This window comes from Eriocheir sinensis, unplaced genomic scaffold, assembly GCF_024679095.1.
Source record: "Eriocheir sinensis breed Jianghai 21 unplaced genomic scaffold, ASM2467909v1 Scaffold409, whole genome shotgun sequence".
NCBI lineage: Eukaryota > Metazoa > Arthropoda > Malacostraca > Decapoda > Varunidae > Eriocheir > Eriocheir sinensis.
The window spans coordinates 932-127,500 of NW_026111731.1; the positions used below are offsets into that span (position 1 = coordinate 932).

Genomic DNA, 126,569 nt, shown 5'->3' on the forward strand with positions numbered 1-126,569 from the left:
AATACTTTACAGCGCATCATAACTTTTTTTTTCCCCGATTTCACAGCTTCTTTTAGTACTTTCATTCACTGCATTATATTTTCAAAATTTCAGCACCTCACTGTACATTAATCAATAATACTTTCTCTCCAATATACTTTTTTCCGTTTTTTTCTTTTCCAAATCTTCATGATACCTTCACTTTTCTTTTTCTTAATGGGCAGTTCAGACCATTATTCTCTTCCTTTGCTGCCCTCTTCAACTTCTCTTCAACACTTCTCATTCCTTATCATTACTCCTTTTCGAATAGTTTGTCTTCCTTTTCTTTTTCCCTCTTTTCCGAGTCTTTCTGATGCCTATTTTTTCACAGTTTACTAACCATCATTCCACCCTTTTTTCTCTCCACCCTTGTTTCTCCTTTTGCAATGCTTTCAACGATTTTTAGTAATTTATAATAGTATATTCCTCATTGCATTCACATTCATAGCAGCACTTCTTTCACAAGCTTCAGGACTCCAATCCACTTAACAGTCCCTTCCAACGCTTTTGTGTTTCATTCTCATTATTTTTGTCACCGCCTCAACGAAGCCGTAATGGAACTGCCATTGCGCGTCTGTCTATTTGTTTGTTTGTTTGTCTATTTCGTTATCATTATCTTCTTGAAATCTTCAAAACCATAAAAAAAGGTCCATACAACTTTTTTACATCTTACAAGTTATCTTTCTTGAACAGCCTCTATATTTTTCTTTGACATTCCCCAATCCCTACAACTCTAAATGCATCGAAACTTTCTGCTTCTAAAAAATGGTCGTTTTTCTCATTTACTCTCAAATGTATCAGTTTCTACATACCTTGCTAATTTCCTTCTTGCAATTCCAGCACCACCCACTACTGATTTCAAGATCTTTCCTTCCACACCTTTCCTCCGTATCATATTTTTAAGAGCATTTTCAGTGCATTGCTGAAACCTCCACTACACTCTACGCGTACGTCCAAAGATTTCTCCTCTGCCGGGACACTACAAAGCATTTTTTTTTATATTCCTTTTCCATCAACTATGGCTCCACTTTTCAAATTTGCAAGCCTAAATGGAGAACTTGTTTTTTTAATAACATTGTTCCCTCTTTCTTATTTTATGTATATATCATTCTCTTTGTCTGCCTGTTTGTTTTTTGTTTGCCTTTCTCTGTGTCTGTCTGTCTGTGTCTGTCAGAGCTCGTGTCTGTCTGACGGTCTGTTTATATAGCAATGTAGACAGCTCATAGACAGAAAACGCCTGCAAACCAATGTTTCCGCAAACTGAAATGTGTGTGATCAACCAATGTCTAATTATGTTTGTGAGGTTTCCTCATGCTCCCCTCTTGATGCATTCAAGTCAAAGGAAGAAAGATATACCATCAAGGTAAGGCTGTTACTGATTTATTTTGTATAGGGACAAGAAGAATAAAGATGCCGGTCAACTCTTGCATAACGGATTTGGACAGAATAGGGCCGAGCTTTAAATGGCTATAAAAAAAGGGTCTTCTGCAGCGGAACCACTGAAGTATTGGAAATAAGCAGTTAACAAATTCAGAAGAGCAGTTAACATAAAAACCTCGATAGAACACAGAAAGACATATTCCGTATCGTCTCCGCCAGTTCTTCTCCTCCCCACATTTTTTTTTTGTTTTTGTTTTTACAACAAAGGAGGCAGCTCAAGGGCACACAAAAAAAGAAAACAATAATAAAAAAAAAAGCCCGCTACTCGCTGCTCCTAAAGTAAAACAAAAGAGGTGGCCGAAAGGAAGATCAACTACAGGAGGAGAGGTGTCCTGATACCCTCCTCTTGAAAGAGTTCAAGTCGTAGGCAGGAGGAAATACAGATGAAGGAAGATTGTTCCAGAGTTTACCAGCGTAAGGGATGAAAGAGTGGGGATGCTGGTTAACTCTTGCATAAGGGGTTTGGACAGTATAGGGATGAGCATGAGTAGAAAGTCGAGTGCAGCGGGGCCGCGGGAGGGGGGGAGGCATGCAGTTAGCAAGTTCAGAAGAGCAGTCAGCATGGAAATATCGATAGAAGATAGAAAGAGAGGCAACATTGCGGCGGAATTTAAGTGGTAGAAGACTATCAGTATGAGGAGGAGAGCTGATGAGACGAAGAGCCTTAGCCTCTACTCTGTCCAGAAGAGCTGTGTGAGTGGAGCCCCCCCACACATGAGATGCATACTCCATACGAGGGCGGACAAGGCCCATGTATATGGACAGCAACTGTGCAGGGGAGAAGAACTGGCGGAGACGGTACAGAACGCCCAGCCTCGAGGAAGCTGATTTAGTAAGAGATGAGATATGAAGTTTCCAGTTGAGATTTTGAGTTAAGGATAGACCGAGGATGTTTAGTGTTGAGGAAGGTGATAGCTGGGTGGTGTCAAAGAATAGGGGATAGTTGTTTGGAAGATTGTGTCGAGTGGATAGGTGGAGAAACTGTGTTTTAGAGGCGTTTAAGGACACCACGTTCTTCTTGCCCCAATCGGAAATAATAGTAAGGTCTGAGGCTAAGCGTTCTGCAGCCTCCAGCCTTGAGTCGTTAAGTTCCTGAAGGGTGGGTCTTCTATTAAAAGAAGTTGAATAATGCAGAGTGGAATCATCGGCGTAGGAATGGATAGGACAGTTCGTTTTGGAAAGAAGATCATCAATGAACAACAGAAAAAGAGTGGGAGATAGGACAGAACCCTGTGGGACACCAATGTTAATAGATTTAGGGGAAGAACAGTGACCGTCTACCACGGCAGAAATAGAACGGTCAGAAAGGAAACTGGAGATAAAGGTACAGAGAAGGATAGAAACCGTATGAGGGTAGTTTAGAAAGCAAAGATTTGTGCCAGACCCTATCAAAAGCTTTTGATATGTCCAGCGCAATAGCAAAAGTTTCACCGAAACGGCTAAGAGAGGATGACCAAGAGTCAGTTAAGAAGGCTAGGAGATCACCAGTAGAACGCCCCTTGCGGAACCCATACTGGCGATCAGATAGAAGGTCAGAAGTGGAAAGGTGCTTTTGAATCTTCCGGTTAAGGATTGATTCAAAAGCTTTAGATAGACAAGAAAGTAAAGCTATAGGACGGTAGTTTGAGGGATTGGAGCGGTCACCCTTCTTAGGCACAGGCTGTATGAAGGCATACTTCCAGCAAGAAGGAAAGGTGGATGTTGACAGGCAGAGGCGAAAGAGTTTGACCAGGCAGGGTGATAGCACGGAGGCACAGTTTTTAAGGACAATAGGAGGCACTCCATCAGGTCCATAAGCCTTCTGAGGATTGAGGCCAGAGAGGGCATAGAAAACAACATTTTGAAGAATCTTTATAACAGGCATAAAGGAGTCAGAGGGGGGATGAGTAGGAGGAATATGCCCAGAATCGTCCAGAGTGGAGTTTTTAGAAAAAGTTTGAGAGAAGAGTTCAGCCTTAGAGATAGATGAGACGGCAGTGTTGCCGTCAGGACTGAGGAGTGGAGGGAAAGATGAAGAAGTGAAGTTGGAGGAGATGTTTTTGGCTAGATGCCAGAAGTCACGGGAAGAGTTAGAGAAAGCAAGGTTTTGACATTTTCTATTAATGAAAGAATTTTTGGTTAGTCAGAGAATAGATTTGGCACGATTTCGGGCAGAAATGTAAAGTTCATAATTAGCATTAGTTTGAAGGCTCTGGTACCTTTTGTGAGCTGCCTCGCTATCATTGACAGCACGAGAACAAGCGTAATTAAACCAAGGCTTTTTAGCGTGAGGAGTAGAGAAAGAACGAGGAATGTATGCCTCCATTCCAGAGACAATCACCTCTGTGATGCGCTGAGCACACACAGAGGGGTCTCTATCCTGGAAGCAATAATCATTCCACGGGAAATCGGAAAAGTACATCCTCAGGTCGTCCCACCGAGCTGAAGCAAAATGCCAGAAGCATCGCCTCTTCGGTGGGTCCAGAGGGTGTACAGGAGCGATAGGACAGGATGCAGAAATAAGATTGTGATCGGAGGAGCCCAACGGAGAGAACAGTTTGACAGAATAAGCAGAAGGGTTTGAGGTAAGGAAGAGGTCTAGAATGTTGGGCCGATCTCCAAGACGGTCGGGAATACGTGTAGGGTGCTGGACCAACTGCTCTAGGTCGTTGAGGATAGCAAAGTTGTAGGCTTGTTCACCAGGATGGTCAGTGAAAGAGGATGAAAGCCAAAGCTGGTGGTGAACATTGAAATCTCCTAGGATGGAGATTTCAGCGAAGGGAGAATGGGTCAAGATGTGCTCCACTTTAGAATTCAAATAGTTAAAGAATTTTACATAGTTGGTAGAGTTAGGTGAGAGATAAACAGCACAGATGTATTTAGTAATAGAATGACAATGAAGTCTTAGCCAGATGGTGGAAAATTCAGAAGAGTCAAGGTTGTGGGCACGAGAGCAAGTGATGTCGTTGCGCACGTAGGCGCAACATTCAGCTTTGGATTGAAATTTAGGATAGAGATAGTAGGAGGGAACAGAGTAGAGATTGCTGTCAGTAGCCTCAGAAACCTGTGTTTCGGTAAGGAAGAGAAGGTGAGGTTTAGAGGAGGAGAGATATGTTCCACAGAATGAAAATTAGAGCGAAGACCGCGAATGTTGCAGAAATTGAGAAGAAAGAGGTTCGAGGAGTTATCAAGACACCTCTCGGGTCGGCAGCCAGAAGGGGAGTCCTCCCTGGGGGAATTTGTGGCCCCCCCCCCCCAGGCGGGGACTCCGAGGCTTGGTGTATGTGCGCCATTTTGAAATTTTAATTTTTTGAAAAGGTGTATATGTTGTGTGAATGTAGTGTGGTGTGGATAAAGAGAGGATCTGTCTTTAGAGAACATGCTGAACTACTCTCCGGTGTTGGTGAGATAATAGGGAAACGGTTAGTGAGGACATGGGAAGGGTCTTTGGAGGGCTTCAGCTCCCTTCTCACCTCCCATATATACCTCACCGGGAGTGGCTTGCGCCCGTTCGGTAGGTGTCTTCCTACCTACTCCAGCCATATACAGGGGCCTTGTCCGTCCTCGTATGGAGTATGCATCTCAAGTGTGGGGGGGCCTCCACTCACACAGCTCTATTGGACAGAGTGGAGTCTAAGGCTCTTCGTTTCATCAGCTCTCCTCCTCTTACTGATAGTCTTCTATCTCTTAAATTCCGCGCGATGTTGCCTCTCTTTCTATCTTCTATCGATATTTTCACGCTGATTGCTCTTCTGAATTTGCTAACTGCCTTCCTCCCCCCTCCTGCGGCCACGCTGCACACGACTTTTTTTCTCATGCTCATCGCTTTACTGTCCAAATCCCTTACGCACGAGTTAACCAGCATCTTCACTCTTTCATCCCTCACGCTGGTAAACTCTGGAACAATCTTCCTTCATCTGTATTTCCTCCTGCCTACGACTTGAACTCTTTCAAGAGGAGGGTATCAGGACACCTCTCCTCCCGAAATTGACCCCTCTTTCAGCCACCTCCTTGGATTCTTTTTAGGAGCAGTGAGTAGCGGGCTTTTTTTTTTATTATTGTTTCATTTTTTTGTGTGCCCTTGAGCTGTCTCCTTTGTTGTAAAAAAAAAAAAAAACAGGCAGAAATGCAGCGGAATTTAAGAGATGAAAGACTGTCAGTAACAAGAGATGAATTGATGAGACGAAAAACATGTTTCTCTCTCTCTCTCTCTCTCTCTCTCTCTCTCTCTCTCTCTCTCTCTCTCTCTCTCTCTCTCTCTCTCTCTCTCTCTCTCTCTCTCTCTCTCTCTCTCTCTCTCTCTCTCTGTGTGTGTGTGTGTGTGTGTGTGTGTGTGTGTGTGTGTGTGTGTGTGTGTGTGAGAGAGTGTGTGTCCTTTTTCATAAACGAAGGCAAAGATATCATACTCGTTTTACATTTTATATTCATTTTGCCAAGCCTGCATTAAACCCTTCCCTTCCTTTCCATCCCTTTACTGTATGGTTCCCAGCATATTCAATATCCTTTTAAAAATTCGTACAAGCACCTTTCTCCGCGCGGTTCAAGATCTTACCCTCGCAGCAGTTATGTCCGCCCTTCCTAGCACTCTGCATTCGCTTCTAGTTCCTCAAACCTCGTTCCTGCACTTGCAGGCAGTCTTCTCAGCACCTTTGCCCCATTACCACCTCCATCCGACGTCCCTCCACCACCACTTCACCTCCCCTTCTCCTCCGTACCTCCAGTCATTACCCAGTCCTCCACAACTCCTTCCTTCCTGCTCTTCCTCCTCCTCTTCTTATTCCTCCAACCTCACACACTAACCTATCCCTTCTCGACACCTGCAGCTTTCTCTCACAATCCTTCCCCATTTCCCTTTCCTCTCGTATATTCCTATTTCCATTTTCCCTTCCTTCTGCCACTTTCCCTGTTCTGATGCTCCTACCCTATTTTCCTTCTAGCCTTACGTGCTTCATCCAGTCCCTACTTTCTATTATTATTTATCTTTGTTTTTGGTGTGCTTTATGTGTATTGTTCATTTAATTATAAGTGTGTCTTTTCATCTATTTACGTACTGTGGTTTAATCTATTGCATGTCCGTCTTTTATCTATTTCATGTACATTTATTTACATGTATTGTTTTTAATCATGCTTTATATATATATATATATATATATATATATATATATATATATATATATATATATATATATATATATATATATATATATATTTTTTTTTTTATCAACTAATATATTTTTTGATATAAAATTCTTAGGGAATTACGTACATTTTGTGAAGTTAGTATTCATGGTAAGAAGTCCACGCTCATAGACGGATAGAAAAATGGAACAAATGAGGGACTAGGGAGGAAGTGAGTCATCCTGTGTACTCCTCGCCGTAGATGGAGAGGAAACACAATTTACGAGAATGGGAAAGAAGAGAATTAGGGGCCTGGGAAAACGAAAAAGTGAAACGTTTATAAAAAAAATGTGAAACAAACGAATTAAAAGCATAGAAGAAAAGTAATGACTGTATTTGATGGCTAAAGATGCGAGTAAATGGAGAAAGAAATGTGAAGACAGATTATGCTGCCTTTTTAAAAATATTAGAAAAAGAAAAACCTAGGAATGGAACAAAAGATAAATGATAAAAGAGAAGGATACTGACCGACTTTCGCTGACGGGAACACAGAAAAAAAAATATGGAGACATTGTGGAAAGTAAAATAAAAGAGAAAAAAATTAGGCATAAAGGCCAAAGGAAGATGTAAAATGAAAAGAAATCAGGAAAACATATTAAACCTGGTTGTCTTTCGTTACTCCGGAAACAAGTGAACAGAGAGATGAACACAAAGATGAAAGGAAGGAGAAAAGAAAGTAGTGGAGATAAAAGAGGAGCAGAGGATGCCTTTGGTCGCCTCGTACTCGGACCATTAAAGAGGAGGTGTGGAGACAAAGGCAGCGAATAGACGCGGGGAGAATGGGGGCGAGGAAGAAAAGAAGAGAGAGGAAAAAACACGTAATGGGTATAAGTGGAAAAATGGGTAGAGTAGAAAAAAACGATGGTGGAAGAGAAGATGCGTGCAGGTAATGTTGAAAACGGTGACGAAATGCAACGAAGAAGGAAAGAAGAGAGGGAACAACGTAAGGAGGGAGAAACAGTAAAGAACACCGATGCAAGAAAAGATGATGCTTGTAGTTACTAAGAGAGGATGAAAAGTTAGAGGAAAAGGAAGTAAAAGGAGGAGAAAGTAAGAGGAATGGGAAAGTAAGAAGAAAATGAAAATAAGAGTAAAAGGAAATACCTAAGAGGAAAGTAAAGTAAGAAGAAAAAGAAGTAAGAGGGAAAGTAAAGTAAAAGGGAAAGGAAAGTAAGAGGAGAAGGAAGGTGAGAGGAAAAGGAAAGGAAAAGGAAAAGGAAAGTAAGAAGAAAAGGAAAATAAGAGGAGAAGGAAAGTAAGAGGAAAAGGAAAGGAAAAGGAAAAGGAAGGTAAGTAGAAAAGGAAAATAAGAGGAGAAGGAAAGTTAGAGGAAAAGGAAAGTAAGAAGAAAAGGAAAATAAGAGGAGAAGGTGAGTAAGAGGAAAAGGAAAGTAAAAGGAATGGAAAGTAAGTAGAAAATGAAAGTGAGAGGGAAAAGAGAGAAGTAAAAGAAAATAAGAGGAAAATGAAAACATGAAGGAAAGTCGGAGTACAAAAATAAGTGAAAGCTAAGAAAGATTCCCCCCAGCTCACACACCTGCCTGACATGGCGAGGCGCAGGAAGGAGAGGAGGGAGAGGGAGAGAATTAGGAGACTGAACACCTTTTATTAAAACGCTGGTTTTACACACGAACATTACTTTTTTCATTCCTTCTTTTATTTTAAAGGAGCACTTCGTCGGCGGGAAATTTTTATTGTTTTATTTTATTTGATCTTTTAATCCGTCTCTAGGCTGAGTTGACGGCCACCATCAATTTTTCTCTTTTCCATCTGTCTAGCTTTGTTTTAGGCTTGGTAACGATGATAAAGGAGGAGGAGGAGGAGGAGGAGAATGGGGATGAATTTTGATGGTGAATGGTGATGGTTATGTTGGTGGTGTCAATGTGCGTAAAATGCCTGTAGGGATGAGTGTGGTGAGGGAAGATGGTGATGATAGCGTGAAATGAAGGTGATGGTGATGTTCGTTTAGAATAGATGTTGGGTGAATAGTGCATTAGTGGTGAGGATGCTGAAAGGAAGATGATGATGGCAGTCGAAGGGATGTTCACTGAAGAACGTGGTCGTGGTTTTGATAGTGAGAATGAAAACTTTATTCCCCAACTCAAACATTGGAATAGGCCATTTTACTCTCATTACTACACCAACAACGTTTTCCAGTATCATTTTCTTACCAGTAACACCTTTCGCTAACTCTATTCTTTCCCAAATTTAAATGTTGGACTTGTTATTTTCTTCATCGCCATCATCTTCAGAAGGCTGTGACTGAATGGAAAGTCAAGCACAATGATCTTGAAAAGAAATTTGTAGCCCTTCAGGAATTTGTTTTAACTAATGTGGCAGTGACTCCACCATCGATGGTGGAGAGGCCCTCCACCGAGACTGTGCCCTCTCCAGACGACCCTCCTGCTTCACGGGAGGACGTGTTACCTGCCTCACAGGTTGACTCACAGCCTGCCTTACAGGATAACCCCCAGCCTGCCTCACAGGCTAACCCCCAGCCTGCCTCACAGGCTAACCCCCAGCCTGCCTCACAGGCTAACCCCCAGCCTGCCTCACAGAACAACCGCCAGCCTGCCTCACAGGCTGACCCCCAGCCTGCCTCACAGGCTAACCCCCAGCCTGCTTCACAGGCTAACTCCCAGCCTGCCTCACAGGACAACTTCCAGCCTGCCCCACTTAACGCCTCTCTTCCTGCTTCACAGGATGTCGGGTTCCAACCTGTAAGGAATGGAGCCAAACCGAGGCAGGCAGCCAAGGACTTACTGACCCCCACTACCTTCAATAGGTTCCAGGTGCTGGCAGACACCATGGAGGATGAGTTCGAGACTCGCCTAGTTGGGGACTCCATGGTGCGTGGCCAGCTGGTTGAGTTCTGTGGTCGCTCATCAAACGACCGCAGAAAACGTTACTGCTATCCAGGTGCCAGACTGGACGACATCACCGCAGCGTGCGACGATGTCACGAGAAATGCCGACCGAAACACCCTCTTTGTCATTCACGCGGGGACAAATGACGTAAAGACAACCCTTTCTGAGGAACTGCTTGAGAAATATCGCCGCATGATCAAGCAGTATAAACGTAAAACGGATGCCAGTAACATCATAATCTCAGGAATCCTCCCGAGGGTCGGTGCCGAATCTAGCTTTTACAATAAGGCCTTCAGCACAAACAACAGACTTCAGTCCCTTTGCTCACAAGAAAACGTCCAGTTCGTTAACTTGTGGAACAATTTTTACTACGATTCAGACTTGTTCCTTCCTAATGGCATTCACTTAAACCCTGTTGGAGCAGCCCGTTTCGGGAGGCTGCTCTGTGACCAAGTGGCTCTTCGAAAGCCAAAAAACGCGGAGGCGAGAACACCAGCAGCTCCACCGTAAGGGTGCACTCGACCCGCAAAACTCCCGACTCGAATCATATAAAAGCTTGCTATGTAAACGCTCGTAGCCTACGGAACAAATTTGAAGACTTAGAAGTCCTCGCAGCTACAAATCATTATCACATCATCAGAGTCACAGAATCTTGGATAGACACTTCTAATAGAGATTTCATTGCGGAATATAGATTACCGGGTTATACAATCTTTAGTCATGAAAGAGAGAACAGACAGGGTGGAGGCGTTATCTTTTATATCCACAACTCTCTCCATCCAGTATCCGTGAAAACAGATATTATAACCAATGTAGACACGGTCTTCATTGAAATAAAAAATAAATCTCGTAAAATAGTAATTGGACTTATCTACAGACCGCCAAGGCAGACTCTTGATATCGACCACGCATTAAATGAATTATTATTAGAAACAAGTAGCAGTTGCGAGGCAGTAATTGTTGGGGACTTTAACTTGCCAGTGAAAAGATGGGGTGAACCGTTGAACTGTCATACAGGGCTCGACCTGTACACAAATTTACTAGAAAGTGATTTGCATCAACACGTTCAAAAACCGACTCGGGAAAATAATATACTTGACCTTATCTGTTGAACGACAGCTGATCTAGTTAACGAAGTAAATGTTGGTCCAATTTTGAGTTCTAGCGATCACCGAACAATCACATTCAGCATCAATATGAAAGAAAGCAAAGTAACTCCTAGTAAAGAAAAGGTGCCTGATTATCAGAGAGAGAATTTCGTAAGACTCCGATCAATTCTAAATAATTCTGACTGGACTGAAATCACGGCGGAAACAGATATTGATAAATCTTGGGGGGCCTTCACCACAATATTGAACAATGCCATAAGCATATACGTACCCTATCGTAACAGACGTTCAGCTTCTAAGAAGAAACCCAAATGGTGGAATAACGAAATTCAAAATAGCCTATCTCTTAAAAAATGCGTATACAGTAGATACATATCAACTCAGAGCGAGGCTGACAAACTAGAGTTGGACAGAATTCGCCGCGAAACCAAGAAATTAATAAAACGAATCAAGAAAAATCTTGAAGAATATATAGCGGAATCTAATCCTAAAGAGTTTTTTAGCTATGTAAATAATAAAAAGTCACTCACTTGTGGTATCGGACCGCTTGCTAATGAAAATGGTAACCACACGAACGATGAAAATGAAATGGCTACAATCCTAAATAACTTTTTCGCATCCGTATTTACCGACGAAGATTGTTTATCACCTCAACCGCCGGAGGTTAGAAGGGCCGAAAAGATGTTCAGTGGCGTGCTCATCGTAGAAAGTGACATTTTACGCACAATTGAAAAGATTAAAGTAAGCAAAGCTCCTGGTCCAGACAAAATTACGCCTAGGGTCTTAAAATAAATCAAACATCAAATTTGTAAACCGCTCTCCATCATATTCAATAAATCTTTAACAGCTGGAAAAGTTCCGTCGGATTGGAAACTTGCAAATGTCACACCAATTTTCAAAAAGGGGGACAAGTCTCATCCAGGAAACTATCGACCAATTAGCCTGACATCTATTGTTTGTAAGTTAATGGAGACTATCATTCGCGACAATATGGTGAAATTCTTCGAAGAAAATAATATAATAAATAATTCGCAACATGGCTTCCGTAGTAAACGTTCGTGTTTGACTAACTTACTTGATTTTGTTCACTATATTTTTGAGGTGTTCCATGAAAGCAGATCAGTAGATATCATATATCTGGATTTTCAAAAGGCATTTGACAAGGTCCCCCACCAACGATTGCTCAGCAAACTACTGGCGCACGGTATCTCGGGTAACATTCACAATTGGCTTGCGGACTGGCTCTCTGAGCGGAAACAGAGAGTAGTTCTAAACGATGTTACATCTAACTGGCTCCATGTCAAAAGCGGCGTACCTCAAGGATCAGTGCTTGGCCCCATGCTCTTCTTAATTTATGTTAATGATATCGATGATGGGCTCACTTGCAAAGTATTAAAATTTGCTGATGACACAAAAATTGCTAGTAAAGTAACTGCGACACTCGACGAAGAAGCTTTACAATCAGATCTAGATCGACTTGCACGTTGGGCCAATCAATGGCAAATGAAATTTAACGTTGACAAATGTAAAGTGTTGCACATCGGAAAAAAAACAATCGCGTTCGGTACGTAATGAATGGCCAACAACTTTCTGCAGTAAGTAAAGAAAAGGATCTTGGAATCACTATATCAAGCGATTTAAAGCCCGATCAGTACTGTTCAGAGGTAGTTAAAACTGCAAACAAATTGGTTGGCTTCATCGGACGAGTCTTTAATAATAAATCGGAAAAAGTAATATTAAAACTGTTTAATTCGTTGGTTCGACCCCGTCTAGAGTACTGTGTACAGTTTTGGTCTCCCTACTACAGAAAAGACATAGAAAAGTTGGAACGGGTCCAACGAAGAGTAACAAAGATGATTCCTAGGTTGAGAAATTTGTCATATGAACAAAGGTTTAAAGAAGTAAATTTATTCAGCCTATCAAAACGAAGAATGCGAGGCGATCTAATAGAAGTGTTTAAAATGTTTAAAGGATTCAGTGATATTAATGCGGAAGATTACTTTACAATTGATCGATCAAATAGAACAAGAAGAAATCACAATTTGAAGATACGTAAGTGGTAAAAGATTCTCGTCGCAAGAAGCTAAACACTTCTTCAATCGAGTTGTTAATGTTTGGAACTCTCTACCCTGTGATGTCGTTGATAGTACAACCGTTACGGCCTTCAAGAATAGATTAGACAAGTGTTTTGAATCCAACCAGCAACTAAGATATTTCTCATTGTCGTCATAACGTTAAGTTCTTTCGAATACTGGTGTCCTTGTCCGCTTTTATCGCCCGGTTAGTGGTAGCAGTAATGGTAGTTCTTTCCTCTTTTCTACATAAATTCCATGCAGTTTTTTCATGCTGCATGGTTCTTTTTCCTTTCCTGCCAGCTTTGGCTGGAGGGATGGGGGGGTGGGGAGGAGCCTTCGCCTTTGCTGTCCTTCATCTTCCACCTTTGATTAGATAGTTAGTGTAGCTTGTCACAAACAACCTCGTAAGGACCAGCAGGTCTGCTGTTGTTTGTTCTTCCTTTTGTGTTTCTTTGTGTTCCTAAATGGGAAGGGAATCGGTTTAAGGTTCCTCTTCTTTGCCTCTAAGCACTCAGCTCGTCTCTCCTTCCCTTCTTCCTTCCCTTCTTCCTTCTTCTTCCTCCCTTATATGAGCACTAATGTTATCATCTCGCTCCCTTCCTGTTTTTCGTCCTTCCTATCTTTTTTCCTTCTTCCTTTCTTCCTCCATTCCCTCCCAGCTTAATTTTTGCCCTCATTAATTTGCCTCTATTCCTTGTTCACGTGTGCTTTGTTGCTTTGTTTTTCTTCATTCCTTCCTTCGTTTGATTGTTCGTTCATTCGTTTGTTTCTTCCTTTGTTTTTTCTTTTTCCTTTTCCCTGTCCATTCCTTTACATTTTTAACTCGGTCTTCACTTTTCCTTTTTTTTTTTTCTTTCCTTCTTCCTTTCCTTCAAGTCCCTCGTTGTTTCCCTCTTTCCTTCCTTCCTCTTTCTTCCTGCTTCCTCTAATACTTCCCTTCTCATCCCACCTTCCAACATGTGACCTACACTAAATCATTTATTATTGTCCCCCCCCTTCTCTCTCTCTCTCTCTCTCTCTCTCTCTCTCTCTCTCTCTCTCTCTCTCTCTCTCTCTCTCTCTCTCTCTCTCTCTCTCTCTCTCTCTCTCTCTCTCTCTCTCTCTCTCTCTCTCTCCTTTTCTTTCCCTCACCTCTTTCACTTTATGTCGTGTTCTTTTGTTCCTGTTTTCTTTTCCTCTTTCTTACCCCTTTTCCTTTTTTTTTCTTTCTTATTCCCTTTCCCTTCTTCATGTTCACCTCTCTCTCTCTCTCTCTCTCTCTCTCTCTCTCTCTCTCTCTCTCTCTCTCTCTCTCTCTCTCTCTCTCTCTCTCTCTCTCTCTCTCTCTCTCTCTCTCTCTCTCTCTCTCTCTCTCTCTCTCTCTCTCTCTCTCTCTCTCTCTCTCTCTCTCTCTCTCTCTCTCTCTCTCTCTCTCTCTCTCTCTCTCTCTCTCTCTCTCCTTTTCTTTCCCTCACCTCTTTCACTTTTATGTCGTGTTCTTTTGTTCCTGTTTTCTTTTCCTCTTTCTTACCCCTTTTCCTTTTTTTTTCTTTCTTATTCCCTTTCCCTTCTTCATGTTCACCTCTCTCTCTCTCTCTCTCTCTCTCTCTCTCTCTCTCTCTCTCTCTCTCTCTCTCTCTCTCTCTCTCTCTCTCTCTCTCTCTCTCTCTCTCTCTCTCTCTCTCTCTCTCTCTCTCTCTCTCTCTCTCTCTCTCTCTCTCTCTCTCTCCCTTTTCTTTCCCTCACCTCTTTCACTTTAGGTCGTGTTCTTTTGTTCCTGTTTTCTTTTCTTCTTTCTTACCTCTCTCTCTCTCTCTCTCTCTCTCTCTCTCTCTCTCTCTCTCTCTCTCTCTCTCTCTCTCTCTCTCTCTCTCTCTCTCTCTCTCTCTCTCTCTCTCTCTCTCTCTCTCTCTCTCTCTCTCTCTCTCTCTCTCTCTCTCTCTCTCTCTCTCTCTCTCTTCTTACCTTTTCCCTTATCGTCTTTTTCCTTCAGTCCATCCATGCTTTCCTTTCCCTCTCATTTTTCATTGTTCTTTTCCTCTTTTTTTCCTTCCTCCTGTTTTTCCCATGAGTTCTTGTCGTCCTTTCTAGCTTTCTTTTCTTTTCTTTTCCGTGTCATTCTACTATTTCCATCGCCTACTGTCTGCCCTTGCTTCCCTTCATCCCCGTCCCTTTCCTCCTTTCACCTTGTGTCCCCTCCTTTCGTTCCATGCCATTGGCCATTCCACATCATCATTTCCCTCTATCTCTCATTCAGTTCATTTATACTTTTTTTCAGGCTAATTTCCTCTTAGTCCATTTTTTTCTTCCCGCTTGTCTTGGCATTCCGTGTGTCTTCTATTTATACACATTTTGTTTGTTTTCTTTCTTTCCCTTTCTCTTTCTCCTCCTCTGCCTCCATTTGCCTTTGTGTCTTCTCTCCTTTCTCTCCTTTATAAGTCGTTCCGTCCTTTTGCCTCTTTAACAGTTCGTAATTTATCTTCCGGCAGCCTCTTTATCTCCTTATTTTCTTTCTCTTTTCTTTTCTTTGTCGTCTTCTTTATCGCTTCTTACTTCATTTCCTGTTCCTCCCTGTTTTGTCTTTTTCCCTTTTCTCCTCCCCTCTCTTCCTTTTTCTTCTCTTTCTTCTTAAGAGGGGGCTTCGTGGTGCAGTGATTAGCACACTCGGCTCACAACCGAGAGAGCCCGGGTTCGATTCCCGGGCGGAATGGAAATGTTTTGTCGGCTTTTCCGATACCCTACGCCCCTGTCCACCCAGCAGTGAATGTGTACCAGGTATTAATCAGGGGTTGTGTCCCGTCTCCTGGGGTCTGTTCCCTTCTCCTATAATTCCTTCCCCTTCTGTCTCTCTCCGGCATATGACCACAGATGTTGCGCCGACTAAACTTTCCACCTTTCACTTCCTTCTTTCGTTCTTCTTCTCAGATCATCTGTCCTTTGCATCCCAACTTTCTCCTCCTTCAGATTCACTTTCTACTTTCGTCCTTCCTTTCAATCCATCTCTCCATTCAACCTTTCCTCCCATCACTGCCTTCTTTCAGTCTTGCTTTCTTCAGCCGCTCCTTTCATTCACTTCACTCATGTTTCACTTTTTATTATGATGTCCACTAAAAACGTAATTCTACCCTTCATTCTTTCCTTAATTCCTTCCTTCCTTCCCTCCTTCCTTACTTCCTTCCCTTTCTCTCGCTTTTTCCTTTCTTCGGCTCAGTCTAATCCAGACCTATAGATGAAAGGAAGAAAATAAAAGGAAGACCATGGATGGGTTTTAAGGAAAATAGGATGAGGAAAATAAGGGGACGACAAGATTAGGAAAAAGAACAGGAGGAAATGAAGGAGGGAATGAGTTGGTAAGGTAAAAGATAAGGGAAGGACAAGAACAAGAATACGAGGGAATAAAGAAGGGATGAAGAAGAAAGTTGAGTGTGTGTGTGTGTGAGCGTGACACGGGCGTGGGGAGCCAGGCTGTTGTGCTGCTTCCCCTCGGCGCTGGTCAGGGGCGTGGCGGGGCCTGACAGACAGACGTGATGCTCTTGAGGGAAAGGTTTTGCCCACTACTTCTTCGTCTCAAATTGTGACCTCGACTTGCCTTACCTCTGGTCTTCGTGTTCTGTTTATTTTCTTCTTTTCTTGTCTTTTCTTTCGGTTCTTTCGTTTTCAGGTCATGGTTTTCTTTGTTTCTTTTCTACGTTTTGTTTGCTTTCTTGATTTTTTATTTCACTTTTTTTCCATTGGTTCTTTTTTTTTCGGTTCTTGTATTTTTAGTCTTCTTATTTTCAACTTCCTCTCATTTCGTTGTCCTTATCTTTTTTCATATTTTTTTTTCCTGTTTCGTGTTTCTTCATTTTTTCTCCTTTGCTTTTCTTCTTGAATTCATTTTTATTAATTTTCCTCCTGAACTTACTTCCACCCTTTCCCTTCCTCCTCCTCCTCCTCTTTTATCTCCTTATTCCTCTTGTTTTCTTCCCTGATTATTCCATGACGTCTTTTACGTTTTTCTAATCCTCTCTCTATTTTATCTTTTTTGGGGCCTTTTCTCTCCTCTCCTCCACATCTTCTCCCATCTCTTAATATAGCAATAGCCTCCTCCTCCTCCTCCTCCTCCTCCTCCTCCTCCCCTTATAACGTGCTCGTGGGTCGTTTCTAATACCCTGATATGTAGGCGATCAGACCCCTTATCTTAACCTCATTAGGTGGTAACGCTGCCCCCTAAGTACTTATAAGCTACACCCTAGTAGCTCCCATTTCCCCCCTCCCCCTCCTTCCCCTTCCCCTTCCCGTTACCCCCATTCGTCTGGTAGGCTCCCGGGAAGGTCCATCAGGTTAAGCCGCCTCCCCACGCTGCCTTCATCTCCACATTTGTTCTCCACACTGTTAGCGGGTTTAGTCTCCTTGCTGGCCTCCACTTATCTCCCGTGCCCTGAATACCTCCACTTCAACAGCGGTCTTGTATCCTCCCTCTCACAATCTCCACTACTGATCTATCTCTTGCCTTGCCTTACCTTACCCTACCTCACCTTACCCTACCTCACCTTACCTTACCTCTCCTTACCTTACCTTACTTTACCTTATCTTACTTTCTTTACCTATCTCCACTGGCCTCCACTTGCTATCTTTCTATTTACCTTTTATTTTTCTTCTCTCCCAGCATCCTCCACGAATTGCCAGTCATCCACCTGCCTCCTCCTCCTTTCTCCCTCCTTTCTCCTCCTCTAGGGATATCCACTGCCCACCTTTCTCTTATCTGTCTCCCCTTCACTTCATCCTCTTTTGTTTCTTTTTTCTATATTTTCTTTTCTACTACAAAACTACCTTTCTTTACCTGCCACCACTTTGAACCAGTCTGCATCCTCTTCCTCTTTTTCTTCCTCCTCCTCCTCCAATATCCACCCCAAACACCTCCATCTCTCCTCCATTTCCCTCAGTGTGATGTCAACTTATGCTAATCTCCATGTTCTTCAATCCTACCAATTTCCTCCTCCTCCTACTACTACTACTACTACTACTACTACTACTACGAACATGGCAAATGAATTTCAATATTGAAAAGTGCAAGGTTATGCATATCGGAATCAACAACGATCGTATTCATTATCAAATTAACGGAGTGCGACTTTCTGAAGCTAGCAAATAAAAAGATCTTGGAGTAATAAGTTCGAACGATCACCTTACTATAGAATGGATATCAAAATGTTAGAATCGGTGCAGAGGAGGAGGACTAAGATGATTCAGGGGTTAAGAAACTCGCCATTATTATTTTTTTTTTTTTACGTCTCTGCCTATTGCGCCGGTAGGATTGCTTGAGGAGCCTGGATGGTATTCGGCCCCAGCCCGTCATGGCGCAGGTAAGTGTTTATAGTGGCGCCATACGAGGAAAGACTCAAACAGTTAAACTTGCATTCTCTAGAAAGGCGAAGGGTGCGTGGAGACATGCTCGAGGTTTATAAATGGATGAAGGGCTTTAACAAGCGGGATATTCATAAGGTTTTGTTGGTAAGAGAACCGGATAGGACTCGAAGTAATGGGTTTAAACTGGATAAATTCAGATTCAACAGGGACATTGGCAAAAATTGGTTTACTAACACAGTGGTGGATGAGTGGAATAGGCTTAGCAGTCATGTGGTGAATGCCAATACAATTGTCACATTCAAAAATAGATTAGATAAATTCATGGACAGCGATATTAGGTGGGGTTAGATACACGGGAGCCTAGGTTCAAAGGAGCTGCCTTGTACAGGCCGACCGGCCTCTTGCAGACTCCTACGTTCTTATGATCTTATGTTAGCTGAACTTATTCAGCTTATCAAAGGCAGGCTAAGAGGTGACCTTGTCTAAGTATTTAAAATGTTCAAGGGATTCGACAACGTTAATGTTCATGATTATTTTACAGTCTCTCAATCAAGCGTAACAAGAAACAATGGATACAAAATAACGAGGAAGCGTTTCAACTCAAATGAATCAAAGCACTTCTTCTTTACACGTGTCATCAATGTATGGAATGGTCTGCCTCAAAACGTCGCCGGAAGCGAAACTATTTGCAGGTTCAAAAACCGACTAGACATATTTAGAAGCTAACCCGAACATCCGCTATTTTGCTCCGGTCTAACGGAAAGTAGTGTTAGCTTAGTTGTCGTGTATGATCTTCCTTCTGTCCATGTAAAATTCCATTGTAGTTTTTCTATACTACATGGTATTCATCCTTTTCATGCCAGCCTCGGCTGGAGGGACTGATGGGAGGGGAGGAGCCTTCTTCTTTGCTGTCCTGTGTCTCTGACTCGTAGATTAGAGTAGATGGTAGCAACAATAAAAAGGCTACAGCCTAGTTAGTACCAAGAGGTCTGTTGATGTTTGCTTTTCCTTTGTACTCCTTTGTTCTACTACTACTACTACTACTACTACTACTACTACTACTTCTTCTACTATTGCTGCTACTACTACTACTACTACTACTACTACTACTACTACTACTACTACTACTACTACTACTACTACTACTACTACTACTACTACTACTACTACTACTACTTCCTCTACTATTGCTGCTACTACTACTACTACTACTACTACTACTACTACTACTACTACTACTACTACTACTACTACTACTACTACTGCTGCTACTACTACTACTACTACTACTACTACTACTACTACTACTACTACTACTACTACTACTACTTCTTCTACTGCTACTACTACCCCCTCCCCCCCTCCCCGCCGCTCACAGGTCAGGATACCCACACTGTTACTGCGGAATAATCAACAAGACCAAAATTATTATCGGACTCAGCCATTTAACGTGTGTGTGTGTGTGTGTGTGTGTGTGTGCTTGTGCGTGTATGTGTGTGTGTTGCTGCCACGACCCATGATTTGATATGCACAATGAAAATGTATAATGTTTGTGTGTGTGTGTGCGAGAGAGAGAGAGAGAGAGAGGAGGGGAGGGGAGGGGAGATAGAGTTGTGTTGCTGCAATCAATACAACGTTGAATGTTATATAAAACGTAAACACACACACACACACACACACACACACACACACACACACACACACACACACACACACACACTAATTACCACATCCCTATTGTCCTATTAAAGCCACTTCATCCGTCTCTTGAGGTACAGGTGTTTAATTAGACAGGTGTACAGGCTCGAATACGAACAGATAATGCCCCAGTCACACTGACTTTACGACCTAATAACGACAATCAGCGACCTGTAATTCGCGGGAGGTTACACGGGGTCGTGACTGTGATCGGCATGTGTCTCCGACCCCCGTACGATCGAAAAGGTCAGCTTGAGGTTATTGGTGCTGCACTATAGCGTTACTGGGGCGCCGAACAGCAGATAATTTACATGACAAAATCTGCAGCCTATCACGGTTCAGCAGCAGCCTTTGGAAACCGTTGAAATGACCTGGAAAAAGATTGAGTAATTTTAAACTGGTGTAAAAGAAAAGGCCGGCAATGGGCACCTATAGAGGAAGGGAGTCGACAGAGGAAAGAGACGGAAGAAAGGATGATGAAAGAGAAGGAAAAGGACACTGCAAAAAACCAGAAGTGTTTGAACAGACACAAGCTAGAACGGAACACGTCAGGTTTCGTATGGTGCGGCTTCATTAGATATACATGACGGTTACGGGAAAGGAATATAAATATCAAACGGGTGAATGTATAGGAAGATAGAGACAGTAACCGCAAGTAAATATAAAGACAAATAAATAGAAAGTGAGATAAGTAGAGGAATTCATAATAGGAGGAAAAGAAGAAAAGGTCAATAGATATAGACTTAGGAAAATACTTGCATTTACACATAGCTTGAAAGATGAACTAGTATGAATATAACGTAGAATCACTCGAATTGTCTGTGGCTAAGAGAAAGAGAAAATAAAGTAAGGAAGAAACTTTGTCACTATGTATAACAGAAAAGAAGAAAAAATGAGTAAAAAGTAAAAGTAAAGCAAAAATTATAATAAGTAAAATAAAAAAAATAGAAAAAGGTTGAAAGAGACTTTATTACTGTCGGTATAAAAGAAACAAAACAGTAAAAAAAAAGAGATAAAGGAAGAAAAAGACACTGTAAAAAGGAAATATCGATAGAAGATAGAAAGGGAGGCACCATGGCGGCGGAATTTAAGAGGTAGAAGACTATCAGTAAGAGGAGGAGAGCTGATGAGACGATGAGCCTTAGTAAACTCTCCTGACCAAGTCAATTATTCATACAGTACATCATAAAATAGGGATGTGCTACAGAATGAAAACCTGATGTGTTAGCAAAAAATGGATGACATATTTAACATCAGCATCTTAAAATTACCTAAAAAAAGCAACCACAAAACCTGACTCAGCAAAAAGTGTGTTGACCACTGATATAATCAATAAAGGACAGCATCTCTCTCTCTCTCTCTCTCTCTCTCTCTCTCTCTCTCTCTCTCTCTCTCTCTCTCTCTCTCTCTCTCTCTCTCTCTCTCTCTCTCTCTCTCTCTCTCTCTCTCTCTCTCTCTCTCTCTCTCTCTCTCTCTCTCTCTCTCTCTCTCTCTCTCTCTCTCTCTCTCTCTCTCTCTCATCATCACCATCAGCCTGTAACGTTCCCCTGCAGAAGTCCTCGGCCTCACACAAACGTTTCCACTCGTTCTTGTCTTGTGCCTCTAATTCACAGCCTCTACTACACGTCCCTCATTCTTCTCTGTATCACCACGCCATCTGCTGAAAGCCCTTCTCTTCAGTGCTTTTATAAGCATTAATTTCTCTCCGTCACTCTTTTAATCAATCTGAAGTCCTCTCTCCTATATGTCTTGATAATTGCATTTTTTAAGTGGCTTTATTGTGTCATCTAATTATATCTTTTCTCTCATCCATTTGCAGTCCCTTTTTGGTCTGATACAGTGACTCCTGGAAGTAATCTCTCCATTCCTCTCTGGGCACTTCGCAGTTTCCATTCCAAAAGCCGTGAAAGTCTGTACTCTGTGTCTCAGGCCCATAGGTCGTGACAAGAACAACACACTGCTGGTTATGTTTTGCTTCAAGCACATTGGTAGGGAGCCGCTCGATATATTACCTTGTTTTAAAAACTCCAGCTTTATGTGTATATTGATTTCCTGTTCGAATAAAGGGAGTCATCGCGAGTGTCCCAAGGCTGTCCAAATGACCATCACAAATGACCTCCGGGAGGCAGCATGAGCCAAGCAAGTCATCCTCTTCCAGTGTTTTTTTGTGTTTAAACCCTTTTCTGGATGTTCTGTGATGGTTAGGATGACCCCCCCCCCCCTCAGAAAAGACTCGCCCTTTTTTTATGATGTTGGTGCTCAAGCATTAAGGCGAATGATGTCCTTTTCTTATAATATTTGATCTTTAATATATTTTTAAAATTATATATAATTATATTGTTGTTATTTATTTATTTATTTAACTTATTTTACTTTAAACTATTTTTTCCTTTGCTTGGTGTTTTCTTTTTCTTTTCATTTTTTCTGCTTTTATCTAATTTTCTTGGTGTTCTTTTAGTATCATCCTTTTTTTATGTTCCTTGGTCTGGATGAGCCTCTTTCACCCCAGAAAAGACTCACCCATGATTTTGGATGTTAGTCAGGGCCGAAAGGTGGATGATTTGTCTATATATTTATTTTTATCGATGTGATTCCATATCATTTTTTTGGTGTTCTTCATCTATATTTTCCTTCTTTATTCTTTTCTAAATTTCGCCTATACTCTGGTGTTGTTTTTATTCTATACTCTTTCCTCGGTGTTCTCTTCTATCGCCTTTTCTTGGTGCTGTGTGCGGGTACTCGTGAGTCTCCTTCACCCCAGAAAAGACCTACTCGTACCAACACACAACACCACACGCCTCAATGCTTGATTTGTTTGCCTTTTTGCATCTGATTTTGGTGTTTATTTTGTAGTTGATGAGATGACACGATGGTTTCCTTTATCGATGTTGTGATCCTGTATTATCATTTTTTGGTGGTCTTTTTCTATATCTTCCTTCTTCTTTTATTCTCTTTCTTTATTATTACTTTTCTGGTATTGTTTCTGTTCTATCCTTTTTCTCGGTTTTCTCTCGTATCGCCTTTTATTGGTGCTGTGTGCTGGTACTCCTGAGTCTCCTTCACCCCAGAAAAGACCCACTCGTCCCAGCATACAACACCAAACGCCTTCTTCTTTTATTTCTCTTCTATACCATTCATATTTCTGGTGTTGTTTCTTTTCTATCCTCTTTTCTCGCTGTTCTCCTGCATCGCCTTTTTTTGGTGCTGTGTGCTGGTACGGGCAAGTCTCCGTCACCCCAGAAAAGACCCACTCGTACCAACACACAACACCACACGCCTTAATGCTAGAGTTGTTTGCCTTTTTGCCTGTGATTTTTTTGTTCATTTTTGTAGTTGATGAGATGACACGGTAGTTTCCTTTTATCGATGTTGTGGTTCTGTATTATCATTTTTTGGTGGTCTTTTTCTATATCTTCCTTCTTCTTTTATTCTCTTTCTATATGATTACTTGTCTGGTATTGTTTCTGTTCTATCCTTTTTCTCGGTGTTCTCCTGCATCGCCTTTTCTTGGTGCTGTGTGCTGGTACGGGCAAGTCTCCTTCACCCCAGAAAAGGCTAACTCATGCCAGCACACAACACCACAGGTGACACGCCTTTATGATAGATTTTTGTCTTTTCTGATTTTTTCTGTTGTTTTTGTAGAGATTGCCTTCAGTTCTTTCCTTCTACAACCTGTAATGAGCGTTTCATTACCTGGGTCGTCTGGTTATTGAGAAGGTCTTGCTGGCCCCGCCCCCCGCCCCTGGACCCTCGGGGTCTCCAGCACCGCCATGAACGCCCCGGGGGAGCCGAGGCGCTCTGCCGGGACTCCTGGGCCCTGCGACGCTCGCCAGGAAGACCTTGGGCCCCCTGACGCTCCCCAGCCCGCCGAGGCGAGGAGGGTTGGAGCAAGACTTGCCTCTTAAATCCACCAGACTGGAATATTATGTGAATCGTAAATACCGTGAAGGCGCCGATCACGGAGTTTGTCGGATCCGGGATGGCAGGACGAAGGGCCGAAGGAGCGTGACAGATCATCCTGAGAAATGGAATGGTTTCCGGGGCAGAATCCATTTGTCTCTTCCCTTCTTGCTTCCCTTTTTGCTCTCTCTCTCTCTCTCTCTCTCTCTCTCTCTCTCTCTCTCTCTCTCTCTCTCTCTCTCTCTCTCTCTCTCTCTCTCTCTCTCTCTCTCTCTCTCTCTCTCTCTCTCTCTCTCTCTCTCTTAAACAATATAGTAGTAGTAGTAGTAATAGTAGTAGTAGCAGTAGTAGTAGTAGTAGAAAAAGTAGTTAGACCAAATCTGAGTACTGTTTCGTGTGTGTCAGGTCTTGATATGCCTTAACTACACATACCTAACCACGGCCCGGCGGACATAGAATCATAAGAGGGCAAAGGACGGAGCCTAAGAGTAATTACTGGGCTGCAAAGTTGGAACAGGGAAGGGAGGGCTGAGTTATCATTAGGCTGAAAGAGTGTCTGGGATGAAGGCAGGAAGAATGGAAAAAGAGGAGAGGAAGGAGGAACTGGGAGGGAGAAAAGGAAGAAGAGGAAGATAGAAAGGGGATTGAAGAAGGGAAGGAGGAAGAACAAGCAGTAGAAAACGGAGGGAATTTAGGAGGGAGAGAAGGACATTAAGAAACGAGAATGGGAAGGAATAATGGAGATGAACGGGAGGTAGAAAATGTGAGAGGGAGGGAAAAAGAGTAAGGTGAATGAGAAGCGAAGAAGAGAAGGAGCGGGAAGATAGAAAAGGGAATGAACAAGAGAGGGAAGAACGGGAAGTAGAAACAGGAGGGAACTTTGGAGGAAACGAGGAAGGAAAGGAATACTGGAGATGAACGGGAGGTGGATAATGTGAGAGAGAGGATGAGGAGTAAGGTGAATGAGAAACAGAGAAAAGAGAAGAAATGGGAAGAAACACAGGTGGAAGGGAAGGAGTAGAGAGAGAGGATTGGGAGTAAGGTGAATGAGAAACAGAAAAGAGAAGAAGAAATGGGAAGAAATACGACGTGGAAGGGAAGGAGTAGGGTGAGGATGCATTCAAAGGTATGATGAATTGGTGATTGGTGCGTGTGCGCGTGCGTGTGTGTGTGTGTGTGTGTGTGTGTGTGTGTGTGTGTGTGTGTGTGTGTGTGTGTGGACGCGCGCGCGATGAGTGTCTAATAATTCACTGGCCTACAAATTCTAACTTTTTTTCTAGTGACCTAAGTTTGAGACCTGTTTTGGGGTAATTTGGTGTCACTGAGTTTAAAAAAGACAATAGTTTTTTTCTATCACGTCAAGTTTTTTTTATCTATGGGCTGGTCCATAATGGCCCCAGCCATAGCTATAAGAGATATCACAGGTAATCATATATGTTGATATTTATTTTATCTATGTATTTAGACAGTTATTTATCTATCTAGACACACGCAAATATATAAATATATTGTATCTGTTAAAAGCGATGGTTGCTCTACACGAGTCTACAGTATGATCCTCATGAATGGAGACTCTTTATAGATAATTCAAAAGAGATTTTAAAATATGTATTACTCCTACTGGTCACTCTGTGCATTTAAAAGAGAATCCTGAACACGTTAAAACTGTATTAGACTTACTCAAGTTTGATTAACACAAATGGGTCATATGTGTGGATCTGAAAATGGTCAACTTTTTACTCGGCCAACAAGGAGGGCATACAAAATATCCGTGTTTCCTGTGTTTAAGGGACAGCCGAGCGAAAGACAAACTTTGGGAACAGAAACTCTGGCCAGTTAAAAAAAGAAAGTTTAACTGTTGGGAAGAAGAATATCATGCACCAACCCCTTGTTGAGAGAGAGAAAATCATCTTCCTAGCCCTTCATATTAAACTAGGACTAATGAAGCACTTTGTCGAAGCTCTTAATGTGTAGGGTGACTGTTTCAAATTCATATGTATACAACATTTCCTGGCCTAAGTTATGATAAAATAAAGGCTGGTGTTTTTGACGGGACACAAATGAGAAAGTTAATGAAATGCCAAAACTTCTCGAGCTCGATGACTGACGTAGGAAAAAGAGCTTGGGACTTATTGGTGGCTGTTGTGAAGGGATTTTTAGGGAGGAAAAAGGCAGCAAGCTACAAGGGTTGGTGGAGACATTGCTTGATAGCTCTCATCTTTTAGGCTGCAGCATGAGCATAAAGGTTCATTTCCTCTAGAGCCATCTCGATGATTTCCTGCTACTCTTGGAGACGTGAGCGATGAGCATGGCGAGCGCCTTCATCAAGATATCAAGGTTATGGGGGAGAGATATCAAGGCAGGTGGCACACACACATGTTGGAGTTAGACCTCATCTTGACTATGCGGTTCAGTTCTGGTCACCTTACTATAGAATGAATATCAAAATGTTAGAATCAGTGCAGAGGAGGATGACTAAGATGATTCAGGGGTTGAGAAACTTGCCATACGAGGAAAGACTCAAACAGTTAAACTTGCATTCTCTAGAAAGGCGAAGGGTGCGTGGAGACATGATCGAGGTTTATAAATGGATGAAGGGCTTTAATAAGGGAGACATTCATAAGGTTTTGTTGGTAAGAGAACCGGGTAGGAGACGAAGTAATGGGTTTAAACTGGATAAATTCAGATTCAACAGGGACATAGGCAAAAATTGGTTTACAAACAGGGTGGTGGATGAGTGAAATAGGCTTAGCAGTCATGTGGTGAGTGCCAATACAATTGTCACATTAAAAAATAGATTAGATAAATTCATGGACAGCGATATTAGGTGGGGTTAGATACACGGGAGCTTAGGTTCAAAGGAGCTGCCTCGTACAGGCCTACCGGCCTCTTGCAGACTCCTACGTTCTTATGTTCTTATGATGGCAGACTACTACTCAGAGTCCTTTCCTTGCCTCTATCTTCATCTTCTTGTCTCCTTTTCATCTCCTCACCTCCACCACACCTTCTTCCCCTCATCTCCTTCTCCTCACCTTCTTGTCTCCTTTTCATCTCCTTCTTGTCTCCTTTTCATCTCCTCACCTCTACCACACCTTCTTGTCACCTTTTCATCTCCTCACCTCTACCACACCATCTTGTCCTTTTCATCTCCTCCTCTACCACACCTTCTTGTCACCTTTTCATCTCCTCTACCACTACCTTCTTGTCTCCTTTTCATCTCCTCCTCTACCACACCTTCTTGTCACCTTTTCATCTCCTTCTCACCTTTCACCTCTACCACCTTCTTGTCACCTTTCATCTCCTCCTCTACCACACCTTCTTGTCACCTTTTCATCTCCTCACCTCTACCACACCTTCTTGTCTCCTTTTCATCTCCTCACCTCTACCACACCTTCTTGTCTCCTTTTCATCTCCTTCTTGTCACCTTTTCATCTCCTCACCTCTACCACACCTTCTTGTCTCCTTTTCATCTCCTTCTTGTCCTTTTCACCTTTTTCATCTCCTCCCTTCACTTCCTACACACCTTCTTGTCCTTTTCATCTCCTCACCTCTACCACCTTCTTATCCTTTTTCATCTCCTTCTCTTGCTTATCTCCTTTTCTCCTTCTTGTCACCTTGCCTTTTCATCTCCTCACCTCTACACACCTTCTTGTCTCCTTTTCATCTCCTCACCTATACCACACCTTCTTGTCTCCTTTCATCTCCTCACCTCTACCACACCTTCATGTCTCCTTTTCATCTCCTCACCTCTACCACACCTTCTTGTCACCTTTTGTCCTACATCTCCTCACACACTTGTCTCCTTTTGTCTCTCTCTACCACACCTTCTTGTCTCCTTTTCATCTCTCACCTCTACCACCTTCTCGTCTCCTTTTCATCTCCTCACCTCTACCAGACCTTCTTGTCACCTTTTCATCTCCTCACCTCTACCACACCTTCTTGTCACCTTTTCATCTCCTCTACCACACCTTCTTGTCTCCTTTTCATCTCCTCTACCACACCTTCACATACTCTCCTTTTCATCCCCACCTCTACCACCTTCTTGTCACCTTTTCATCTCCTACACACCTTCTTGTCTCCTTTTCTTTGCCATCCTCCTCTACCACACCTTCTTGTCACCTTTTCATCTCCTCTACCACACCTTCTTGTCTCCTTTTCATCTCCTCACCTCTACCACACCTTCTTGTCACCTTTTCAACTCCTCCACACCTTCTTGTCTCCTTTTCATCTCTCTCACCTCTACCACCTTCTTGTCACCTTTTCATCTCCTCTACCACACCTTCTTGTCTCCTTTTCATCTCCTCCACCTCTACCACACACACCTTCTTGTCACTTTCATCTCCTCACCTCTACCTTCTTGTCCCTTTCATCTCCTCACCTCTACCACACCTTCTTGTCACCTTTTCATCTCCTCACCTCTACCACCTTCTTGTCCTTTTCATCTCCTCACCTCTACCACACCTTCTTGTCACCTTTTCATCTCACCTCTACCACCTTCTTGTCACCTTTTCATCTCCTCCCCTCTACCACACCTTCTTGTCTCCTTTTCATCTCCTTCTTGTCATCTTTTCATCTCCTCACCTCTACCACACCTTCTTGTCACCTTTTCATCTCCTCTACCACACCTTCTTCTCACCTTTTCATCTCCTCACCTCCACCACAACTTCTTGTCACCTTTTCATCTCCTCTACCACACCTTCTTGTCACCTTTTCATCTCCTTCTTGTCACCTTTTCATCTCCTCTACCACCTTCTTGTCACCTTTCTCCTCACCTCTACCACACCTTCTTGTCTCCTTTTCATCTCCTCACCTCTACACACCTTCTTGTCACCTTTTCATCTCCTCCACCTCTACCACACCTTCTTGTCTCCTTTTCATCTCCTCCTCTACCACACCTTCTTGTCTCCTTTCATCTCCTCACCTCTACCTTCTTGTCACCTTTTCATCTCCTCCTACACACCTTCTTGTCCTTTCATCTCCTCCTCTACCACCTTCTTGTCACCTTTTCATCTCCTCTACCACACCTTCTTGTCTCCCTTTTCATCTCCTTCCTCTTTTCATCCTCCCCACCACACCTTCTTGTCACCTTTTCATCTCCTCCCCTCTACCACACCTTCTTCTCTCCTTTTCATCTCCTTGTCAATTTTCATCTCCTCACCTCTACCACACCTTCTTGTCACCTTTTCATCTCCTCACCTCTACCACACCTTCTTGTCACCTTTTCATCTCCTCACCTCTACCACACCTTCTTGTCTCCTTTTCATCTCCTTCTTTTCACATTTTCATCTCCTCACCACAACCACACCATCTTGTCACCTTTTCATCTCCTCACCTCTACCACACCTTCTTGTCACCTTTTCATCTCCCTCACCTCTACCACACCTTCTTGTCTCCTCGACCTTTTCATCTCTCCTCACCTCGACCACCTTCTTGTCACCTTTTCATCTCCTCACCTCTACCACACCTTCTTGTCACCTTTTCATCTCCTCACCTCTACCACACCTTCTTGTCACCTTTTCATCTCCTCACCTCTACCACACCTTCTTGTCTCCTTTTCATCTCCTTCTTGTCACCTTTTCATCTCCTCACCTCTACCACACCTTCTTGTCTCCTTTTCATCTCCTTCTTGTCATCTCCTCTCCTTTTCATCTCTCCTCTACCACACCTTCTTGTCACCTTTTCATCTCCTCACCTCTACCACACCTTCTTGTCTCCTTTTCATCTCCTTCTTGTCACCTTTTCATCTCCTCACCTCTACCACACCTTCTTGTCACCTTTTCATCTCCTCTACCACACCTTCTTGTCACCTTTTCATTTCCTCACCTCTACCACCTTCTTGTCTCCTTTTCATTTCCTCACCTCTACCCACCTTCTTGTCTCCTTTTCATCTCCTTCTTGTCACCTTTTCATCTCCTCACCTCTACCACCTTCTTGTCTCCTTTCATCTCCTTCTTGTCACCTTTTCATCTCCTCCTCCTACCACCTTCTTGTCTCCTTTTCATCTCCTCACCTCTACCACACCTTCTTGTCCTTTGCATCTCCTCACCTCTACCACACCTTCTTGTCACCTTTTCATCTCCTCACCACACCTTCTTGTCTCCTTTTCATCTCCTCACCTCTACCACACCTTCTTGTCTTTTCATCTCCTCTACCACACTTTCTTCTCACCATTTCATCTCCTCACCTCTACCACACCTTCTTGTCACCTTTTCATCTCCTCTACCACACCTTCTTGTCACCTTTTCATCTCCTTCTTGTCACCTTTTCATCTCCTCACCTTCTTGTCACCTTTTCATCTCCTCCTACCACACCTTCTTGTCATCTATTCATCCTCCTCTACCACCTTCTTGTCACCTTTTCATCCTCACCTCTACCACACCTTCTTGTCTGCCTCCTCCTCACCTCTACCACACCTTCTTGTCACCTTTTCATCTCCTCACCTCTACCACCTTCTTGTCTTCCTTTTCATCTCCTCCCTCTACCACACCTTCTTGTCTCCTTTTCATCTCCTTCTTGTCACCTTTTCATCTCCTCACCTCTACCACCTTCTTGTCCTTTTCATCTCCTCTACCACCTTCTTGTCGCCTTTTCATTCCTCCTCTACCACTTTCTTGTCACCTTTTCATCTCCTCTACCACACCTTCTTGTCACCTTTTCATCTCCTCCTACCACACCTTCTTGTCACCTTTTCATCTCCTTCTTGTCACCTTTTCATCTCCTCCTCTACCTTCTTGTCACCTTTTCATCTCCCTCACCTCAACCACACCTTCTTGTCACCTTTTCATCTCCACACCTCAACCACACCTTCTTGTCACCTTTTCATCTCCTCCTACCACACCTTCTTGTCTCCTTTTCATCTCCTCCACCTCTACCACACCTTCTTGTCACCTTTTCATCTCCTCTACCACACCTTCTTGTCCCTTTTCATCTCCTCCTCTACCACACCTTCTTGTCTTGCTTTTCATCTCCTCTACCACACCTTCTTGTCTCCTTTTCATCTCCTCTACCACACCTTCTTGTCACCTTTTCATCCTCTACCACCTTCTTGTCTCCTTTTCATCTCCTCCCCTCTACACCTTCTTGTCACCTTTTCATCTCCTCCACACCTCTACCTTCTTGTCTCCTTTTCATCTCCTCCTCTACCACCTTCTTGTCTCCTTTTCATCTCCTCTACCACCTTCTTGTCTCCTTTTCATCTCCTCACCTCTACCACACCTTCTTGTCACCTTTTCATCTCCTCACCTCTACCACACCTTCTTGTCACCTGTATAATCTCCTCACCTCTACCACACACCTTCTTGTCACCTTGCCTTCATCTCCTCACCTCTACCACACCTTCTGTGCCTTTCTCCCCTCACCTCTACCACCTTCTTGTCACCTTTTCATCCTCCTCTACCACATGCCTACGCCCTTTTCATCTCCTCCCCTCTACCACACCTTCTTGTCTCCTTTTCATCTCCTTCTTGTCACCTCATACTTTCATCTCCTCACCTCTACCCACACCTTCTTGTCACCTGCTTCATCTCCTCTACCACCTTCTTGTCACCTTTTCATCTCCTCACCTCCACCACAACTTCTTGTCACCTTTTCATCTCCTCTACCACACCTTCTTGTCACCTTTTCATCTCCTTCTTGTCACCTTTTCATCTCCTCTACCACACCTTCTTGTCACCTTTTCATCTCCTCACCTCTACCACACACCTTCTTACATCTCCTTTTCATCTCCTCACCTCTACTACCACACACCTTCTTGTCCCACCTTTTCATCTCCTCACCTCTACCACCTTCTTGTCTCCTTTTCATCTCCTCCTCTACCACACCTTCTTGTCTCCTTTTTCATCTCCTCCCTCTACCACCTTCTTGTCACCTTTCATCTCCTCCTCTACCACCTTCTTGTCTGCCTTTTCATCTCCTCCTCCTACCACTACACCTTCTTGTCTCCTTTTCATCTCCTCTCTACCACACCTTCTTGTCTCCCTTTCATCTCTTATCACCTTTTCCTTCTCTACCACATCCCTCACCTCTACCACACCTTCTTCTCTCCTTTCATCTCCTTGTCCAATTTCATCTCTCTCCACCTCTACCACACCTTCTTGTCACCCCTTTCTCATCTCCTCACCTCTACCACACCTTCTGTCACCTTTTTCATCTCCTCACCTCTACCACACCTTCTTGTCCTTTTCATCTCCTCTCTACCACACCTTCTTGTCTCCTTTTCATCCTCCCTCTACCACACCTTCTTGTCACCTTTTCATCTCTCTACCACACCTTCTTGTCCACCTTTTTCATCTCCCCTCCACCCCTCCTACCCACACCTTCTTGTCTGCCTTTTCATCTCCCTCTACCACACAGCTTCTTGTCACCTTTTCATCTCCTCCACCTCTACCACACCTTCTTGTCTGCTTTTCATCTCCTCTACCTTCTTGTCACCTTTTCATCTCCTCACCTCTACCACACCTTCTTGTCATCTATTCATCTCCTCTACCACACCTTCTTGTCACCTATTCAATCTCCTCACCTCTACCACACCTTCTTGTCTTTTCATCTCCTCACCTCTCCCACACCTTCTTGTCACCTTTTCATCTCCTTCTTACATCACCTTTTCATCTCCTCCACCTCTACCACCTTCTTGTCTGCCTTTTACCATCTCCTCTACCCACCTTCTTGTCACCTTTTCATCTCCTCACCTCTACCACCTTCTTGTCACCTTTTTCATCTCCTCTACCACACCTTCTTGTCACCTTTCATCCTCCTCACCTCTCACCCACACACACCTTCTTGTCATCCATTATTCATCTCTCCTCTACCACACCTTCTTGTGCACCTTTTTCATCTCCTCCTCTACCACACCTTCTTGTCACCTTTTTCATCTCCTCACCTTCTACCACCTTCTTGTCACCTTTTCATCTCCTCCACCTCTACCACACCTTCTTGTCTGCCTTTTCATCTCCTCCACCACACACCTTCTTGTCTCCTTTTCATCTCCTTCTTGTCACCTTTTCATCTCCTCCACCTCTACCACACCTTCTTGTCACCTTTTCATCTCCCCTCACCTCTACCACCTTCTTAACATCCTTTCACCTTGTCAACCTTTCATTTCCTCACCTCTACCACCTTTCTGTCACCTTTCATCTCCTCTACCACACACCTTCTTGTCACCTTTTCATCTCCTCTACCCACACCTTCTACAGCATCACCTTCTTGTCTTGTCACCTTTTGCATCTCCTCACCTCTACCCACACCTTCTTGTCACCTTTTCACTGTCTCCTCACCCTCTACCACACCTTCTTGTCTCCTTTTTCATCTCCTCACCCTCTACCACACCTTCTTGTCACCCTTTTCATCTCCTCTACCACACACCTTCTTGTCTCCTTTTCATCTCCTCACACCTCTACCACACTGCTTCTGTCCTTTCATCTCCTCTACCCACCTTCTTGTCTCCTTTGCTCATCTCCTCACCTCCTTACCACACCTTCTTGTCCACCCCTTTTCATCTCCTCCCTCTACCACACCTTCTTGTCTCCTTTTCATCTCCTCCTACTGCTTCCTTGTCCACCCTTTTCATCTCCTCTACCACACCTTCTTGTCTCCTTTTCATCCTCCACCTCTACCACACCTTCTTGTCACCTTTTCATCTCCTCTACCCTACACCTTCTTGTCTCTCTTTTCATCTCCCCTCACCTCTACCACACCTTCTTGTCACCCTTTTCATCCTCTCCCCTCTACCACCTTCTTGTCCTCCTTTGTCATCTCCTCACCTCTACCACACCCCCTTCTTGTCACCTTTTCATCTCTCCTCCCACCTCTACCACACCTTCTTGTCACCTTTTCATCTCCTCACCTCTACCACACCTTCTTGTCACCTTTTCATCTCCTCACCTACCTTTTTACCTTCTTGTCACCTTTTCATCTCCTGCCTCTACCACCACACCTTCTTGTCACCCCTTTCATCTCTCACCTCTACCACACCTTCTTGTCACCTTTTCATCCTCCTCACCTCCTACCACACCTTCTTGTCTCCTTTTCATCTCCCCTTGCTTGTCCATCTTTTTCATCCTCCTCACCTCTACCACACCTTCTTGTCACCTTTTCATCTCCTCTACCCACACCTTCTTCTCACCTTTTCATCTCCTCACCTCCTACAACTTCTTGTCACCTTTCCATCTCCTCCCCTACCCACCTTCTTGTCACCTTTTCATCTCCCTGTCTTGCTCACCTTTTCATCTCCTCTACCACACCTTCTTGTCACCTTTTCATCTCCTCCACACCTCTACCACACCTTCTTGTCTCCTTTCATCTCCTCACCTCTACCACCTTCTTGTCACCTTTTCATCTCCTCCACCTCTACCACACCTTCTTGTCTCCTTTTCATCTCCTCCACCCCCTCCACCTTCTTGTCTCCCTTTTCATCTCCTCACCTCTACCACACCTTCTTGTCACCTTTCCATCTCCCCTCCCACCCCTCTACCACACCTTCTTGTCACCTTTTCATCTCCTAACCTCTACCACACCTTCTTGTCACCTTTTCATCTCCTCTACCACCTTCTTGTCTCCTTTTCATCTCCACCCCATCACCTTTTCATCTCCTCTACCACACCTTCTTGTCACCTTTTCACTGTCTCCTCCACACACCTCCTACCACACCTTCTTCTCTCCTTTTCATCTCCTTGTATTTTCATCTCCCTCACCTCTACCACACCTTCTTGTCACCTTTTCATCTCCTCCTGCCTCCTACCACACACCTTCTTGTCACCTTTTCATCTCCTCCACCTCTACACACCTTGTCTTGTCATCCTCCTTCTTGTCACTTTCATCTCCTCACCTCCACCTTCTTGTCACCTTTTCATCTCCTCCTACCACACCTTCTTGTCACCTTTTCATCTCCTCACCTCTACCACCTTCTTGTCCTCCTTTTCATCTCCTCACCTCCTACCCACCTTCTTCACCTTTTTCATCTCCTCCTCTACCCACCTTCTTGTCACCCCTTTTCATCTCCTCACCTCTACCACACACCTTCTTGTCACCTTTTCATCTCCTCACCTCTACCACACACCTTCTTGTCTCCTTTTCATCTCCCTTCTTGTCACCTCTTCATCCTCACCTCCTACCCACACCTTGTCTCCTCCACCTTTACCACATCTCCTTCTTGTCACCTTTTCATCTCCCTCCCCACCTCTACCACACCTTCTTGTCACCTTTCATCTCCTTCTTGTCCTTTTCATCTCTCCTCCTATCTACCACCTGTCTTGTCTCCTTTTCATCCTCCCTTGTCCTGTATGTCTGTCATCTCCTCCCCACCTCTACCACACCTTCTTGCTTGTCACCTTTACTTTCATCTCCTCTACCTCTACCTTCTTGTGTCCTTTTCATCTCCTTCTTGTCACCTTTTCATCTTTCTCACCTCTACACACCTTCCCTATTTGTCCACGTCACCACCACCTTCTTGTCACCCTTTTCATCCTCCTCTACCACACCTTCTTGTCTCCTTCTCCTTCCTCCTTCACATCACCTTTTCATCTCCTCACCTCTACTACTGTTGCTGTCTTCACCTTTTCATCTCCTCTACTCTACACACCTTCTTGTCTCTTTTTCATCTCTTGTCCTTTCATCTCCCTCACCTCTACCACACCTTCTTGTCTCCTTTCATCTCTCTACCACACCTTCCCCATGTCTCTTTTCATCTCCCTCCACCTCTACCACACCTTCTTTGTCCTTGCCCTCATCTCCTCCTACCACACCTTCTTGTCACCTTTTGTCTCCTCACCTCTACACACCTTTTACATCTTGTCCCCTCATCTCCTCTACCACACACCTTCTTGTCTGCCTTTTCATCTCCTCACCTCTACCCACACCTTCTTTGTCTTTTCATCAACTCTATCAACTTCTGCAACATTCGTGGTCTTCGTTCCAATTTTTCATTTCTGTGGTGCATCATCTCTCCTCCTGTAAACCTCTTCTCTTCCTCACCCAGAAACACAGGTCTCGCTTGACTTACTGACAGTATCTCTACTCTGTTAATACTATCTCTCAAGAATTTCAATCCAATGGATGTTGTGTCTGCATGCAACGACATCTACAATATCTCGTGATGACCCTGAACTTCACAATTTTTCCATCATCTAGCTAAAGACTTCATTGTCACTATTGCTAAATAAATTTGTGCGGTTTATTTCTCAATTAACAACATCAGTATGTAAAATTCTTTGACCGCCCGAACACAGTGGAACACATCTTGACTCTGTCTCCCTTCATTTGAAAATCTCCATCTTAGGGAATTTCAATATTCCTAGCTTTGACTTACATCTTCTTTTCACTGACCAGCCTGAGTGAACAAGCCTACAACTTTGCTTTCCTCCAACGATCTAGAGCGATTGGTTCAGCACTGCATCCAACCTTACTGAGACAGGCCCAGCATACTAGACCTCTTCCTTACCTCTAATCCTTCTACTTGCTCTGTCAAACTGTTCTCTCCAGTTGAAACCTCCAATCACAACCTTATTTCTGTATCTGTCCTACTCGGCTCCTGTACACCCTCTGGACTCACCAGAGACGATGCTTCTGGCATTTTAGCTTCAGCTCGGTGGGACGACCTGAGGATGTACTTCTTATATTCACCGTGGAGTGATTACTGCTTTGGGAGAGACCCTCATGTGTGCCCAGCGCATCCTGAGTGGTGTCTCTGGGATGGGTACACATTCACGTACTTTCTCTACTCCTCATGCTAAAGAGTCTTGGTTTAATCACGCTTATTCTGGTTGCTGTCAGATAGAGGCAGCTCTGAATACACCAAGGCCTTCGCACTCCTGCAGCCATAATCTTTTATATTCTGCCCCGGAATCGTGCAATCCTAGTGTAGGCACCCAAACCTCTTCGCCAAATAGAAAATGTCAAAACCTTGCTTTTTACCAATTGCACCGGGACTACTGGCACCTAGCAAAATATATCCTCCAATTTCCTTCTTCATCTTTCCCTCCTCTGCCCCAACCTGGCAGCAGCACCGCCGTCTCATCTGTCTTCACTTCAGACTCTTTCTCAAACTTTTATTAAAGCCCTCTGAACGATTCTGGGCATATTCCTCCTTCTCATCTCCTCCTGACTCCTTTATGCCCCTGTTGTGGATTCTTAAGAACGATGCTCTATGCCCCACTCTGGCCTCAACTCTCAGAAGGCTTTACGGACCTGATGGTGCACTCTATTGTCTTTAACAACTGTGCCTCGTGCTGACACTGCCTGGTCAAACTCTTTCGCCTCTGCCTGTCAGCATCTACCATTCTTTCACTACTGGGTACGCCTTCATACAGTCCTCTATGCCTAAAGGGTGACCGTTTCCAATCCTTTAAACTACCCGCCCTGTTGCTTTTACTTTCCCTGTCTATCTAAAGCTTTTTGAATCAATCGGCGGAAGATTCATGCCTTCTCTGACCTTCTATCTGATTGCCAATATGGGTTCCGCAGAGAGCGTTCTATAGCGATCTTCTTACTCTCTTAACTAATTCTTGGTCATCCTCTTAGCCGTTCAGTGAAACTTTCTCTGTTGCGCCTAGACATATCCAGCTTTCGATAGAGTCTAGCACAAGTCTTCTTTCTAACTTCGCCACTCTTTCCAGTTCTATCTTCTCTCTGTTCCTTTATCTCCAGTTTTCCTTTCCGGAAGTTCTATCTCACTGTTTTTTTATTTTTATTTACAGCAAGGAGACAGTTCAGGCACAAAAAAAGCAAACGGTAATAAAAAAAAGCCCGCCTCTGCTCACAAAAGAATCCAAGGGTGGCCGAGATGGGTCAGTTTCGGGAGGAGGAGTGTCCTGATACCTCCCTCTTGAAAAAGTTCAAGAAATGGTAGATGGTCACTGTTTTTCCCTAGACCTATCAACAGTGGTGTTCCGCAGGGCTCTGTCCTATCACCCACTCTCTTCCTGTTATTCATCAATGATCTTCTTTCCATAACAAACTGTCCTATTCATTCATACGGCGACGACTCCACTCTGCATTATTCAATTTCTTTCAACAGAAGACCTTCTCGACAGGAATTTTAAGACTCCAGGCTGGAAGCTGTAGAACGCTTAACCTCCGACCTTGCTATCATTTCCGATTCGGGTAAAATGAACCTTGTGTCCTTCAATGCCTCAAAAACCCAATTTTCCCACCTATCAACTTGACACAATCTTCCAAACACCTATCCCCTATTCTTCAACAACACTCAGCTGTCATCATCTTCAACACTAAATATCCTCGGTCTGCCCTTAGCTCAAAATCTTAAATGGAAACTTTACATCTCCTCTCACTAAATCAGCTTCCTCGAGGTTGGGCGCTCTGTATCGTTTCCGCCAATTCTTCTCCCCCACACAGATGCTATCCATTTATAGGGGCCTTGTCCACCCTTGTATGGAGTATGCATCTCGCGTGAGAGGGTGGTTCGATTCGCACAGCTCTCCTGGACTGAGTGGAGTCTAAGGCTCTTCGTCTCATCAGCTCTCCTCCTCTTACTGACAACCTTCTACCTCTTAAATTCCGCCGCCATGTTGCCTCTCTTTCTATCTTCTATCGATATTTTCATGCTGACTGCTCTTCTGAACTTGCTAACTGCATCCCTTCCCCGCTTCCGCGGCCCCGCTGCACACGACTCATCCTTATACTGCTCATCCCTATGCTGTCCAAACCCCTTGTGTAAGAGTTAACAAGCATCTTCATTCTTTCATCCCCTTTACTGGTAAACTCTGGAACAGTCTTCCTTTGTCTGTATATCCTCCTGTCTATGACTTGACCTTTTTCAAGAAAAGTGTATTAGGACACCTCTCCACCCGAAATTGACCTCTCTTTTGGCTACTCTTTACTTTTATCTTTTATGGGAGCGGCGAGTAGCGGGCTTTTTTTTTTGTACTCTTTTTGTTGCCCTTGAGCCGTGTCCTTTGATGTAACAAACAAACAAACAAACAAACAAATAAGTGTAGGATAAGGCTGGGGAAAAAGAGTATTGAGTTTAAATATTTAAGGACACTTTTATATACGCATGTACATAGCTGGGCGTCATCGCGATAAGTTATCGCGATACTTTATCGCTGATAACAAAATCGGGTTATCGGCCATCCGCTACTTATTTAAATATATATCGGTATCTTCGTTACTTTTGTAACCAAACTAGCGATAAGGCCCGGGCGCCCGGTGTTGTATGAAAAAACTTCGGGGTATGAAATATCTTCGGTGAAGAGATTTCATACTTAGATCATCAACATTAAAACACTGGGTTATTTTTTTATGTTAGACTCAAAAATCAATATATCAAAGGGAAAAATCATTTAACTTTGCCCAAAAAATGATTATTCACTGCCTCAAATTTGATATTCCATATTCGTTTGTATGAGCATGCCATGGTATTGAAGGCACCCGGTGTTGTGTTATTTGGTGTCTATCTTATCAAAGTTGGCTCTTTTGTTTACAAACATTGGTCTCTCGTGAACTACGCATGTTCAGACCAGTAAGCGTAGCCCTGTACAGTCTGACAAAGCTTTTTAACGTATTAAGAGTTGCTGGAAGGCTGAATCAGACATACAGTACCACCATCCTCGCTGTTTCTAGAACGACACTCTGTACATATAAATACAACACGTACAGTGTCGTTCTAGAAACAGCGAGGATGGTGGTAGTGGTACTCTATGTCTGATTCAGCCTTCCAGCGACTCTCAATTACGGTTAAAAAGCTTTGTGAGACTATACAGGTCTACGCTTGCTGGTCTGAGCATGCGCAGTTCACGAGAGACCAGTGTTTGTAAACAAAAGCGCCAGCTTTTGACGGTGGGGACGCCAAATAACACAATACCGGTTCAGGCGTTTGTAGTATTACCGTCCATAGGTACGTGTCAACGTGTGGTTTTCAGGTTTTGTAAGTTTTCTAAAATACAGATAATGAAAATTTGAATTCATCTATGTTTTTTTTTATTTGAAATATCAATATAGTATCGTTTTCGTCTATCGGACTTATCGCTAACTAGTATCGGAATTGTGAATTTGTATCGGGTATTGGGTATCAGTTATCGCCTATATTTGTGTCTCCAGTTAACGAATATCGGTTATCACCGATAAGGTTTTCCATTATCAGTTACCGGTTATCGGGAATAAGGTTTTCTGTTATCGTGCCCAGCTATGCGCTTGTAGGTATGGAAGGTGAGGTGAGGGAAAGAGCAGGGAAGGGCAGATAAGTAGTAGTGTGTTGGGGAGAGTTATGAGAGGAAACAGTATGAGCATTGGGGTACAGAAGTGAACAGGTAACAGTATTATCCTGCCAACTCTGTCATATGGATCAGAGACATGGAATGTAGCACAACGATCAAGAATACGGGCAGTGGACATGAGTTATACAAGAGGTGCATGTAGTGGGTCAGGATGGGATGGAGAAGTAATGAAAGTGTATGAAGGAAAAGAGAGAGGGAGGGACGGGTACCTAGGAGGGACGCGTAATGTACGTGTATGTAAATATAATATATAATAAATATAAATATAGTATGATTTAATTTAATCAGCCATGGGGGTGCGTAACAGCAGGAGAGGTATTAAAGGGTACAATAGGCGAAAAAGTTTGGGCAGCACTGCTCTAAAATATCAAAGATTTCTGTGTGTGTGTGTGTGTGTGTGTGTGTGTGTGTGTGAGAGAGAGAGAGAGAGAGAGAGAGAGAGAGAGAGAGAGAGAGAGAGAGAGAGAGAGAGAGAGAGAGAGAGAGAGAGAGAGAGAGAGAGAGAGAGAGAGAGAGAGAGAGAGAGAGAGAGAGAGAGAGAGAGAGAGAGAGAGAGAGAGAGAGAGAGAGAGAGAGATTTTACATAGATTTCCATAGAAAATTAGACCACACAGACCCATGGTCCAGAATAGGTGGTCTGTCCTTAAACCTAAGTGATTTTACATTAATCCGATGGCTCCAAAACGTTGCATTTCAACTCTAGTTAATATTAAGTTGAAGGAAGTGACGGTCGAGTTTGTTTTTAAAGGAGTCAATCATGTCGCACTGGACCACTGAAGGCGGGAGCTTATTCCATTTTCGCACTACAACGTTGGTGAAGAAAAATTAGGTTCAGTCTGAATTTACTTGTCTACATTTGAGTTTTATGCCATTGCTCCTCGTTCGCAAAGTGTCATCGATCACAAACAATATTGAGAGAGAGAGAGAGAGAGAGAGAGAGAGAGAGAGAGAGAGAGAGAGAGAGAGAGAGAGAGAGAGAGAGAGAGAGAGAGAGAGAGAGAGAGAGAGAGAGAGAGAGATACACTGCCTCTTTCTTTCCAACAGGACAAGGAGCGCGCGGCGACTCCAATCATTCTTGACGTAAGTACAGAATCAATATTTTCACTTTTTTTAAGTACTGCTTTTATGACTTGGGACTTCAGGTCTCCTGGGCCAAGACCAAGGTACAGGTGTTTGGAGGCTTGCTACATGAAGCAGTACAGTCTGTTCATGCGTGTGGCGAGGACAGTGAGATCGCGGAAAAGTTCACATATCTTGGTAGAGTAGTTCAAAACAACGGTGAGTCTCGCCAGAAAGTTTTATGGCTGATCGGCCTGGCCCACGGTGTTATGGACTCGCTCAGCGCGAGTGTATGGCGTTGACGACACCTGTGTACATAGAAGGACAAAGCTCCCAATCTTCCAGTCCTTTGTGCTCCCTGTCATTTCCTAAGGCTGTGAGACATGAATTGTAGAGTGGTCGAGTGGGTGAAGCGTGGTGCGCTGAGACGGTTTGGACACGTGATGAGCATGGAGGAGAATGAATTTGTGGAGTTTATGAGGGAAGGATTGAGGGAAGAGGTGTCAGGGAGAGCCCACCTGTGAAGCGGATCAGTAGGGTGAGCGAGTACTGGAGCAAGATTAGGAAGTAGCAGGATGGAGTGTGCCGAGAGGGAGTGCCAGAACAGGGAGACACTTCTGCCGCGGCCACCCCCTGGAGGGAACAGGGCGTCGGAGATACAGATAGAACAGATAGACGATATGAAATTATTTATGAAATTGTGTTAGAGGGAACAAAACGCTGCTGACAATAGGGAAATGCAATAGTGGACGTGGTGCTGCTGTCAGTTCTGGTGCAGATGTCCTGGACGTAATAATAATAATAATAATAATAATAATAATAATAATAATAATAATAATAATAATAATAATAATAATAATAATAATAATAATAATAATAATAATAATAAACGGCTTATTGCATGAAGTACCCGGCAGCCCTAGAGCTGAAAATATACATCAGTGGATGATAAAATGAAATGAATGGGACAAATGAACAAAGTAGCATGATTGAAAATAAAAAGGAAAATAGAAATAACAATAATAGCAATAATCATAGTAAAGATAATAATAATAATCATGATAATAATAATGATAATAATAATAGTAATCATAATCCTAATAATATTCATAATAATAATAATGATGATGGCATCTTTTTTTTTTTTTTTTTTTTTACAGCAAAGGAGACAGCTCAAGGGCACACAAAAAGCAAACACCAACAAAAAAAAAGCCCGCTACTCACTGCTCCCAAAAAGAATCCAAAGAGGTGGCCGAAAGATAGGTCAGTTTCGGGAGGAGAGGTGTCCTGATACCCTCCTCTTGAAAGAGTTTAAGTCGTAGGCAGGAGGAAATACAGATGAAGGAAGAGTGTTCCAGAGTTTACCAGCGTGAGGGATGAAAGAGTGAAGATGCTGATTAACTCTTGCATAAGGGGTTTGGACAGTATAGGGATGAGCATGAGTAGAAAGTCGAGTGCAGCGGGGCCGCGGGAGGGGGGGAGGCATGCAGTTAGCAAGCTCAGAAGAGCAGTCAGCGTGGAAATATCGATAGAAGATAGAAAGAGAGGCAACATTGCGGCGGAATTTAAGAGGTAGAAGACTATCAGTATGAGGAGGAGAGCTGATGAGACGAAGAGCCTTAGCCTCCACTCTGTCCAGAAGAGCTGTGTGAGTGGAGCCCCCCCACACATGAGATGCATACTCCATACGAGGGCGGACAAGGCCCCTGTATATGGACAGCAACTGTGCAGGGGAGAAGAACTGGCGGAGACGGTACAGAACGCCCAGCCTCGAGGAAGCTGATTTAGTAAGAGATGAGATATGAAGTCTCCAGTTGATTTTGAGTTAAGGATAGACCGAGAATGTTTAGTGTTGAGGAAGGTGATAGCTGGGTGTTGTCAAAGAATAGGGGATAGTTGTTTGGAAGATTGTGTCGAGTGGATAGGTGGAGAAACTGTGTTTTTGAGGCGTTGAAGGACACCAGGTTCTTCTTGCCCCAATCGGAAATAATAGTAAGGTCTGAGGCTAAGCGTTCTGCAGCCTCACGCCTTGAGTAGTTAAGATCCTGAAGGGTGGGTCTTCTATTAAAAGAAGTGGAATAATGCAGAGTGGAATCATCGGCGTAGGAATGTATAGGACAGTTCGTTTGGAAAGAAGATCATCAATGAACAACAGAAAAGAGTGGAGATAGGACAGAACCCTGTGGGACACCACTGTTAATAGATTTAGGGGAAGAACAGTGACCGTCTACCACGGCAGAAATAGAACGGTCAGAGAGGAAACTGGAGATAAAGGTACAGAGAGAAGGATAGAAACCGTAGGAGGGTAGTTTAGAAAGCAAAGATTTGTGCCAGACCCTATCAAAAGCTTTTGATATGTCCAGCGCAATAGCAAAAGCTTCACCGAAACGGCTAGGAGAGGATGACCAAGAGTCAGTTAAGAAGGCTAGGAGATCACCAGTAGAACGCCCCTTGCGGAACCCATACTGGCGATCAGATAGAAGGTCAGAAGTGGAAAGGTGCTTTTGAATCTTCCGGTTAAGGATTGATTCAAAAGCTTTAGATAGACAAGAAAGTAAAGCAATAGGTCGGTAGTTTGAGGGATTGGAGCGGTCACCCTTCTTAGGTACAGGCTGTATGAAGGCATACTTCCAGCAAGAAGGAAAGGTAGATGTTGACAGGTAGAAGCGAAAGAGTTTGACCAGGCAGGGTGACAGCACGGAGGCACAGTTTTTAAGGACAATAGGAGGCACTCCATCAGGTCCATAAGCCTTCTGAGGATTCAGGCCAGAGAGGGCATAGAAAACATCATTTTGAAGAATCTTTATAACAGGCATAAAGGAGTCAGAGGGGGGATGAGTAGGAGGAATATGCCCAGAATCGTCCAGAGTGGAGTTTTTAGAAAAGGTTTGAGAGAAGAGTTCAGCCTTAGAGATAGATGAGACGGCAGTGTTGCCGTCAGGACTGAGGAGTGGAGGGAAAGATGAAGAAGTGAAGTTGGAGGAGATGTTTTTGGCTAGATGCCAGAAGTCACGGGAAGAGTTAGAGAAAGCAAGGTTTTGGCATTTTCTATTAATGAAAGAATTTTTGGTTAGTCGGAGAATAGATTTGGCACGATTTCGGGCAGAAATGTAAAGTTCATAATTAGCATTAGTTTGAAGGCTCTGGTACCTTTTGTGAGCTACCTCTCTATCATTGACAGCACGAGAACAAGCGTGATTAAACCAAGGCTTTTTTGCGTGAGGAGTAGAGAAAGAACGAGGAATGTATGCCTCCATTCCAGAGACAATCACCTCTGTGATGCGCTGAGCACACACAGAGGGGTCTCTATCCTGGAAGCAATAATCATTCCACGGGAAATCGGAAAAGTACATCCTCAGGTCGTCCCACCGAGCTGAAGCAAAATGCCAGAAGCATCGCCTCTTCGGTGGGTCCAGAGGGTGTACAGAGCGATAGGACAGGATGCAGAAATAAGATTGTGATCGGAGGAGCCCAACGGAGAGAACAGTTTGACAGAATAAGCAGAAGGGTTTGAGGTAAGGAAGAGGTCTAGAATGTTGGGCCGATCTCCAAGACGGTCGGGAATACGTGTAGGGTGCTGGACCAACTGCTCTAGGTCGTTGAGGATAGCAAAGTTGTAGGCTTGTTCACCAGGATGGTCAGTGAAAGAGGATGAAAGCCAAAGCTGGTGGTGAACATTGAAATCTCCTAAGATGGAGATTTCAGCGAAGGGAGAGTGGGTCAAGATGTGCTCCACTTTAGAATTCAAATAGTCAAAGAATTTTACATAGTTGGTAGAGTTAGGTGAGAGATAAACAGCACAGATGTATTTAGTAATAGATTGACAGTGAAGTCATAACCAGATGGTGGAAAATTCAGAAGAGTCAAGGTCGTGGGTACGAGAGCAAGTGATGTCGTTGCGCACGTAGGCGCAACATCCAGCTTTGGATTGAAATTTAGGATAGAGATAGTAGGAGGGAACAGAGTAGAGATTGCTGTCAGTAGCCTCGGAAACCTGTGTTTCGGTAAGGAAGAGAAGGTGAGGTTTAGAGGAGGAGAGATGATGTTCCACAGAATGAAAATTAGAGCGAAGACCGCGAATGTTGCAGAAATTGAGAAGAAAGAGGTTCGAGGAGTTATCAAGACACCTCTCGGGTCGGCAGCCAGAAGGGAGTCCTCCTTGGGAATTTGGTCCCCAGTCGGGGACTCCGAGGCTTGGTGAATGTGCGCCATTTTGAAATTTTAATTTTGGGAAAAGGTGTATATGTTGTGTGAATGTAGTGTGGTGTGGATAAAGAGAGGATCTGTCTTTAGAGAGCATGCTGAACTACTCTCCGGTGTTGGTGAGACAATAGGGAAACGGTTAGTGAGGACATGGGAAGGGTCTTTGGAGGGCTTCAGCTCCCTTCTCACCTCCCATATATACCTCACCGGGAGTGGCTTGCGCCCGTTCGGTAGATGTCTTCCTACCTACTCCAGCCGTCCTTACATCTGTAATATATGGCAACATTAAAAACATGCAGCGCGCTGAGCGTGTCATCAGTACTTTTCAGTATGTGGTTGTACCTGTGTCTCCGTGGTTATGTTCCCTTGTGTGTGCGGGGGAAGGGGGGCATGCATGCGCTCTTGCCTGCTTTTATTGCCTATTTGCATACCTTTACATACATAGAATCTAGAGTCAGTGTTGATAGGTGGTCTTCTGGACAGCATGTGGGTACCTATAGGCCACTCGACGGTGGCTGAAAAATCCCAGCTTGTGGCACCGGACGGGGCACGAACCCTCGTCGTCCTGGACGCGGCGCCATCACGCTAACCACTAAGCCGCCGCCATCCCGGACTTTACTGACTAGATTACCTTGAGTTGCTCTAACAAGGTGTTACGTGTTATTTAGTCGAGTTGGTTCAGTAACCATGTGACTTAGGTATTTATCCTCGAAAATATCAAGCATTCTGTGTGTGTGTGTGTGTGTGTGTGTGTGTGAGAGAGAGAGAGAGAGAGAGAGAGAGAGAGAGAGAGAGAGAGAGAGAGATACACTGCCTCTTTCTTTCCAACAGGACGAGGAGCGTGCGGCGACTCCAATCATTCTTGACGTAAGTACAGAATCAATATTTTCACTTTTGTTAAGTACTGCTTTTATGACTTGGGGCTTCAGGTCTCCTGGGCCAAGACCAAGGTACAGGTGTTTGGAGGTTTGCTACATGAAGCAGTACAGTCTGTTCATGCTTGTGGCGAGGACACTGAGATCGCGGAAAAGCTCACGGGTCGTCGCCAAGAACACCTATTTGACAAGGCTTTTTATGACCCTGGTGGTAGTTTGACCCTTCTTCTGTACCCTGAGCCTAAGAACACTCATTAGAGCCTGATTGATATCCCCCTTTGACCTTTAGAAATAGCTGATGTGAGAAGGGAAAGTGTCTTGTTATACCAGCTCACATATCTTGGTAGAGTAGTTCAGAACAACGGTGAGTCTCGCCAGGAAGTCTTGCGGCTGATCGGCTTGGCCCACGGTGTTATGGACTCGCTCAGCAGGAGTGTCTGGCGTTGCTGATGCTTGTGTAGAAGGATAAAGCTCCCGATCTTCCAGTCCCTTGTGCTCCCTGTCTTTCTCTAAGGCTGTGAGACATGGACACTGAACAGTAACTTGAAGAGGCGGATAGATACCTTCAGTAATAAGTGAATCGCTGGAATGACTTATTTTGTGTCCAACCGGCGACTGCTCCGTGACACTGATTCGACATATATTAGCCGCATAGTCCGTCAACGCCAACTCCAGCTATACATGCATGTGGCACGCTGCCCAGAAGCCGACCTGCTCATCGGGTTGTTTTTGTACGAGACAACCCTGAGTGGAGGAGGTCAAGGGGACGTCCAGAGTTCATGGTTTGAGCAAATCGACAGATCTTTCCAGGAGGTGCTTCGGATGGAAAGGCGGCCTGCAGGAGACTTGAACGGAGGGACCCCGGGACTTGGCGTCGTAGGGAACGCGCCCCCAGGCGTATGCCACCATTTCTTGATTGAACGATCTGTTACTTCGGCAAGGGCTGCCTCTGCTACTTTGCTCCTACGAACTCTTGTTCCTTTGACTGCTACATCGACAACGTTTTTCCTTTTCTTCTCTATGGTTCTGTTCTTTATTGCTCCTGTTTCTTGGTGTGGCCTGATGGTCGGCTCCAGCCCATTATGGCGCAGGCGAGTGTTTATAGTGGCGCCATCATGCACGGGAGCTTAGGTTCAATGGAGCTGCCTTATATAGGCCTACCGGCCTCTTACAGACTCCTACGTTCTTATGTTCTTATGTACTACTACTAATACTAGTATTGCTGCTGCTGCTATTACTACTACTACTACTACTACTACTACTACTACTACTACTGCTACTGCTTTTACTGCTATTATTACTACTACTACTACTACTTCTATTACTACTACTACTGCTACTACTACTATTACTACTATTACTACTGCAACTGCTACTATTACTACTACTACTACTACTACTACTACTACTACTACCATAGCTGGGCACGATAACAGAAAACCTTATTCTCGATAACCGATAACTGATAATGAAAAACCTTAACGGCGATAACCGATATTCGTTAACTAGAGACACAAATATAGGCGATAACCGATAACCGATACCCGATATAAATCCACAATTCCGATACTAGCTAGTGATAAGTCCGATAGGCGAAAACGATACTATATTGATTTTTCAGATAGAACAACATTGATGAATTCAAATTTTCATTATCTGTATTTTAGGAAACTCACAAAACCTTAAAACCACACGTTGACACGTACATATGGACGGTAATACTAGAAATGCCTGAGCCGGTGTTGTGTTATTTGGCGTCCCCACCGTCAAAAATTGTTTACAAACACTGATCTCTCGTGAACGGTGCATGCTCAGACCAGCAAGCGTAAACTTGTACAGTCTCACAAAGCTTTTAAACCGTAATTAAGAGTTGCTGGAAGGCTGAATCAGATATATAGTACCACTACCACCATCCTCGCTGTTTCTAGAACGACACTCTGTACGAGTTGTATTTATATGTACAGAGTGTACGTCGTTCTAGAAACAGCGAGGATGGTGGTACTGTATGTTTGATTCAGCTTTCCAGCAACTCTTAATGTGTTGAAAAAGCATTGTGAGACTGCACAGGTCTACACTTAATGGTCTGAGCATGCGCAGTTCACGAGAGACCAGTGTTTGAAAACAAAAGCCCCATCTTTTGACGATGGGACACCAAATAACATAACACCGGGTGCCTTCAGTATCATGGGATGGTCACAAACGAATATGGAATATCAAATTTGAGGCAGGGAATAATCATTTTGGGGGCAAAGTTAAATGATTTTTCTCTATGATATATTGATTTTTGAGTAGCATAAAAAAATAACCTAGTGTTTTAATTTTCATGATCTAAGTATGAAATCTCATCACCGAAGATATTTCATACCCCGAAGATTTTTCATACAACACCGGGCCACGCATGCGCAGTAAGGAGACAACGTTTTTTTCTGAGAGGCGGAAAAAAAGTTGCGATTATCGCTAGTTTGGTTACAAAAGTAACGAAGATACCGATATATATTTAAATAAGTAGCGGATGGTCGATAATCCGATTTTGTTATCAGCGATAAAGTATCGCGATAACTTATCGCGATAACGCCCAGCTATGACTACTACTACTACTACTACTACTACTACTACTGCTTTTACTGCTACTATTACTACAACTACTGCTACTACCACTACTACTACTACTACTACTACTACTTAGTAGAGGCTGGTCTGTATTTGAGTCTGGATGAGCAAAGCAGCATCCTCAACCTTCCTGGGCCCGGATCCACAAATGCTTAGTGCGTAGTTTTGGGCCCTTAGTTCGTAGTTTTGAGAACATCGAGATTCACAAAGCTCGCGCGCCAATAACTTCCAACTAATCGATGACGTCACGGGTTAGCGCGCGGATCTACAAACGTTTATCGCGCTCTGTGTGACGCTAAATTTGTTGTTAAATAACTACTGCCTCGGAGCTGACGGTAACGCTAACAATATCATCAGATTTACGTATAAATGCTTATAAATCGCGTTTTTCAACTTGAAATAAAACTTTGCGAGTAGAGGAGGCCCATTTCATTATAAAATGATGAGATATGCACCCTTTGAGAGGTATATGATAAGTGTGGGGGGTATGGCAACACCCGGCCGGGGGATTGCCAGACCTCCCTCCTCTGCCTGCTGTGGAGGATGGCTTGGCGACGAGGAAAAGTTGCCGAACTTTATGTAATTTCTGATTTACTAGGGAGAATTTTGCGTTTTCCTTCTATATGTAGATACAGAAAGCATTAATTTACCCATACATGTCAACAGAACGATCTTACAATATATAATAGCGAAGAAATCTGAGGCATATAGATGCCCAGGCTCAATTCTGCCCGAGGCTCAATTTTGTCGATGACAGGGGCCTACATTTTTCCTTCCCCTGTCATTATTAATGAATCTCAGGTGTCGCAGCTTGGTGTAAACATGCCCTAAGTATTCACCTGTGGAAATATATTGATGTATATGTGATTGGTATCCTATTTTCTGAGAAAAATGAATGTGCGATCATGGGTGTCGGAGCGCTGCTCTGGAGGATGGCTTGGCGACGAGGAAAAGCTGCCGAACTTTATGTACTTTCTTATTTAATGAGGCAAATTTTGACATGGTCCTTGTCATCATAATAAAGAATGATGATCATGCTAGTTCTAGACGCCATATCAGTCGACAAGAACCCCACATACACGAGCTTGAGCTAAGATAACAGGGGCATGTGAATGCCCGGGCTTAATTTTGCCCGAGGCTCAATTTTGCCCGTGACACCGCCCCCATCCGTGGAGGGACCATGGCCCTTTGTCGGGTGACAGCTATCCCATGAGTTGGGCCGCAGATATGGCAAGACAGTCTTAATTTTCCCTATTCCTTCCTTCCGTCCTTCGTTCTGTCTGCCTCGATATCTGTCCCATATTTCTGTTTGCTTTCTCCCTGACTCAATCTCCTCCGTATCTTCTTTTTCTTCATTTTAAGCATGTTCGTAGGTAACAAGACATAGAACAGCAGAGTTACTTTGACGTAAATGTGCAGCAAACAACGAAATAATAATTGAATAATAAAATAATTAAATAATTGAATTCGTAGATTACGATTTAGTACTGTTTGCCTTGAAAGGAAGACAAATGGGAAAAGAGAATGAGTTTCTTGAACCAGCAGCTGGAGGGGGCTCCCTAGGATTGGCTGACGGTTCTGTAAACGTGCTTGCGATTCGCTGCAAGACCAATGACGTCATCAACCAATCAGCGGCCTCGCTGACTTAGCGCGCCTCTGACTACAATCTAAGGTTTCCCAGCTAGCAAAAAATGTGGACCCCATGTGGGCAACATATGGGAAAATGTGGGCAAAAATATGAGTTCCCAGTTGGGCAATCTTGGTGGGCCCCAGATAGGCAAATATGGGCCCCACATTTGCCCACACGGATCCCAGATGGGGGATGCAACAGGGTATCTGTGTGGGGCCCTGGTGGAATGAGTGGGTCCCATGTGGTAACCATATGGGCATGCATGGGCAACATTCCCCTAGATGCACAGGATGATAGTTCCTGCTGCCCACAGATCCATTGTTGGAGCTCAAATGTTATCCCTATGTACATCAATTTATCGCCTTTTGTTGAAAGTAATTTATTGGTTTCAAATCCTTGAAAGTCACTTTTCAAGGATTTGAAACCAAGAAATTACTTTCAACAAAAGGCAATAAACTGATGCACATAGGGATGTCATTTGAGCTCCAACAATGGATCTGTGGGCAGAAGGAACTATCATCCTTTCATCCTGTTTGCTTAAGTAGAGTATCCATGCTTATCAACCCGAGGCAGATGTACCAACAACACAAAATACACTCCATGAGAGCTCAGTAAGAAAGCCCAGTCTTGGCAATGACCTTTCTCAGGGGCCCTGGGTTGTTCGGCCAGGCTGCCTAGGAATTGACAACAACAACAACCCGAGGCAAAAAATATGTAACGTATTCAAAACTAAATCCTGGTTTATTGTTTTTGAAAAGTACAAAAACTGTCCTTATTCCATACTAACCCCTTCCCGGCGGAGGATCTGTATACAGACGTTTCAAAATTAGGACTTTTCGCGTCTATATATAGATGTTTGCTCTCATTTGCCCACATTAGATTGTAGCATGGTCAATACATATAGACGATTCCTTACTACTAACGAAATGAACAAAATAAATCGTTATTAGGCATCTCAAACCCCCTGACACTCGCCGACATTGCCTCTCAAGGACAGTCACCGCTTGTGCTTTGTCGGCGGCGGTTATGAAACGCACATCAGCAAACACTGGGAATTTTTGCATTTTTTTCCCTATTTTCTTTTATCATTATAGTCTATCACGTCAAGGAGAAAGAGACCTCTTAAGCCGGAAGAAATGACTTCTTTGGCAGCTGAAAATATAGTTGCTGATTTTTGGGATGATTTTGATGATCCTGACTCATGTACTGTCAGTGATTACACTCTAAACCTTCATACAAATATATCAATATACATATAACCAATCTAACTTAACATCTATATATAAATTCAAATGTTTGTTCAGTTTTGCAGCAGAGTCTATATATAGATGTCAATCTGGAATGCCCACTTGCGGGGAATCTATACATACACGCATGGATAAAAATCAACAGCGTCTATACAGAGACGATTTTTTTTGGTAGTACAGTCGTGGGACACAAGTGATGACACAGCTTCCAAAAGGTTTCGGACGCCGCTAGCGAAAGACAGCAACTATCCAGCAGAGCTACATTCGAGTGTTATAATTATATGATGTGTGTGTGTGTGTGTGTGTGTGTGTGTGTGTGCAAGGATCAAAGAGTGTGTGGGTGTAAAAGAGATATTATTTAAGGATTTTCTTACGAAACTGTGAGCATCAACTGCACGACGATTATATGTTTCTTTAAAAAAAAATCTGTTATGAATGCTCTTGTTTCCACTAGTGCACGCACTGTAATAAGATTTCCTTCATTCCATAAGCTAAATACTTGCTTGGCTTTGGTCGTCAGTGACCATACTGGAGAGAGAGAGAGAGAGAGAGAGAGAGAGAGAGAGAGAGAGAGAGAGAGAGAGAGAGATTAATTTCTCTTAAGAAAGAAAAGTTACTGCAAAATAATAGCCTACTTTTCTTAAATGCATAATAATAACTTAGTATTCGTAAATGCAAAGTAATAGCCTACTATCCATATCAGACCCCATAACATAACGTTTTTCGCAAATATCTTTCAAACGAAGACTGGATCAGCATGGGACTTAATTGGCACAGATTGTTTCACACACTCCGCTAATTTTTGACGCTATTGTGCAATGCCAGATGCGGTTATTTGTGGCGTTTACTCCTGACGGTGATGGCAAAACCTGCGTGAGCAAATAAACACATTCGGACAGGCGAGGCGTGACGTATTTGTGACGTGTGTCCACCACCTACCTCCACCCCTATTCCTCCTCCTCCTCCTCTCTCCCTCCTCCTCCTTCTCTCTCTCTCTCTCTCTCTCTCTCTCTCTCTCTCTCTCTCTCTCTCTCTCTCAAACACTTGTGCTGTACACGAGATATGAATCTATGCACACGTATGACTTGAATTAATGGCAGATAAATATAAATTATATCTCGTCTGCATCAGCATCAACAGTGATGACGAGGATGACCTGTTTGTCGATGGTGATGAATGTTGAAGTAACAGTCTATGTGGTCAGTTATTTACATTATTAATCCACCCATCATATACTCGCTATCTATTTTTGTTTGCTATGACTTTTTAACATATCTAAGTGAACACATCGTATGGCAGTCTTTTCCTAACATCAGAATAAATTATTCATATATTTCTCCAATTTCGTTCCACGTTTTTACTCTGCAATGAATTCCCGCTTCAATTCCAACGTCATTCCTTTCCGTCTCCTACGCGATTTCCTATAAATGATCAAGCGTCAGCTACGTGCTTCATCCCATCATACGCTCAACGTAACCTGTGGGGAGGAGGGTCATGTACTCGTACAACTTTCAATAGGTATATAATTGCCAGACAAACCTCATACAGCACTTAAGCAACATCCAGTTACGCTGGAGCAGGAATCAGGGTCGTGTGCAGAAAACACCAGACCATACTTAGCATATACTTTCGAGTTATCCGCCATTATAGACAAGTCATATGCGTGCAATGCTTCACATCGCATGTATACCGAGAGAGAGAGAGAGAGAGAGAGAGAGAGAGAGAGAGAGAGAGAGAGAGAGAGAGAGGAAGCCGGGGGTGGAGGTAGGTGGTGGACACACGTCACAAATACGTCACGCCTCGCCTGTCCGAATGTGTTTATTTGCTCACGCAGGTTTTGCCATCACAGTCAGGAGTAAACGCCACAATTAACCGCATCTGGCATTGCACAATAGCGTCAAAAATTAGCGGAGTGTGTGAAACAATCTGTGTCAAAGTCCCATGCTGATCCGAGTCTTTGTTTGAAAGATATTTGCGAAAAACGGTATGTCATGGGGGTCTGATATGGATAGTAGTTTCATAAATGAAAACGAATCGCTTAGTATTCTAAAATGCTAAATAATAGGCTTGTAATTCAATTCAATGCATAATAGCCTATTAGTTTCCTAAATGCGCCGGCTGGCATGGTCGATGACGTCATTGCATAACATTGTCAAGCGAGAGTTAAATGGTTGTATTATTATATATTTTTAGACCATATCAGAATATTTGTGCACGTTATCAATGTTTTCTTTGTATTTTCTTAGTGAGGACGCTGCAGGAATGGATATAACATTTATTCAAATGCATAATAGCGTTGTAAACAACTTTAGCTGTCACTGACTAAATTTGAACAAAATGTAAAGAGACATTTTCTTCCGCGAATTACAAACTTGTTATCAGTGAGCACAACTGACAAATTCATATCTAATAAATTATGGAGAGTGTATATATAGTGACATATCTGAACATTAGCCTCTTTCCATGCGCTGTATAGATTTTGAAGTCGGGGCTGGTGAACGAAACTCAGTGGACAGTGTGTCATCACTTGTGTCCCACGATTGTACATACATCTGCCTTGCCGCCAGGAAGGGGCTAAGGTTACAATGAATATTTTTAAATTATCAATCAGTCACTAGTGCTTTGATTTTCCTGCTGTTCCTCAGTCTCATTGTCTATGTGCCTTTCATCTGTTCTCCTTTTATCATGTGTTTCCATCCTCTTCGATCTTCCACCACGCCTATCCCGTACCCCAGTGAACCATGAGGTAACTGCTTCATTTATGTCTTGGTCCGTTGAATTCTTAAGGGCCTTGTGCCTTCTGACACTCTCTGAAGAAACAAAAATGGTTAGCTGAATAAATGAATTTTCATGAAACACTTGCTATAAAACATACAATCAACCTACCAGCAGAAAGGATAGCTTATTCCGTCCCATGCTGAATCCACATGAGATCAGTATCAATTAAACTATGGCTGGTCATAAACAAGAACATGTACAACCACACAAGTTAGTTTCAAAGAGTTCAATCGATCAGCCATATCAAGGCTGGGTTGATCAAAACTTTAAAATTTAAATTTCACTTAATGCCACCATGAAAAATAGGATTTTAAATAAAGTTAAAACAGAGGTAAATATCACAATGACAATTTTATCCCCAGCCCAAAACTAGCACTGGTACAGATGAGATCAGTACTACTACAGACTTGTAACCCTCTAGAAAGGACAATTCATCTGCCAGGTACAACCTAAAAAATGAAGGGTAAACATGTATCTGGTGCTAACAATATCAGCTGAATATCTAACTTCCAACCAAAATTAACTTACTTTTGATAACCTTCATCAATGCTGAATGGTCCTCTAAGGAAAACTTGGTTGCTGTACCAGTTCTTGTATATTTTAGGCTGACCTCGTATGACAGGATGTTATTTAAGATCACTCTGACTGTTTCTCTCACCCACTTACCTCCAAGGAGGCCAAGGTGATGTATCTGAAATAGACGAAAAAATATGTTCCAAATAAACAAAGACAATTAAGGTGTCTTGGCAAAATTTGCCCAACACATGCTTCCATTTTCTATAGGACTTCATGGAGAATAAACCAAGTGTTGTTACAGCAAAATGTGGAAGATTGAACCTTAGGAGTGACTGCAGAGAGCATAAGAACATAAGAAAATAAGGAGACAACAAAAGGCTGTTTAGCCTCCAGTGTTACCTAATATCAAAACTAAGCTCACCTATCCTGATCCATGAAGCAATCTAACCTTCATTTAAAGCTCCCTATTGTGTTGGCCTCCACTACATGACTGCTAAGTCTGTTCCAGTCGTTCACTACCCTATTTGAAAACCACCACCTTCCTATTTCTTTTCTGAACCTAAATTTGCCTCTTTAGCTATTTTAATCTCATAATCTTTTTTTGCTACCCTGGTCATTTTTCTAACTTCTCACGAGATTTGCCTATACCTTTCTCTTAACTGCTCGTCACCTTTTTTTCCATCTTTTGTATATCCCCCGCTTCAATCCTATTAATGCTTAAGCCCATTTGTCATCCATTTAGGGTCGTTGCTTTTCTACATCTAAATGTTCTGTAAGGAATGTGGAGTTCTTAACATTGTGTAATATAATCTACCAATTTAGAGTATAAGTCGTCCTGATCATTACTATTACCTGACTGGGGATTATAAATACATGACCAGGGATTAATAATCCCAGAGGGAGGGGGCTTATATGAGACACTAGGAACATGAAACTGCACTGCATTCAGATTATAGTGAACAGTAAGTCCTTTGGCAGATGCATGATTTAAATAGTTTAGATCACTGCAGCCAATTTTAATACCAATACCAGGCACCCTAGTTCAATCATTCTCCAGCCAAGGAGAACTTGATTTTTTTTCTTCAAGCAACAATGTAAAAGGTGCATTTTCCCCACATCAAAACTCACCACTCTCCTCTTTACAAGTTCGTTTTCACTGAGCTTCTGTTCCAAGGCAATCAAGTCACCTCTGCTGTTGCAAAAGATCTGACAGTCTTCTTCATCTACTGCCTCTTCACCCAGTGCTCCAGGGTCAAATGGTGCCACACGCATTTGTCTTTCCTCAATCCTTTTCAGTTGCTGCCCCTGTTCCCTCAGTTGCTCATTAATTTTTTCTAATGAGGTGAAGACCTTTTCTGAAAAAAAAAAAAAATCATTACCAGTCAGCTGCAAATCACAAGGCTGGCAGGACTACTGCATGATGTTTGCATGGGTCAAATAGCACAGAGCTTTTTTTTCTTGCTCCTCACCAATCTCTCTGGCTGCCATCACATTTCACAGATTTCTCCAAAGATGTACAGACAATGTGCGACGGACATGAGCCAGACAGCTGCCAGGCTATATTGTGACTAAAGTCTGGATGCTGTCTGGCTTGAAATCGTGTATGTGTGAACGGAGTGCAACAGTTTCAAGATAATGCACTTACCAACCACAGCAGTATGGTTGTATTCAACATTACTCCTAGACGTCCTTGAACTATCAGTTGCATGAAAAGGTGAGATGATATGGCACCTACACTTGACCTCCCTGGAACAAAGAATAGATTATGGTGAACATACCAGATTTTACATTCCAAACAGGCCTCTGGGTATATTATGGAGCCAAGGAGTATATCATGATCCAAAGTATAAGTAGTGAAGGTGTCTACAGTTTTCCATCTAAGCAAGGATTTTGTTTGTAATACAACACCATAGAAAAGTGCAGAAATAGCTTTATGAATAAGGATAATTCTTAGATTCCCAGGTGTGTATCCCTCTTAGCCCTGGAAAATCTCATCATCACAACTTCATAATTTTTAATGCAGCCAATAAATGCACTAGAAAAATATATTTCTGCATAATTTGAACCCATGATTTTATTTATTGCCATCTGAGTTTTACATGCTCAGTTCTACATGCAATGCACCAGGCCTAGAGGTGGACATTGATTTCCATACAATACAGGGTATCAGAAAATGCTTCATTAAACATGATATGAAAGCTGCATGCATGACTGACCAAACTCACCACTGGAAAGCCTAGCATCATCTCTATTTTGACGCATTTGGGGAGGAGGAGTTGGGGGATGAGGCAGCGGTTCATGGCTGCTACTGGACATCTTTGAATGTTGTGGGGGTCTTTGCTTTGGGGTGTTTCGTTTATTTTTCTGAGCAATAAAATATTGCTCACTCTCATCATCTGTAGAGGTGTGATCTCCCTCATCAGGGGTATATCTGTTAGGTGAGCTGAAATAGAACATTCTTTAGAGTAAACCAAACAAGCACAAGTCACAAAAAATGCATGCAGCAAAGAAACTCAAACTAAGGGTTTTGACATTAGTAAAGTTTCCCTGAAAGATCTGGAAACCGAAAGGAAATTAATGAAAGAATTAATGAAAACATGATGAGGCCTGCCCTGAGTATTTGTAGGCATACAGCGAATTTAGCGAAACAACAATAACAACCTGCTTCACCTTCCAATCAATGAAAGTAGTCAACCTCTATATATTGCCTGACATATCACACCCAGAAGTAGTGTGTAACAACTCAATACCAGGACAATCAATATGAAAACAACAGTGATCAAGCTACAAGTCTCACATTTAAGGTTGAAATGAATCCACTCACCATGTTTTGCGTTTCCCTGGAGCATTGATGTCAGAGTCCAAATCTGAAGTCAATAATGCCTTGTTGCACTTTCTTTGAGCCTCGTCCCAGTCACCTGAAAAAAGTCAAACGCGAGCCACGTTATCCACATTCCAGAACCAGTTGGGAGAAATTAAGATTTTCATAGCACTTTTATAAAATTTAAGCAGTGACTTTCAGGATTTTTGCTTTTGAATTAGGAATCTCAGCAAACATGGTAGGATAGACATACATGTACAATGTCAGTGGTTGAGAATTGATACTTAAGATTCTTTCAAAATGGGACCTGAACCCATCACATGAGAGAAGGAAAACAAACAAAACTTGGCCATCCTCTCTTTAGTAAAATTCAGCCATATCCAAACCAGTGCTTGGAACTTAATGATTCTCTTAAGTTACATTCTAACGAATCTGTATTCAGCAAATAGTTTGAACTTACTTGTCTTGAACATAACCCTCTTAATAGGAAATGATTTCCACGTGCTTTCAGGACTGCAGGCATTCCTTTGTGCATTCGCCGCCTGCTCTCGCTTGAAGTGGGACGGCCAGAATACATAGTTAACTTCTTCTGTGTCCCACCACTTGCTTGGCACTACTTCGACTTCTGTTCTCATAGTGCGGGGGTCAGGAAGAAACTCAACAACAAAATACTTGTATTCCATTGTGTTAACTAGATGACTTTCTGCCATTTTTTTCTTTTCTGGAGGCAAAACAAAGCCTTTACACATAGCACATGTACATTATGTACAAAATAATTTTTAACCATAAAATACAGAATTTTCACTATATTTACAATGGATGGGCAACATGGGCAGGAAAACAATGCAGAGAAAACTTCAAGGATCACAGTTGTTTTCAAATATGATGAAAACATTTACATCATACACCCACTGGACATTTTTTTTCACTTTGAGGTATGAATAATACAAGTCAACTGATGCCCTCACTCTGATATGGATTTCTAGTATACTGAGCCACTGGAATGATGAATGGGAATCAAGACAAACTTAGTTTTGTATGGCAGCTTAATATACTTTATGATATCTGGGACCCTTGCAACTCTGAGTCTACTAGTTTTTGGGTCAACTTTTACAATACCTAGATCAGATGACTTAAGTGGTCTTGTAAAGAAATCTCTGACAGTGGTGAACGGTTCATAAACTACAAAAGGTTCGGAGCTACTTTTTTGGTCAAGAACTATATTCCTAATTAACCCAAATTGCTGCCCAATTTTAATATAGTTATCACTGTCTTTGACAGAGAAGAAAATTCCTCTGTGTACCACACAGACATAGGAAATGTCAGGAGACCTAAATAACGATGGCCCGTTGAAGTGTTCACGAGTCAGCCTAAAGTTACTTTGGCCCTCCTGTGATCTATCAAACAGGTGTCCTTTGGTCAATTTGGCCTCTGACAGTCGACGAATTACCTGAGCAAGTAGTTGATTTGGTTTTCGAATAATTTTTTTTCAATCTAGCTAGATAATTTTCAAAGGGAAATGCTGAGAAGCAATCAAGGACTCCATGTATCTTTGCATCAGCAGCCAAATGTGTGAGACAATGAATATTGTATGTTTGAGTTTCTACCCCATAGTACTTGCTCCAGTCCCTCACAAATCTAGCAAGCAGCTTGCCAGTATAATCACAGTGAGTACCAATGTGGACAGGGCTGGTGAGACAAAATATTGCAACCACAAAAAGCATGAAGTGTTCATAAAACTCATCATTCAAATTCTGTTTCAATACTACCATTCCAGTATAGAGGGCAAACTGCCGAAATTCAGTAGCCTTCCATCTCTCATATTCAGAGAGAATAGCGAGGCTTGCGATTAAATGCAAAGGGAATGAATGAGCTACAAGACAGAAGACAAGTTGAAATATTTGCAACCATCGCAGCACTCACACGACATCCAAGTGCCAATGGTCCTTTCAACCAACACCATATCAGACGTCTCATAACTCCTAGATACACCAAATGCATTGGCTCAAGAGGGAATTGACTAACCATGCCACACAAACCAGAAAGAGGTGACTTCCCAATATGGTGATCTGGCTGTGACATCTCGTCAAATGCAAAATCAGTTCTCACAGCTGCATCAATCTGAGTGAAAACCACCTTGTTCTGCCAAACTCCTTTTTGAACACATTTGTCACATCCAAAATAAGCATTATGTGGCTTAGTTTGCTTAACAAAGGCACGTGCTGGAGCATCACATATATAACACGAGACAGTAATGCTAACATTGGTGTCTAATCCATCAATTTCAACTCCCTGATCCTGTATCTGTCTAAGCTCAGTAACAAAGTCCCCAAGATACTCATCAATATCATCTGGCTTTTTGTCACCACTAAACAAACCAATAGTGAATGGGTCACATGATAATGGTTGGACAATTCTGCCTAACATAGGCCAAAACTGTGTGTTTGAGCTTTTGAAGAGGGGAAGACCATCAATATTTACATGGATATGAATTTGCCCACTCTGTGTATCAAAATGCTCTGCACAAGAGATCAGTTCAGCAGAACCCTGAATGCCCTTTGCTAAACCAAAGTGATGGTATCTTCCTCCAGCCAAATCAACGACCTCATAACTCTGTGCTGTTTTTAGTAGAGGTCGAGGATCCTTGGGTAAGGAAGGAAAATGTGGGTTTAGAATGGCTACAAGACTATGCAAATGAACTTGAGGAGTTTTACTTTCAACAGCCCAAGATGCTAACTACTGAGTGAGTAGCTCCTTCTCATTTTCAACGTCAGAAAACTGTGCATCAGATAAGTTACCATCAGAAGGTGAATAGTAGGCATCTGATAAATCTGAATCAATATTGTATGGTAGTTCTGCACTAAAATCACCTACAGAGGCTAGTAGATTTTGCTTATTACCAGAACTAGTATCTGAATAAAATGAATGAGGAAAACCAATTGACATAACTGGTTCTGCATGAATTTCGTGTACATCATCTTTTGCCAAATTGGGCCCCACTGCAAGATTATTAGCACATGCCAGGAGACCAGACTCAGTTAAGTTTTCCATCTTGGGTTCAAGTCTACATGCCGAGTCATTTTCAGACATATCAGATTCAGAGGACAGATATGTTGCAGCTCCACTAACATCGGAAACAAAGTATGTACCTCTGCCATCATGAGATTCACTGTCTGAATCAGTGAGATCCCTCTGAATACTGTTGATATTTTCTTTCACAATTTTTTTTCTACTTCTCCATTTTTGCCAACGTGAAGAGCCATGTCGTTTGACAGGCTCCATGGCATCAAAAACTGTTGAGTATATGCAGACTAGCCTTCAAGAATTATGAAATAGGAATTCTAATTTTCAAAAACATACATTCAGGCTGGGCTGCAACCATTCCTCGAGTTAGGCCTTTGGAACGGCAACTCCTGTAAAGAAAATTAGGTAAATGTATCGCAGATGTCAGAATAGGATTTGGGGGTTGAAACTATTTCTTTCTGATAGGTTTAGATGTGCTTTTTATGAATTTGATCATTTTTTCCATCGCAATATATTTTTATTTTTTGGCCCCACACCCCCTCCTAACCAAATAAAACTAACCAAACCTAACCTATCCTAACTTAACCTAACCTATCCTAAATTCAAGAGGGGGAAGGAATTTTTTTTATATCTTCAGTTAAAAAAAATCCCCCCCGCCCCCTAATGTAACCAAAACTAACTTAACCTAAGTATGGGGGGGGGTGGCAATTTTTTTTTTGCGATGGAAAAAATTGCCAGATCCATAATCAGCACATCGAAATCTATCAGAAAAAAGTATTTTCAACCCCAAAATCCTATCCTGACCTCTGCGATGATAATACCGAAAAATACATACGAACAATACACAGCATACACACTATTCTCTAAACCTGGCACCCCACATTCTCTCCAAGTACTCTTTCACTGCCACAATCATCTTTTCAGTCGTCTCCCCACATAGTCCCAGCAGCAACACCATCCATTCTCTACCTGTTTTTTCCACCATTTCATTCTCACTACATCCTAGTTCTGACAGAACTACTCTCATCATTTCCCTTCTCTCTCTATCATACTTCTCACATTCCAGTACCATGTGTTCAACAATTTCATCCTCTCGTCACACAGGTTCCTGTTTACCAACAGTTTCGAGTTGTTGTTATGGGCCACAGCGATCTAGTTGCTCACATGACATTATATTATACACGACACAATGGACAAACACATACCCAAGAAAACTATCACACAAAACCGGTCATTACCATGGTACAAGACAATTGAAAAGACTACACAGAAACAAGGTAACGGCATACAACACAGCAAAGTGTTACAATGATACAGAACACTGGGAACACTACAAAAACATACAGAAAACACTACAAAAGAAACTAAACAAGCAGAAACTAAATACACATCCACTTTTCTCACAAACAATACACAAAACCACAAGAAATTCTACAGCTTCTTCAAAGCACGCAGACAAGACTCGACCGGAATTACAACACTACTATACAACGGTTCCTTGGCCACACACCCACAAGATAAAGCCGACATACTTAACAAACAATTGCAATATGTTTTTACACAAGAACATGCAAACGTGCCAGACATACCAACATCACCACACCCAACAATTCCTCCCCTCTATTTAAACACCCAAGGAATTGAGAAACTATTATCTGAGGTTGACACTGACAAAGCAACTGGACTAGACAATGTACCCCTGCAGGATACTAAAAGCTAATGCTTGAATACTTGCACCTATCCAGCAGGTTATATTCTCACAGACATTACAAACCGGAGAACTCCCTCAGGACTGGCTTTTGGCAAATGTGACACCAATTTTTAAATCCGGAGACAGAACCCTCCCTGCTAATTACAGACCTATTTCGGTAACCTCAGTTCCCGGCAAAATTTTAGAACATATAATTCATAGACACATAATGGACCACTTTGATAGAGAAAAAAACATACTGACTGACAGCCAGCACGACTTTCAGCCCAAACGTTCGTGCGAGACTCAATTACTTGTGACCACACACAACATTTTGCAGTCCCTTAGCAACCCCAAAATTAGACAAGTTGACGCCATAATACTTGACTTTACCAAAGCCTTCGAAAAAGTTCCCCACCAAAGACTGTTAGCTAAATTAGAATACTATGACATACGAGGACAACTTTAAAACTGGATTACCACGTTTTTGACTACCTGCAAGCAACAAGTTGTTCATCTATTCCTGTAGCTTCTGGGTTACCTCAAGGCACCATCTTGGGCCCCCTTCTTTTCCTTTCCTACATTAATGATCTCCCACTATCACTTACCTCTACTACTAGACTTTTTGCAGATGACAGCTTAGTTTATCGACCCATTTTAGATAGGGATGACTGTCTTCGACTACAGGACGATTAGGCTGCACTTGAAGACTGGGAAGCCAAGTGGCAGATGACGTTTAGACCAGACAAATGCCATCACATCCGTTTCACCCGTACTAACAAACCTATTCCCTACATTTACAAACTCCATGACACAAACCTGAACACTGTCTCTTCACACAAATACCTGAGCATACACATCTGAGCAGCCATGCGATGGAATACATACGTGAGCAGCATCAGGGCCAAAGCTCACAGAACCCTGGGGTTCCTGCGTAGGAACGTTAGCAGGTGTAACACAAACATCAAAATTCTTGAATATAAGACGCTCGTTCGGCCACACATAGAATGTTGTGACACCGTCTGGGACCCACACACTAACAATAACATAAATAAATTAGATGCCTTACAAAACAAAGCTGCAAGATGGGCCAGACGTGATTACAGACACAACACATCAGTCACTTTGCTTTAACAAGACATAAAACTAGACCCATTAGCAACACGAAGACAAATACACAGACAACAAATGCTATATCAAATCACAAACAATTTAGAAAACATAAACACACTTATTTGCACCCGACAACTACACGATCCACTAGAAGCTGCCACAACCTTAAATACCACACTTACCAGACTAACACTAGTATATTCATTCTTTCCCTGGAGCATCCAAGAGTGGAATCATCTCCCATCTCATGCAGTTAATAGTCTTACTCTTGACACATTTAGGAATAGGATCAATCATTATCTCCCTAATCCTGGCCCTTCACCATGTCCCAATGTCTTTACTCATCCTAACCCTTATCCTAATCCTGTTCTGGCCACTTGAATCTCTGGCATATCATGCCACCCGAGAGTGGCCCTCTGCGGGTCCCCTATAAATGAAATGAAAATGACATGAACCCTACTGCTGTCGTCCTGTGATGGCTTCAGATGCGCGTCAGCTGCCCCGTCTTTCTAAGGAAGGCGCAGGTGAGGCGGATGACAGATTCTTGTCGTGAGGGGTGGACGCCTGCCGCCGCCAGCAGCGTGGGCAGGTCAAAGGTGTTTCGAGTTGGTCTTGACACCAACACAGCTCTGAAACCAAGCTCACACCTCTCGCACTCCACTGCACTACGGTACACCTGGTGGTCACACCACTCACACACGCCACAGGTGATCACAGGTATCCTAAAGAGAAGTAGGCTTACTCACAGCAAAAACAAGGGGCAGAAAAGTCAGAGTGAATCACGTCCGTCTCCGGGTGTTACGCGTCTTGATCTTGAATATTCTTGATCCTGATCTTGATGTCACAACTGACTCAAAATTCCTCGATCTTGAGTCAGGCCTTTGAAACGGCAGCTCCCGTAAAAGACAAAACAAAAACATACGAACAATACACAAACTACACGCTACTCTCTACACCTGGAACACCACAATCATCGTCATCTCCTCACTCTTTATTGTTTGCGCCTTTTCCTCGGCCAGACTAAACATCTTTGCAACAAAATAATGTGCTATCCAGATTAAAAATAAAGTTTTATTTCAACTTCTTAGGATTCTAAACAATAATGACCTTTAAATTAGAGAAAATTTACAAAATACGCTTTAGAACACTCCTGACAGCTGATCCAAGGTGGCCCACATTGCCCATATGGGTCCCATATCAAACCCATGCTTATAAACATTTTCCCATATATAGCCCACAATGGACCCACATGGGCCAAATGGGCCCAACTCTGCCCACTCAGAAACCCATATGGGGCCCACATTTTTTGCTAGCTGGGTTGCTTCGTGAATCTGACGCTAACGTCGGTAGCTAAATCAACAGTGCGTAGTTATGTTAGTTCGTAGTTATTGAGTCTGTTTGTGAATTCGGGCCCTGAGCTGTTTTTCTCTCTTTTTTTTTTTCTTTCCCAAATTCCTGTTTATGTCTCTTGCTTTGGGTAGCCAGGTAAAACATCCTCTCAGCGGTCCAGCGTCCGTGCTCTACGGCTAGCACTCAGTCCAGTCCCTGGTTGGGGAGGGGCCTGCACCCCCTCCTCCTAAAATGTCCCTTTGTTCCTAAAAACAACGGCGTCAGCCTCGACCCCAATCCCGTATTGCTGGGGCCCGACCGTGCGGCACATTTGGCGAGCCTGCCGTCAATGGCAGGTGGAGGGCAAAGCCTATAGAACCCCTGCATCTTGAAGGAGGAAGGATCCCTTAACTCCTCTCCTTGTTTTCGGAGTGTCTGGCTAGGCGCAGAAGCGGCGCCCGACCGCAGAACCGGCCCCCGGATCAACCTGCAGTTGGACATAGTGGAACTCTGTGGACGAGGAGGCCTGGCAGAGCTGGATGGCTTTGTAATGGAGTAAGTGTTGGTCCAAATCGCTCTGGTGCCAGGAACAGCAACAGCTCTCGCCTCCTGCATTTTGTAAGGTCTAGAATGTTGAGCATTGCAGGTTCTTAGGACCAGAGACCAGAACTGCAGGGCTGGAATTGATATAGGAATGCCGGAAGGGAAAACTTGACCACATTCCTCCAAATGCCCTTTATGGATCCTCCAGACCTTTTTATTTTACAGCATATTAAGCAGCTTAAAGAAATAATAATTGAGAAAAAAATTCCACTAATCACTGCCCCTATAAAAAGAAGAGTTCAGGAGAGTGGTCAAAAGAAAGGTCAATTTCGGAAGAAGAGGTGTCGAAATATTCGCCTTTTAAAAGCGGTCAAGTCGTAAGCAGGAGGAAATATAGAAGAAGAAGGCTATTCTAGAGTTAACCAGTGTAAGGGATAAAAGACTAAAGATCCTGGTTAACTCTTGCGTAAGGGATTTGGGCAGTATAGGGATGAGCTTGAGTAGAAAGTCGAGTGGAGCGGGGCCGCTGGAAGGGGGAAGGCATGCAGTTTGCAAGTTCATAAGAACAGCCAGCATGAATTTATCGATAGAAGACAGAAAGAGATGCAACACTGCGGCGGAATTTAAGAGATAGAAAACTGTCAGTAGGAGAAGGGGAGTTGATGAGACGAAAAGCCTTAGACTCCACTCTGTCCAAGAGAGCTGTGTGAGTGGAGCTCCCCACACAGGAGATGGATACTTTATACGAGGGCGGACAAGGCCCCTGTACATGGATAGCATGTAAGGGGGCAAAAAGATTTGGCGTCGAGGAAGCTGATATAGTATTAATAATAATAATAATAATAATAATAATAATAATAATAATAATAATAATAATAATAATAATGATAATATACGGTTTATTTTGGGAGAAGCAGCTCGAGAGCTGAAAATATACATATTATATAGGGAGATCATTAAAACTACAAACTTAAAAGTAACTTAGGAGTAAAGAGTCTATGTGTTCAGGATTTTCACTATTGTTGGTATTGCACTGTTCTTATACCTGTCAGTACGCGCATGTATGGGGAGCAGCTTGTTGTGGTGTCGGACATTGTGGCGAGGAGGGGGAGCTACCGGGGGGAGCAGGTTCCTGTGTCGTGGGTGGTGGAGGAGTTTGGTGGCAAACTGCTGGAGGAGGTGTTGGTGGCGGGCCTGAAGGGTGGTGAGCTATAGGGCGGGGAGGGCCTCCTGATGAGGATTTGAGACATGCAGGTTTTTCCGAAGTGCTGAGTTCTTTGTAATTTATCATATGCTTGCCGTTGCAACACAAGCTTTATATAAGTTCAAGAGGAATTGCCTTCTGACAATTTTTTTTTTACATCTTCGCCTGTGGCGCCGGTAGGCTTGTTTTTGGAGAGGCCTGATGGTATGGCCCAGCCCGTTGTGGCGCAGGCCAGTGTTTATAGTGGCGCCATCTTGCATTGGCTTATGCTGCCCTTCCGGAGCTCATCTTTAATCCTAGAATCTAGAGTCCGGGTTGATAGGTGGTCTTCTGGACAGCATGTGGGTAGTTTTAAGCCACTCGGCGGCGGCTGAAAAATCCCAGCTTGGTGGCACCGGGCGGGGATTGAACTCGCGTCGTCCCGAACGCGGCGCCGTCACGCTATCCATTCAGCCACCGCCTCCCCATAAATATCTCCAACAATTTTATTTCATCTTTCACACCTCTCCTTAGTCCGATGGCAGCACGGCTGTTGCATCCTTCTCAAACTGAACTATTCTTTCAAACCTTATCTAAAAAAATTACTATGGACGATTCAGGGCATATTCCCTTTACTAATCCCCCTCTTCTTTCAAACCTTATCTAAAATATCACTATGGACGATTCAGGGCATATTCCCCTTACTAATCCCCCCTCGTCTCATCAACTCCCCTCCTCCTACTGACAGTTTTCTATCTACCGTTACCGTTACCGTTGATGAGGTTTCAGGTCCCGCTCCACCGCCAGCGCAGCGCTCCGCAGGGCATCAACAATTATGATGTTAGCCTCTTTAATAATCCTCGATATGCACTTATTCACAACGTTGTAGTGAGTGAGTGAGTCTTAATTGCTTTCATGGATAGCCTACTGATATCATTTTAATAAACTTGGCATCATTATAGTCACTTGGCCATGTTTTGGTTCGCACCAATCACAATATATTTTCTTTTTACACTATTACAAATATCCATTACTTCATTTTCCATTTATCTGATATTTTTCTTTATAGTACCACAATTTAAAGTCCAGCGATTATTTCCAACTCACTGAACATTTAACACTCAATTTATCTTTAATTCTCAAACACCAATCAATAGCCATGATCGGTTATGTTACGAATTATCTCAATTTCAGTCTGAAGGACTACACAACACTGGTCATTCGCCGAGTGCTTGATTTCAGGCTTCTTGTACTTCATATAATTTATGCATTCTTTTCAGCCATGGAGCACTCCCCTCTCTTTCTATCTTCTATCGATATTTGCATGCTGACTGTTCTTATGAACTTTCTATGCTTGTTATTAAAATTCTTAAGAATGATGTTTTCTACTCCCTCTCTGGCTACAACCCTGAGAAGGTTTATGGACCTGATGGAGTGCCTCCTATTGTCCTTTAAACTGTGCTTCCGTGCTGACACCCTGCCTGGTCCAACCTTTTCGTCGCCTTTCAAAATCTACCTTTCCTTCCTGCTGGAAGTACGCCTAAATACAGTCTGTGCTTAAGAAGGGTGACCGTTCCAATCCCCCAAACTACCGTCGTATAGTTTTGATCTCCTGCCTCTCCTCGGCAACTGAAACAATCCCTAACAGAAAAGTTCTCAAGCATCTATCAACCTTTGGTCTCGTTTCTGATTACCAGTGTGGGTTCGGCAAGGTTCGGTCTACGAACTGGTGATTTCGTTTCTGATTACCAGTGTGGGTTCGGCAAGGTTCGGTCTACGAACTGGTGATCTTGTTTCTGATTACCAGTGTGGGTTCGGCAAGGTTCGGTCTACGAACTGGTGATCTTGTTTCTGATTACCAGTGTGGGTTCGGCAAGGTTCGGTCTACGAACTGGTGATCTCGTTTTTGATTACCAGTGTGGGTTCGGCAAGGTTCGGTCTACGAACTGGTGATCTTTGCTTTCCTAAATGACTTTGGGTCATCCTCTCTCAGCAATTTCAGTGAAACTGTTGCTATTGCCTTAGACATCTCGAAAGCCTTTGTCAGACCCTGGTATAAATCTTTGCTTTCTAAACTACCCTCCTACAGATTCTATCCGTCTCTCTGTACTTTTTTCTCTAGTTTCCTTTAAGACCGATCCATCTCTGCTGTGGTAGACGGTCATTGTTCTTCCCCTAAACCTATCAACAGTGCTGTTTCACGGGGCTCTGTTCTATCTCCCACTTATTCATTTGTTCATTAATGATCTCTTTAAAACAAATAGTTCGATATTCAACCTTCCGGCAAAGACTACTCTGCATCTTTTTTTATATGTTTTGGCCTCTGGCGCCGGTGGTGTGGCCTGATGGTCGACCCCAGCTCGATGTGGAGTAATCAAGTGTTTACAGTGGTGCCATCCTGCTTGTCTCACGCTGCCCCTCGGAGGTCATCTTTGAGCCTCCCTTTAGAGAGATAATCTAGAGTCCGGGTTCATAGGTGGTCCTCAGGGCAGCATGTGGGTAGTCTTAGGCTACTCTGCGATGGCTGAAAACTCCCATGCAGCTGTGGCGGCGGGCAGGACTTGAACCAGCTTCCTCGTGGACGCCGCGCCTTCACGCTGACGGTTAAGCATTCAGCCACCCCTCCCTGACTACTCAACCACAATTACCCAATATTTTTAACAGAAGACAATTTAAACAGGTATTGCGGACCTTTAGGCTGCAGAACGCTTAACTGAGACCTTGGTATCATATTTGAGCAGGGTAGAGATAACTTGGTGTCCTTTAATGTCTCGAAAACTCAATTTCTCCACCTCTAAATTCGACAATGTTTCAAACACCTATCCCCTATTATCCGATATATCTCAGCTGACATTTTATTTTACATTGAACCCTTTCGGTCAATCCTCAACTCGCTGTCTTAACTGAAAATTGCTCATCTCTTACTAAATCAACTTCACCGAGGTTAGGCGTTCTGTATCGTCTCCACCAGTTGTTTTCCCATCCCAGATGCTGTCCATTTACTAAGACTTATTCCTTCCTCTTATGGAGGATGTATCTCATGTGTGTGTGTGTGTGTGTGTGTGTGTGTGTGTGTGTGTGTGTGTGTGTGTGTGTGTGTAATTAACCGCATAATTTTAGAGAGAGAGAGAGAGAGAGAGAGAGAGAGAGAGAGAGAGAGAGAGAGAGAGAGAGAGATACACTACCTCTTTCTTTCCAACAGGACGAGGAGCGCGCGGCGACTCCAATCATTCTTGACGTAAGTACAGAATCAATATTTTCACTTTTTTTTTAAGTTCTGCTTTTATTACTTGGGACTTCAGGTCTCCTGGGTCAAGACCAAGGTACAGGTGTTTGGAGGCTTGCTACATGAAGCAGTACAGTCTGTTCATGCGTGTGGCGAGGACACTGAGATCGCGGAAAAGTTCACATATCTTGGTAGAGTAGTTCAGAACAACGGTGAGTCTCGCTAGAAAGTTTTATGGCTGCTTGGCCTGGCCCACGGTGTTATGACCACGCTCAGCGCCAGTGTCTGGCGTTGTCGATACCTGTGTAGAAGGACTAAGATCCGGATCTTTGAGTCCCTTGTGCTTCCTGTCTTTCTCTAAGGCATGAACACTGAACAGTAACTTGAACAGGCAGCCTTTGGTAATAAGTGTGTCGCTGAAATGACTGTCAAATCAGCGACTACTCCGTGAGATCTATATGGGTAGGCGGTGGCCGAAATGGTAGCGTACTGGACCCACATTCACCGCGTGATGGACGACGCGGGTTCGAATCCCCACGCTACCACTCGGATTTTTCAGTCACCGCCGAGTGGCTTAAAACTACCCACATGCTGTCCTGAAGACCACCCATCAACCCGGACTCTAGAGGAAGCCGTCCAAGCGAATCAAGAACGAGTTCCGGGGGGCAGCATGAGCCAATGCAGGATGGCGCCACTATAAACACTCGCCTGCGCCAGAACGGGCTGGGCCGACCATCAGGCCCCACCTGGAAGAAGCCTTGGGCCGACCATCAGGCCCCACCAGGAAGATGCCTACCGGCGCAACAGGCAGCGACGTAAAAAAAATAAATAAATAAATAAAAAAAAATAAAGACATATATTATCCGCATAGTCCATTAATTTGAATACCGGTGATACCAGTTCGGGAAACTCAGGTACCGGCAGTACCAGTACCGGTACCCGTTGGTGGCGCCAGTTTCGAGTATCACTTCAGTACCAGGGCCCGAATTTACAATTAATCTTAAACCGCTAAGTTTGACTTTAGGGCGAGTTTAACTTTATTCTTCATCTTATCCCTCATAAGTTGATCTTAGCTGACGGGATATTTTAGACGGGCCCAAACCCGTATTAAGGAGCCTAAGTCGAACTTCAGTCGCCAAGATGGCCGAACGTCAACAAGCCCGTCAGCGCCTAGAGAAGACTTTTCAAGAGCGAAGAGACGCTCTGAATACTTTGAGTGACGCAGAACTATTGAAACGCTACAGACTGGATCATGCAGGAGTACTGTTCGTAACGGATTTGGTGAGAGGGGCCTTGCAAAGCCCTACTTCAAGGAGTTTTGCATTGACACCCGAAATGAAAGTAATTATTACACTGCGTTATTTAGCAACGGGGAAAATGCAGATGTGTAACAGTGATGATCTTGGTCCATCACAGTCGTCAGTAAGCAAAGCGATCACCGATACCCTCAAGGCACCTACACAACTAGCCATACTTGTCCAATTCATTCGATTTCCTCGCACCGTCCCTGAAATCCGAGAGAAACAACAAGAATTTGTGCAAGTTGCAAACTTCCCTGGCATTGTTGGTGTAATAGATTGCACGCATGTCAGGATACTGGCCCCCAGGGAATATGAAGCAGACCATGTCAACAGGAAGAATTTCCATAGCATAAACACACAATTAGTGTTTGATGCCAAATATAATATTCTTAATGTTGTAGCTAATTGGCCTGGGTCCACTCATGATGCTCGTATTTGGCGTGAGAGTGGCCTCAAACGCATGTTTGAGGATCATCGTATGCCACCGGACTCATGTCATCTATTAGGGGACAGTGGCTACCCTTGCAGACGGTATCTGTTGACTCCCTTCCCTCTACTATGTGTAGAGTGTGGCAGTCTCTCCAATTCACTCCCCTTTTCCGCTTGGGAGAAGTGAAAGCGGCAATATTTTCCATGATTACTTCGTCAGAGGGTGGGTGATGCAGGAATGAGGAAGACGAACAGGAACGCGTGTCCGTGTTTACATTCAAGAGAAAAAAAAAAGAATATCACCTTGCGCGGATGATAAACGTAACCTTTATTTTATAAATACTACCTTATTATGCCCATATTTCTGAAGTATATCATCATGTAACATTGATAAAGTACTATTACTGCATATTCAGTCACTGAAGTGTTGCAGTTCTGCAATTTGAAAAATACATCTTTTGCCAGGACAAATTTTCATACTGGATCAGCTGTTGAGTGAAGTTGAACCTATTTTTTCATTTAAGCTCAGCTATAAGTTAAACTCGAGATTCATTGGAACTTTTAAGTTAAAGATTAAGATTAATTGTAAATTCGGGCCCAGTACACTTAGTGCCGCCAGTACCGGTACTTAGATAATCGGCAGTATCCTAACAACGTATGCCTCGATTGGGAAAAGAAGATGAAGTTTACAAAATAAATGATGCTCAACAAAATGTAAATCCGTGTGGACTGCGAACGTTTAAAAAAAATGGATACAATAACAACAGGATCCATCAAGACACCTCTTTTGGACGTCACCTGAAGTGGAATCCAATTAAGACACTTCTTATCCCTGCCTAAGGTCGGAAGCTCTAGGCAGTGTTAAGAACTTGTATAATGTAATATATCTTGTAACCTTTTAAAGGATATGACAACAGTAAATGAAAGAAAAGATGTTAAGAGTATGCTCAGCTACTCCTTGGTGATATTTGAGACAGAAGAGGACACAGAGTGTGAGGACACAAATGACTTCTTCAGGAAGCACCCCCCCTCGGACCTTGCTGTGTATCAATCAGTCATTGGGGCACACCCGCGGTGCGCGTCGCACCCCGGGTGTGGAAAACTTCCGAGAAAGATGGAATGAGTGTCGAGTTTTTGCAAATAAAAGCTGGAGAATGGTATAAAAACATCGATTTTTTTCTCATAAAATCATCATAAAAGAATCCATAAGACTGGGGCAAGTGGGGCATGCAGGCACCAATATACACAGAAAAGGCAACGTTAGGAGAAATCGCCCTACCTGCGGAGGCCGTCACCTTGGCCCTTGTGCCAGTAATGGGGGGGGTCCCATTACCTCGGGCCAGTATGACATCCAGGTAAACCCGGTGGTAGCTGCGGGGATCATGTTTCTTAAAGGTCCCTCTAAACGAGAAAAATGAGAAAAAATCATCACTCACGCAAACCATTTCATAATATATATCAAAGCATTTGTGATCAGTTTATGCATCATCTATTTTTGGGGGTTTATATTATGGCAAAAATTTGGCCCATCGCTGGTACACGGTAAAGCCACAAATTTGGCCCGTCGCTACTACACGGTTAACCACAATTTACCTTCCCAGGTACCCAATTATTGGGCTCGAAAAGGAGAATAAACAGCTTGGCGGGTTGTGCGCCGACTGCCCAGTCAATTTGAAACCGGGTACGCGGATTCATGGGGAGGCGGTGGCTGAGTCGACAGAGTGACGGCGCCGCGTTCAGGAGGACGCGAGTTCAATCCCCGCCCGGTGCCACCAAGCTGGGATTTTTCAGCCGCCGCCGAGTGGCTTAAAACTACCCACATGCTGTCCAGAAGACCACCTATCAACCCGGACTCTAGATTCTAGGATTAAAGATGAGCTCCGGGAGGGCAGCATGAGCCAATTTAAGATGGCGCCACTATAAACACTCGCCTGCGCCAGAACGGGCTGGGTCGACCATCAGGGCCCACCGGGAAGAGGCCTACCGGCGCAATAGGCCGCGACGTAGAAAAAAAAATAAGCGTGCTAACCTCTAGACCGTCGAAGCGCTTTGAAAGTAAGGAAAGATCTAACATAAGAAATAACCGTCCTATCAGCTTACTCTTAGTTATATATCATTCATATACGAATCACAAACAGCACAAAGGAGGGGGAGGCGATGGCTGAGTGGTTAGAGTGCCGGTCCCGCATTCGCCGCGTCCTGGATGATGTCGCCTCGAATCCGCCGCTACCACCTGGGATCTTCCAGTCACCGCCGAGTGGCGAAAGATTACCCACATGCTTTCCTGAAGATCACCCATCAACCCTGACTCTAGAGGAACTGTTCAAGGGAAATAATAGGGGCTTCGTGGTGCAGTGGTTAGCACACTCAGCTTACAACCGAGAGAGCCCGGGTTCGATTCCCGGACGGAGTGGAAAAAATTGGGCGGCTTTTCTGATACCCTATGCCCCTGTCCACCCAGCAGTGAATGGGTACCAGGTATTAATCGGGGATTGTGTCCTGTCTCCTAGGATCTGTTCCCTTCTCCTATAATTCCTTCCCCTTCTGTCTCTCTCCGGCATATGACAACAGATGTTGCGCCGACTAAACCAAACTTTACAACTTTCAAGGGAAATAAAAAATGAGCTCCGGGGGTCAGCATGAACCAAGATCAGTTGTCGCTACTATGAACACTTGCCTGCGTCCATGGGCTGGAGCCGACACCCAGACCCTTCAAGAAAGCCTACCGGCGCTATAGACCAAGATGTAAAAAAAAAAAAATAATAATAATAATAATCAGACAAATCAAATTCCTACTGTCGCGGAGAAGCCTCAGGCCCTGCAATGGGTTATCCACCAGGGATCACTCTAATCAGCAGATAAGGCAAAGGAGAAACCTGATGTACACATTATAACCTTTGTGTGGCACTGGATAACCTCACCTACTTATTTCTCTGAACTCCACTTACAGGTGCAGTGGTTAGCGTCCTTAGCTATGAATCTGCGGACCCGGGTTCGTACCCCAGCCCGGACAGAACGCGTTCAACCCACCCAGCTGTTGGGGGCTTCGTGGTGCAGTGGTTAGCACACTCGGCTCACAACCGAGAGAGCCCGGGTTCGATTCCCGGGCGGAGTGGAAAAATTTGGGCGGCTTTTCCGATACCCTACACCCCTGTCCACCCAGCAGTGAATGGGTACCAGGTATTAATTGGGGGTTGTGTCCCGTCTCCTGGGATCTGTTCCCTTCTCCTATAATTCCTTCCCCCTCCTGTCTCTTTCCGGCATATGACCACAGATGTTGCGCCGACTAAACGAAACTTTCCAACTTTTTCCACCCAGCTGTTCATCCTTCTTTTCGGGCTGATCGAGAAATGATTACCTGGGCACACCTGGTGAACATAAACTGTGGCAACACCGGGCTTCATACTGGCCCGTGTCCCCGGTAATGAGTTCTTCCTACCTAAGTCTATATATACCAAATCAAGTCACTCTGCTTCAAAACTGCGACCGGTACGCGCAGGAGGCGGTTTTGGGGCGGAGCAGCGAGATGACGTCACTTGGAGCGAAAAAAAAAAAATATCCGCCAGCTCAGTGGTGACTAAGTTGGGGCCGTGTGTGCACTCTGGTTGTGCATTCTCGCCTTCTTTCACAGCGTGTTCAGGCAAGCCACTGACGAAAAAATATGTGTTTTTATTGTGCGTGACTGTAATTTCAATGCCTACAAACGGCGGTGTGGAGTGTGAGGGAGGGCATGTTGAAGTGATTGATTTAAATTAGTCCGCCTTTCCTCGTTTTCTCTAAATCCCTGTTTCTACATTCTCTATAATTCTCTTATAGTTTGGCTCCAAGCAGTGTCACGCATAAACCACGCCTCGGCCGTGTCTCCTCCCACAAACCTGCGTATGACTTGACTTGGTGTATATAGACTTAGCTTCCCACCACAGGCTCAAAGGAAGCGATGGAGTTGAGCACCGCAGCCACGCTCAGCTATAGTGGATGCACCCAGCTTTAACTTCACCTTTATATTGCACTAATGTAAATCTATTTTTTCTCTCTATAGGGGAGTGATGACAAAGGCCACGAGGGACCGGATGGCAAAGCAGAAATGAGAGATCTGGTGAGTCTGAATAAAATTACAATGAATACGTAAGTAGGTATATTTGTGCCATACACGATCACTTTTTGCGTGCAGGGGTTCGAACGCGGTGGGAGCGGAAAGTGATTCGCTATGTCATCCCCATGTTATAGTCTATGGGATGCCATACACGATCACTTTTTGGGTGCAGGGATTCGAACGCGGTGGGAGTGGAAAGTGATTTGCTATGGCCGGCCCATGTTAAAGTCAATGGGATGACATACACGATCACTTTTTGCGTGCAGAGATTCGAACGCGGTGGGAGTGGAAAGTGATTCGCTATGGCCGGCCCATGTTAAAGTCAATGGGATGACATACACGATCACTTTTTGCGTGCAGAGATTCGAACGCGGTGGAAGCGGAAAGTGATTCGCTATGGCCGACCCATGTTATAGTCTATGGATGACATAGCCGCTCAAGTCCGTCCCGCGCTCCGCTCGCTACCCTGCTGGCCGCCTCGCCCCGGCGGTGTGCCCTAGAGAAGGCTCATGATTGCGTGCAGGGATTCGAACGCGGTGGGAGCGAGTAGTCATTCGCTATGTCATCCATAGGAATTACCATGGGGTTGCCAAGGCGACTCACAATTGAGCCGACGGAATCGGACGCGGTGTCCCAACACCTGGCAGAGGCGACATGTCCTTCAGGTTCCAGACCGTCACGCTCTCCGGCGGTAGCATGTCCAGGGAGGTTTACCGCGGGAAGCGCGACAGCATGTGGGTAGTTTTAAGTCACTCGGCGGTGACTGAAAAATCCGAGGTGGTAGCGTGGGGATTCGAACCCGCGTCGTCCATCTCGCGGTGAATGTGGGTCCACGACGCTACCAATCCAGCCACCGCGTACCCTGAGTCTCAAGGGCGCGTGCTGATGTGAAGAGGAGTGACGCCATGCTGAGACACTATACTTAACAAGCAATGAGGATACAGAACCAAAACCAGAAACATTTTTATAATTCTTATTTAAGCACACAAAAACGCTTCTTAGTAATTGTACACAAACGCATACAATGTAGACGGATACAATTCGGAAAGTTTTTTATAATTTTTATTTAAACACACAAAAACGCTTCTTAGTAATTGTATACAAACACACGCAAATTAAATGGTTGCAACTCGTTTCTTTTTCATTTGAGATGGAGGTAAGGGTGCAGACGATGGATTGAAGGTTGATTTTTCTTCCTTTGACGGGTGCTTATCATCCTTTGTATAGTAACTGTATCTTTTTATTTTGGGGAAGATGATGTATAAGTAACCGCACACATGTTAAACATAGAGTTTGAGGTTAAGCATATACGTTAAGCACACAAAAAACAAAGTTATGTTAAGAAAAGGAGAGAGAGAAAAAGAGGAGAAAAGGAGAGGAAGAGAGAAGAGAAAAGGAGAAAGAGAAGAGAAAAGGAGAAAGAGAGGATAAAAGGAGAGAGAGAAAGAGAAGAGGAAGGGAGAGAGAGAAAAAGAGGAGAAAAGGAGAGGAAGAGAAAAGAGAAAAGGAGAGGAAGAGAGGAGAAAAAGAAAGGAAGAGAAGAAAAGGAGAAAGAGAAAGAGAAGAGAAAAGGAGAGGAAGAGCGAGGAGAAAAGGAAAGGAAGAGAAGAAAAGGAGAGGGAGAAAGAGAAGAGAAAAAAGAGAGAGAGAGAGAGAGAGAGAGAGAGAGAGAGAGAGAGAGAGAGAGAGAGAGAGAGAGAGAGAGAGAGAGAGAGAGAGAGAGAGAGAGAGAGAGAGAGAGAGAGAGAGAGAGAGAGAGAGAGAGAGAGAAGACGAAGATGAAAAAGGACAAAGAGAAAGGAAGAAAGAAATATTATATGAATAACGGGGAGTTGGCTTATGGGAGCACGTGCAAACACTAACACAGTTGGAAATATACTTTGGAAGATAGCGATGATGGGAAAGTCGTTACGTAAAATTCGCTACACACCTGCTTCCGCCCTTCCCCCCCCCCCATCCCACCGCACCCCACCCTCCTCTAGCAGATGTGATAGGTATCTCCCACTCTCCCGCGTTAGGCGAACAAAGCTGACCCCTGGTGGGGAATGGCTTAACGTCACGGTGTTGACTCGTCTCTGTTGCGGGATGATGGTATATTTCTCGTGAGAATGAGAAGCAATGCTTTGTGTAAACAGTGTGGGAGACGAAAGTCGTTTAGTGGATCGTGTCGGTCGTGTGTCGACAGTGACCGCCGTGGAGATGACACATTGTTTAAACATTGTGGGAGACGTTTCACATCTCTCCTTCCGTCCATGAGTGTTCTTCACCACGAGCTAACAATGCAGAAAAACTCTGTGAAAGCTGTGGAATGGTATTCGGCGGGACACATCTGCACCCCCCCCCCCCCCTTCCCGCGTTTTTCTGGGCGTCAAGATAAAAAATTAAACTACCACCGCGATAGTCTTTATATAAGGAATGGTTAAAATGAATGGGATTTTATGATTTTTATTGATATCTGGTGAGAAACTAACATGCCAAAATCTTATATTAGCTTAATGCAGGTAGATTATTTTTCGTTTGTCTTAAATCCGAACTTATTCCAGTCTGAATAGTTAAATCATTACATGGACACAATAAATTTTGAATTACACTCTAAAAATGCATCTTAATTCTGGATGAGAGGGATTCAGACAAGTTATAGTACACACATATGGCATACATGATAATAATAATAATAATAATAATAATAATAATAATAATAATAATAATAATAATAATAATAATAATAATAATAGTAATAATAATAATAATAACATTGTTAAAATGGATCTTAATTCTGGATGAGAGGGATAATTCAGACAAGTTATAGTACACACATATGGCATACATGATAATAATAATAATAATAGTAATAGTAATAATAATAATAAGAAGAAGAAGAAGAAGAAGAAGAATGATAATAATATTAATGATAATATAATAATAACATTGTAAAAATGCATCTTAATTCTGGATGAGAGGGATAATTCAGACAAGTTATAGTACACACATGGCATACATGATAATAATAATGATAATAATAATAATAATAATAATAATAATAATAATAATAATAATAGTAATAATAATAATAATATTGCAACGTTCTGTGGATCATATGTACGTTTCTACTACCTACTTACCACGTCCCCATCACCTTTTAAGAACCCTTTTACTACATCCCACTACGCCAATGTAGTTCTGGAGCCAAGGGGTGTTTGCATCCATTTTATGTCCACAAAATTACCCACCTGATTTTGATAGTGGACCACCTTGGACACATTTTTAGCGAGGGTGTTTGTTCTGAAACCCGGCAGTAATGGAGATATTCACTAGTTTGTTAGAAATGCTCTGATGCAAAATCGCTCCAAAAGTTAGGGGTACGGGAAATTAAAATTAACACAACATTGCACACAATTAACCTATGGTTTTGTGTTGGTGCTTAAATTGAAGCTAGTTTAGTTATCTACAACATGAAAACAAGTTCAAGGTCATCAGATGAAAGTCAAGGTCACCAGAGGTCAAAGTGTGACGTAATTTTACTTATGCTTGAAATTAAGACTTTCTTTCATTTGAAGGCCAACAAAAAAACTCATGATGATATAACTGTTTATTTGAATGCACATCTGAATACCATACAATATTAGGTAATTTTAGAAAAAGAATTGAAGTCTCTAACACAAATAGTAGTCCTTTGAGGTTGAGTTGAAAATAGCGAAAATTGGCAAAATTTCTCAATTGCATCCCTTACCCACCTGGTTTTGATAGTGGACCTCATTGGACACAATTTTAGTTGGGGTGTTTGTTCTGAAACCCGGTAGTAATGGAGATATTTACTAGTTTGTTAGAATTTGATTACTTTAATTTTGTAACAATTTGTAATTTTAATATTTAATTTATCAAAAAAGCATTTTTAGCAAAAATATCTTAGCTAGTATCGTTGAATTATAATACCAAGGCAAAAAAGTAAACCATACACTTTTCCTATATGTGACCGATTAAGGGTTAATGCTCTTTTTTTTCTTTTCAGGACTGACGAGTACATAGGGACATCATCAAGTATGTATGGCATCCCCAAGAAAACGGAGACGGACAGCTTCACCGATACCTAGCCAATCCACTGATCCTGAGAGGTGCATCATATGCCAAAGAGATGAACCCAACCTTAATACATCAGGGACAGAGAATGGCAGATTAGCAGTAATCCAAGCTGCTGGCATTAGAGGGGACTGTGTGTTAGAGAGACTGAATCATATTGATCAGGCGAAGTTTGTCTACCATGTTAATAATGATTGCTACAAACGGTACACACACAAAAGGAATCTTGAGAGATTGCAGCTGGCAGCAACATCTGACGCAGGTGCACAGCAGAGTACCTCATCTGGTGGTCAGATGAGGAGACGTTCCTCAATGACTGCATCCGCAAATATATCTTGAAAGGAGAAAGGCAGTCCTCCAAGTCTGCGTTGCCGTCCATTGGTCAAAAGAAGCTGGATATATTTGCAGATGTAATGAAGAACATTGAACCAGGTTTGAACTCTGGGAGGTGCTACAACTTGTCATATGTATCTGATTGATGATTGTAGGGGCCTTTGCACTTTGAGGGGTGAAGAATGACACATCATTACCACACATATTTAGCAAATACAGTTTCACATCCCTGTTTCTGAAGGCAGTGACATCTTGATCACCACTCTGTACCACTTTATTGCAACTATCAGATACATATGACAAGTTGTAGCACCTCCCAGAGTTCAAACCTGGTTCAATGTTCTTCATTACATCTGCAAATATATCCAGCTTCTTTTGACCAATGGACGGCAACGCAGACTTGGAGGACTGCCTTTCTCCTTTCAAGATATATTTGCGGATGCAGTCATTGTGACAGTACAAATCTGCCCCAAACACAGCATCTGCATCTTGCAAGTCACTGGTTCACGTGTATACTTCATCCTGAAGAGACAGTGCAGCTCTCAGGAAGGACTTTGCACGGCCTTCCTCCGAGATTCGCCACTTCTTGTATACATTGTTGTGTTTTACATGGCCACATATGAAGCACGGCTTGGAGAAGATGTCTACATTTTCTGCACGTGATGCTGGATCCCGTGCTGCAGTTGAGGAACGTCTCCTCATCTGACCACCAGATGAGGTACTCTGCTGTGCACCTGCGTCAGATGTTGCTGCCAGCTGCAATCTCTCAAGATTCCTTTTGTGTGTGTACCGTTTGTAGCAATCATTATTAACATGGTAGACAAACTTCGCCTGATCAATATGATTCAGTCTCTCTAACACACAGTCCCCTCTAATGCCAGCAGCTTGGATTACTGCTAATCTGCCATTCTCTGTCCCTGATGTATTAAGGTTGGGTTCATCTCTTTGGCATATGATGCACCTCTCAGGATCAGTGGATTGGCTAGGTATCGGTGAAGCTGTCCGTCTCCGTTTTCTTGGGATATCCGCCATACTTGATGATGTCCCTATGTACTCGTCAGTCCTGAAAAGAAAAAAAAGAGCATTAACCCTTAATCGGTCACATATAGGAAAAGTGTATGGTTTACTTTTTTGCCTTGGTATTATAATTCAACGATACTAGCTAAGATATTTTTGCTAAAAATGCTTTTTTGATAAATTAAATATTAAAATTACAAATTGTTACAAAATTAAAGTAATCAAATTCTAACAAACTAGTAAATATCTCCATTACTACCGGGTTTCAGAACAAACACCCCAACTAAAATTGTGTCCAATGAGGTCCACTATCAAAACCAGGTGGGTAAGGGATGCAATTGAGAAATTTTGCCAATTTTCGCTATTTTCAACTCAACCTCAAAGGACTACTATTTGTGTTAGAGACTTCAATTCTTTTTCTAAAATTACCTAATATTGTATGGTATTCAGATGTGCATTCAAATAAACAGTTATATCATCATGAGTTTTTTTGTTGGCCTTCAAATGAAAGAAAGTCTTAATTTCAAGCATAAGTAAAATTACGTCACACTTTGACCTCTGGTGACCTTGACTTTCATCTGATGACCTTGAACTTGTTTTCATGTTGTAGATAACTAAACTAGCTTCAATTTAAGCACCAACACAAAACCATAGGTTAATTGTGTGCAATGTTGTGTTAATTTTAATTTCACGTACCCCTAACTTTTGGAGCGATTTTGCATCAGAGCATTTCTAACAAACTAGTGAATATCTCCATTACTGCCGGGTTTCAGAACAAACACCCTCGCTAAAAATGTGTCCAAGGTGGTCCACTATCAAAATCAGGTGGGTAATTTTGTGGACATAAAATGGATGCAAACACCCCTTGGCTCCAGGACTAAATGCTATGTATTGGTACCTTTAATGTGCATATTCCCACAACCTTTCTGATAATCGGGGGGGGGGCTTCGTGGTGCAGTGGTTAGCACACTCGGCTCATAACCGAGAGAGACCTAGTTCGATTCCCGGGCGGAGTGGAAAAATTTTGCGGGGATTAAACCTTCCCATACTCATATCCTTGAGAATGCGAAGACAATGAAGTGTAAAAAAAAACTTGCTTTTTTATCTCGTAAAGGAAGAAATACAATCACAAAGGAGTAGGTCAAGTAGGTCATTGCGTTTTTTTTTTTTTTGTGTGTGTGTATTTGCTACGTTACTGTTACCTTTAGCGTGAATATTGCCACATTCTTCCTACTAAGCATACCATTACCTTTCTGCTACGTTTCTTGCAACGGTTCCTTCTATTACCTGTTACCTGTGTCATACATCATATCTTCGTTAACTGCTCACAGTCACATAACCATAAATTTTACTTTTCGTTAATGCATATAAACGACGCTGAAAATCAATGTAGTTACACTTGAAGATGAGATGATCGTAAAAATCTAACTTGTTCTTAGTCAGCAAATGAGCAAAGATAAGACAAGACAAGACATTCTTAACTTATTATATTTTATTCATACTTTTCTCCTTTCTCTTTTTTTTTTTTTTTTGGGGGGGGGGGAATCAGTATATGCAATCCAATATAACACATTTATTTAGAACATGTCAAAGTGCTAATTATTGAGAGGGTGATTTTTTTAACTATTTGAAAAAACAAAAAACAGACAGAATAATATAGTTCGCTAGTTAAGGCACTTGTTCTTTCCAGACATTATGGAAATGATTTTGATGACGGTAAAATCTTGAACTCCATATAAGCATTGTAACGCTGTTACATTCACCAATTTCACACATTCATTTGCTTACGGGAGGATATAATAAGAAAGAAAAGATAGTTATACTTTGAGCTTTCAGAAAAATAGGAAATTTAATCTACAACTTTAACTATATTTTTTTCCTAGACACTTAAAAAAAAATAACTCCCATAACATGACACACAATTCTCAAAATGAATCTTAAGTACATTAGGAAGCAGAGTATGCACTTTTTTGGGGGTATAGAAAAATTATTTTACTGGTCCCTGGACATGCTACCGCCGGAGAGCGTGGCGGTCTGGAACCTGAAGGACATGCCACCTCTGCCAGGTGTTGGGACACCGCGTCCGATTCCGTCGGCTCAATTGTGAGTCGCCTTGGCAACCCCATGGTAATTCCTATGGATGACATAGCGAATCACTACTCGCTCCCACCGCGTTCGAATCCCTGCACGCAATCGTGAGCCTTCTCTAGGGCACACCGCCGGGGCGAAGCGGCCAGCAGGGTAGCGAGCGGAGCGCGGGACGGACTTCAGCGGCTGTGTCATCCATAGACTATAACATGGGCCGGCCATAGCGAATCACTTTCCGCTCCCACCGCGTTCGAATCCCTGCACACAAAAAGTGATCGTGTATGTCCTCACCAACGACTGTTGCTTAAATTACAGGCTCACGGAGTAGAGGGTAAAGTTTTGAACTAGGTCAAGGCGTGGCTTAGCAATAGGAAGCAAAGAGTGCAAATTAATGGTAAAAGATCTGACTGGGGATGTGTTACCAGTAGTGTCCCACAAGGTTCGGTATTAGGTCCACTTTTGTTTATTATTTATATCAATGACTTAGATACAGGAATTAGTAGTGATGTTGGTAAATTTGCAGATGATACCAAGATCGGTAGAGTAATTGAGTCGGATCGGGACGCTAGTATTCTCCAAGGTGAACTCAACAGATTGTATGACTGGGCGGATAAATGGCAGATGGAGTTCAATGTAGGGAAGTGCAGTATTCTGAGTGTAGGTAGGAACAACCCCTCACATAACTATTGCTTAAATGACACTCTCATAAGCAGGTCTGGGTGCGAGAGGGATTTAGGGGTCTTAGTGAGCTCTGATCTCCGTCCAAGGGCACAATGCATTCAAGCTAGAAATCGAGCTAATAGGGTACTGGGATTTATTTCAAGGAGCGTAAGCAACAGAAGCCCCGAAGTCTTCCTCAAACTATATTTAGCATTAGTTAGACCTCATCTTGACTATGCGGTTCAGTTCTGGTCACCTTACTATAGAATAGATATCAGAATGTTAGAATCGGTGCAGAGGAGGATGACTAAGATGATTCAGGGGTTGAGAAACTTGCCATACGAGGAAAGACTCAAACAGTTAAACTTGCATTCTCTAGAAAGGCGAAGGGTGCGTGGAGACATGATCGAGGTTTATAAATGGATGAAGGGCTTTAATAAGGGAGACATTCATAAGGTTTTGTTGGTAAGAGAACCGGGTAGGACACGAAGTAATGGGTTTAAACTGGATAAATTCAGATTCAACAGGGACATAGGCAAAAATTGGTTTACTAACAGGGTGGTGGATGAGTGGAATAGGCTTAACAGTCATGTGGTGAGTGCCAATACAATTGTCACATTCAAAAATAGATTAGATAAATTCATGGACAGCGATCTTAGGTGGGGTTAGATACACGGGTACTTAGGGTCAAAGGAGCTGCCTCGTACAGGCCTACCGGCCTCTTGTAGACTCCTGCGTTCTTATGTTCTTATGTTCTTATGTCATCCCATAGACTATAACATGGGCCGGCCATAGCGAATCACTTTCCACTCCCACCGCGTTCGAATCCCTGCACGCAAAAAGTGATCGTGTATGGCATCCCATAGACTATAACATGGGGATGACATAGCGAATCACTTTCCGCTCCCACCGCGTTCGAACCCCTGCACGCAAAAAGTGATCGTGTATGGCACAAATATACCTACTTACGTAAGTACTCCGCAATACATAGTTTCATCACTCTTGTCTTCCTGTCAGCTATTCCGAATATTCTTTTATTCTTTCCTCTGTTTTTTTCATTAAGACACGAGACTTCATGGAAACCAATCCTAGTGTTGTGAACGGCCACCAAGTCTTTGAAGGAGACATGGTCTTGACGGAGAGCCAGTGGCGAGCGGTCAGGGAGAGGAAGGCCCTCGCAGACCTCTCAGCGCGCTGGCCTGAACAGGGCGGCTTCCCCACCGTGCCCTACTACCTCGACACTACCGACTGTATGTAAAAATTATGTTTCCATTCACAAGCAGACAAAGACGAGCGTACTAGTAGTATTTGGCCTACTATCGAGATGTGCTAACATACTAAAAAAAAATGAATTATAAATCTGGATTCTATACGATAGTTCAGTAACACAGCCAGTCTCTTTCTTTATACCATAAAAAAATGTTTGTTTTCGGTTTTCACCTCGGACTCAGCCGTCACTGTGGCTGCCATAAATGCAGCGATTGCTCACTGGGAGCAAAACACCTGCATCAGATTCCAGCTCACGTCCAACCTCGCTCAACCGCACGTCAGGTTTTTTGAAGGGTCTGGATGCTGGTCGTATGTCGGCATGCTGGCCCAGAATGGACAAGACATTTCCATTGGAAGTGGCTGCAAAGAAGTAAGTATACTATGGTAATATTATGTCGTAACACAATAAATTGTATAGTTACCATACTGCACTCCCCAATACCGCTCACTCTACACTGGTTCTGCTCCCATGACATACTCTGTTCCCTCAACATTTAAAACTTATGCCACTTGGTTTAACTGTCTTTCCATGCCTCTGCTGATTCCTTGCATTAAACCTTCCCATGAAGTCTTCTCCTAAAACCTTCCTCTATTAAGAAACCATACGAAAGTAAATGAAATTCAGGAGTCGCAGCTGTTTGCACAGAAGATGACAGCACCACAAAAACATTACCATTGATAACTAAATAATAAATAGTAATAATAATAGATGAGATAATGATGAATAACAATAACAAGAATAATGGTAGCTATTATGTGTGTGTGTGTGTGTGTGTGTGTGTGTGTGTGTGTAGTAATTTAGTTGCCAGAGGCTTGACAAAGTCTTAATAACATCGTTCTCCTCGACGCGGGTCAGCTCGGCATTGTCGCCCATGAGATCGGACACGCCATTGGGTTCGTGCACGAGCAGAGTCGCCCCGACCGTGACGACTATGTGGTCATCAATTATGGCAACATCCAAACTGGCAAGGAAAACAACTTCAATAATTACAGCACGTCAGTGGTCAACACCTACGGCATACCATACGACTACTCATCCGACATGCACCACGGCTCTACGGTGAGGGACTTTGCATGAGTATGGTTTCCTTCTTACCATGATGACTATACGCTCCCCTATTGTAAAACGTCTCGTCGTCTTAGGGCCAGTTTTACAGTCCAATACAGCAAGTTTGCGAGCTCCCCTGCCAAACGGGGGCTTCGTGGTGCAGTGGTTAGCACACTCGGCTCACAATCGAGAGAGCCCGGGTTCGATTCCCGGGCGGAGTGGAAAAATTTGGGCGGCTTTTCTGATACCCTACGCCCCTGTCCACCCAGCAGTGAATGGGTACCAGGTATTAATCGGGGGTTGTGTCCCGTCTCCTGGGGTCTTTTCCCCTCTATAATTCCTTCCCCCTCCTGACTCTATCCGGCATATGACCACAGATGTTGCGCCGACTAAACCAAACTTTCCTTTTCCCCAACCAAACACAAAATACGACGAAAATTCCTTGTAGCTCTAGTTGATATAAAAAAGTGGAGGGAATTTCAGGAAACTACACAGGAAATCTCTTTATTAGTATATCATGTAATGAGTAGAAATAGCGGATCATTGTAGTGGATATGGTTTGGTTTGGGCGCTTACAATGACAGAGGGCCAGTTTCACAGTTCCCCATGATGGGTTCGTAAGCTCCCAAACCAATACCGGAGCCTTCGAAATTTCCTTGTATAGTGTCTGGTGTTTATATTTAAGTTCACAAATTTTATGAAACAATACAGGAAAAGTCTTGTGTATTAAGTGTGGCATCAAAGACCTCACCATTTTGGATTGTATGGGATTCTATAGTTTGGTTCGGGCTGTTGCGAAGACACTGTGTTGGACTGTGAAATCGGCTCAGAGTGTTGGACTGTCGAACTGGCCCTTAACTCCCCGCAGCAGACTCTCCCCTTGACACATTTTACAGGGCTTCACCAACAACGGCAAGACGACCATCGCCACCCTATATCCCTTGGCGCAGGAGCTCATCGGCCAGCGCACGGGACTCTCTCACAGGGACATACTATTGGCCAACACCATGTACGGCTGCATCAGTGAGTATGATATATGAGTAATTAAGGGGCTACTATTACACTTGGCAAATTTTCCGTCGATCTTCAGTCAAACCACGATTTCCGCTGGCGTGGTTCTCATTTGTTTCTTGTTATTGCTGCTGCTGATGATGATGATGGTGAGTAATACCGTCGTCCTTCGGTGAAATCTACCGTAGCTTTGGAAGATCGTGGACACGTCAGAAAACCACGGATATATGAGAACCACGCCAGCGGAAATCGTGGTATGACTGAAGATCCACGGAAAATTTGCCCAGTGTAATAGCCCCTTAACCCGATAGCTGCGGGGATCATGTTTCCTAAAGGCCCTTCCATCTAAGCGAGAAAAATGAGAAAAAATCAACACTCACGCAAACCATTTCATAATATATATCAACGCATTTGTTTATGCATCATCTATTTTTTGGGGTTTATATCATGGCAAAAATGTGGCCCGTCGCTGGTACACGGTAGAGCCACAAATTTGGCCTGTCGCTGCTACCGGGTTTAAAGAAAGGCGTGTCAGTGGAAGCGACAAACAATGAAACTCTAATGTAAGTAAGTTACGGCACATGTACAGTATTTTTTTATCCAGTTTCCCTTATCCAGTTCTTCCCTTAAGTTGTGGCTGCCATTAATATTACTATAATTTACAAAATGAATTGCTTAATCTTCCTATTTATAAGTTATATTGAACGTGTTGGAGTTCTAATTTCCACGTACAATTTTTTTTTTCCAGGCAAAAAAACAAGAGAGTTAAGTGTAAGAGCGCTGAGTTGTAGTTTTCAATCTCCTTGGTAACAGAATAAGTTTAATAAAATACTATATGAATTTGTGAAAAATGGTAGTTTCTGATTACTAAATACTTGATGCTCACTTAATGTTCGTTATTTTTCTATGGTATATTGTAAACACGGCCAATTGCTTTTCATCAGTTTTTATTGCCCTGTTCTCTGCAGTAAACGTATCTGAAAGAATAAATTTTAATTTGAGGTTTATGTGTATGATACATCAGTCTTAACCACTTAAATGTGGTTATGCTTTACCATAATTTGATCATTACCTTGAAAGTCTTGTTATGACACACTTGCCATATTTTCCGCGTTACTGCTAAATACAATAACACAAATTGTCCCTAATGTTTGTCAGAGAGGCCTCAGAATTACCCTAAAAACTCCGCGCTTCTCGCGCTCCAACCACCCAGCATTTTGAGCTGGGCTAAGACACCATCGCTTCTCACATCAACTATTTCTAAAGGTCAAAGAGGGGATCAATCTGGTTTTCATTTGTGTTTTTTAAGGTTCATGGCACAGAAGGGTCAAACTACCACCAGGGTCGTAAATCTACCCCTGGAAAGGCCTACAGCTCCTACGAAAGCCATGTCAAATATGTGAATTTGGGCGACGAAATGTTTTAAAATACGCCCAATAGCCCCAATGTTTCAAGGTCCTAAATACGCCCCTGGTCTCCAATCATTTACATTCTGCAGCAGTGTTGCCTCTCTGTTTGCTACCGATATTTTCATCCTGACTGCGAGGGGAGGAGGCATGCTATAAAATAAAATGTCTGTTCAGAGCATGAAGTCGGTTCAAGGTGTGGCAGATTCCTGAATTCCCATGTGTGCCAGTTCGACCGCCAATTATCCGATTAGCACCGTCTCCCTACTTACCCACCCACAACCCACCTGTTTATCTCTCTCTCTCCCTCTCGACCCGGGGGGGGGACCTAAGGGGACACGCCGACCACCTCCACCACCACCAAAACGTGGCAATATGGGTAAAAATCGTTGCCACATGTCATAGAATTTATACAAATCGTTGTTATAATCCTAAACATCGACACTAATTGTACTATGTAGCTTCCTTTACTATATACAGAATATATAAAATATCACAAATAGCACAGGGATGGAAAATAAGAGAAAGACGCATGTACGAAGGTTGATTTGGCAGGATGGCTTGAGGTAAGCGACGATACCAGCTCCACCCTGAACCGACTTCATGCTCTGAACAGACTATAACTGCATGCCTCCTCCCCTCCGCGGCCTCACACGACTTTGAACTCTTGCTCACCCCTATCCGAGCCAAATCCCTTATGCAAGTGTTAACCAGCATTTTCATTCCTTCGTCCCTCTCTTTGATAATGTCTGGAACAGCCTTCCTTGGTCTATATTCCCTCCTGTCTGTGACTTGAACTCCTTCCTATGCCGAAAAATGAGCACGTTTGCTTACTCGGACTTATTGTAGGAATTGATCTTTTTTACAAATAATGTTTATATCGCTCCTATTTTAACACTCGCCAGGCTTCAACCACCATTACTTTTTCGAACCGTTTCCATCGGCGAAGTATCCATGCACTTACCATGCACTTTGAATTGGATGATGAAAAAATCCCATCGCGATAGGAAACAAACATGTATGCATATGGTAAGGTACTAGTATTAAATGATTTGACCGTCGACACCAACTAAAATAATCAACAATTTTCATTTTTTATAGATAAGTGGCTTGCTGCTTGCGGAGTGAACGCCGACCCCTGCCAGAACGGCGGGTTTTATGGAAAAAGCTGCGCTTGTGTGTGTCCCTCGGGCACCTCTGGGGCCAACTGTCAGACAGTGACAGGAGACTACTACGGTGATTGGCCGCCCCTTTGCACACCTTGTCTCTGGAGCTCTCAGAATACTTGTTCTCTTTGTTCCTCTGTAGTGAGGAAGCACCTTACGATAGCTTGGCTCTTGGGATAAAAGAGGATAACAGTTCAACCTTCAATTACAGTGTAGTCCAAGAATTCCTCATTAAATCATATCTATTGCTCAGCGAACCATTTTGAAAAATTGGAATGATCCAGTGACTATATAATCGTTCTTTTTCTAGTGGATTATGCAAAATCCGGCTGTTTTGACATAACTGTTGACACCAAACCTCGTCTTCCACAGACGAGTTGACGAATCCCTACACTGAGAAAGTAACTCAGGAAGGCCTCCTCACCTCGCCGGGCTATCCAAGCAACTACCCAAATAGTGAGTGAAAGATTTACATAGAAAATCAGACCACACAGACCCCATGGTCCAGACTAGGTGGCCTGTCCCTAAACCTAAGTGCTTCTACATTAGTCAGATGGCTCCTAAACATTGCATTTCATTTCTAATTGATATTAAGTTGAAGGAAGTGACGGTCGAGCTTCTTTTCAAAGGAGTCAATCGTGTTACACTGAACCACTGAAGGTGGGAGCTTGTTCCATTCTTGCACTACAACGTTGGTGAAGAAAAGAAGAAAAGAGAGAGAGAGAGAGAGAGAGAGAGAGAGAGAGAGAGAGAGAGAGAGAGAGAGAGAGAGAGAGAGAGAGAGATTTGTTTGTGTGTGTCTTGTACTGAAGCCAGACACAGTGTGGGTGGGCGGGCTCCCTTTGTGTGGTGTTGTCTATTCACCCTCTGTTCCGTTCTCCCTGCCCCGGCAGTCCAGTGCGTCAAGTGGATTGCAGCTCCCGTGTGCCACGTGCCCCGAGTGACCTTCTCAGAATTTTACCTGTACGAAAAGAGTCCCTACTGCGGCTCGACTACAGAGACGTGCTGCTACTTTGATGGTCTGGAGATCAGAACCGACAACTTGTACAACGGTGAAGTGTGAGTATACAAAGACCCTGCTCGCTCTGGCTTTTTTTTTTATGTACGTGTACGCCTGTAGCGCCGGTAGGCTCTCTTGAGGGGCCTGGATGGAAGTCGGCCCCAGCTCGTCATGGCACAGGGCAAGTTTTTATAGTGGCGCCATCTTCTCTTGGCTCATGCTGCCCCCCGGAACTCGTTCTTGATTCACTTGGACGGTTTCCTCTAGAGTCCGGGTTGATGGGTGGTCTTCAGGACAGCATGTGGGTAGTTTTAAGCCACTCGGCGGTGACTGAAAAATCCGAGGTGGTAGCGTGGGGATTCGAACCCGCGTCGTCCTCCACGCGGTGAATGTGGGCCCAGCACGCTACCACTCAGCCACCGCCTACCTACCCCGTGACGGCGAGCAAGGCTGCCACTGTTACTCTTACAAGGCGTATTCACTTCTAATTATTACGTAACAAGTTTAGTTTGTGATATTCCTTTGTGCCACTAAACTTGCACGATGGTGACCGTGACCACTCAAGTTCTTCCAATCCTCGGCAGGTATTGTGGCACGGACATCACTGCAGGCCAGACCTTCACCGGAACCGGTCAAGAGATGATTTTATACTTCAGGGCGATAAGTAATAATCTTCGCAGGGGATGGTCTGCCCAACTCACCTTTGTGCCGCAACCGGGATGCACGTAAGTGACAAAAAAGAGGGAGGGGAGAGTCTCAGGACCAGTGAAGAGTAGAATCACCCTTCTGCGTTGTACCTTCATCAGCCTGTGTTTACTCGTAGATCGCAAATATTTTACGTCCTAACGATTCCTTTATTTTTGTTTCTCTTCAGAATCACCAATGCAGAAAACCCCATCATCACCACCACAGCAACAACCACCATTACAGAACTCACCACCACAGCAACAACCACCACTACAGAACCCACCACCACCACCACAGAACCCACCACCACCACCACAGAACCCACCACCACCACCACCACAGCAGCAACCACCACTACGGAACCCACCACCACCACTACAGAACCCACCACCACCACCACCACAGCAACAACCACCACTACGGAACCCACCACCACCACTACAGAACCCACCACCACCACCACCACAGCAACAACCACCACTACGGAACCCACCACCACCACTACGGAACCCACCACTACCACTACAGAACCCACCACCACCACCACCACAGCAACAACCACCACTACAGAACCCACCACCACCACCACCACAGCAACAACCACCACTACAGAACCCACCACCACCACTACAGAACCCACCACCACCACTACAGAACCCACCACCGCCACTACAGAACCCACCACCACCACTACGGAACCCACCACCACCACTACAGAACCCACCACCACCACTACAGAACCCACCACCACCACTACAGAACCCACCACAACCACTACAGAACCCACCACCACAACTACAGAACCCACCACCACCACTACAGAACCCACCACCACCACTACAGAACCCACCACCACCACTACAGAACCCACCACCACCATTACGGAACCAACCATCACCACTACAGAACCCACCACCACCACTACAGAACCCACCACCACCACTACAGAACCCACCACCACCACTACAGAACCCACCACCACCACTACAGAACCCACCACCACCACTACAGAGCCCACCATCACCACTACAGAACTCACCACCACCACCACCACCACAGCAACAACCACCACTACGGAACCCACCACCACGACTACAGAACCCACCACCACCACTACAGAACCCACCACCACCACTACAGAACCCACCACCACCACTACAGAACCCACCACCACCACTACAGAACCCACCACCACCACTACGGAACCCGTCACCACCACTACAGAACCCACCACCACCACTACAGAACCCACCACCACCACTACAGAACCCACCACCACCACTACAGATCCCACCACCACCACTACAGAGCCCACCACCACAACTACAGAACCCACCACCACCACTACAGAACCCACCACCACCACTACAGAACCCACCACCACCACTACAGAACCCACCACCACCACAACAGAACCCACCACCACAACTACAGAACCCACCACCACCACTACAGAGCCCACCACCACCACTACAGATCCCACCACCACCACTACAGAACCCACCACCACCACTACGGAACCCACCACCACCACTACAGAACCCACCACCACCACTACAGAACCCACCACCACCACTACAGAACCCACCACCACCACTACAGAACCCACCACCACCACCACCACAGCAACAACCACCACTACAGAACCCACCACCACCACTACAGAACCCACCACCACCACTACAGAACCCACCACCACCACTACAGATCCCACCACCACCACTACAGAACCCACCACCACCACTACAGAACCCACCACCACCACTACAGAACCCACCACCACCACAGCAACAATAACCACCACTACAGAACCCACCACCACCACTACAGAACCCACCACCACCATTACAGAACCCACCACCACCACCACCACAGCAACAATCACCACTACGGAACCCACCACCACCACTACAGAACCCACCACCACCACTACAGAACCCACCACCACCACCACCACAGCAACAACCACCACTACAGAACCCACCACCACCACTACAGAACCCACCACCACCACTACAAAACCCACCACCACCACAGAACCCACCACCACAACTACAGAACCCACCACCACCACTACAGAACCCACCACCACCACTACAGAGTACACCACCACCACTACAGAACCCATCACCACCACCACCACAGCAACAACCACTACTATAGAACCCACCACCACCACCACCACAGCAACAACCACCACTACAGAACTCACCACCACAGCAACAACCACCACTATAGAACCCACCACCACCACCACAGAACCCACCACCACCACTACAGAACCCACCACCACCACTACAGAACCCACCACCACCACCACCACAGCAACAACAACCACCACTACAGAACCCACCACCACCACTACAGAACCAACCACCACCACCACTACAGAACCCATCACCACTACTTCAGAACCCACCACCACCACTACAGAACCCACCACCACCACCACCACCACAGCAACAACCACCACTACGGAACCCACCACCACCACTACAGAACCCACCACCACCACTACAGAACCCACCACGACCACTACAGAACCCACCACCACCACTACAGAACCCACTACCACAACTACAGAACCCACCACCACCACCACCACAGCAACAACCACCACTACGGAACCCACCACAACCACTACCGAACCCACCACCTCCACTAAAGAACCCACCACCACCACTACAGAACCCACCACCACCACCACAGAACCCACCACCACCACTACAGAACCCACCACCACCAATACAGAACCCACCACCACCACTACAGAACCCACCACCATCACCACCACAGCAACAACCACCACTACAGAACCCACCACCACCACCACCACAGCAACAACAACCACTACAGAACCCACCACCACCACCACAGAACCCACCACCACCACTACAGAACCCACCACCACCACCACCACAGAACCTACCACTACCACTACAGAACCCACCACCACCACTACAGAACCCACCACCACCACCACCACAGCAACAACCACCACTACAGAACCCACCACCACCACCACCACAGCAACAACCACCACTACAGAACCCACCACCACCACCACCACAGCAACAACAACCACTACAGAACCCACCACCACCACCACAGAACCCACCACCACCACTACAGAACCCACCACCACCACTACAGAACCCACCACGACCACTACAGAACCCACCACCACCACTACAGAACCCACTACCACAACTACAGAACCCACCACCACCACCACCACAGCAACAACCACCACTACGGAACCCACCACAACCACTACAGAACCCACCACCACCACTAAAGAACCCACCACCACCACTACAGAACCCACCACCACCACCACAGAACCCACCACCACCACTACAGAACCCACCACCACCAATACAGAACCCACCACCACCACTACAGAGCCCACCACCACCACAGCAACAACCACCACTACAGAACCCACCACCACCACCACCACAGCAACAACAACCACTACAGAACCCACCACCACCACCACAGAACCCACCACCACTACTACAGAACCCACCACCACCACAGAACCTACCACCACCACTACAGAACCCACCACCACCACTACAGAACCCACCACCACCACCACCACAGCAACAACCACCACTACAGAACCCACCACCACCACCACCACAGCAACAACCACCACTACAGAACCCACCACCACCACCACCACAGCAACAACAACCACTACAGAACCCACCACCACCACCACAGAACCCACCACCACCACTACAGAACCCACCACCACCACCACCACAGAACCCACCACCACCACTACAGAACCCACCACCACCACTACAGAACCCACAACCACTACCACCACAGCAACAACCACCACTACGGAACCCACCACCACCACTACAGAACCCACCACCACCACTACAGAACCCACCACCACCACTACAGAACCCACCACACCCACCACAGAACCCACCACCACCACTACAGAACCCACCACCACCACCACAGAACCCACCACCACCACTACAGAACCCACCACCACCACTACAGAACCCACCACCACCAACACCACAGCAACAACCACCACTACAGAACCCACCACCACCACCACCACAGCAACAACCACCACTACAGAACCCACCACCACCACTACAGAACCCACCACCACCACCACCATAGCAACAACAACCACCACTACAGAACCCACCACCACCACTACAGAACCCACCACCACCACCACTACAGAACCCACCACCACCACTACAGAACTCACCATCACCACTACAGAACCCACCACCACCACAGCAACAATAACCACCACTACAGAACCCACCACCACCCCTACAAAACCCACCACCAGCACCACCACCACAGCAACAACAACCACCACTACAGAACCCACCACCACCACTACAGAACCCACCACCACCACCACTACAGAACCCACCACCACCATTACAGAACCCACCACCACCACTACAGAACCCACCACCACCACTACAGAGCCCACCACCACCACAGCAACAATAGCCACCACTACAGAACCCACCACCACCACTACAAAACCCACCACCAGCACCACCACCACAGCAACAACCACCACTACAAAACCCACCACCACCACCCCCACAGCAACAACCACCACTACTAAACCGACCACCACCACCACTAAAAAAACCACCACCAGCACCACCACCACAAAACCCACCACCACCACTAAAAAACCCACCACCACCACTAAAAAACCCACCACCACCACCACCACTAAAAAACCCACCACCACCACCACCACTAAAAAACCCACCACCACTAAAAAACCCACCAGCACCACCACCACTAAAAAACCCACCACCACCACTAAAAAACCCACCACCACCACTAAAAAACCCACCACCACCACTAAAAAACCCACCACCACTAAAAAACCCACCAGCACCACCACCACTAAAAAACCCACCACCACCACTAAAAAACCCACCACCACCACTAAAAAACCCACCACCACTAAAAAACCCACCAGCACCACCACCACTAAAAAACCCACCACCACCACTAAAAAACCCACCACCACCACTAACAAAAACAACACCACCACCACAAAAAAAACCACCACCACCACCACCACTAAAAAACCCACCACCACCACCACCACTAAAAAACCCACCACCACTAAAAAACCCACCACCACCACCACCACTAAAAAAACCACCACCACTAAAAAACCCACCACCACCACCACCACTAAAAAACCCACCACCACTAAAAAACCCACCACCACCACCACCACTAAAAAACCCACCACCACCACCACCACTAAAAAACCCACCACCACCACCAGCACTAAAAAAACCACCACCACCACCACCACTAAAAAACCCACCACCACTAAAAAACCCACCACCACCACCACCCCCAGAGCAAAAACCACCACTACTAAAAAACCCACCACCACCACCACCACTAAAAAACCCACCACCACTAAAAAACCCACCACCACCACCACCCCCAGAGCAAAAACCACCACTACTAAACCGACCACCACTACTAAACCGACCACCACCACCACTAAAAAACCCACCACCACCACCACCCCCAGAGCAAAAACCACCACTACTAAACCGACCACCACCACCACTAAAAAAGCCACCACCACCCCCAGAGCAAAAGCCACCACTACTAAACCGACCACCACCACCACTAAAAAAGCCACCACCACCCCCAGAGCAAAAGCCACCACTACTAAACCGACCACCACCACCACCACCAGGCCTAAACCACCAAGATGTTTAATTCAGGCTTTCAACGGAGTGTTCTACTGGTCCTCCCCAGGCTTCGGGATCACCAAGTACCCGAATAACTTTAACTGCGCCGTGCGAGGAGTTTCGGTATGTGCCTTACTTTTCTGGCCGTGGTGGGTGAGGTTAGTAATAGCTCATTCCAGCGTCACAAAGCGCCCATGATATTACGAGACATGATATTCTATACCAGAGGAGAAGAAAACCGAGTTAGTGCACTGCCTAAGATCATTGTTCTGTCTGCCATTCCTATTCGCTTGCGTTTCCATTTTATTGTTCAAATCAAGAATTACTGTTATAAAACGCCTTGACGCTGAGTATATCTAAGTAGTCAGGGCATACACTATATACCTCTCGCACTTCCTGGAAGCTGAGAAGATGGCGCCACTATAAACACTTGCCTGCGCCATGACGGGCTGGGGTCGACTACAATCCAGGCCCCTCAAGAGAGCCTACCGGCGCTATAGGCGTACACGTAAAAAAAAAGACTTCCAAGTAAGGAAGCTCATTTACACACACACACACACACACACACACACACACACACACACACACACACACACACACACACACACACAATCAAGAGGAAGGTATCAGGACACCTCTTCTCACGTAATTGACTGCTCTTTCGGCCACCTCTTCGGACTCTTTACAGGAGCAGCGAGTAGCGGGCTATTTTTCTTTTTATTGTTTCCTTTTTTGTGTGCCCTTGTGCTGTCTCCTCTGCTGTAAACACACACACACACACACACACACACACACACACACACACACACACACACACACACACACACACACACACAACTATAGTTATATATCCTCGAAACACGCCACTAACAATCTGACTCGGGCAGTATCACAGTGTCCACGATAATAATTCCACTCGACGTAGTAGTGGAGTGATAAAAGGTGCGCCCAAGAGTTCAGGGTTTATGAAATGAATAAACTGCTCCGTTATTTTTGTAGCAAACCCGCATACAGGCAAACAAGTCAGGGCTTATAGAAGTGTTCCTTTGCTTGTTCAGACGAGATCCATGTTGACGCTGAAACTGGAAACGTTCACGCTGCAGGGAGAGGTGAGAAGATGTGTGGATGGCGTCGAGTTAACATTCTTGTACAATCGAACGACAACGTGAGTAGCGTGTGTGGTTTGTTGCTTGAGTGACTAAAGGTGTCAGTGTGCATGCTTAAGACATAGAGTAACAGGTGATGCCTTATACAGCGGAAAGTTGGAAAGTTTCGTTTAGTCGGCGCAACATCTGTGGTCATATGCCGGAGAGAGACAGGAGGGGGAAGGAATTATAGGAGAAGGCAACATCTGTGGTCATATGCCGGAGAGAGACAGGAGGGGGAAGGAATTATAGGAGAAGGCAACATCTGTGGTCATATGTCGGATAGAGACAGGAGGGGGAAGGATTATAGGAGAAGGGAACAGACCCCAGGAGACGGGACACAACCCCCGATTAATACCTGGTATCCATTCACTGCTGGGTGGACAGGGGTGTAGGATATCGGAAAAACCGCCCCAATTTTTCCACTCCGCCCGGGAATCGAACCCGGGCTCTCTCGATTGTGAGCCGAGTGTGCTAACCACTGCACCACGAAGCTCCCCCCTTATACAGCGGCAGGTAAGGGTAGGTGTCAAGGGACGGTCCGCTTGTTTAATGGGTAGTTGTTGCATTAGTGTTAATGACTGGAATGGTTGGGCGTTTTGTCCCTCGACACGGAGAGTTATGGTGTTATGGCAAGGTTTATAAATGGATGACGGGCTTTAATAAGGGGGATATTCATAAGGTTTTGTTGGTAAGAGAACCGGGTAGGACACGAAGTAATGGGTTTAAACTGGATAAATTCAGATTCAACAGGGACATAGGCAAAAATTGGTTTACTAACAGGGTGGTGGATGAGTGGAATAGGCTTAGCAGTCATGTGGTGAGTGCCAATACAATTGTCACATTCAAAAATAGATTAGATAAATTCATGGACAGCGATATTAGGTGGGGTTAGATACACGGGAGCTTAGGTTCAAAGGAGCTGCCTCGTACAGGCCTACCGGCTCTTGCAGACTCGTACGTTCTTATGTTCTTATATTAAGGAGGAAGAGCGGAGTGGGTTTCCATACTTAATTCACATGTTTGGTTGGCAACGAGAGATGGGAGCGATGCCCAACGTTACCAGATTACCGTACGCATAACATTGTATTTTCCTGTTTCTGGGGTGGGTTTCACCACATTGGTCTCCCAGGCGTGGTGACGTCACGCGCAGTTGGGAGAATTTCTTGGGCGTGTTTCATCACCGCGCCACAAGCACTTCCAAGTAGGATTGGGGGCGGTCTTGGGAGAAATCAGCGTTGCCAATCTTCCGCGTCGCTTTGACGTCTAATATGTCTTCAATTAACCTAAATAACACTTCTTATGTATAATTATGGAATTATAAATATAAACAATTGATATTTAGTTGAAATACAGCGATAGTATCTTCATTGTAAGGAATATGTGCACGTATTTTTGTTCCGTCTGCATCTTCAACGGCACCACGGTGTAAGCAAACATTTAGTGAGTCGTGAGTAGACCCTGGCCACCTCGCCACCATGGCCCGCAGCTTGTACTGTGCATCAAATAACACTTGCACATTGATGCCGTGGTAGTACTTGCGGTTGACGTACACTTCTTCGTGCTCATGTGGGCCACTATTCTTACGTGGGTGCCATCAACAGCACCCACCACACCGAGAAAACCAGCAATTTCGGCAAACTCCGCCTTTATTCTCTGCTGCGCCCCCCGGTTTAAAGGGAAGCCCATGAACCGCCTCATATTCTCTTGTGTCACGAGAGCATCCACGGTCTGGGTGATGATTCTGCTGACTGTGGCCCGGGAAACTCAAAAGTCATCTGCGCTGCACTGCTGCATTCTCCCGGTGGCGAGGTATCGCAGAGTCAACGCCACTTTCAGCTCCGCTGTGGCCGCACGGCTCCTCTCAGTCCTGTTGCCAGTCACGTGTCGCACCAAGTCAGTGACGAACAACAGTCTACGATCCACCTTGTACCTCTTCTTGAACTCAGTGTCATCGTACTCGTTAAAGATGTCCCTTCTCGGGCGAAAATTCCTTGGTCGGTGCTGGCGGGGTTGTTCACGGGCTGCCATGTTTACAGTCTGACGCTTGGAACCTTCCTTGGGAGCGCTTGGGAGACCCCGCACGGCCTCCCAAGGCGGCGAGCGAGATAGGCAGAGTTCCAAGGCTTGGGAGCTTTCGTGAAACATGCCCAAGGTTTCTCGCACGCTTGGGACTCCTTGAGCACACTTCCAAGGACTTGGGAACTTTGATGAAACCCACCCCTGGCCCATAAATATTGAAAAAAAAAAAAGAGCAGCAATAATTACCGTTTTTAACGATAATTATAAATGCATATCGTTATCTTTGTGGGTACGATAGTTTTTGGTCAGAAATCGGCAAAAACAATACGCCAAGTACGACAATCTGGTAACGTTGACGATGCCACTACAGACGACGCTGGGTAGGCGGTGGCTGAGTGGTAGCGTGCTGGGCCCACATTCACCACGTGATGGACGACGCGAGTTCGAATCCCCACGCTACCACCTGGGATTTTTCAGTCACCGCCGAGTGGCTTAAAACTACCCACATGCTGTCCTGAAGACCACCCATCAACCCGGACTCTAGAGGAAACCGTCCAAGTGAATCAAGAACGAGTTCCGGGGGGCAGCATGAGCCAAGAGAAGATGGCGCCACTATAAACACTTGCCTGCCCCATTATGGGCTGGGGCCAAACACCATCCAGGCCCCTCAAGCGAGCCTACCGGCGCTATAGGCGTAGCCGTAAAAAAAAAATATATATATATATATATATATATATATATATATATATATATATATATATATATATATATATATATATATATATATATATATATATATATATATATATATATATATCCTTGTTCTTAATTTAATCACCAGGTTGTGGATCTCAATCAGGGAAAGTCTTTACATCGCCATCTTTCAATTTCAACGCGAGATTCTTCACCGACCCCACGAGGACCTATCAGGGCTACAACATCTCCTTCACGCCTGCAACCACGAGTTGTCACCAGGTAAGGAACGTTGTGGATTTATCTGAGCTTCTCCGGCAATACACAACTGTGCTGCTTGCTAAGTTGTCACCAGGTAAAGGGACTATGGGCCGTATTTTAAGACATTTCGTCGCCCAAGTTCACATATTTGACAAGGCTTTCGTTTGAGTTAGGGCATTTCCAGGAGTAGTTTTATGACCCTGGTGGTAGTCTGACCCCTCCCCAGTAGCATGAGCCTAAAGAACCACTCATTAGAACCCGACTGACACCTTCTTTGACCTTTAGAAAGATTTGGTGTGAGAAGTGAAACTGTCGTATAATACCACCCTATTACACTGGGCAAATTTTCCGTGGATCTTCAGTCAAACCACGATTTCCGCTGGCGTGGTTCTCATATTTCCGTGGTTGTCTGACGTGTCCACGATCTTCCAAAGCTACGGTAGATTTCACCGAAGGAAAACGGTATTACTCACCATCATCATCATCAACAATAACACGAAACAAATGAGAACCACGCCAGCGGAAATCGTGGTTTGACTGAAGATCCGCGGAAAATTTGCCCAGAGTAATAGCAGCCCCTTAAGGAACATTGTGGATTTATCTGAGCCTCGCTACTTCGGCAATATACAACTGTGCTGCTTGCTAAGTTGAGATTCTCGCCAGATGGACATATTGACAGTAGATGTATTTTTTTTGTGTTTAATAATAGTAAGATAAATTATGGAACATAGTTTGTATTTGAATTCGACCCATCGTACAAGCACATACGAGAGCTGCTTATAATCCCTGCTCGATGCACCCTCAAGCCTGGTATCATAATCACTATGGTATCCATCCACAGATAATCACGGCAGCTGTTGGTCAGACTGGCACAATAACTTCCCCTCCAGCAGAAAAATACTGCGAATACCGAATCCAGGTAAAAACTGATGTAACACAAGAAAGGTATTAGTGTGTGTCTCTCTCCACAACACTGCCACTCCAGCGGGGGTGTCGACAAGAGATTTGTTTGGTCATGTCATCTATTTTCATCAAACCTTAACCCGTCCGCTGCGATTGACACGAATTTGGCCTTCACTGGCAGCCTGGTAACACATACTCCTCTGCTTTTTATTATTTACATCAGTGACTTGGACACAGGAATTAGTAACGATGTTAGTAAGTTCGCAGATGATACCAAGATCGGTAGAGTAATCCAATCAGACAGCGACGCTACCGTTCTCCAGGATGAGCTTGACAGACTATATGATTGGGTGAGGAAGTGGCAGATGGAATTCAATGTCGGGAAGTGTAGCATTTTGAGTGTAGGTAGGAATAACCCCTTACACAATTACTCCTTAAATGACACTCCTCTAAGCAGGTCTGGGCGTGAGAGAGACTTAGGAGTCCTAGTGAGCGCTGACCTCCGTCCTAGGGCTCAATGCATTCAGGCTAAAAATCGGGCAAACAGAGTACTGGGTTTCATCTCAAGGAGCGTGAGCAATAGGAGCGCTGAAGTCATCCTCAAACTTTACTTAGCACTAGTTAGACCTCATCTCGATTATGCAGCTCAGTTCTGGTCCCCCTATTATAGAATGGATATCAAGATGTTAGAACCTGTACAGAGGAGGATGACGAAGATGATACAGGGGGTGAGAAACTTGCCTTATGAAGACAGGCTGAAGCAGTTAAATCTACACTCTCTAGAAAGGCGAAGGTAGCGAGGAGACTTGATCGAAGTCTATAAATGGATGAAGGACTTTAATAAAGGGGATGTCAATAAAATTTTGAGAGTGAAAGAGCCAGGTAGGATGCGTGGCAATGGTTTTAAGTTAGACAAATTCAGATTCAACAAAGACATAGGCAAGAGTTGGTTCACCAATAGAGTGGTGGACGAATGGAACAGGCTTGGGAGCCATGTTGTGGGTGCCAATACCATAGATACATTCAAGAAGAGGTTAGATAAAGCCATGGATGGTGAGGTAAGGTGGGGTTGAGTGTACAGGAGCTGCCTTGTATAGGCCAACCGGCCTCTTGCAGACTCCTTACGTTCTTATGTTCTTATGTCTTTCTCTACCTCTGTGGTGGATAGTGGAGTGTTTCCCATGTGGTATTGGTGTGCTGGATATCCCTTCACTGGTAGCCTGGTCACATATAGTCCCAGGTCTTTCTCTGCCTCTGTGGTGGATAATGGAGTGTTTCCCATGTGGTATTGGTGTGCTGGATATCCCTTCACTGGTAGCCTGGTAACACATACTCCCAGGTCTTTCTCTGCCTGTGTGGTGGATAGTGAAGTGTTTCCCATGTGGTATTGGTGTGCTGGATATCCCTTCACTGGTAGCCTGGTAACATACACTCCCAGGTCTTTCTCTGCCTCTGTGGTGGATAGTAGAGTGTTTCCCATGTGGTATTGGTGTGCTGGATATCCCTTCACTGGTAGCCTGGTAACATACACTCCCAGGTCTTTCTCTGCCTCTGTGGTGGATAGTGGAGTGTTTCCCATGTGGTATTGGTGTGCTGGATATCCCTTCACTGGTAGCCTGGTAACATACACTCCCAGGTCTTTCTCTGCCTCTGTGGTGGATAGTGGAGTGTTTCCCTTGTGGTATTGGTGTGCTGGATATCCCTTCACTGGTAGCCTGGTAACATACACTCCCAAGTCTTTCTCTGCCTCTGTGGTGGATAGTGGAGTGTTTCCCATGTGGTATTGGTGTGCTGGATATCCCCTCCCAAGATGCAGGACCTTAAATTTTTCTTCATTGAAATGTAGCAGAAAGTTTTTGTTCCATTCCTGTAGTTGGTGAAGTCTTCTGGTAGGAAATCCGCATTCAAGGGGTTAAAACAATCACCACCAACTCCACAAAAGGTTACATTATACTTGAGTCCTCCACACGTACCATGCGCTTGCTTCCTCCAACACTCCAGTGATTTATAACATTATCACTTGCTCATCCCCCCTTCAAACACCCATTTTTCTTCGAGCAGGTCGCCAATGAAACATCAGAGGCCCGTTCCATATCTACCTCTAAGCTAACGCAACTCTTTTTTTTTTCTTTTTTTTTGTCCAAAGGCTCCTTCTGGAAGTCGCGTGAAGGTCAACGAAGTTACATCAAGGATTCTAGGGACAACGAACTGTGAAACTGACTGGCTTCTGCTGAACGGGAGGAGTGAGAGGATGTACCCGTCAAACACCACCTTAATTATCTGCGGCAATAGGGTAGTGCCTTCACCTCTGACATCCCAGACCAATGAGATTTACGCAGCTTATCAAGGCACCAGCAGCAGCAGCCGCGGTTTCACTATCAAGTATACCGTCATCTAAGTCAAACGTTCCTGGATTTTCTCGCCAATCACGACTCCAATGTATCTATACGGGCACGAATTTCATTTTCTTTACAACAAAGGAGACAGCTCAAGGGCACACAAAAAAGGAAACAATGATGATAAAAAAGAGCCGGCTTCTCGCTGCTCCTAAAAAAATGAATCAAAAGAGGTGGCCGAAAGAGAGGTCAATTTCGGGAGGAGAATTCATTAGTACACCTGCAACCCTTTCAGTTCGCCTCTTGCCCACGATGTTTCTTTGTTTAAAATCATATCACTGGTAAGCCAAGTCAGCTGATATAACTTAAACGAGGAACAGATATCAATAAGCATTCTTATAGTGTTCTACAATAACCGCCCCAAGAAAATAAATATATGCAGCAGCTTCATGTATCATTCATGCCCCCCCCCACCCCCTCTCTCTCTCTCTCTCCGTGTCATTGCAGACATGCTAGTATTATGCACAGAAATTTACTGATCACGTGAGTGCCGGCTACGTCGTTTTTTCCGTATTGTCTGCAAAGTTTGTTTTTATAGCAAGGGAGGAAGCTCAAGAAAAAAAAGCCCGCTAGAACCTGCTCAAATGACAACAACAACAACAACAACAACAACAACAACAACAACAACAATAACGCTACAACCAGAAGACGGACATGAAAAAAAAGAAAAAGAAACAAGAAGAAAAAGAAAAAAAAGAGGAAATGGAAGACAAAGAACAAAAAAGTAGAAACAAAAGCAAAAAAAAAACAAAACAAACAAACAAACAAGAACCATCTATATGGTGGAGAAGATGAGGAACAACAAGAAAGGTAAATGAAGGATACGAAGATCAACGGATAAAGAAGAACAAAAAACAAGAACGGAGAAAGAAGATAAGGACAACAACAACTTCAGATTCAGAGGGAAAATAATGAGAGGCCAGGAGAGAGGTCAACTTCGAAAGGAGAGATGTCTCGATACTCTCCTCTTCAAAGAGCTAAAGTTGTAGGCAGGAGGCGAGGGAAGGCTGTTCCAGAGATTACCAGCGGAAGAGATGAAAAAACAAAGATGGGAATTTGACAGCATAGGGACGAGGAGATAGGAGGAGACAGACTGGGTACAGATTACAAGAGGAGTCAGACAGGGGTGTGTCCTGTCGCCAGACTTCTTTTCTCTATACGGTCAACGAGTGATAGAAGAATTGGAAGGCATGGATGGAATTTTAATTGGAGGTAGAAATGTTAACAATATAAAGTATGTAGACGACACTGTACTTTTGGCTGACTCAGAGGAGAAACTACAAGCACTGGTGAACAGGATACAGGAGAGTTGTGAGAGAAAAGGGCTAAAAATCAATGGCAGTAGAACAGTGGTTATGTTGGTTACAAAGAAAAAGCAAATTTCGAGTGGGGATACGGATTGGTGAAAGGCTTATTGAGCAAGTATAAAAATTTAATTACCTTGGGAGCATGATTAGTGAAGACGGAGGAAGTGAGAAGGAAATAGGCAGGAGAATATGTATAGCAAAGACGGCATTCGGAAATATGAGGAAATTGCTGAATAATTTGAGTATGAATGTGGAAATGCGATTGAGATTATTAAAATGTTTTGTGTGGTCAACTTTACTATATGGTTGCGAAACATGGACAATTATAGCAAATACAAAGAAAAAGATAGACGCGGCGGAAATGTGTTTTTAAGGAGAATGTTGAGAATTCCCTGGACAGACAGTGTGACCAACCAGGAAGTTCTGCGAAGAGCAGCAGCAGATAGGCAATTAATGAAAAGTATAAGAAGGCGACAACTAAAGTTTCTGGGTCATGTGCTAAGAAGGAGAGGACTAGAAAGTGACTGCTTGCTTGGAAGAGTGGAAGGAAGAGGAGCAAGAGGACGTCAAAGAATTAAATTTATGGATAGCCTGCTACAAGACATGGATGGAAGACACAGTGTGGCAGAAGTTACGAGAATGGCTGATGATAGGGAGAGATGGAGGTCCGTGATCGCCGACGTCACAAGACTGGCACCTCGGTAAAGGTAAAGGACGCACCGTAAGCCTTCTAAGCAGCGGCGTACCGAGGGGGTGAGGGGCATGCCCCCCCCCCCCTCCCCCCTTTTGCAAAGAAAAATAATAATGAATAAATAAATGTTACGGGAAGATAATAAGAATATGTATATTAGTGTTACGATTACGAATGTGTGTGTGTGTGTGTGTGTGTGTGTGTGTGTGTGTGTGTGTGTGGAATTGAGAGTTCAGTGGCACCGAGTGACCGAGTTATTTCCCCTTTGGTTTTGTTTTGAGTTAATGGTAGGACATAAGGTTTGCTCTGAGTGAAAAAAAAGTAAGGCGTTAAATGATGGGCTCATAAAATTGTGTGTAGAGTGCTGCGACGTCAAGCTGTCAACTGGCGGACGGGTGTTTGTAGCGGGTGACAGGAAGAAGAGGAATACGAGATTGGGATGGCTCTGGCAGAGAGAGAGAGAGAGAGAGAGAGAGAGAGAGAGAGAGAGAGCACGAAAGTCGTAAGTGTGCCTTCTCTCCTTCTTGCCTCTCAAAATTACTTGATTTTAGGTGTAAGGTGCAGTCAAAGTGATTGGAGGACTATATAATTATACTGTAGAGGCAGCAAGTGAACTTGTCTGGTGACAGTGGTGAGTATGAAATGAAGCAATCAGTGGTCATCAGAGACATAATTAAGACAAACCCTCCAACTGCAAATGGCATGTTCCTCCCTTCTCCTTTGTTGTTTTACGTGCAACAATAAACTATATCAATCAATCATCAATCATAGGAATACTATCGAAGAGCTATTTTTCTCCCATTTTCGGACACCGCTATAGCACAACTCAGGGAAAGGTTTGCATCTGAACACATTAGGAGTTTTTGTTGAGAAATCTAAGTATCGTTAGTTTTGTGGGTGGGACATTTTTTTGCCTGAAATCGGGAAAAATGAGCAGCTGAGTACGACACTTTGGCAACGTTGCGAGCAGCGTTGCCATATCGTCGTACTCAGAACATCGCATTTTCCTGTTTCTGACCCATAACAATTGCAGATAAACATCGATAATTAACCATCTGAACTCTAGTTGTGAATGTATATCGTTATCAGTGTAGGCTCAGCAGTTTTGGGCCTCAAGCAGAAGAAAAAGTTATGCCCAGTACGACAATATGGTAACGCTGGTTGTGAACTTGCGACGTTGCGAGTCAGTGCTCCGTCCACCACCATCGAGGTTGGATGTACGGCCGTGCTCTCCCTCCTCCTCCACCTCCTGAGTATTCCTGGCGGGCAGCGATGAGCAAGCAGAAGAGACGCAACGCCTTCTTCTACTTCATTATGGCCAAGAAACCCGAGGTGGAGAAGCGGCTCAAGAAAAAGGTGGAGAAGCGGCTCAAGAAAAAGGTGGAGAAGCGGCTCAAGAGAAAGGTGGAGAAGCGGCTCAAGAGAAAGGTGGAGAAGCGGCTCAAGAGAAAGGTGGAGAAGCGGCTCAAGAGAAAGGTGGAGAAGCGGCTCAAGAGAAAGGTGGAGAAGCGGCTCAAGAGAAAGGTGGAGAAGCGGCTCAAGAGAAAGGTGGAGAAGTGGCTCAAGAGAAAGGTGGAGATGGCCAAGCTGGTGACGGCGGAGTGGCAGGTGAGGTGCCGCATGTCACTCACTGGTTCCTCCTTTATTCTTCCCTCCCTCCTTCCTTCCCCCGTGCCTGTCTTAGCTAGGAATGCTTAGCTAGGAATAAATAGTGGGGAATTAAGAGGACTTCTTATGATGTCCCCCACCTCTTAGGACTAGTTAGCCAGTATCTTAGTTAATCAAATCAAGGTGTCTGTCATAACGCGCTTTAAAAGTGGCTATTGTTGGGGCAGTTACCACACTCTCATTGTCATCAGGGTTGTGTGGGCTGCCGGGTGCTCCGGTAAGGGCGATTAGGCGAGGTGTGGCACTGTTACGTAAGACTTGCAATCGAGCTTCCCTGTGATCACTGCTCCTCATCCTCACATGGAAATACCAGCAACAAGAACAATGCAACTCACACCAATCCTTAATTTGTTCCCTTCCTCAGCCTTCCCTGCAGCCATCGTGCTGCCTCGGCCAGGAAGCACTCGCTGGAGACTCACAAGCTGCTGGGTGACTCGGAGGGCTTCGGGAACAGCCTTGAGGAAACTGCCGAGAATCTGAAGCAGCTCTTGTCCAAGGTGAGGTGTTAGTGACGGGGTGCAGGCCTCCCATAGTTCCCAGTGTGTTGATTTACGATGTTTTGCATATACAGGTAACTCTGGATTTACGCGAGTATTGTGAAAAGCTCATTGCGTAAATCCAAAACACTGTAGTAAATCCAACAAGAGGTAGGTTTGTGTTGCCTCCTGTATCACTCTGACTCCTCTCCCTCTCGTGGTTCCTCCTTTGGCTGCCCTTCCCCTCGTGTTAGCACAGCAGCGAGGGTGTTGTTGAGTAGCGTGGGTACTGTATTTTTGTTCAAGTGGCGCGCGGGAAGAACTGAGCTCAGCTGTGTGACCGTGTGAGTCCAGTTGCTTGAGACATCTGGTGGACACTCCAGAAAATATCACGTATAAAAGAAAAAAAATGTGTAAATTAAACATTTATATAGATTTTGGACCACGCGTTATTTCAAAAACGCGTAAACCAAACTCGCGTAAATCTACAGTTACCTGTATTAACTCTCATGACCTATACAGTGATGATGCTCCCAGCCAGGACTGGGATGAGGACGTCCCTGTCCACACCCTGCAGCGCAATCAGCACACCACATGTTGAACACTGTCACAGGTGGGTGCTCAAACACTGAAGGTTTGAACAAGACAAATAGAAAAGAATATACACGTAAAGTTCTTGAGAGAGAGAGAGAGAGAGAGAGAGTAAATAAAGGAGAGAAAGAGAGTTAAAGAGATAGAAATGAAGAGGAAGGTATGGATCAATCTCTCTCTCTCTCTCTCCTCTCTCTCCTCTCTCTCTCTCTCTCTCTCTCTCTCCTCTCTCTCTCTCTCTCTCTGTTGAGGGGTGAAGGATGAGGTGGAAAATTTTACGGATAAGTTGAATGCATCTTGTAAAATAATATAACATAAAAAGTAATGTTGAATCTCTCTCTCTCTCTCTCTCTCTCTCTCTCTCTCTCTCTCTCTCTCTCTCTCTCTCTCTCTCTCCCAAAGGTCAAGATCTTCTCCCCGGACCTACTGTACCGGTTGATGTACTTGACGGCAGTGAGTGACATCCCCCTGTCCGTGGCCACTGACATGCTGGAAGAGTGTGGCCTGGACTACCTCCCCAACACAGCCTGCTCGGTGAGTTCCTGGCATGTTAGTCCTGTATATTTAACCCGGTAGCAGTGGGGATCATGATTCTTAATGGTAGCATATGAGAGGAAGGGACAGGTGTTGGGACTGTGTGGCAGAGAAGAGGGGAGGAAAGGACCCACGGAATTGAACGCCCAGACTATATGAAATGGTTTGACTATACTAGAATTCTTACAGTAGCATCATTAAGCCATGTATGTACGCAAACTAAACATTATTTAAGATATTTACAACAGAATGGAATGAAAGTGTGTGTGTGTGTGTGTGTGTGTAATTCAGCTCTTGGTCTGCTGCGGGTCAGCCAGCCAGCCGTTCCCCTACGGAAGAGCGCAGAGCTCGTAGTACCAATCTTTGGGCAGAACTGAGACCACTCACACACAACACACCGCCACAACGAGGTCACAACTCCTTGCCTGACGTCGCGTACTCTGCTAGGTGAACAGGGGCTACACGTGAAAGACCCAACTCATATTCACCCGGCCGGGGAATTGAACCCCGGCCCTTCTGGTTGTGAGGCAGACGCTCTACCCACTGAGCTACCGGGCCGTGGGTTGTGGGCTGTGGGTGAGTTGTGGGCATTTCCAGGGTTAGTTTTGTGCCCCTGGTGGTAGTGTGACCCTTCCTCTGTACTGTGTGTGTGTGTGTGTGTGTGTGTGCGTGTGTGCATCACAGCCTAGTTCAGACTTCACCAAAGCATGCATTGTGTTCAAGTGATCTCATACAAGCAAGCATATTAACCCAGCAGCAGCGACGGGCAAAATTTGTTGAGGCGGGATGCAGCGTGCTCTGAGGCGACCCCGGGCAGGAGGCAACATGCGACCTCGAGCACCAGACCTTTTACCTCTATTCAGGAGCAGTAAGTACCAGGCTTTTTTTTTTTTTTTAACACCCTTGAACTGTCTCCTTAGCTGTAAAAAAAAAAAAAAAAATACTGACTCATTGCCGTCCTGGGGTGAACAGACTGTGATCCAGGTGAACGTATTACTCGGGTAGCTTATTCACTGAGGCGTGTGTTGCCGGCGAGAAAATGAGTCATCCTCACTCTGCTCCGAGTCTATTATGGAACATTATCTCTCTCTCTCTCTCTCTCTCTCTCTCTCTCTCTCTCTCTCTCTCTCTCTCTCTCTCTCTCTCTCTCTCTCTCTCTCTCTCTCTCTCTCTCTCTCTCTCTCTCTCTCTCTCTCTCTCTCTCTCGGCCCACATTTCGACTGCCACACACATTTGACCAGGCTTTCCTAGGAGTTGTGGGCATTTCCAGGGGTAGTTTTGTGACCCTTCCTCTGTACTGTGAACCTAAGAAAACACACATTTGACAAGGCTTTCCTAGGAGTTGTGGGCATTTCCAGGGGTAGTTTTGTGGCCCTTCCTCTGTACTGTGAACCTAAAGAAACACACATATGACCAGGCTTTCCTAGGAGTTGTGGGCATTTCCAGGGGTAGTTTTGTGACCCTTCCTCTGTACTGTGAACCTAAGAAAACACACATTTGACAAGGCTTTCCTAGGAGTTGTGGGCATTTCCAGGGGTAGTTTTGTGACCCTTCCTTTGTACTGTGAACCTAAAGAAACACACATATGACCAGGCTTTCCTAGGAGTTGTGGGCATTTCCAGGGGTAGTCTTGTGACCCCTCCTCTGTACTGTGAACCTAAGAAAACACACATTTGACAAGGCTTTCCTAGGAGTTGTGGGCATTTCCAGGGGTAGTTTTGTGACCCTTCCTCTGTACTGTGAACCTAAGGAAACACACATATGACCAGGCTTTCATAGGAGTTGTGGGCATTTCCAGGGGTAGTTTTGTGACCCTTCCTCTGTACTGTGAACCTAAGAAAACACATTTGACAAGGCTTTCCTAGGAGTTGTGGGCATTTACAGGGGTAGTTTTGTGACCCTTCCTCTGTACTGTGAACCTAAAGAAACACATATGACCAGGCTTTCCTAGGAGTTGTGGGCATTTCCAGGGGTAGTTTTGTGACCCTTCCTCTGTACTGTGAACCTAAGAAAACACACATTTGACAAGGCTTTCCTAGGAGTTGTGGGCATTTCCAGGGGTAGTTTTGTGACCCTTCCTTTGTACTGTGAACCTAAAGAAACACACATATGACCAGGCTTTCCTAGGAGTTGTGGGCATTTCCAGGGGTAGTCTTGTGACCCCTCCTCTGTACTGTGAACCTAAGAAAACACACATTTGACAAGGCTTTTCTAGGAGTTGTGGGCATTTCCAGGGGTAGTTTTGTGACCCCTCCTCTGTACTGTGAACCTAAGGAAACACACATTTGACAAGGCTTTCCTAGGAGTTGTGGGCATTTCCAGGGGTAGTTTTGTGACCCAGGTGATAGTGTGACCCTTCCTCTGTACTGTGAACCTATGAAAACACACATTTGACCAGGCTTTCCTAGGAGTTGTGGGCATCTCCAGGGGTAGTTGTGTGACCCTGGTGGTAGTGTGACCCTTCTTTTGTACCATGAACCTAAGGGAAACACACATTTGCCAAGGCTTTCCTAGGAGTTGTGGGCATTTCCAAGGGTAGTTTTGTGACCCTGGTAGTAGTTTGACCCTTCTTCTGTACTGTGAACCTAAGGAAACACATTTGACCAGGCCCTTCCTAGGAGTTGTGGGCATTTCCAGGGGTAGTTTTGTGACCCTGGTAGTAGTGTGAACCTTCCTCTGTACCATGAACCTAAGGGAACAAACATCTGACCAGGCTTTCCTAGGTGGTGTTGGCATTGCCAGGGGCAGTTTTGTGACCCTGGTGGTAGTTTGACCATTCCTTTGTACCATGAACCTAAAGAAACACATATTTGACCAGGCTTTCCTAGGAGTTGTGGGCATTTCCAGGGGTAGTTTTGTGACCCAGGTAGTAGTTTGACCCTTCCTCTGTACTGTGAATCTAAAGAAACACACATTTGACCAGGCTTTCTTAGGATTTGTGGGCATTTCCCGGGGTAGGTGTGTGACCCTGGTGGTAGTGTGCCCCTTCCTCTGTACCGTGAACCTAAAGAAACACTCATTTGACCAGGCTTTCCTAGGAGTTGTGGGCATTTCCCAGGGTAGTTGTGTGACCCTGGTGGTAGTGTGACCCTTCCTCTGTACCGTGAACCAAAGGAAACACACATTTGACCAGGCTTTCCTAGGAGTTGTGAGCATTTCCCAGGGTAGGTGTGTGACCCTGGTGGTAGTGTGACCCTTCCTCTGTACCGTGAACCTAAAGAAACACATATTTGGCAAGGCTTTCCCTAGGAGTTGTGGGCATTTCCCAGGGTAGTTGTGTGACCCTGGTGGTAGTTTGACCCTTCCTCTGTACCATGAACCTAAGGGAACACACATTTGACCAGGCTTTCCTAGGAGTTGTGGGCATTTCCCGGGGTAGTTGTGTGACCCTGGTGGTAGTGTGACCCTTCCTCTGTACTGTGAACCTAAGGAAACACACATTTCACCAGGCTTTCATAGGAGTTGTGGGCATTTTCAGGGGTAGTTTTGTGACCCTACCTCTGTACTGTGAACCTAAAGAAACACGTATTTGACCAGGCTTTCCTAGGAGTTGTGGACATTTCCCGGATTAGGTGTGTGACCCTGGTGGTAGTGTGACACTTCCTCTGTACTGTGAACCTAAAGAAACACACATTTGACCAGGCTTTCCTAGGAGTTGTGGGCATTTCCCGGGTTAGGTGTGTGACCCTTCCTCTGTACCGTGAAACAAGGGAACACACATTAGAACTCAACCCACCTCCGTTTTGGCCCTGGGAGGTGGTTGGTGTGAGGGTCTGAACCAGGCTCACCAGCAGGGACTTGCCACGACGCACACTATAACTTGTGATTATAATTCAGCGTCTAACTGCTGCTGCTGCGGAGGTCATAACTTTGGTGTGCCAGAATTTTTGTGTGTGTGTGAGGAGGAGGAAGAGGAAGGAAGATTATAGATTTTTCCTTTTCAGATGTGGAGGTAACTCTCTCTCTCTCTCTCTCTCTCTCTCTCTCTCTCTCTCTCTCTCTCTCTCTCTCTCTCTCTCTCTCTCTCTCTCTCTCTCTCTCTCTCTCTCTCTCTCTCTCTCTCTCTCAGGAATGAGAAAATAGATTAATTTTATATACTTTTATTATTATTATTATTATTATTATTATTATTATTATTATTATTATTATGATTATTATTATTATTATTATTATTATGATTATTATTATTATTATTATTATTATTATTATTATTATTATTATTATTACAGATCGTGCAATTGATGGAAGCTGGCAAAGGAAGTTGCTGATATGTGGTAAGTTACTATTGTCTCTTTCAACCATGATTTCTACCAGTCTATCACAATCTACCAGGGTCTAACCACCACACAATATTTGCCCAACATCCCTCTACCAGTCTACCACAATTCAACCATCAGTCATCACAAGTTCAACCCAAAAACTTAACTTGTTCAAAACTTTTTCAGCTCTGTAACCCCAGAATTTCAACCCAAGACCTGACATTCAACCACAATTTTTACCACTCCACCACAATCTACCGGGACCTAACCACCATATATCTTTTCAGGGCTATGGCTGACTGGCTGGTGCTGTCTGGTCACTCAGCTCAGCAAGGGACTGGAAGCTGGAGCTCTCTCTCTCTCTCTCTCAAAAAAAAGTAATGTAAAAGTGTATAAGGTCCATTGAAAAGAAGAGAGAGAGCCATCTCATCCTCTCTCTCTCTCTCCCCTCAACATCCAGGCGGCATCTTGGGAGGGGAGGGGAAGAGAAGGGAAGGGAAGGGAAGAATACAATAGCTCACTGGTGGACAGAGGAAAGAGACAAGGAAGAAGAAGAAGAGTAGTAGGTTTAAATATATCCGTTGTAACATATATTTCCAAACTTTATTAGTCTTCTCTTTATAGAAATACAGAGAGATAGAGTTAGTTCCATCTCTCTCTCTCTCTCATCTCTGCCCTTCAATCAATCTCCCTCCATCTTCTCCCCAGCATCCAGGCAGCATCTTGAAGGCCTGACTGGTTCCCTCGGCTCAGTGGTCTCGTCTCTGTCTCCCTCCCTGCAAGAGTCTGGCAGAGTTTAGTGCCAAGAATCTCTCTCTCTCTCTCTCTCTCTCTCTCTCTCTCTCTCTCTCTCTCTCTCTCTCTCTCTCTCTCTCTCTCTCTCTCTCTCTCTCTCTCTCTCGCTCTCTCAGCTCCCAGGCCCCACAGGGTGTCCCCCCCCAGTGTGTTGACAACCCCCACAGACATATGCCCCCACAGACACATAAGGAACCCCCCCCCGCCCTCTCTCTCTCTCTTTCTCTCTCTGCAAGAAGTGTCAGTTTGCTCAATAAATATACAAGCAATTTCTGGTGTTTTTTTCGTCCATTCTGCAAAGTTTACAAAGACACAGACCTTGATAAAAGTGGAGATAACAAGGAAACGAAGAGGATGAGGAAGAGGAAAGATGAAACTAATTTTTGGCATAGGAGGAAAGGAGGAAGAGAGGAAAGAAAAGGGAGAGAAATGGAGTTGAACTTGGAGGAGGAAATGAACAAAACCACTAAAGTTACACTGGAGAAATACACAGACCTTAATAAAAGTGGAGATAGGAGAGGAATGAAAAGGAGGAGGAGGAAAAGGAAAACAGGAGGAGGAAAAGGAAAGAGTAAGCTATTTTTTGGTGTAGGGGAAAAGGAGGAAGAGGTTGTGGAAAGTGGAGGAAAATGGACTTGAACTTGGAGGAGGAAATGAATGAAACCACCAAAATTATGCCAGAGAAATACACAGACCTTGATAAAAGTGGAGATAACAGGGAAATGAAAAGGATGAGGAGGAAAAGGAAGATGAGAGAAGGAAGAGGAAAGATTAAGCTATTTTTTGGTATAAGAGGGAAGGAGGAAGAGAGGAAGGAAAAGGGAGAAAAATGGACTTGAACTTGGAGGAGGAAATAATGAAACCACCAAAATTATATTGGAGAAATACACAGACCTTGATAAAAGTGGAGATAGGAGAGGTACGAAGAGGAGGAGGAAGAAGCGGAAGACAGGAGGAGGAAGAGGAAAGATTAAGCAATTTTGGGGCATAGGAGGAAGAGGTGGAGGAAACAGCAGAAAAATGGAGGAAAGTGTGGAGAGAAATGACCTGTTCTTGAGGCAGCCCCTGACCTGACGTAACCTTGGGCCTGAGCATACACAGGGGGTGGGTTGCTTCACTCACCCACCATCTCCATGCGTCCTCCCCCGATCCATGAGGTGCGTGGGTGTCCCTCGGTGGTCTCCTGGGCTCACTGGAGGGCCGAGTCTGGTCTCATCTCAGTTCCTTCCCTGCAAGAACCATCACGGAGTTAGTGTGTGTGTGTGTGTGTGTGTGTGTGTGTGTGCGTCAACTTCAAGTGCCAATATCTTGGCAAGCACATCAGTTAGGAACACAAGATTCTAACACAAGATGCTCCTAACACTCACCTACAACACCTGTAACTGGCAGTGCTCATAACTCTTTAGCTCCTGAGACACGAGGAATCAAATCATTTGGGGATGTCGTGGACTTTGTGAGAGATGACCCTTCGCTACCAGGACTAGGCTGGGATGGCTGGCTTTTGGACCCTCAACGGGAAACATGGTTAAGTATGTGAGTTAACCGCATGAAGGGTCACTTTGGACCATGTTCTGAGAAATGGTTACAAGCAGGAGTTCATAGATGTTAATTCTACTACTAATAACAAGGGCCCGTCTGAGGAAGGCAGAGGCTGGATGGTGAAGAAAGTTGTCGGCTCAAAGGGTTAAGAAACAGGATCCCTGCTGGGTTAATGGTCCCTCGGAGCGAGAAAAATGAGAAAAAATCACCCCCCACAAACCATTTCATAATATATATCAAAGCATTTGTGATCAGATTATGTATCATCTACTTTGGGGGGTTTATATCATGGCACAAATTTGGCCCGTCGCTGCTACACGGCAAAGCCACAAATTTGGTCCGTCGCTGCTACACGGTAAAGCCACAAATTTGGCCCGTCGCTGCTACACGGTAAAGTCACAAATTTGGCCCGTCGCTGCTACATGATAAGGCCACAAATTTGGCCCGTCGCTGCTACACGGTAAAGCCACAAATTTGGCCCGTCGCTGCTACACGGTAAAGCCACAAATTTGGCCCGTCGCTGCTACATGGTAAAGCCACAAATTTGGCCCGTCGCTGCTACACGGTAAAGCCACAAATTTGGCCCGTCGCTGCTACACGGTAAAGCCACAAATTTGGCCCGTCGCTGCTACACGGTAAAGCCACAAATTTGGCCTGTCGCTGCTACACGGTAAAGCCACAAATTTGGCCCGTCGCTGCTACACGGTAAAGCCACAAATTTGGCCTGTCGCTGCTAACGGGTTAAGGTGACAAGGAAATTCATTGGCAATTAGATCTAAGCATGTATCTCCATGCCCTTGAATTTGGAAGTTGGGTTTTTGACAGCTAACTATTGCCGGGAATCATCGGGAATTAACTGTTTTAACTCTGAGTATAAATGAGTCTAGTTATCAGCGCCCAAGAAGACAGTTTTAGGCTCGGAAGTTGGTGTTTTGATGCCTATTGGGGCCCAGACTCAACGCTGTCTGTCGGGCCCCGGCCCAGCACGTTGAAGTAAGCCAAACAGTGGTAGAAAATTCCCAGCAACTCACACGACATCCAGAAGCGCTGGCTGGGATTCAAGGGAACCACTGAACTCAGAAATAAATACTGAACCTGTGGATGAAGAAAGCCAAGTTGAACGGTGAACCATAACGAAGTTACAATGAACAATGAACAGTGAGAGTGAACATGTTGGCTCCACAACCTGATGTGTGAACAGATAGGGAGTGAGCGCACAGACAGGAAGTGCCGGGAGGCGGAACACTCGTGGGTCATCCTATGGATGAGTATAAGGCCGGCGGGCATGAACTGTTCACGTGGGCGTTGTCATGACGTTTTGTGACGTGTTGTGATGTAAAACGACACGGCGGTGACGATTTGTATAGTAGCCGCTGGCCCTATATAAGAGCTCAGCAAGGAGCAGGAGTGTCGCATTCACCAATTCAGTAACAGTTAAGCTATTTTTGGGCTGTGGCCGTTACTGTACTTGGGGCAACACTGGTGAGTAGAATTACGAGACTGTTAGGAGAAGCCGTATTTCTTGTGACTGTGTAGCATGTGATCGTTCTGGAGTATTAGGAACTTTGTTATGTTGAGTAGGAACATTTAGTGTTGTTGTTAGTGAAGCGTAACCAACCGTACATATGTGTGTTTCATTAGTGACTGGTCGCTACGAGCTACTGAGTGTGTCTGCCGTGAAGATTGTTGATTTCATTTGGGCGTGTGACAATTAGTAGTGACGTTAACTTGTTGATTCTGTACTTACTGATGTGCTCAGGTATATTCCTTTTACTGTTAGAATAAATATTGTTAATAGCAACTTAGTCATTACCATCCCCGTACTACACCTCCCTCTGACACGTTAGCAACTTATTAAGTGTGCAAACGGGAGTACAAAATGTCCTACTCAATCCTTTTACATTTGCCGACTTGTAACCTGAAAACTGCCTCCTTCATCCCAATAGCTGGAAAAATTTATAGTTTTCATTAAAATCGTCAATTGCAGATGTCTTAGGGGAATAATTAAGGGTCAAAACCAGGTAATTATGATGCCCTGGGTACGACAATCTGGCACCACTGCCCAGAAGACACTTTTTGGCTCGGAAGATAGTTTTTTGACATGAAGAATTGACTATTTTAACACAGGGACGACTACCAACACAGGGACGGCTACCAACACAGGGACAGCTACCAACACAGGGACAGCTACCAACACAGGGACGACTACCAACACAGGGACGGCTACCGACACAGGGGCGACTACCAACACAGGGACGACTACCAACACAGAGACGACTACCAACACAGGGAAGGCTACCGACACAGGGACGACTACCAACACAGAGACGACTACCAACACGGGGACGGCTACCGACACAGGGACAATTAGCAACACAAAGACAACTAACAAAACAGGGACAGCTTCCACCAGTATTTTGTCACCTTTGAGAGTGGTAAGTGTAATCCTTCGCCCCCTAAAATCTTATTAAATTTCCTTTGTGTAGTGAGCATACCAATTCTTGACAGCATAGTTATTCTCATGGTATATAATAAAATTAATAGAGAGAGAGAGAGAGAGAGAGAGAGAGAGAGAGAGAGAGAGAGATTTACATAGAAAATAAGACCGCACAGACCCCATGGTCCAGACTAGGTGGTCTGTCCTTAAACCTAAGTGATTTTACATTAATCAGATGGCTCCAAAACGTTGCTTTTCTACTCTAGTTAATATTAAGTTCAAGGGAGTGACGGTCGAGCTTGTCAATCGTGTTACACTGGACCACTGACGGTGGGAGCTTATTCCATTGGCTAAAGATAGAAGGATACAGATAGTGTCAAATGAAAGAAGATTAAATACTCTACAAATACACAAGAGCGAATCTCAAAGAAACAAACAGAAAGCAGAGAAAAACATCCTTGACCCTGGTAGAGCGACCCCGGAAATTGAAAAACCTGAATGAAAAGTGTTGATAAAAATGGGAATAACTCAAAATTGAATAAAGATAGGAACATGCAGATAGCGCCAAAAGAAAGACGATTAAATACTCTACAAATACACAGGAGCGCATCTCAAACAAACAAACAGAAAGCAGAGAAAAACATCCTTGACCCTGGTAGAGCGACCCCAGAAATTGAAAAACATGAACGAAAAATGTCGATTAAAATAAAAATTACTCAAAATTGGATGAAGATAGGAACATACAAATAGTGCCAAAAAATATAAGATTAAATACTCTACAAATACGCAAGAGCGAATCTTAAACAAACAAACAGAAAGCAGAGAAAAACACCTCCAAACCTGGCAGTGCGATTCCATGGTGTCAAGACTAGAGGGTAGAATCATGAAAAAAGTCCTTATAAAAGTCAAACTAACTCATAATTGGCTAAAGATAGAAGCATACAGATACCACCAAAAGAAAGAGGATTAAATACTCTACAAAAATACAAGAGCGCATCTCAAACAAACAAACAGAAAGCAGAGAAAAACATCCTTGAACCTGGTAGAGCGACTCCAGAAATTGAAAAACGTGTATGAAAAATGTTGATAAAAATAAGAATTACTCAAAATTGGATAGAGATAGGAACATGCTGATAGCGCCAAAAGAAAGATGATTAAATACTCTACAAACACACAAGAGCGAATCTTAAATAAACGAACAAAAAGCAGAGAAAAATATCCTTGAACCTGGTAGAGCGACCCAAGAAATTGAAAAACCTGAATGAAAAATGCTGTTAAAAGTGTGAATTATTCAAAATTGGATAAAGATAGGAACATGCAGATAGCGCTAAAAGAAAAGGAATTAAATACTCTACAAATACACAAGAGCGAATCTCAAATAAATAAACAGAAAGCAGAGAAAAACATCCTTGAACCTGGTAGAGCGACCCCAGAAATTGAAAAACCTGAATGAAAAGTGTTAATAAAAATGTGAATAACTCAAAGTTGGATAGAGATAGGAACATGCAGATACCGCCAAAAGAAAGAAGATTAAATATACTAGAAACACACAGGCGCGAATCTTAAATAAACAAACAGAAAGCAGAGAAAAAACATCCTTGAACCTGGTAGAGCGACCCCAGAAATTGAAAAACCTGAATGAAAAGTGTTAATAAAAATGTGAATAACTCAAAGTTGGATAGAGATAGGAACATGCAGATAGCGCCAAAAGAAAGAAGATTAAATATACTAGAAACACACAGGCGCGAATCTTAAATAAACAAACAGAAAGCAGAGAAATACATCCTTAAACTTGGTAGAGCGACCCAAGAAATTGAAAAACCTGAATGAAAAATGTTGATAAAAGTGGGAATAGCTCAAAATTGAATAAAGATAGGAACATGCAGATGGCACCAGAAAGACGATTAAATATTCTACAAACACACAAGAGGGAATCCCAAACAAAAAACAAAAACCACAAAAAAACACCCTCAAACCTGGTAGTGACCCCAGAAATTGAAAAACCTGAATAAAAATGTTGATAAAAGTGTGAATTATTCAAAATTGGATAAAGATAGGAACATGCAGATAGCATCAAAAGAAAGAAGATTAAATACTCTACAAACACATAATAGAACATTCCAAACAAACAAACAGAAAGCGCTATTTGCATGTTCCTATCTTTATCCAATTTTGAGTGGTTTCCATTTTAATCGACACACCACCACCACCACCACCTGTGGCTGCGTGCTGATGGTGCTCATTATCGACAGGACACACACACACACACACACACCTCCACCGCCATACTCCCGTTTCCAGGGCTATTCCGGGCCCGGCGCCCCCTCCCTTCCACTGCTGACCACGGCACAAACCACCTTCCCAGTGCTCACCTGGCAGCGGCCGTCCACCCGGTGCTGCCAACCATGACAAGTGCCGCCAGAAGGTATATTTGCGTCTTACCACTAATTAACTATTGAGGAAGGTGTGTTCATTGCACTAAAGACTAGTTATAAAACATATTTATAGAAGTGAAATAAAGTACTTATACTTGTAAACTAAAGTAATGTTGCTATGTTCTGTGCCAAGTCTCGTGTGTTGCACTACTGTAAGGTCTTATAAGCGTCAAGTACCACAGAAAAGTACATGTAGACACAACATTTTTCAGCAATAATCCTTGCTAGCGAGGGTTGACTAAGGCACTGTTATTACCAAGCCTGTTGGCACGCCTGCTGGAGTGTGACGCGTTTGTTACGGGACCACCACTACGACAGGCAACTACTGTACTGTTACTTATATATACTGTTATAAGTGTTACGGGACCACTACTACACCATGCAAGTACTGTAGTGTTACTTATATATACTGTTATAAGTGTTACGGCACGGCACCACTACTACGCCTTGCACAGTGGCGTACCGAGGGGGGAGGCCATGGGGCCATGGCCCCTCCCTTTAGCAAAGAAAACATAATAATGAATAAATAAATATTACAGGAAAATAATAGGAATATGTATATTAGTATTACGATTACGAATGTGTGTGTGTGTGTGTGTGTGTGTGTGTGTGTGTGTGTGTGTGGAGTTGAGAGCTTAGTGACACCGAGTGACCGAGTTATTTCCCCTTTGGTTATGTTTTGAGTTAATGGTATGATATAAGGTGTGCTCTGAGTGAAAAAAAAGGAAGGTGTTAAATGATGGGTTCATAAAATTGTGTGTAGAGTGCGATGTCAAGCTGTCAACTGAAAGCGGCGGAGGGGTGTTTGTAGCGGGAGCGGGGAGACAGGAGATTTGGATGGCTCTGGCAGAGAGAGAGAGCACGAAAGTCGTAAGTGTGCCTTCTCTCCTTCTTGCCTCTCAGATTTACTTGATTTTAGGTGCAAGGTGCTGTCAAAGTGATTGGAGGACTATATAATTATACCATTGAGGCACCAAGTGAACTTGTCTGGTAACAGTGGTGAGTATGTAATAACTGATTCTGTATTATGACGGGGAGAGTGGCAGGCGACGCTACACGCGTATGGGACCTGTGACGTCGACCTTTGCCGCTATATTACCACCTTTAATGACCGTTTTGTGCTTGACAGTGGACAGTGTAGAGTGGCCGAGTAACTATTGTGTGTTCAGCACTTGAACAATGGAGCTGCTGAGTTGAATAAGAGCAGGTGATCTATTTTGAGAAACATTCATTGACGACGTAGGCTCACGTGGCCGTAGCCTATTCATGTTATCCGTATAATATTTTCTGACCAAAAATTCCAAATTTCTGAAAATTATGATTGATAGACTTAACTTTCTTTTTATGTAGTACTTTTTTTCTATAGCGTGTGTCATTTCTTGAACTCACGCAGGCTTGGGATTTGTGCCTTTCCATTCTTTACATATTTCCTCCTTGGCCACAAAACGCCAGAAAACGCTTCACGTACGCACTCTATCTGGTGTAGGAAAGTCACCACTGACTCGGCTGATGCCCCGGATAATTCAGTTAATCAGGTAGGTAAATAATGAAATAATGATTAAGAATAATTACTGCAAAACACGTTAGGTGAAGAATCAGCAGCCAAGCCTAATCTAAAGCAATAAGTGACGCAGGTTTTCTCATGAGTTTGGAAGTGCTCACCTCAGTTCTAAGTGTCACTAGGCCCTTGCCAGAAAAGCTGCAGGGGTCACAACAAGAACTGATGGGTGTTCTTGGAAGTGTACAGAGCTGCATAGATGCATTTCAGTCCTATCGTGATGGAAATAAGTTCAACCAACTTTTTGCCCAAGCTGAGGAAAGGTACGGAGATATCATCCAGAAGCCTTGAACAATCAGTGGTCATCAGAAACATAATTAAGGCTAACACCCCAACAGCAACTCCAAAGGAGTACTATCGAAGAGCTATTTTTCTCCCATTTTCGGACACTGCTATAGCACAACTCAGGGAAGGTTTGCATATAAACACATTAGGAGTTTTTTGTTGGGAAATCTTGTTCCCTCTCTTTCAGTTGATACTTATTTTAGTGAACTGAAAGAGGCAGTTGAATTTTATGGAAAATTTCTTGATGGAGATGCAGATCTCGTTGAAGATAAACATCTCCGGGGGCAGAGTTATTGGAAGCGTAGTTAATTTAATGAGAGGTCAAAGCAGGTTGTTGAGACATTGGCATGTGCCAAAAAATTGGGCACATATCCAAATTTTTCCACCTTATTGCAGTTTTTTCAACCCTACCTGTTAGCACTTTCACCAATGAGCGATCCTTTAGCGCCTTTAAATTGTTTAAAACATACCTTAGGAACGCAATGAGTAAAAGTCGTTTAAGTGGACTGGCCTTACTCTGTCTATTGTGACACAAATCTTGATCATGAGGTCCCTGATGAATTTGCACGTAAGAACAGACGCCTAAATTCGAGGTAAACCAGTTTCACTGTATTGTTATTAACAGTAACTAATCTAATTCATCTAGTTAACTTTTATTTTATATTCATAAAATACCTGACCTAGTTTTCATGTATCTTGTACGTAAAAATATGTATTACAGCAGCAGCCTGTATAAACGAAGATTATACATGTTATATGAATATAACATTTTTTTCCTTGCCAGTATATTACTTTTTTATCAGAACATGTAGTTCTAAAGTAAGCAGTGTTGTTTCGAGGGTAAATTTTTGCAGTCCAAATTACAGAAATGAACAAGATTTTAAAAGTAATGTTCGCTCAAGTAACATAAAACTGGTACTTTAAAGATTATTTAAATCTCACAGATTTATGTTGTACTTAAATGCTACAAACAAACCTCTAAAATGTACAATGTATGTATATGTATGTACAATGTACAATATAAAATGTACAATGTATGCATGTATGTATAAAAAAATAATAAATTTACCCTAGCGATCTAACCCGAATCCTCAAGCTATATGGGATCCCTGCGCCTGCAATAATACTGGACGCAGAAAAAAAAGAAAAAATATATATATATATATATATATATATATATATATATATATATATATATATATATATATATATATATATATATATATATATATATGCCCCCCCTTTTCTGGGTACATACTGGCCCTGCAAGTACTGTAGTGTTACTTATATATACTGTTATATGTGTTACGGGATGGCATCACTACACCTTGTTGGAATGCAAGTATATATATATATATATATATATATATATATATATATATATATATATATATATATATATATATATATATATATATATATATATATATATATATATATATATATATATATATATATATATATATATATATATATATATATATATATATATATATATATATATATATATATATATATAGACGTAAGGCACAACATCCACCCGTGCCTTGAATCCTTCTTTGATCATTCTTATATTTTAATCAATCAATATGTTATTAATATCTGTAAATCAAGATGAAATTCTGCACTCCACTCTCCCAATAATGTGCCGGGAAGAGTGTTGTGATAACCTCCACGGGTGTGTCTGTGTGTCTCGTCCCAATAATGTGCCGGGAAGAGTGTTGTGATAACCTCCACGGGTGTGTCTGTGTGGCTCGGTCCTGCTGCTGTGTCGTGAAATGATCTTCTGTGCATGGTAAGTGTCCTGAGTCATGCATCTTGGGCTGTGTTGTGGTAGTTAGTTGTAAACTCCTTCACCCACAGCCTACTAGCACAGTACTGTTTTCTGTGCATGGTAAGTGTCCTGAGTCATGCATCTTGGGCTGTGTTGTGGTAGTTAGTTGTAAACTCCTTCACCCACAGCCTACTAGCACAGTACTGTTTTCTGTGCATGGTAAGTGTCCTGAGTCATGCATCTTGGGCTGTGCTGTGGTAGTTAGTTGTAAACTCCTTCACCCACAGCCTACTAGCACAGTACTGTTTTCTGTGCAAGGTAAGTGTGCGGAGTCATGCATCTTGGGCTGTGCTGTGGTAGTTAGTTGTAAACTCCTTCACCCACAGCATACTAGCACAGTACTGTTTTCTGGTGATGTCTTTACTCAATTCTTTTCCTAATACTGTAATAATACATGTTTCAATGGGAGATTCCTTGTCATAAATATAATAGCTTACTACATAGTGTAAGTGCGTGATGCCTGTTTTATTAATTTCCAGCCTGTGTCCTCCGTAGGCATTGTGAGTGTACTGAACAAGAGTGCCACGACGCTGGAGAAGGTGGTGGCAGTTATGGATGGCAGGAACTTGACAACATTAGTGCTACTTATGCCAGTAATTTACACGATGGTAGCAGCTGACAGCTATAAAAAAATGTGACAATTTTATGACGACTAATTTAGAAAAAAATTGTTTTAGTAGCTGTAAGTACATGCAGCCCACTGTCAATGACTAGGAAGTCTGTGTTCAAATTATGGGCCAGAGAAAAAGTTGTAAAGTTTGGTTTAGTGGGCGCAGCATCTGTGGCCATATGCCGGAGAGGGACAGAAGGGGAAGGAATTATGGGAGAAGGGAACAGACCCCAGGAGACGGGACACAACCCCCGATTAATACCTGGTAGTACCCATTCACTGCTGGGTGGACAGGGGCGTAGGATAACGGAAAAGCCGCCCAAATTTTTCCACTCCGCCCGGGAATCGAACCCGGGCTCTCTGGGTTGTGAGCCGAGTGTGCTAACCACTGCACCACGAGGCCCCGCCGGAGGACAAAAGAAAGTTGAGGTAGTACAACAGTTAGAAATGTTGAGCCAGATAAAGGTGCTGTACAGTTGCTGAAGCATTTGTGGCAAAGTTAACAAACTATTGGGAAGATAATTGGGCCAGAATAACAGGGATATGCTAAGAGAGCTAGCAGATATTTTATCACAATTAATATAGATTGTAATGGTTAAATATATATATATATATATATATATATATATATATATATATATATATATATATATATATATATATATATATATATATATATATATATTGCACAATAAATACTTATATGGGAACAAGTTACGTTGAAGTTGTAATAATGACAATTAACTGCCTCAAAATATTACAGGTGTTTCTTAAGACCTTTTAGTGTTGTAATATAATCATTCATAACTTCCAAGTGGACAATGAATTTCCATCATCAGCAGTAATAAGTTAATTACCAGGCTACCAGTGAAGGGATATCCAACACACCAATACCACATGGGAAACACTCCACTATCCACCACAGAGGCAGAGAAAGACATGGGAGTGTATGTCACCAGGGTATCAGTGAAGGGATATCCAGCACCAATACCACATGGGAAACACTCCACTATCCACCACAGAGGCAGAGAAAGACATGGGAGTGTATGTTACCAGGCTACCAGTGAAGGGATATCCAACACACCAATACCACATGGGAAACACTCCACTATCCACCACAGAGGCAGAGAAAGACATGG

At 44.0% G+C, this 126,569-nt stretch overlaps 2 protein-coding genes and 3 long non-coding RNA genes across 8 annotated transcripts; 4 read left to right on the top strand and 1 right to left on the bottom strand.

The window, feature by feature from the left end:
• Positions 1 to 40,866: 40,866 nt before the first annotated feature.
• Positions 40,867 to 86,010, top strand: LOC126992158 (blastula protease 10-like). Its single transcript, XM_050850814.1, has 6 exons — positions 40,867 to 40,898; positions 45,912 to 45,947; positions 75,435 to 75,491; positions 84,727 to 84,913; positions 85,115 to 85,302; positions 85,789 to 86,010. The coding sequence occupies exons 3-6, from the start codon at positions 75,480 to 75,482 to the stop codon at positions 86,008 to 86,010; spliced, it is 609 nt and encodes a 202-aa protein (XP_050706771.1). The 5' UTR covers positions 40,867 to 40,898; positions 45,912 to 45,947; positions 75,435 to 75,479.
• Positions 55,938 to 57,160, bottom strand: LOC126992153 (uncharacterized). Its single transcript, XR_007746261.1, has 3 exons — positions 56,962 to 57,160; positions 56,382 to 56,482; positions 55,938 to 56,091 (listed from the first exon to the last, which is right to left on the bottom strand). It is a non-coding gene; the product is annotated as an uncharacterized LOC126992153 (long non-coding RNA).
• Positions 86,011 to 86,806: 796 nt separating the features above from the next.
• Positions 86,807 to 90,019, top strand: LOC126992151 (uncharacterized). Its single transcript, XR_007746259.1, has 3 exons — positions 86,807 to 87,003; positions 89,499 to 89,633; positions 89,936 to 90,019. It is a non-coding gene; the product is annotated as an uncharacterized LOC126992151 (long non-coding RNA).
• Positions 90,020 to 101,009: 10,990 nt separating this feature from the next.
• On the top strand, positions 101,010 to 104,724 carry LOC126992152 (uncharacterized). Its single transcript, XR_007746260.1, has 3 exons — positions 101,010 to 101,133; positions 101,954 to 102,031; positions 104,162 to 104,724. It is a non-coding gene; the product is annotated as an uncharacterized LOC126992152 (long non-coding RNA).
• Positions 104,725 to 107,513: 2,789 nt separating this feature from the next.
• LOC126992154 (uncharacterized) lies at positions 107,514 to 109,665 on the top strand. Of its 4 annotated transcripts, none has more exons than XM_050850812.1 (6): positions 107,514 to 107,741; positions 107,790 to 107,933; positions 107,982 to 108,017; positions 108,454 to 108,574; positions 109,076 to 109,166; positions 109,547 to 109,665. In XM_050850812.1, the coding sequence occupies exons 1-4, from the start codon at positions 107,625 to 107,627 to the stop codon at positions 108,508 to 108,510; spliced, it is 354 nt and encodes a 117-aa protein (XP_050706769.1). In that variant the 5' UTR covers positions 107,514 to 107,624; the 3' UTR covers positions 108,511 to 108,574; positions 109,076 to 109,166; positions 109,547 to 109,665. The 4 variants fall into 4 exon arrangements, 1 of the variants encoding a protein (XP_050706769.1); XR_007746262.1 differs by having other exon boundaries at positions 107,523 to 107,741; positions 107,790 to 107,909; XR_007746263.1 differs by having other exon boundaries at positions 107,523 to 107,741; positions 107,814 to 107,933.
• Positions 109,666 to 126,569: the final 16,904 nt, after the last annotated feature.

What these genes read in the sequence shown, in the direction of transcription:
- LOC126992158 (XM_050850814.1), top strand. An exon ending in CTACCTCGACACTACCGACT is followed by an intron (nt 84,914 to 85,114) that starts GTATGTAAAAAT and finishes CCTCGGACTCAG; the next exon opens with CCGTCACTGTGGCTGCCATA. An exon ending in TTGGAAGTGGCTGCAAAGAA is followed by an intron (nt 85,303 to 85,788) that starts GTAAGTATACTA and finishes GACGCGGGTCAG; the next exon opens with CTCGGCATTGTCGCCCATGA.
- LOC126992154 (XM_050850812.1), top strand. Translation starts at nt 107,625, where the DNA reads ATGTACGGCCGTGCTCTCCCTCCTCCTCCACCTCCTGAGTATTCCTGG. An exon ending in AGAAGCGGCTCAAGAGAAAG is followed by an intron (nt 107,934 to 107,981) that starts GTGGAGAAGCGG and finishes CTCAAGAGAAAG; the next exon opens with GTGGAGATGGCCAAGCTGGT. An exon ending in TGGTGACGGCGGAGTGGCAG is followed by an intron (nt 108,018 to 108,453) that starts GTGAGGTGCCGC and finishes CCTTCCCTGCAG; the next exon opens with CCATCGTGCTGCCTCGGCCA.